At 42.3% G+C, this 144,179-nt stretch overlaps 2 protein-coding genes across 2 annotated transcripts in view; one reads left to right on the top strand and one right to left on the bottom strand.

Annotated features, from left to right (window-relative positions):
- Window positions 1–30,549: 30,549 nt before the first annotated feature.
- Window positions 30,550–130,733, bottom strand: ABCB11 (ATP binding cassette subfamily B member 11). Its single transcript, XM_032210370.1, has 29 exons — window positions 130,606–130,733; window positions 121,313–121,407; window positions 119,450–119,471; window positions 118,158–118,211; window positions 115,022–115,070; window positions 112,427–112,668; window positions 93,161–93,248; window positions 91,043–91,176; window positions 89,893–90,064; window positions 88,362–88,486; window positions 85,481–85,655; window positions 83,549–83,662; window positions 80,796–80,906; window positions 80,487–80,612; window positions 75,616–75,819; window positions 70,976–71,146; window positions 64,175–64,376; window positions 60,937–60,991; window positions 58,771–58,927; window positions 57,839–58,006; window positions 54,623–54,727; window positions 54,017–54,178; window positions 50,554–50,757; window positions 43,147–43,388; window positions 41,473–41,629; window positions 37,543–37,740; window positions 35,210–35,416; window positions 33,009–33,155; window positions 30,550–31,995 (listed from the first exon to the last, which is right to left on the bottom strand). Exons 2-29 carry the CDS (start codon window positions 121,386–121,388, stop codon window positions 31,795–31,797), a joined length of 4,068 nt encoding a protein of 1,355 aa, XP_032066261.1. The 5' UTR covers window positions 121,389–121,407; window positions 130,606–130,733; the 3' UTR covers window positions 30,550–31,794.
- A 10,166-nt stretch (window positions 130,734–140,899) lies between these two features.
- The window catches only part of DHRS9 (dehydrogenase/reductase 9), a 23,630-nt gene continuing 20,350 nt past the window's right edge, over window positions 140,900–144,179 (top strand). The window contains exon 1 of the mRNA XM_032234968.1: window positions 140,900–140,947. The gene's annotated coding sequence lies outside the window, so the exon portion shown is untranslated. The remainder of the gene's footprint in view (window positions 140,948–144,179) is intronic.

The raw sequence follows: 144,179 nt of genomic DNA, 5'->3' as shown, positions 1-144,179 counted from the left end.
AGGCCAGGAAACTGATGCTATGTTTGCCCATGGCACATTTAATTTGTGCTTCAGCGGAGAAAGCTCTTCCAGTCAGTGGCTTATAGAAGATCAGTTTAAAACAACAGCAAGCAGAGAACTCCCTAACCTCCAGGCTTGCAATCCAAAAGGCCATCCATGAAAGGGAGACATGACGGGGCAAGGAAAAGGATGGGTACTGAAGCTGAAGGAGAAAGATGCACAGCCAGGGTTTGCCATTCCCTTTCTTATCACAACAAACATAAGTGTCAGGGTTTCAAATAAGAAACCCGAGGCAAGTGTATTCCTCAAAGAATAGCTTCATTGGATATATCACATTGTGTTAGAATATTCATGACTGGGAGAGACATGATAACAAGGTCAGCCAATGAATAGGCATAGTAACAAGGTCAGCCAATGGAAGCTGAAACAGCTAAGGGCCAGGGTCAAAACTTAAGACTCTGTCTGCCCTTAACTCTGAGATAAAACTGTTCTCTCCTGCTTGAGTTCTGCTTGTAACTTCTACCACATTGAAAGAATCTACTATTGGTATTGTACATTTATTCATCTGTTATTATGTATATAAAGAAATTAATGAATCCAGGCAACTCAGTTATCTGTGTGTGCTTTCTGGATTTGATTTTTCTGCAACAAACTCTGACATATTGGCACAGATATCTCAAATCCCCTCTCCCTATCCCTCAGCTCCAGTGTGGCAACACTGAAGCTCCAAGGTGGCTTCAGTCAGGTCAGCTTCAGGGTTGACAACAGGAAGTAAAAAGACAAACACCAGTTGGTTTTTCACAACACATTGCAAGTTATATCCTTTTATCAGCATCACTCAATACACAGTACAGCGCAAACCTTTGTTAGCATCTATTCCAGTTCCCTGCCACACATTCAACAACATTTAATTTATCTGCACCTTGCTACACTGGCACCGTCAAAAGCTTTCAGTCCACCGCTGAGATCATATTATGTTTGTTACCACAACAGAGAAGTTAAAAATAAAGACAAAGCCAATAGGCAGCTAGGTACCTGTTGCAAGTTACATTAGAAGTAGGCAGTCACTTACCTGCACACACAGCCAGTGCCAATCCCTCTCATCTCATTCAGTGCGACTCCCAAGTAATACAATCATAAAATGCACTACAATACAACTTCTAATACAGGTAATAGCAATAGCACTTAGACCAGGGATTGACAACCTTAAACACTCATAGAGCCACAAAGGTCCTAACCAGAAGCCCCCCATTCAATTCTGGAGTTGACCGGAAGTCCGGTTCCCCCACCATAGGGTCTCCTCCTAGCATGGTGTCCTTTTTCCTTTACTTGTCCTAACCAAAAGCCCTATCAATTGTGGAGCTGACCGGCAATAGGGAGCCGCAACAGAGGGATGAAAGAGCCACATGCGGCTCCAGAGCCACAGGTTGCTGACCCCTGACTTAGACTTCTATATGGCTTCACAGTGCTTTACAGCCCATTCTAAGCAGTTTAGAGAGTCAGCATATTGCCCCCAACAATCTGTGTCCTCATTTTACCCACCTTAGAAGGATGGGCTTATGACCAGAACTGAGTCCAAAATTTATGTCTCCTAAGTGAGACATTTGTGAACTGAGTTTTGCCCCGTTTGATGACTTTTCTTGCCAGGGTTCTTAAGTGAATCAATGTAGTTGTTTAAGTTAGTAACATGGTTTTTAAGTGAATCTGGCTTCCCCGTTGATTTTGCTTGTCTGAAGGTTGCAAAATTAGATCCCATGACCCTGGGACACTGCAACCGTCATAAATATGAACCAATTACCAAGCATCTGAATTTTGATCACCTGATCATGGAGATGCTACAGCGGTTGTAAGTGTAAAAAAAATGTCACTTTTTTCAGTGCTATTGTAACTTTGAATGGTTACTAGAATAAAGAGAAGAGAAGAGAACAACAGAGATGGAAGGGACCTTGGAGGTCTTCAAATCCAACCTCCTATTCGCTAAATGAACTGTTGTAAGTCAAAGACTACCTATGTAAGGAAAGTGGCTGCTGGGAGAATGTTTGGGGCTCCAGATGAAGCTTCCTGCAGTGGCAAAAGCATTTCATCAATTGCTAGTGCTAGGGGTTTTCTGTTAATATGCAGCCTGCAAAGTACTAATGGCAAGATCATATATAAACCAGTTCTGGATTTTTTGTAAATTGATTTCTTAAGTGAATGCAAACCCACATTAGCTCTATAGGCTAAAGCCTGGAGTTTTGCAGTCCTATTTTTATCCTTCCCTAATAACATTCAAACATAGCTCTTTAAGCTGTTATGGGAGGTCTCGGAGGCTAACTAAATATTGATTGTTCATAGGCAAGTAGGATGCTTGGAGTTCAAATTTATGAAGCAGCTAAAAATCCTTTCATTGCACAACTTTCACCTCTCTGTAATTTGAGACACGAAAGCCTTGAGGTTGAAGAATGTAATGTTTAGTCTAAACTGTTTTCAGTGAGAGGTAGTCCTCAACTTTCGATGGTACGTTTAATGACCATTCAAAGTTACAACAGCACTGAAAAAAATGACTTAGGGCTTTTTTCACGTTTACAATGGTTGCAACATCCCCATGGTCACATGATCAAAATCCGAATGCTTGGCAACTGTTTTTATTGTCAGGGTTCCAAATATCATCAAAAAGTTAATCAGAATCCAAGGCAAAGTATTGCTCAAAGTTCCAATTTATTAAGAGAGCCATGTTGGCACATCTGGGAAAACCCGAATCTGAAAGTTTCCAGGTTTTCCCCACCTACTTGAAAGTTTAAAATCCTGCCCCACACCCACAAATCCATCACATGGTCATATCTTCCATTGCCATGCTGGCAGTTCCACCCACCCATTTCCGGTCAGGTGCAGAGACAAAGGATGACCTTGGCTTTCTAGAAAGAATTTTGTTATGACTACATAGATCTAAATACGTACAATCCTCCCTCTCATTTTCCCACAATAGAAAAAGGCATAGTGTGGCAGTGTGGCAGGCCAAAGATCCAAGAGAAATATGGCTGCAGGCCTGACATCCATATTTATGACCGTCGTAGTGTCCCGGGATCATGTGATCTCCTTTTGAGACCTTCTGAGAAGCAAAGTCAATGGGGAAGCCAGATTCCCTTAACAACCCACTTAACAATTGTGGCAAGAAAGCTTGTAAGGTGAGACAAAAATCACTTAACAAATATTTTACCTAGCAACTAAAAATTTTGGGCTCAATTGGGGTTATAAGTCGAGGTCTGCCTGCCTAAACATTTTATTCTTTGACTGTAAAGGCTTCCATGTTCAAATCCAGTTTTATGTCATGCTCATAGCAAGTCTTATTAAATAGTTAATGAAAACACAGTGCAAATGTTTTGAAGATTCCTGATAAAAATGTAGTTCTTTCATGCCCCCAGTGGTCACTTGTGTTTGCCAAGACACTAACAACTTTCTATAATACTGACTTTTATTCAAGTCCACATTCATTCCCTCCCTTCCCCTCCCAAATGGGTACAATAAAGGCATGTTCACATTTTTGCTTTGTGGCATGACTGCGACTAAAAATACAGCACGGAAACTCGGTGGACTGGTAGAATTGGCTTGCTTGGAAATTGGGAGTGCAACCTTCCGTTTACACAATAGATTTGCTGCAAAAAGGTGAATTTGAGAAAATGCCCTTTCTGCAGCAAATCTATTGTGTAAACGGAGGAGTTGCATTCCCAATTTCCTTGCAGGCCAACCCTACTGGTCAAAAGAAACCAACACACTGCAATTGTTTGTTTAACCAGAAAAAGATGGATACAAAAAGTCAAAGAATAAAACCAGTTATCCTTAGCCCTAAGGCATGGGTGTCAAACTTGATTTCACTGAGGGCCACATCAGTGTGTTATTTGATCGGGGGGGGGGCGTGGGGGGTAGCCAGCTTGATGACATTGATGTTGGGGGTGTCTGTGGTGGCTTGAGCACTCTGCCAGCGAAAATGGGCTCCCAAACTCCATTTTCACCTGCGACGGCCTCCTGCAACCCTCTGGCAGCAAAATTGGAGGGCCGCACAAGGCACTGCGGGCCAGTCTTCGCTGTTTCCAGGATCTGAGCACCCCATGGGCCAGATCTGGGCCCTGACCCCTGAGTTTCACACCCCTGCCCTAAGGGAAAAATCATCTCCCATTTTAAGGCAAGACCTTTATTAGATCAGCTCAAGTCTCCCCCCCCCCCCAAAAAAAAAAAAACTGGATAAGTTGTCAGGCTATAAAAACCTGCAAAGGCTTGCAAGTACCTAATGATGACAACTGTCTTAGTCTTGTCTAGACAGCTCTTTAATCAGAGCTTCTTTAATCCAGTTTATGAAAAACTGGAATTTTAAATCATGAGTTTACAAATATGATGGTAACGCCTGTATTTTGTAAAGCCAAGATTACCTATTGCCACATTTTAGCTTACTGTGTGTCACCTGAACACAATTACAATGCATACTAACAAAAACGGAGAGACAGGGGAAAGTAAAGCTTCTTGCTCAAATCACTAATTTCTATTTTGGTACAATTCATTAGAATAGGAGAATATTTATACTGTAGTCATGAAAACTAGATATCAGATCCCAAAATGATCCAGGGTGCATCAATCCTGTCCTGAGGCTACTTGGACAGAGAAGTTAAAAATACCTCCCTCCCTCTCCTCCCCTCTCTCTCTCTCACACACAATTGACTCATAGTGGAAAACGTAAATTTAGCAGTTATTCTGAATCTATTTCCAATACTTGGGTAAAACATGCAAGCTTCCTGATAAATAGAATTCAGAAATAAAATAGTAGTTTGTTTGCTGAGTTTATACAAAAAAGATCTAGATTAAAAACAACCTGCCCATTCAGATAACTTCTAAAATGAATTAATCTCAGCTGTAGATGGTATAACGTCCTATTTCTCTACTGCAGAATCTTGCAAATTGGATATTTTCCAAAACCATGCAAAAGCCTTATAGGGAGCTGGTCTGACCCCCCCCCCCCTCGTCCTACACCAAAGCACACCGAGAAAAATATACTTCAAGGATTTATTAACACACAGTCCAGGCCTTGGCAGCAATCCAGCACAGACTAACCTTGGCAGCAATCCAGCCTGCCAAGCTAACCACGAGAGTTCTCCAGCTCTAGTGAATACGTTGACTCCTGCAATGAGCAGTCTTGAGAGGAGCCTAATTACCACCAGCTGAGTGCAATTATCTTCTGTAACTGCGTAACTGTTCCTTACCGCCTATTAGATCTCCATTGCCAAGCATCCAAGACCAACTTCCTTGTCTCCTCCCCACTGCTCCAATGCATGACGTCAGGAGCACACTCCCTTGTCTCTTCCCCACTGGTCCAAGGCTCAGGCACCTCCTGGTGGCCAACCAGCCTCTCTGTGTCCTGCTCGGAGTCGGAACCCTGTCCAGGGTCCTTCACATCCTCCAAAGCTGACTCATAGGGCCCCTTACTGTCGGAATCTGGTGGCAGTTCCAACGGCTCCTGCTGGGCCACAACAGGGAGCCATGTTACCTTAGGAGGTGAATGCAGAAAGTAGATGGTATTTGAACATAAAAATGGAGAAGTTAGTTATTTATTGGTCCAGTTCTTGTACCTTTAATTCACCATGACAAACAGAAGCTTCTTTGTTCACATTCTGTGAGCATCATTGCTGTTAAAATCACAGGAGAAGGAATAGGTGTAAAGATAACAACAGGTGAAGCCTAAGGCTGCTGGTGTCCAATGGGAGGGTTACAAGGAGTTTTGTTTTTAAATAGATAACATGGACTTTGGGATTCTCCCTATAGTTTGGAACAATTGTGTAGCAGTACTGAACTCTTGGTGAAATTCTGTGACAAAGCTTGTATAATTTTCTTAACTATGCTTTATTGAACAAATAATTGGTTTTATTCTTACAAAGACAAAAACATGGTTTTTCATGGCTGGGTTTACATAATGTACTAACGAACAAATGTGAGATGACATGACAATGTAAATTGTGTATAAAGTATTGACATGAAGACATACCTCAAATTCAACTAAAAACCAAACCTTTGGACATGGAGGTCATTGATTTCCAGGGCTATGTTATGTACATCAAAGGTGGGTTTCTACCGGTTCCGCACAGGTTCTTGCGAACCAGTAGTGTTAATTTGGCCTGGGTTCCATGGTGACTCTGGCAGCAACTAGCTCAGCCTGACCTCAGCTCTTGCCTTTTTCCTTTTACATTTTTTTTCTTTTCATGATGACAGTGGTGAGGCTCTGCCTCTCCTGCCTTCCCTGACTGCACGTCCCTGATTCCTATAGCCTTGTGTGGGGGTGGCAGACGCCCTTTGCCAAGTTGTTTTTTTGGCAGAATGCTTTAAGGATTTCTGAGCCAGGAAAACTCCCAAGTTTGGTTCCTTTATCTATGGGGCCTCATATTCCCGGGTAACAATTTCTTCCATGTTTTCAAGAATGTCCCTAGCTTTGAAGCTAAGAATAGAAGCGAGACGCAGCAGTGAGACAACATTTGCAGTAATGCCATCCAGTATTAAGGTTACAATTTGCTAGGCTAGAAAGCAACTGATTTCTGACAGTATACAATAATATAAGCAGAAGCCAATAACAAAGCTTAATTCTTAATAAATGATTTCTAGCAGCATATCATATGAGAAGCAAACAGCAAATATTGGTTTAATCAGTAACAATTATATAGTAACATAAGCAATTCATAATAAAAGCAAATAGCCAATATTGATTCATATTGATTCATATAGTCCTTCAATATAAAAGGAAATGATGTGAAAACTACCGATGAACAAACCCTGCCTCTTATTCCTTACAGTTCACATGTTTTAGTCCTCAGTCCCCCAATCATCTTTGTTGCTCTTTCCTGCACTTTTTCTAGGGTCTCAACAACATTATAAAGTGGTGTTAACATTTTACTTGATCTTGATTCTACCCCTCTATTAATGCAGCCAGGGGATGTGTACTTTGAAATTTAGGTTTCCTATAACCACATACATGTCCATTCTTTCCTTTCAATAACTCTCAAACTGAAGTATGGGCAACCCTGGACTGTCTCAACTTGAGCATCCGGGCTCCTCAGTGGAAGATCATAAATGAGAAGCAAGTTGGCCCATCGCTACCCTTCATGAATGGCACAAAATAAGGTTTCAGGCTTGTGCATGAATTTTAGCTAAATTGGGCTTCAAAAATTTCAGCAATGGGTTCTCGGCCTGGTTGCTGGGTGGGCGTGGCCATGTGGGCGTGGCCTAGTCAGCCTCCTGTACCATGGTGGGGTGGGGCGTTTTCACCTTCTCCAGGATTTGGAGGTTTTCCTTGAGCCTCTGGGAGGGCAAAAACTGCATTCCCCCGGAGGCTGGAAACGGGCCAGTTTCTGAACTTCTGGGAGGCCCATTTTTCCCCCTCCCCGAGTCTCTGCGTGGGCCCTGCATCCATAATGGGCTGTGTAGAGACACTGGGAGGGGTGGGGTGTGGTCGACGGGGACAGCCAAGGGTGGGATTTGGAACTGGCCATAATGTTAGCTACGGGTTCTCCCAAACCTGGGTGAACTCGTAGCAGCCCACCCCGGCTATATTCATCTATCTTGCAAAAAATATATACTATACTGATAAATATCTCGTGACCCATCAAAACTGCGCTCGACTAAACCGCGCTCGACTAAACCGCGTAGCTGACGTCATCAACAGGGCGACAACAGCCAGCGTGGAGAAAGAAGGGCGCTTTAAATAGCACTTTGAAAGCAAACCGATTCAACTTAAGGTAAGGGTTAGGGTTAGGGTTAGGTTTAGGGTTAGGGTTGGGGGGTTAGGTTTAGGTTTAGGGGTTAATTTTAGGTTTAGCGTTTACAGCGTGCTTCTGTCTCCGCGCTGTTGTCACCCTGTTGATGACATCAGCTACGCGGTTTCATCGAGCGCGGTTTTGTCAAGTGCGGTTTTGTGGTGGAACCAAATATCTTCGATACAAAAAGTATCAGCTCAGTCAAGTCTTACTTAGGGCTCAGATAAGCTGCGAGGCAATTACTTCACAAGCTTTCCTAAAGAAATTACTTAGTTATTCCATGCTGTGTGAATGTTGCATCGTGCTGAATTACCCTTCTAATGTTTTTTCCCTTCTAAATTTGCCTGTTTTAATATGTAACAGCTTTTTGCTTTAGTTAAGTAAAGCCTTTTTTCCCCCTCAGAGAATGATTTAAAGATAAGCACTGTGCATTTAAGACCCTACAGAGATACATGTCCTCAAAGAAATGCGATGGCATTGTACATGATGACAGTCTCAAATATGTCCAGGAACTCTTGAGCTCAGTAAAATAGAGAATAACAAGGGATTCTTTGAAATGAAGAGTAACTGCTCACAGCTGGTGCCCAGCTTTTGGATTGATGATCTCTGAACTGATCTTTTGTTTTAACATCATATTATTGCCCTCTCCACATGAATCCCTGAATTGTGACATGCTTCCCTTAAAAGTGGGGGCAGCCTTAGAGTGGTTTGAAATTCTGCTAGAAGGCTTAGGTTGAATCACTTGAGAAAAATTTTTCCATCTGACACTCTAAATTAGCAGGTTTTATCCTGCTGAATTGACTTAGGCTGAGTGTGTATGTGTGTGTATATATATATGTATGTATGTATGTATGTGTGTGTGTGTGTGTGTGTATACACACACACACACACACACACACACACACACCTGTATATATATTTTATACAAGTGAGCTTATTTTTTTTTACTGGTGCTGTAGAAATTGTTTTAAATTTGCCTACGACTTTGGCTTATAGAGTATTTGTATTTGTATTTATTTGTCTTGTATGCCGCCCACTCCCGAAGGACTCCGGGCGGCTCACAATAGACAAGGGAAGGGGAAATAACTAGACAAAGACAACACTTTAAAAAAAAATGCAACATTCACAGCTTCCGTGGGGCTGGATGTTTCACAAGACCCCCAGCCTGCTGGAGCAGCCAGGACTTGGTGGCTTTGCGGAAGGCCGGGAGGGTAGTAAGGGTCTGGATCTCCACGGGGAGATCATTCCAGAGGGCTGGAGCTGCAACAGAGAAGGCTCTCCCCTGGGAAGTCGCCAGCTGACATTGGCTGGCAGATGGAATCCAGAGGAGACCTAACCTGTGAGATCTAATCGGTCTATGGGAGGTAATCGGCAGGAGGCAGTCTCTCAGGTACCCAGGTCCGATACCATGTAGGGCTTTATAGGTAGCGACCAGCACCTTGAAGCGGATCCGGAGGCTAATGGGTAGCCAGTGCAGCTCGCGGAGGATAGGTGTGACATGGGTGTACCTGGGTGTACCCACAATCGCTCGCGCGGCTGCGTTCTAGACTAACTGAAGTCTTCGAACACTCTTCAAGGGCAGCCCCATGTAGAGCGCATTACAATAATCCAGTCTTGAGGCCACAAGGGCGTGAGTGACTGTCTGAAGGGCCTCCTGATCCAGGTAGGTGAATCAGGGGTGAAATCCAGCAGGTTCTGACAGGTTCTGGAGAACCAGCAGCAGAAATTTCGAGTAGTTTGGAGTAGTTTGGCAAATACCACCTCTGACTGGCCCCAGAGTGGGGAGGGAATGGGGAGTTTGCAGTATCCTTCTCCTGCCATACCCACCAAGCCACACCCACCAAGCCACACCTTGCCCACCAAGCCACGCCCACAGAACCGGTAGTAAAAACATTTGCATTTCACCACTGGAATGAATGCTCATTTAATCTGGACACCCACATCCTCAATTAGTGGTATAACTGAGCGGTCAGGCTCAGAATGCTCCTCCAATTTTTTGAACCCTGGTTCCAAGTTGAAGTGGCAATCAATGGCCAGAAACAGAAGAGAATTTCCATGCTTTTCTCTAACAGACCCGGAGATGAATCTTCAGCAATGGACATTCTAGGGTTTTTTATACTCATATGTGTAAGTTCAATATAAAGGCTTTAATAAAGTAAGATACCACTTTTATTTTTATAATCTTGGGCTTCTATTAATTACCACAGCAGAACGTGTGGACAATTTTAATATATTGAAAATGACTCACTGTATTAACTAAAAAAAAATACGAGATTGCCAGATGCCTAGTACATTTTCTTGGTTTTAAAATGAGAAATCAGGACAATCGTCTCACACATATCAGGAGAAACTACATGCCTCCACAAACCAATGATTTTAAAAGAAGTGTAATTTTTGCTTGGTTTCTCCAATTTTGCATACATTCTCCCCACAGGATACTGCTTCACTAAACATTTTGTATTAGAATTTGATTACAAAAAATGCCTTATATATCCAATGTTCATACAAAAGAAACCAACTGATTTTTTAATATATATATATATATTAATTACATTGCCTCCCTGCCTGGGAGGCAATGGAGCACAGGTTCGATTCCCAAAAACTTGGGTATGGCTAGCTGATGAGAGCTAAATAGCTTGAAATAGATCTATACTAGTCTCCCTTTATTTATTTATCAGCATAAAATATAACAAAATGTAACAAAAAGGCAACAGTAAAAAATATTGGGTTTCTGTCTGGATGGTCTCTTGTGACGAGCCTAATGACAGAGAGTGGAAGTGTGACCTTCCTCCCATACTTGGGCATACCAGGGGTTGTGACTTTAAGTATATACCTCCCACCCTGGCTGGCTGATAAGGAGTCGTTCTCTGTAGCTCAAATGGTTAACTCCCTGCCTGGGAGGCAATGGAGCACAGGTTCGATTCCCAAAAACTTGGGTATGGCTAGCTGATGAGAGCTAAATAGCTTGAAATAGATCTATACTAGTCTCCCTTTATTTATTTATCAGCATAAAATATAACAAAATGTAACAAAAAGGCAACAGTAAAAAATATTGGGTTTCTGTCTGGATGGTCTCTTGTGACGAGCCTAATGACAGAGAGTGGAAGTGTGACCTTCCTCCCATACTTGGGCATACCAGGGGTTGTGACTTTAAGTATATATATATATTGCACTCATGTCGGAGGCATCGAGGCACTTCTGGGTTGAAAGGATTAGACATTCCCATTGCCAGGGGGATGCCCAGTTGGGGGCTTCTTTCATGTCCCCGGCAGGAGCTAGGGCAAAGGAGGGAACTCACCCCACTCCAGAGCAGAACTCTTGAACACGAGCTTGCTGCTTGTCAAGCCAATGTCCTAACCAAGCAACTCCCCGTGCTCCTGTTTTAATAATTAAAAGGTATATGGAAATAATAAACAAAGAAAGTGACCTGGATAATTTTCCTATACTAAATTTACAAAGTAGGCTTATTAAAACTTTGAACATTTTTGTGGGAACAGACAAGACAAAAATGAATGGAAAACAACAACAAATTGTTCAAAGGGACTAGTGATGTAGAATGTGAAAAGTAAAGGCAAAGAATATGAAGTTGGTTTATTTGACCAATGTTAAAACAGATATGTTGTTTCTGGTAACCCTTAATGAATTTTTTGCTGATCAGGATTGAAATGATGTGGATTTAAGAGTTTCTTTATAGAAGAGAGATTGGTTATGGGAAAAACAGATCATTTATGATATTTTAAGAGCTGATGATAAGCTACTAAAATTGTTTATACTTGTAATGAAGAAGTAGTATTTATTTTTATTTTTCTTTAATAGCTCTTTATTTTTTCTTTTGATTCTATTTTCATTTCTGCACCCTCTATTTTTTTCAATATTTTTTTTATTTTCTAAGTTTCTATCACTGTAATGGTAATTTTTAATAAAATTACTATTAAAAAAACCTCCAAAATGTGCTTTGGAGAAAGCAGGAGCAGAAACACAGCATCTGTTTGAGGGCCTTATTCTTGAGGAAAGTTGCAGCTGCTTTAAAGAGTGCAGGCGGATGTTAGCTGCATGCCTGCATGGGCCAAAACCTCCTTGTGGAATCTAATCCCAAATGTCATTCATTTCTCTTATGAGAACTTAACTTAACTGGCCAGCACAAATGACAACGTGTTGTAGTCTAAGTATCAGAAGCCCAATTGATGACCTGATTCTAGTTAGAACACAAAATGCTTTTCCTTCAATCAGAAGCAGTGGCAACATTTCAAGATGCTTCTGTTTGAGTCACATAAAGCAGGATTTAACAAGCTTAACGGTAAGTATCTTTCAGTCCTTAAGGTTTTACCAAACTAGACAATAAAACATCTCTGCAACTGAAAAGAGAACTGTGTTTAATTGATTTTGGTGGATCTTTATTTATTTAGTTTGTCACTCATGTAACAGGAATAAGAATAAACATGAATACGAACACAGGAAATGGGTACAAATAAATGGGGACGGTAGGACAGGGATGGTAGGCATGCTGGTGTGCTTATGCACGTCCCTACTGAACTCTTAGGAATGGGGTGAGGTCAACAGTAGAGAGTTTAAAGGTATGGGGGTTTGAGGATGTAACAACGGAGCTATTCCAGGAATTGACCACTCTGTTGTTGAAGGCGTATTTTCTGCGATCAAATTTGGAGCGGTTTACCTTGAGTTTGTATCTATTGTGTGCTCGTGTATTATTGCAGTGAAGCTGAAGTAGTCGTAGACAGGTAGGATGTTGTAGCAGATAATTTTGTGTACTATGCTTAGGTCAGACCATATGCGGTGTAGTTCTAGATTGTCCAAGCCCAAAATTTCGAGCCTGGTGGCATAAGGTATTCTGTTGCGAGTAGAGGAGTGGAGGACTCTTTTGGTGAAATACCTCTGGACTCGCTCGATTGTGTTAATGTCCGATATACAGTGCGGATTCCAGACAGACGAGCTGTATTTGGGAATTGGTCTAGCAAACAGTGAAACTGTGAGCACGCAATCTGAATGGGTAGCACCTTACCAACTGCAAAAAGTTATTGATCCTTTAAAAAGTATATGTAATGAGTTCAGCAATTAGCAATTGAGATTTTATATAAAAGGAAAAGCTTTTAAGGTTCGTGTTTCCTTCAATGCAGAAAAGACCAGTAATCAACCGAACGTTTTAATAAAAAAAAACTAAAACCTATTATAGACGTTTGACTATGGAAAATGTGTTTAGTGATATAATTTAGTGTGTGTGTGTTTTAAAATCAGATACTCAAGAAAGGGAAATTATCGTTTTCAACAAGCTATCTAATGGATGATAATAATTCTAATTTAGAGTTAAAGCAAAAAGAAACAGAAAGTGAGTGCTTTTATATTTGATCACCATCAAATAATCACTGCGGAAGAAACCAATATTTTATTGATGAGCATTATCGCTGCAATTTTGCTTCTTAGCTTCTCAGCTTTCTAGCAGAATCTTGTGCATTTTCAGCACCTCCTCTTTCCTCCTCTTTCTTTTATCTCCCTGTGAATCGTAGGTACTCATAGAAATCTTAACAGTCAGGAATTCATTCCATTCATTTGACAAGGTGGAGACATTTAGCCTTTAAAGGGACAAGGAATCTTTTGGACTTTTTTTTGTCGATACCCGGGGCTGAGGTTGGGAAGAAGGAGCTTGGGAGATGAGGTACCTGGCACCAATTCAAGACATTTCAGTAGCCAAGTCTACAATAAATAGATGGTCAAAATCAAGATATATGAGATTAAGCTGTTTTGGTCCACCGGCAGCCAGCGGAACTCGCAGCAGAGTCGGACAGTAAGGAGGTTGGGGAGGAACATGGGCCAGTCCTGGAGTCTGGGGAGGCAGAAGGGGCCAAGGCCATCTGGTAGTTATATGCTGCCTCCGGAGCCTGACATCAACGAGACAGGAACAGGGGGTGCCTGTTCCCAGTGCATGCATGTACAGAGCTGCCAGAAGGCAAGAACAGTTAAGACAAAAGGGATGACTCGGGAGTAAGGCTTGGAGATGATTGGCCTCTCTCATAAGACATAAAAGAAGAGCAAACGGACATGAGCTTTTGCAACTTTGTTCGTTCTGGTTGGTTTAAACTTTGAAGCTCCCTTTGACTTTGTGTTCCGTTTGGCCTTGCCAAACTAATTGGCGATTAGGTCTTTGGCATTGTTTCAAGGGAGATAAAGGTGTGATTTTTACTGTCTCGGGAAGCCTAGACCAGAACACAATCAAGTCATGCTGGCATGTAAATCACGCATATGCATCTCCTTTTTCTAGCAGACAAAATAAAATACTCCTGGATAAAATAATTATTTGTGGCCCTTTCATTCCCAATCTGGTTTCTCTCAGCCCCATTAAGTAAACCAGACCAGAAAATCAACTCCCCGGGGAAGCTAAAAAAAATGTATTTGAGAGTCACTATAGTAACAGAATTTTGCAAATTGGATTGTGTTGTACTTCTCCCAGTTCATTGAAATAAAGAGGAATCTGCCTAAACTACAGTATTTCTAAATGTTACTTTGATATTCTGGACTAAAACATTTTTCAGTCCTTTTCATCTGTCATGTTTTTGATCTCCATCTTCCTTATTCGCTACTCAAGATTGTTAACAGCCACAACTACTTTGCTAAGAGCCAGCTCATTCTTTGGGGCAGCGGTCCCAAACCTGTTTGGTACCAGGGATCCATTTCACAGAAGATAATTTTCCCACTGACTGCCTGGGGGGGGGGATGGTTTCTCTTTTGCTCGCTCTCCCACCACTGCGCTCCAGATGTGTGGCCCAGTTCCTAACAGGTCATGGACCAGTACTGGTCTGTGGGCCCCCCCAGTTGAGGATCCACTGTGTTTGGCTGTTTTTAAACATGATGACACATTTTCAGAGGATTGATGTCTGAAAAAATATAGAATTTGATTCAAGCTGCCATTTTTCTACTATATCTCTAAAAAAAATAAAATTGCAAGGGTTTTTTTCTTTTTCTTTTTGCATTTGCTGAAAATGTAGCTCATTAGCAATGACCTGGCAATGCAATTAGGGTGTTGGTATTTTTCATGTTGATCCGTAAAGATTTAAACGTATCCTATCCCATCCCACGCAGGGTTACTAGAGAAGAGGACTGTAGTACAACTCTTAAAATAAATTCGACAGTGAAGTGGCAAAAGATATAATTGGACAAGGTTCAACTGTGCAAGCCTAGAGGAAATGCTTAAGGTGGAGAAGAGCCCCCCCCCCCAAAAAAGAACAACGTACTTGAAGGATAAAATTCACTTCTTGCAAATGCAAATGAATACACATCAGAGGGGGAGAAAATGTAGAGCGATGCATATGCTGGTTTAATTAGTTTTAAATTAGCCATATTCATGCAGGGACCAGATCTCAGGCACATTATGGGCAACTCCAGGAACTGCTGTGCTCAGAGTACAGCTGTGACCCAAATCCAGAGTTAAGTGGTTTAAATAAGAAATCAGCAGAGAAAAGCAAAAATGCCACTTTGGCTTAAAGTTCAGTGGAGCATGCTTTCTTTCCATTCTTCCTCACCAAGCATTGCACATTTATAAAGCTCTGGAATGAATCAGGAGCACTGCTGGGATATTTAATTTATCCAAGCAGGGCAGTGTGTGACCCTTTATGGAAAATCTTTAATGATCTCATTGGAAGTGGTGTATGTATCTCTGTGAGTGCAACACAACCTGCGTGATCACTGAGAGCACTTCCATACAGGTGGGAGTTGCTGGCCAGCAAGTCAGAAGGAAACCTGGCGACAGAAAGCTATTGGACATCAAATATCGAACTTCAAAAAGGGATTCTCTTAGTTCAGAAACAGAAATTGACATTTTTCAGCCTGTACTACCAGGTTTTAGGTCTATTTTGGCCTTGCACTGTGTGTGTGAGGGCTGAAGCTGGCAAGAGGAGAACCACAATGCCACGGCACTGTGTAAATATGGTGCGTTTGAGGTTGGTACAAGAACACCCAAAAGGCTGTAAGAAATTAGCACCCACCCCTCTCCTAGAAGAATGAAATATCCCAGGAAATATTGAAAAGGCAGAATATTATATTTCCCTGGGTCAGAAATGGAGAAACATGTTTTTAGTTAGGAAACAGACTCACTCTTAATAGCCTCAACCTTTGTCAATGGGCCATTTAAATGCCCGAGCCAGTCTATTCTACATAACAAAGATCCCCCTTCAAGCTCCAGGGTGATGGGATTAAGGCATGATGGTATTAGCCCTTTACCCATCTCACCACAGGGCACCTGGGAAGAAGCAATGCTCAACCAAACTTGGACTCAAAGGACAGCCTAGAGAGTTGCCCCTGCATGTCCTCATGGGAGTCTGACAGCCAATCAGAATACAAGCTCAAGATCAAAGGCCAGAGAGGGCATAAAATCAGAAACTTTCAGCATCTCGCTCTCTTTTCTCTTCTTCACCCAACATCTGGAAGCATGGAACCCCCACATTTCTGTTCAGGACCTCAAGCCATGTGATCCTGTCCACCATTAAACCATCTTTCTAAGCAGCCTCCATGTTTCCAGTGTCTTTTTCCCCACTTGGAACTGAACCCAGAAGGACATTTCTTCCGACAAGGCCATGGAGTTGAAACTATGGGAGGAAAAGTGTTGATGTAAATCTTGGTGTCAGCCCTCAGGCTGCCATCCAGGGGGACCCTGTCCATACCATGCCCACTCAGCCATGCTTACATGCCACTAACGCTGCCACGTTGATGTTGCCTCTCTGATGTTGATTGAGCCTGTAGCTGCATGTGGATCTTCTACTCAGGTGCAACTGCCTACTCTGATGTAACTCTTCTGTTGAGGACTCGGAAAGTCCTTGACTTATGACCTGGTGGCTAGCAACCAGCCAAGCCGCGCCCTGATTGGCTAAGGCGCGGCTTGGCTGAGTGCAGGCCGCAAGGGGCGCGCTCATTGGCCTTCCCTGCTTGACAGCTATCAGTCAAGCCGTGCCTTAGCCAATCAGGGCGCGGCTTGGCTGGTTGCTAGCCGCCAGGTCATAAGTCGAGGACTTTCCGAGTCCTCAACACCTTCTACTCAGGTGCAACTGCCTACTCTGATGTAACTCTTTTGCTCGGATGCGGCTAACCAGGAAATAGACTATGATTTCTATTTCTATTTATTGAATTTATAGGCCGCCCAATCCCGGAGGACTCCGGGCGGCTTACAGAAATAAGAAATATTAAGAAAAGATTAAAACAAATAAGACACAACAAATTAAAAGAACACAACAAGCACCCAGTCTAAGCGGGGCTGGACCTCAATCAAGAGGTCAACAGCCCCAGGCCTGCCGGAAAAGCCAGGTTTTGATAGCTTTTCGGAAGGCCATGAGAGTGGGTAGGGTCCGGATCTCTGGGGGTATCTCATTCCATAGGGCTGGAGCAGCAACAGAGAAGGCCCTACTCCGAGGCGTCGCCAGCCGACATTGTCCAGCTGATGGCACCTGGAGAAGGCCCATCCTGTGCGATCTTATCGGTCTTAGGGAGGTATGCGGCAGAAGACGGTCTCGTAGATATCCGAGTGATGACAGTGAGTGGGGGTGTGGCTGAGGTTGTGGGTCATGGTGATTGGTGATGGTGGGTGGGTGTCAGCTGGGTGGAGCTGGGTGGGGTAATGGTATATATATATTTATATATATGGGTGATGGTGTTAACTTGGTTAGAACTGACTTGGACTTGATTATCTTTGTATCATTGTCATTTAGTGCTGGTTATCACGTCGTTTGTTAGATAGAGATAAAAGTTTTTCACCAAACAAACTGAATCTCTGTTTGTATGCACAGTGAACGCCGGAACATGACACTTGGGGCAGATTGGGTTCATTGTAGGAGATGACCAGGCTGGGCCTGAGGGAGGGAATAGCAATAGCAATAGCAATAACAGTAGACTTATATACCGCTTCATAGGCCTTTCAGGCCTCTCTAAGCGGTTTACAGAGTCAGCATATTGCCCCCAACAACAATCCGGGTCCTCAAGAGGGGTCAAACACGTTATCAGTCTCGAGTCCTTTTGTGTTCCCAAGAGCTCTAAGTCCAGCCCACCTTGAGTTCCATTGACTCTTTTCTACCACCGATTTGCCTGGACTGTTAGTAGTTCAGATTCTTGTAGAAGGCTTAAGCTTGCAATAAACCTTTATATTCATTTGAACTGGCCGGATTTCCTCATTTCCTTGGCCCTTGATATTCATGCCACAGAGGGCTTGATTTCTGGGTGCAGATCTGCAAAAAACGTGGGTTTGTTTTGTCTGCAAACAACTACCGAACATTTTTTATGTGTTTCTTTACTTACTTGCATTCCATCTTTATTATTTTTCCAATAACTCTTAAACCCTCCTTCTATTTTCTCCACAACAACCACCCAGTGAGGTGGGTTGAAAAAGCTCTTTCAGGTTTTTGTTGCTTCTGCAAGGTGGGTTAACATTAAATCAATAGGAGTAACAGGGATTTAATGGATGCTGAAAGCTGCAGATGGAATGCTGATATGAGTTAGTCAAGGTGATCTCCCCAATACCAGTTCTGCCTGGTGGGCATCCTGTCTGAATGCTCTGGCAGGATCCCAGACCCAGGTGATCTCAAAGAGAGAATCAACTGGGAGAATCAGCCTATCTTTTGGGAAATCAATCAAGGAGAATCAGCCTATCTTTTGGGAAATCAATCAAGGTTGATAGATGCTGCCATCTGGTGGAATTTTATAAATCTGTATGTGTGTGTGTGTGTGTGTGTGTGTGTGTGAGAGAGAGAGAGAGAGAGAGGGAGAGAGAGATAGAGAGAGAGAGAGAGAAAGTAAATTTTAAAATATATATTTTTAAAATATATTTAAAATATATTTGATATTTTTAAAAATCAACAAATATATACCGGTAATCCCTTTTAAGGGTTTTGAAAGTAGAATTAAAACCTATCAAGTAAAATAGTAAATACTCTAAGTAAGACAGTAAATGGTTTCCTTAAAAGCATTCTACCCCCCAGTATATTAAATGGCCTACACTTAAGAAAATGTTATCCAACTAGTTTTACTTGCTTTCCAAACAATTGATGAATATTCCAGGTCATTTATTTTCTGAATGAATAAACTAAAATATAACTCTGTGTCATAAAACAGCATAGCTAATAGAAATAACCAATGAACAGTAAATGAAAGCTGGGACATAATCAGTGAAGTAAAGACAAGGATAGAGAAAGCTCGAACCGCATTCTTCAAAATGAAAAAGGTCTTCTGTAGTCACGACATAAGCCTAAGACTGAAAATCAGGGTTGTCAGATGTTACATCTTTTCTATCCTGCTCTACGGAGTAGAGAGTTGGTCTCTGACAGAAAACCACTTGAAGAGACTAGAAGCATTTGAAATGTGGATTTACAGATGGCTGTTACGTATAAGTTGGGTGGATAAAATCACAAATGAGGAGGTGATAAACCGCCTGGGAAAGCAAAGGGAAATCATCAAAGCCATTAAAAAGTAAAAGTTAGAATATTTTGGACATGTGATGCGACACCCAGAAAAATATGGCATCCTTCACTTAATCCTCCAGGAAAAAATTGAAGGCAAACAAGGTCCAGGTAGAAGAAGAATATCATGGCTTCAAAACTTAAGGAACTGGTTTGGATAAAACTCAGCAGCACTTTTTTCATGCGGCTATTGAGAAAAATAGGATTGCCACCATGATCACTAATGTCCGATGATGGATATGGCACAAGAAGAAGAAGAAGAAGAAGAAGAAGAAGAAGAAGAAGAAGAAGAAGAATGAACAGTAAACCTAGAGGAGCATGGAAAAAAGAGATAACTATAGTAACTGGGACATTCTCAGTTAGGTAACAGAAACCCACTTTAGACCCTGAACACTAAAAATGGCACGCAGGCTGGAGCTGAATGTGCAAAACCTCCAACCCATTTATCTCTTGAAAAGCAGAGAAGCAACAAAGAAGGTCCTTTATTATTTTTTCAAAGCTTGTTGTTTATGACTTTCTATTCTTCTATTAAATAATTATCTGTATCGTTACCATCAACCATGTTTCACCTCTACTGTCACCCACATTATAAATATCTCTCCACTATTGCATTGTCGAACGCAATTCCAGAGCAATGTGCATTTGTAAAGTTAAAGAAACAAAATAATAACTGTAAAAGTTAAATAGGGGAACAAACATAAAGCAATCAAGTAAAAAAGAAATGGATGTATGCTAAATTAAACTTCATTTCAACAATTCGGAACTCTCCCCAATGGACCTAGGACAATAGAGGTAGACGTAATTGACTCTGAAAAAGTGAATTAATGCCAATAGAAGGACATTCTGAATTCAGAGCACAATGGAGGACTAGGATTATCACCTCATGAAGACTGTTCTTTGGTTATTGCTCAAATTCTTTTTGTTCATGTTCTTGCCTTATACAATTCTTGTAGTCTGCAAAGTGTTAGATATATACTGACAGGAAAATAACAGAAAATATATTATTCTATCATTCTCTCTTTTTTGTCTAATAATGGCTGCATTTGCACTAAAAATAACTCTAGATTGTTGACCCACCTGGCATCTCAATTATGAGCCAATGGGTTTTCCCAAGCAGACCGGTAATTGGAAGTGTTTCCAGGAACAAAGATCTCAGCTGTGATTCCATGTCCAAAACCTCTTGGCATCTCATTCCCTCTAACAAGACTTTTAAGCCAAGAATTCCAAATCTTAGCTTGCAATGCAAGAGATAAAACAGACCTAATGCTCTCCAGGGCTAGCAAATGACTGGTTTCTGTAGCCGCTTCTGCTTGCAGGCAGAGCCAAGAAGGAGTTAATCTATTGTGGCCTGTGGGCTGCAGGCCCCTCCAGCAGCCAACTCAGAGGAGGAGGAGTGGGAATCAGGATCAGCATCAAGGCAACCTGGGAGCTCTGAGGGGGAAGAGAGAACGGAGCTGGTAGAGAGAGATAGAGACAGAGACGGAGCCTGGGCCACCCATCAGCTCTCAGATGGAGAGTCAATGACCCCCATGTCTGGAAGTGGCTGATGAAGAAGAGGAGGAACAGCTGGGTCCAGTGCCTGATGTGCGGATGTGCAGAAGGCAGAGGAGAGGAGAGCAGTGGAAATCTGTGGGCTGATCCTTGGGACGGAAAAGCCACCGCTGCTAGTGAAGCCCCACCCTAACTCTGGGGATAAAAGGCAGGGGCAGAGATGAATAGGTGTGGCAGGCAACTATTCATCTCCCTGCCAGACAGACTTGTTAGCCTGCTGTGTGTGTGTGTGAGAGAGAGACATTTTGCTGGGGTTGCTGGAGCTCCTAATAAAGGGAGCATTTATTTAACTACAGAGGGTTTGTTGTGTTTGGGGGCCATGCAAAAATAGAACCTTGTGTCAGGCCTGCAGCCATTTTTTCTTTTGAATCTTTGGCCTGCCACACTTTCTATTATCCTACTATGTATTTTCTATTGTGAGAAAATGGGAGGGGGGATTGTAAGGAGTTACATACTATGTAGCCACAACCAAAAATACATAATAGAATAATAGAAAGTGTGGCAGGACGAAGATGACAGACTCTATCACCTTGTTCATTACCAAACAGGCTTATCACTTTGTGTGAGCTCAGCAATTACGACAGAAAAGAAATTAACCCAACAAAAGTTACATATATATTTTTTTGCCTCTTACAACACGCCGTTGCAAAAATGGCTCTGTGACAACAGCCTCTAGGACAATCTTTCTCAACCTTGGCGGTTTAAAGATAAGTGGACTTCCACTCTCAGAATTCGAGAAGTGGACATCCACGTATTTTGAAGATGCTACAGTTGAGAAACACTGCACTAGGCCACAACGAAGAGAGGGAACCATCAAAACTTGATTAGCATCCTCTTTGGGTTACCACATTATAAAAAAAGATGTTGAGACGCTGGGAAAAGTGCAGAAAACAGCAGCTAAGATGATTTAAGGGTCTGCAAATTTAAACGTATGAAGAACAATTGCAGAAATTGAGTATAGCTAGTCTAGAGAAAAGAAAGACTAGGAGTGACATGATAGCAGTGTTCCAATATCTCAGGGGTTGGCACAAAGAAGAGCGAGTGAACTTAATTTCCAAAGCACCTGAAGGCAGGACAAAAAGCAATGGATAGAAACTAATCAAGGAGAGAAGCATCTTAGAATTAAGAAGAAATGTCCTAACTGTGAGAACAGTCAACCAGTGAGAACAATTTGCCTTCAGAAGTTGTGTGTTCTTCATCATTGGAGGCTTTTAAGAAGAGACAGGACAACCACTTGTCTGAAATGGTATAGGCTCTCTTGTCTATGGAGACTCTCAGTCATCCAAGCCATAATCCCAAAGGTGCTTTTTTTTTTCAGAAGGCAACTAGACTTTCTGCTTTTTCTTTGAAGACGTTTTGCTTCTCATCCAGGAAGCTTCTTCAACTCTGAAGGGTCTCTTGCTTGAGCAAGTGGTTGGACTAGAGGACCTCCAAAATCCCTTCTAGCTCTTTTCTGTATGATCATGTTTGAGCAAGCCTTGGTCAGAAGAAGAAGAAGGTTTTTTTATTTTTTTATTCTCTTACATAGCATTTTAAGCATACATTCGCATAGTTGTTGTTCTTCTATACATTTATCATTCTTATACATTTATTATTTCATTTAATAGGTTATAATATACAATTTGGGTTGCTTTATTTACCATCCCATCTTCCTGTTGTAACACCACCTCATTTTCCCTTTCTTTTCTCCCTCCCTCCCTTCTCTACTTTCTTCTTCTCCTTCCCCTTCCTTCTTCCCTTGCCTTTCTCCTGCTCCTCCTCTTCCCCTTCCTACCCTCTCTCTATTCCTCTCCCTTCCATCATCCTCTCCTTGCCTCTTTCTTCTTTCCCCATCTTCCTTTCATGTTCTCCTCCTTTCTCTCTCTTTTTTTCTATTATTGTAGGTGTCTCTTTTCGGCCTCAGTTTATATTTCCTTGGGATGGTATTTCCGCTGACCCAAATATAATTTGATATCATTTCTTATTCCCTTACCTTCGCTAATCTATCCTAGCTATATTTCCCCCCCCCTTTATATCTCGCTTTTGGCTGTATATTTATATATTTAATATTTTCTTTTCTGTTTTCCCCTTCTTCCCCTCCCCCTTTCCATTTAACAGTGCCTCGTCTGGGTGAAGCATACAGTGTATTCAGGCTGTTCCAGTTATCCTCTCATACTGATTAAATGGCTATCCAAGAGCAAGACTTTTCAGTAATATCTCCTTCAGCTTTGGGATGTTCTCATCAAGAAGGCATGCCTGGTGCCCTTCTCATTATCTTCTTAGCAGTAAGCAAAGACTCCCCCCCCGCCCTTCCCTGGCTTTTGACTAATAGGTTGATAGCATGCATTTATTCATTCATTCAATTTATATAGCTGCCGTCTCGTACATATGTTTTTTGGTGACTCACACACTGATAAACATATGTTATTGCTGCTTTTACATTATCACTGACTCTTTCTTATTTCATCGCTTATATATATATATTTAGAATATTTTAATTATCTTATTTTTTCCCCAGTATTTTGACCTAATATTTTCATTATTTGAATTTTTTTTTTTGAAATCTCAACGTTTTTAGTAGGAAGCAGCAAATAAATAAATGCCTGGATGCGTTGGCGAGAACTCACTGGTGTGTTATGTGACAGACAAAAGCCAACCCATCTTAAATCTAAGATTTACAAGACAACCACTTGGCCTGTTGCACTGTATGGCACTGAATACTGGACAGCAGCAACAGAGACTGAAAGCTCTCTCCATGCCATGGAAATGCGGATGCTCCATTAGATATTGGGCACCTCCATCCTTGACCACATCACAAATGACACCATTCGACAACAGAGAAGGCTGACTCTGCTGGTATGGACATATCCAGAGAGCAGCACCTTCCACCATTGCCAAGACAGCCTACCAAGTAGAAGTCAATGGCCAGCAACCTCGCGGGCACCCCAAACAGAGATGGCAAGACACCATCAACAAAGATACAGTATGTAAGCCACAGCGCTGTGCCCTGGAGATGCAGCTGACCATGCAAAGTAGAGCTCAATTATCTGAAAAGCAGACTCTGCACTTGTAGGAATATGCTAGGGAGGAGGAGGAGGAGGAGGAGGAGGACGACGACGACGATGACGACAAGGAGAAGAGGAGGAAGAAGAAGAAGAAGAAGAAGAAGAAGAAGAAGAAGAAGAAGAAGAAGAAGAAGAAGAAGAAGAAATAAATGTTTTAAATAATGTCTTGTGTCAATCAAAAACATTTGGGAACAGCCAGCTTCAAACCTTCCTTACTGCTTATACTTTCTTACTCTTGGCGCTCACACTTTAAAGGCATGGTTGAACTAAGTGACGAATGTGGTCATATTGGCAATTTTTAATTTGGAATAAAAATACAAAGCTTCAATTACTTCTGCTGGGAGCAATTATTAATGTATTTCTCCCAGCCTGTATAGCAGCAGGTGAAATTAATTAGAAGAGTGCAAGTTAGAATTAATTAATTAGAAGTGTTAGATCTTGGGTGAAAATTGGGCTGCAAAATCTGGCTGCAAAGCTCTAAGTGAGCGGTAGATAGCATCAAAGAAGGGCAAGAAATCTTAACATTTGTCTCCCAACTAGTGACATCACCAACCAACAAGAAAACACACTCTTATTTCTTAAACTTAAAAGTGCTTTGCAATGAATCCGCTACCAAGGATATAAATGCACAATGTATTACTTCAATAATTTCTACTACAGGCTTTTAGTTCTACTAATTAAGTAGAGCAAAGGGAATGGAACTTATCTGAGGCACTCAATCTTACTAGTTTTTAACTATTTCAGGTAGCTATGTTCGCTATGGAATGGTCATAATTTGGCATTTCCAGAAAGACTGCAGACTTTACAAGACTTGTCTCCAATTATTATCAGGTATTAGAGGATTTGGAATAACTGTTCCATCTTAAGCGATTGGGGCAAAGATGACATGAATGAGAATGATCAGTAAGCACATCTTTTTATTTCAATAGTAAGGCAGTTTTTTGAATCTTTGGAAACTTCATATAATATAGAATGGGGCTGTGCTAAGTTCAGATCTTTTAGAATGTTGTTGATTTCTACATTTTTTTTAAAAAAGTATTTTGTTTAACCAAAAAATGCCTGTCATCAAAGTGAAATTAATCAAAATGGCATACAGCAGCCACTTTATGACTGCTGAAAAATGTTTCCTCTTCTGGAGCATTTTGTTTGGAAATCATCTGTTTCAGGGGTGGGTTGCTGCTGGCATTCCTGCTGGTTCGGTGCGCTCCAAGTACATGCACATTTGCAAATAAAAAGGTTTGCAAAATCTTAAAAAGTGAATAAATAAATAAATTAATTTTGCAATGAAATTGTTCTGTGCATGCATAGAACCAAAAAAAGAAGATGGTGCCGCCATAGGGGGAACAGGTTTGGGGCATGGCAGGCCTGGGTCGTTGCCAGTTCCAGCGACCCAGGCTGCCAAGTAACGACCTGTTTGGCCGAACTAGTCCAAACCGGTAGGAACCCACCTCTGATCTATTTTGGTAGGAAAACAAAGTGTGGTCTATCCCAACGGTGACTGTAAACATAGTCTTCATATTATTATTATTTTTATTATTATATGAAGCCAAGTAATTGCTTCAGTAAGAATTGCACTTCCTGATTTTTCAGGAAGCCTATTCTAATGGTCCATATTTCGCAGATATTTTTTTTTCTTTAAAAATCCTACCTGTATTTTAGTGTTCTCCCTTGCTTCTCCAAACTGTACAATGGAAAATAGAAATAGAGTTTATACAGGGGTGGGTTGCTACAGGTTCGGCCGTAGTTAACGTTATGGCCAGTTTGGAGAACCTCCAAATCCCAATCCTAGATGGCCCCTCCGACCCCACCCCGCCCCTCCCACCCCCCTCAACTCCCTGGAGTCTCCACGCGGCCTATTTTGACTGTGAGGTAAGGGCCTGGGGAGAGTGAAAACAGTCCCGACGCCATGGAGCAGGAGGCCAACTAGGCCACACCCACCATGGTCACACCCACCCAGCAACCGGGCAGAGAACCCATTGCTGAAATTTTTGAAGCCCACCCTGAGTTTATATATTAAACATCTCTTCAATAGCCTCACATTCTGAATGCCATAGTTTAACAATGTTCAGCTCCTGAATGCGGCTGTATCAATATTAAATGAATACATAGACCAAACAACCCAAAACAATGGTTACGTGTACAATCTTTCTGGATTTAATTCATCGGCAAGAAGGTTTGAAGGGATAGCTGATATCATCAGTCCACCCTTTTAAACGAGGCATCTACGGGATGTCGAGCCTTCGATGCGCGAGAGACAAAACCAGCCCCTGCTGTTTTGCTGCTTGAAGCGAAGGAGGAAACACTCCACAAGTGTTAGAATGTCACCTTGTGAACTATTTGCAATGCATGGGGAGTTCTAGCTTGGAGCAAGGAATTTAGGAACTACTGTTGAATTGTGTAAGTTGCAATCCCAGTGATTGCTCCTCGTTAATGGTCCTCTCAATAAATGGCTAATAGCCACCCAAGGGGATTCTAGTTTTTAATTTAATACTCCTTTTTTGGCATTTTGGAAATGTTTCCCAGTGAGGTGGCAAAGTGTTGCCGCAGGTAGGAAGATTTGGGAGTTATCAAGTAATATTTAAAGGGGTACATGAGGAGATGTTCCAGCTGATGATAATCCCTATAATTAATGTTGGTTTAAACCGTTTCACTTAAGGCAGCATCCAGCTAAGCTTTGACTGTGACTTGTCCCCCTCTTGACCATCAAATGTGTTCAATTGTCTGAGCTTTTAAGGGGTAAGGACCGCTCAAGGTCAGGACCATTGCTTTGCTTAGATAGGGTTAGCCTTCAGAAACTTTGCAAAAAAAGCTAGAGAAACTTACTTTTTCTCTGCCTAAGGCAGGGGTGTCAAACTCGATTTGATTGAGGGCCGCATTGGGGTTGTGTTTGACCTGCGGGGGGGAGGCTGAGGTAGCCATGGTCAGCTTGATGTCACTTGTGTCGGGGGCACTTGTGGTAGCCAAGTGCTAAGGCAGGACTTCCCTCAGACCCTCCCTCACTCTCATTATTATTTCCTTCCTTCCTTCCTTCCCTCCCTCCTTCTCTTCTTTTTCCTTTCCTCTTCCATTGTCCTTTCTTCTCCCTTCCCCTCTTTCCTTCTTTTTCCTTCCTTGCTCTCTTCCCATCTTTCCTTCTTTTTCTTTGTTTTACCTCTTTCCCTTTCTCTTTTCCTGTCCCTACTTGCATGCTTAAGGTTACCAGATTTTAACATTGGTAAAGAGGGACACCATTGACCGGGGGTGGGGTGTTCTTGATTAATTTTTTTTAAAAAAATCCAGACTTCTTTAAAGCACCGCGGGATGCGGGACAAATTGTTCAAAAGCGGGATGTCTGGTCACCTTAATTTAGATGCCCCTCAAAGGCAAAACTCAGGGGGCTGAATTCTACAGGGGGAGGAGTAAAGGGGGGATTTGAGGGGCAGCCCAAAGCACCGTCTGTCTAAATTTGCATCAGGCAGGCAGCAACATTTTCATAGACCATGATCAGAGGAGCAGCTGATCCTATGGAGAGACTCCTCCTGCATTCAGTCCCAGGCCTACAAGTGGAAGTACCCCTTCCTTCCTTCCACCTTCCTTCCTTCCCTCCCTCCCTCTTTCTTCCTTCTAGCCTTCCTCCCTTTCCATTTTTTCTCCTTCCTTCCTTCCTCTTGCCTATCTACCTTCTGTCTTTCTGCTCTTTAGATCTCTCTTCCCCTTCCCTTCCTTCCCCCTTCCATCCTTTCACCTTCCCTTCTTCCTCCCTTTCTTCTTTATTTTTCTGTTCTTCCCCTTCTCTTCCTTTCTTCTTCCATTATTTTCTTCTTTCCTTCCTCCTTCCCTCCCTTCTTTTTCCTTCCTCCTTCCATCCTTCCTTCTTCCTTCATTCCCCTTGCTTATCTACCTTCACCTTATCCACCTTCTGCTCTTTCCCTCTCTTCCTTCTTTTCTCCTTCCATCCTCTCTTCTTTCCTCACTCACTCCCTTCCTCCTTTTCTCTTCCTTCCTCCTTCCATTCTTTCAGCTTCCTTTCTTTTGCCTATCTACTTTCTCTGTCTTTCTGCTCTTTCCATCTCTCTCTTCCCCTTCGCTTCTGTTCCATCCTCCTTCCATCCTTTCACCTTCACCTCCTTCCTATTTCTTCCTTTTTCCTTCCTTCTGCCTATCTACCTTCTACCTTCTTTCTGCTCTTTCCCTGTCTTCCCCTTTCCTCCCTCCCTCCCTTCTTTCCTTTCTAGTTCCATCTTTTCTTCTTTCCTCTCTCCCTCCCTTTTTCTTTCTTCCTTCCTTCTTACTTCCTCTTGCCTATCAACTTCATCTTCTTTGTCTTTCTGCTCTTTCTCTCTCTTCCCCTTCTCTTCCTACCTCCTTCCTTCTTTTCTCCCCCTTCCTCTTTTTCTTCCTTCCTTTCTTCTTCCATCTTCCTCCTTCTCCTTCCTCCTTCTTCCTTCTATTCTTTCTCCTTCCTTCCATCTTTTCTCCTTCCATCTTCTTCCCCCCTACCTTCTTCTTTTCCTTCCCCCCTCCCTCGTTCCTTCCTCTCCTTCCCACTCTCTCCTTGGGAGGGGACAAAACCCAAGGGCTAATGGGGTTGGGGGTGGGGGGGGCAGCAGAGACCAAATAAAGTCAGAAGATCTTATTAAAACTTTCCTATTTGTTGGATCGCATTGCTGCGAACATATAAACCAAATCAGGGGAACATTTTGCAACCGAGGGTGCTGCAAGGAAAGAGGGGAGGGAGGCGGCCCTGCCGTTTCCCCAGTTTTGCAAGGAATGAGAAACGGTGCTTTAATCTGAAGCAAAGGATGACTGCAATCGGAACCACAGACAGGGAAAGAAGGAAAGAAAGATCCTTGTAGCACAAAACCCACCTTTGCATGGTTGTGAGAACATAGGTAAAACAAAAAAAAATCACAGTGTCCCTCCGCCTTCTGAATGGGACTCAGCGTGGCTCCGATTTGAATACAAGCACACGGAGCCGGGCGGGGAGATAAGCACCTTCATTTGCATTCTCTGCGACCATGATGCTTTGCAAGGAACAATCCCCGGGGCTCCCCGTGAATTTTTGCAGATTTTTCCTTTCGTGCTTAAAAAAAAAATCGGAACTTTTTTAAAACACCGTGGGACGCGGGACAAATTGTTCAAAAGAGGGACTGTTCCACCAAAATCAGGATGTCTGGTCACCTTATGCATGTTCAAATGCAAAAAGGGAAACGATTCTCCTTTTGTTTTATTTTTAGTTTGTTTTGCTAGCCCTCTGCCAGTGAAAACAGAGCTGAAGGGGCATGCAAAGCCCCTCAGGCCCTATTTTTGACCTCAACCGCTTCCTGCAGCCCTCTGCCAGCAAAAATGGAGCCCGGGGTTAGGGTAATCTAGGAACAAGCTACCTTCCTCACCTCCAAGGTGGCGCAGTGGTTAAATTCAGCACTGCAGGCTGACTGCTAGATCAGCAGTTCAGCGGTTCAAATCTCACCGGCTCAGGGTTGACTCAGCCTTCCATCCTTCCGAGGTGGGTAAAATGAGGACCCGGATTGTTGTTGGGGGCAATATGCTGACTCTGTAAACCGCTTAGAGAGGGCTGAAAGCCCTATGAAGCGGTATATAAGTCTACTGTTATTGCTATTGCTATTTGCCTTTATCAGTTATTTCAAGCCTCTTTATTCACAAGATTCCAACAGGGGTGGGCTTCAAAAATTGCAGCAATGGGTTCGCTGCCTCATTGCTAGGTGTGCGTGTCCCATGGTGGGTGTGGTCTAGTCAGCCTCCTGCACCATAGTGGGGGGGGGGCTTTTTTCGCCCTCCTCATGCTCCGGAAGCTTTGCTTGAGCCTCCGTGGAGGCGAAAATGCTTCACCCGGGCTCCAGAGGCTGGAAACCAGCCTGTTTCCAGACTTTCGGAACATCCGGTAGGCCCGTTTTCCCCCCTCCCCGAGATTCCGTGTGGGCCCTGCCCTTACCTGGGGCATGATGAACAGGCCACATGGAGACTCCTGGGAGGGGAGGGCTGGGCAGGGCCAGCCAGGGGTGGCATTTGGGGGTTTGCCAACTGGGGAGAATCCTAGCTAGAGGATTGCCCAAACCCATGCGAACTTCCAGCACACACCTTCCCCCACCCGGCATTCCAATTTCTACAGCACTGACAGAAACAGCCCTGTTGATTTTCCAGTTTTCCTCTGGTTTATGGGTCTACACAAGGACAGGGTTTAGCACAGAGCATGGCTTGGTCCTGGGTTTAGGACAACTTGTTGCAGCCAATTCACTGCGGCCAATTTGCCACAGGACAACTTGCCACGGCCGACTTGCTGCGGAGCAACTTGCTGCGGAACAAGATTTACACTAATATTGAAGAAACAGAATCATTTTTTTAAAAAAAAGGCTGCAAAGGGAGGGACAAAATAAAATGTAAATGACAAAAACTAAAATGATTTTTTTTACATTATTTTAAATAATTAAATTGAATTATTGAATTGTCCTACGCGTTGTCCTGTGACAAGTTGGCCACGGCGAGTTGTCCCGTCCTGTTTTGAGATAAGGCAACTTTGACAAAGAAACTTCAGCCACTAGAGAATGAACTCCAGCAGTAGAGTACAGGTTCTTGTATGGAAATGTTTTTGGCCTGGTTTGTAAGGATCTCCCGTTGAAGGATGTAAGGCAGCAAGACTGCAAAAGGCCCCTTAGGAATCCACTGACAAAGTTGATTCAGCTGCTTTGGATAAAGGGATTCAATAAAGTACAACTGCTTGATTTAATAACAGTCTTTACCCCCTGCTTACATTATTTCTCAAGCATGGTTTAATCTCCCGTTGAGTTTCTCCGTGCACGTTAAAAGTAGCAGGTCTGAATTGCTGCCTAATTCTCTGAGTTTTTATTCTTTTCCCCACTGTTGTTTGTTTCTGTCCTATACACAGTAATCAGGCTTTCTCTATCAAATACCCTTTAATGGGACACTCATCTAAGAAGTGAGATGCATTCAGTCTATTTGTTGTAGGTGTTGGATTAGCGGACAGTAATATACATTAATAAATGTATTATTTTGTAAAGAGTTTTTTTTTTCCCTGCAAAAGAAAATGGCGACCCTTTGGGAAGTTGCAATGGCTAATTGTCTCACTGGCAGCGAATAGAATAATTGTATTTTGTAATCTGGCCAAAGTGCTTTTAACACCATGCAGAGAACCATTACACACAGAAGACATTATATACTGTACATAAGGGAGTCCCTAGAGATTCGCAGAGTCAGGTTTCAATATTGCTCTTTTATGGATGTAAGAATCAGTGTCTCGTATTTCCCCATCACAACGGTGAATACATCCTTCTCTGTTGCAGCACCTGCCCTCTGGAGCGAGAGTCCTCCAAGATGTGGATGGTCCCCTACTCTACTGTTGTTTAGAAGCTAGGAGGATCAGGATCTTTGGTAAGGGAGGTCTTTGGTAAGGGAGAGAGAGATCCCTCACTTTATCTCCCTTGCCATCTTTTATTTTATTTTATTCATTTTTATTGGTTTCATTGTCATTTCTTTGGCTGTTGGGAACCAACCAGAATCATTGAGGGCGCGATGATGATGATGATGATGATGATGGAGCAGTAAGGAAATACAGCTCAATGCCACCACCATTTGCACTGAATGTTGAATGAAGCCTCCCTCTGGATCCACAACGAAGTTCATTAGGCTTCTTTGGTATTGCAAATTCGGGAGCAATGGAAATAGATATAAAAATAACCTATGGGCACTTCATTATTGAAAAGTTTCCTGAGCCTTCTTCATGTGTAATCTCACTTCTCCAGAAGATGGCTGCCATTTTCTTCACAACAGTTGCAGTGATTTGAGAGAGGACAGCTCAGTCAAAAGCCGGCCTCCAGGGCTTCACTTTCTCAATTAAAGTGGTTGTGCCCACAGAGGTACATCATTCCATATCACAGCACAGTCGTCTTTTGCTGGTTGATACGTTCATAATGGTTTTAGCATGTCCCTTAAGAAAATGAACACAACCCCCCCTCCCCTAGGGAGTGCAGAGGCTCAGCTAATGGGTGCCCCCGTGGTGACCAGTTTATAGTACGCCCCTTCCTGGGCCATCAGTTCTTCATGAGTGCCCTTCTCAATGATGACTCCCTGAGACATGACAGCGATGATGTCCGAATTCTGAATGGTGGACAAGCGGTGCGCGATGACGATGCAGGTCCTGCCTTCTCGAGCTTTGTCCAGGGCAGCCTGCACAGTCTGAAGGGGAAAGTGGAAAAAGAGAAAGAGCAGGAGTCATGACATGGTCATCACGACAGGTTATATGAATATGAACACAGCCAATTGGTCTCTCTAGGTCACTTTGTTTTGGGAAAGGCGTTCATCAACTCAATTTAGTTGTTGTGCTGACCTAGGCTTCCCCAGCAGCACGAAGCTGAGTCTTCGTTCCAATAAACCCCTTTTATTTAATGTACAGTGAATTCCTCTCCAGCAAAGTTCCGGCCTACAAGTTAGTTCACAATTACCAACCTTTGTCAGGCTTCGAGAGTGGCCAAGCCGACATCTTACAGATGCCACAATACTTGGCAAGAATGCAGGACTGAACTAATTGTCTCCCTTAGGTCAGTGAATGGTGCTGTGTCCAGCTAGAAAGGGGGTTTGTCGGGTGGCTGCTCATGAGTGTGGTCACTTCATGGCTGCTGTGTTGCGGTGCTGCGACAGCACAACACAGCCATTCGCCCACGAGGCAGCCTGCTCGCAAGAGAGCAGCTGCCCAGCAACCCCTCTCTTCAGTTGGGCACAGAGCCACTCACCAACCTAGCAGTATCCCGAAGGTGCTAAGCAACGCGATCACCTTTGCCTCCCCCCCCCGGTTCCCGCGGCTTGGCACCTTCGGGATACCGCTAAGTTGGTGAGCGGCACTCTGCCTGGCCAGAAGTGGGGGGGTTGTCCAGGGGGCTTATTTGCGGGGGAGGGCTTATATTTTTGCCCACCAGAAAAATGTGGCATGGCCTTATTATCAGGACATGTCGTAATTTCAGGGAAACACAGTAATATTATTTTAGAGCCCGTTTGGTATAGTACTGAATAGAAGTGCTGGCCTAAAAACCAGGAGACCGTGAGTTCTAGTCCAGTGGTGAGATTCAAATTTTTTACTACCGTTTCTGTGGGCGTGGCTTTGTGGGCATGAATAACTATAAATGAATAACATAATAAAAGGGAATTGTTTTTGCCTCTTGATATTCAGCATTTCTTTCTCTAGGTTCATTTACCTGTTCACTTTCTGTATCCAGTGCAGACGTTGCTTCATCCAGTAACAAGATCTTAGGATCTCGAACGATGGCTCGTGCAATGGCAATGCGCTGCTTTTGCCCTCGAGACAGTAGGGACCCCTGAGACCCAACATTGGTTTCATATTGCTGCAAAAAACAATCCCCCCCCCCCAATATTTATTGGCTCGCTGATTTTGTTTACCATAAGAACAAAAATACAATTAGGGAGGGTGAGAAAATGAAGCTACTTCATCGCTTTTATTCTAACATTCTTTTATTTTATGGGCAGGTAAAGATAAAGTTTCCCCCACACATCTGTGCTAGTCATTTCCAGCTCTACGGGCAGTGCTCATCTCCATTTCTAAGCCGAAGAGCCAGCACTGTCCAAAGATGTCTCCATGGTCATGTGGCCGGCACGACTCAACATCGAAGGTGCACAGAGCGCTGTTACCTTTCCACCAAAGTGGTTCCTATTTTTCTACTTGCATTGTTTTACGTATTTTTCAACAGGTAGGTTGGCAGAAGCTGGGACAAGTAATGAGAGCTCATTCCGTTACACAGCACTAGGGATTCGAACTGCTGAACTGCCTACCTTATGATTGACAAGCTCAGTGTTTTAGTCACTGAGCCACCGCGTCCCTTTTTTTATGGGCAGAGCAAACTTCAATTAAGAAGCAAACTGAAAAAAGTCTCTGTGTTATTATTACTGTAATTCTGTGTTGATTTTTTTCTATTGAAACTGGGTATTTTTAGCGGAATGCTTTATAAATAAGCCATGAAAAGTCACTGAGTGATTTTTTTTAAAGAAAATGAATGGACATATTATTAGATAGAATGAGCTTTGGCTTAACCAGGGTAAATGTTATCCAAAAGATTCTACAGTCACAGAGATTCTATAGTCACAGCAAGTGACACCAGTTAGCTGATCTTGGGAACAGTGAAGCAAATCAGGCCTGGTTACTGCTTGGATGGGAGACCACCCGGAGACCCCAGGGCTGAAGATAAATCATGAAGTTCACAACATGGCCTTAACTGAGGTCCAAAGTTTGTCCTGATTAATTCTTCAGTGGGAAACCATTAAAAGGCACATAGCTTTAAATTCTGGTCTGCTAAAGGGCTCCTTTGCTTTATTAACAAGATATTTTTATCCCGCCAATCACAACAGACAGGAGACAGGATTTTGGTTCCCATGTTATCCTCACAACAACCCCTTGAGAGATTAAGCTAAGAGCGTGGCTTCCTACTCTTCATGAACACACTTCAAAAGACTTGATGATTAAGGCATGCAGTTGGAATGTAACAATTCTTTCATAGTTCTGAGAACACATTTTTGGAACTTGTGATTCAGTGGCTGGATTTTTGGTCATCTTTCCAGTAGCGATTAGTCAATTAAGAAACAAGCAAGAGAAACGCTGCAGATATTCTCAAGGGGATTCCAGGATTCTAAAGAAGTGAGCAAATCTAACTGGGACAGTAAATTAGGCCAGTGTTCCCCAACTTTTTGGGCACCAAGGGACTACATCCGTGGAAAGAGGTTTTTCCGCGAACTGGAGGGGGCATGGTTTCATGTTCTTTCTGTACCCTGCAAATACACTTGTTTGTGTGGCCCAGTTTCTGACATGCGGTAGCCCAGTGCCGGTCCATAGACTGGGGATTGGGGACTCCTGAATTAGGTTATCTTAGATATAGATCTATAGGTGAGAAAGTCAAACAATTCACAATAGAAGGAATGAAAGCCGAGGGCGAACTACTCTCCGTTTTCTAGCAAACAAAATAAAATAAAGGTAAAGGTTCCCCTTTCACATGTGTGCTTGTCGTTCCCGACTCTAGAGGGCAGTGCTCACCTCTGTTTCAAAGCCAAAGAGCCAACACTCTTCTTCAAACTTCTCCGTGGTCATGTGGCCTGCGTGACTGAACGCCAAAGGCACATGGAACACTGTTACCTTCCCAGCAAAGGTGGTTCCTATTTTTCTACTTGCATTTTTACATGCTTTCGAACGGCTAGGTTGGCAGAAGCTGGGACAAGTAACGGAAGCTCACTCCATTATGCGGCGCTAGGGATTCGAACCGCCGAAGTGCCGAACTTTCTGATTGACAAACTCAGCGTCTTAGCCACCGAGCAATATGTTAAATCAACAGTGAAGAGAATGTTCATACCAGTTCTTCTTTCTATAACATAGGGTTTTAAAAATGGCACTTACTTGGGGGAGTGACATCACAAATTCATGCAATTGGGCTTTCTTGGCAGCTGTTATCACTTCATCCATAGATATTTCTCTGCTGTTATCACCGTATTTAATGTTGTCGGCAATGCTACAGTCAAACAGCACAGGCTCCTGAGAAACTATTCCTATTTTAGATCTAAGATAGTGGATGTTTACTTGCCGGGTGTCACGGCCATCTATCAGCTGTACATCGAAAACACAAAACACACCAAACGTCTTTGGTTACAAAATTAAGATTTCTTTTTCAAACCTTTGCTTGTATTTGCTGATATGTGTGCAATTTAAGCACCACAATGTGTGTGAGGAATTGCATGGCTGTTCATCCGTAAAAAATACATTTGCAAGCTAAGAGCCCTGCAGAATCTCAGGGTTTTTGTCACAATGATAAAATGAGTGATGTGGCACAACCATGCATGCATGCACACGACACTTGTTTTGGCATTTGCCCCCTGTGGACACCCATGTCTAATTCTGGAATTAAAGATATTTGAAGGTCTCCACCAGTGGTGGGTTCCGGATCCCGTTCCAACCGGTACATAGTGCACGCACATGCATCTTAGCCCCTCCATGAGCCTCCGCGACACTCCAGCTGCTCAGCGGAGCATCGCGCAGACGCAGTACACGCAGTGCGCGGATGTGCCGAAGACTTCAAAGACTGGTAAGGAGCTCGGGCAGGTGGGTGGGCCTTCCAGAGCACTGTACCGGAATGGTATCCAGTGCTCCGGGCAGGCTCCACTACACTGTACCGGGGCGTACCACCTGCAACCCACCACTGGTCTCTGCTGAATTTACCTACATGATCTATGTGGGAGAAGCAAAACCAAATATTGACATGTGAAATCTATTCTATGCAATCTATCATCCCACGCTAATCCTCGGCCAGCCTACCTGATCTTCAAAGAGTTAAACTAGATTAGATCTATTTAGTGCTTGGATGGAAAGTCATTGGGAAATATCAGGATTGTACAATGAGAAGTTTAAAAAATCAAAGCAACCCCCCCCCCCCAAAAGACTAGGTTATTTATAGGACCATCTCCCCCAACTGCTTCCACCAAATCTGGCACAAAGAACATACTCTGGGTACCATGTGCTAGAGAGTGTTGGCTGGCAGGACCCAGAAAGAGAGAGATTAGATTGGTCTTATCCCTGTTGGCTTTTTGTAAGACCTTAAAAAAAATGTAGCTTTGTGCCTGAATCTGGGGCCTTGGGCATGACATAGACTTCTTGGTTGTGTGGGTGATTGGTTCTCAGAGATGGGCTGCTGGGGGTTCGCATGGGTTTGAGCAATCCTCTAGGAAAGATTCTGCGTGGTTTGGCGAACCTCCAAATCCCACTCCTGGCTGGTCCCTCCCACCCGCCTTGCTGCTTCCCTCCCACACCACCTCTCCCAGGAGTCTCCATACAGCCTGTTCATCGTGCCAGGTAAGTGCAGGGCCCACGCAGAGGCCCGGGGAGTGGGGGAAAGGGCCTTCTGTAGGTTTTGGAAGTCCAGAAACAGGCCTGTTTCTGGCCTCCGGAGGGCCTCTGGTGCCCAGGGGAAGAGTTTTCGCCCTCCCAGAGGCTCGAGGAGCCTCCAGAGCCTGGAGATGGAGAAAAGTGCCCCTCCCCACTGCTGTGGTGCAGGAGACCAACAAGGCCACGCCAACCATGGCCATGCCCACCCAGCAATAGGGCAGCGAACCCGTTGCTGCAATTTTTGAAGCCCACCCCTGTTGGTTTTATTTTTTGATTGACTTAATTTTTATCATGCCTTTATTATTTTATAAGTAACTTTATAAGGGGTGAACATACATAGTGTTCTTTTCTTCATTTATTTTTATACCTGGTTACTACATGTTTTATTTTTATTTGCTTTTTATACAGTGTATTTTATGTGTTCCATTTCTTTTACTGTAAGCTGCCCAGAGTCCCTAAAAATGAAACAGGCATCTATATGAAATGGGTAATGTGTTTAGATATATATAAATTAATTTGCACATCTTTATTATTGCAAAGGAAACTGCACTGAGAAATTGATTGATGGGAATGCGTATTTATAAGGAATTAAAAGGATTATTACAAGGATTTCAAATAGCCTTTTTAAAAAAAAGAGGCATTGTTAATCTGCAGTCATGTTTTTAAACTTTGGCAACTTTTAAGACCTGTGGACAGCTGGGGAATTCTGGGAGTTGAAGTCCACAGGTCTTAAATGTTGCCAAAGTTGAGAAGCACCAGTCTAGGTCATGGAACGTACAGCTGATATTTGAAGACTGAATTGCATATTCAGTTATTAGTACTTTTATGTCATCAAAGCAACAAAGGCTATTTACCACTTTTCCTTCATCAGGATCATAAAACCTCTCCAGAAGTTGAACACAGGTGCTTTTCCCACATCCGCTGCTTCCAACGAAGGCAAGGGTCTGCCCGGAATTCACAGACACCGAGAGGCCATTTAGCACTTGGGTATCAGAACGAGATGGATATGTGAACTTACAGTTGATAAATTCAATTCTTCCATGGAAATTATCCTGATTATACAACAACAAAAAGAAAATCCTGCTTCAGAATTTGCAAATGACTCTTAGGAAGCTAATGATTGTCATTTCTATTCTGGAATAGAATAGAATAAAATAGAATAGAATAGAATAGCTTTATTGTCACTTTAAATCAGTGGTGGGTTCAAGATCCCGGTACAACTGGTACGATGCAACAGGGCCAGGGGTCTACCACAGGCATGTGCGCAGCAGCGCATGCGTACTTACTGCCTGCAATGCTCCGTGATGCTCCAGCTGCTTGGCGGAGCATTGCACAGGCGTTGTACGCTCCGTGCGCATGTGCGGAAGCCCCAATTGGCTCAAATACCAGTAAGGAGAACGGGTGGGCAGGTGAGCCCTCTAGAGCACCATACCAGAACAATAACTGGTGCTCCCATCAGGCACCGGTACACCCATACCAGTGTGTACGGGTCGTATCCCACCACTGCTTTAAATGTACACTAATCGGCATACATTAAAATGAAATTTAGTTGCATACAACTCTCAAAGGGTCACCACCTTTTTTTTATCACCTCCAATATACACTACATAAACATGACAAACAAACAAACAAACAAATATGCATATACCCACATGCTCACATGACACAGGGAAACAACACAGTCTAGTTCAGCTCTATGCATGTACATGGTAAGAAAAAAGAATCCTGAGAGTTTACCAGACAGATTGAATAGGGAACAAAGCGGTTACAGAATCTGGCAGAATTCCTGCTAGAAATACTCTGAAACCTCCTCCCAGAGGGGAGGTACATCTCACTGTTTGGGAAACCCTAACCCTTACAGCAACCATTACTGCTGGCATTCATTATAATGTGTATAATAGCAAAAGGTTGCCATGAAAGTGGTCTATGGAGCATGGAAAGCACTGGTTTAATTAAAGTGTGTGTTGTGTGTGTGTGTGTGTGTGTGTCCGTGCATTTTGAGGGGTACTCTGCTGCAAAATAGAGAATGAACTGTTGGGGTTAACTTGTAACCAATTGAAGGGCTGAAGCCCGGGGCATTCAAAACAACGCAACAAGGAAAAGCGCACTTTGAAAGTGGAGCACAGAAAAACTCCCATCCCCTGAGACTGCTTTAATGATGAGTGTGTGTCAGGGCGTGACCCAACAAAAGCGCGCACAACAAAAGCACACCGACAAAACCGTGTCGTTAAAACCGCGACGTCATCAACGCGCCGACAACAGTGCGTCGACAACAGCGTGTCGACAGAAGGGCGATATACAACAGCGCGTCAACAGAAGAGCGATTTAAGTTAAGGTAAGGGTTAGGTTTAGGGTTAGGGTAAGGGTTAGGGTTTGGGTTAGGTTTAGGATTAGGGTTAGCATTACGTTTAGGGTTAGGGTTAGTGTTAGGTTTAGGGTTAAGTTTAACGTTATGTTTAGGGTTAGGGTTAGGTTTACAGCGCCCTTCTGTCGGCACGATTCAGCGCTCATTCATTGGCGCGGTTCAGAACTCGCGGTTTTGTCACCGCAGTTTAGTTGGGCGTGCTTTTGTTGGTCGCCCTTTTGTCAGTGAACCATGACAGGGATGGGTTCCTGCCAGTTCTAACCTCTTCTATAGAATAGGTTCCACAAATCTACCGTGCCATTTAGAACTAGTTCCAGCTCCCTCCCCCCGCCCGTGCGCACCACGCTTGACCCGCCCGCCGCTCCCTGATTGGCTGGCTCACCAATCACCCCGCCTGCCTCTAAGAGTCCTATCTAAACCTTAAAGTCTTAAAGCTGTCAAGTTAGAACATCCCTGGGGTTTTTCTAAAGGGTTAGGGGTACAAGCTTTAAGACTTGCACACTTCAATGCCAGAGTTTCTGAGCCAACATTTTGGTTGCTAAGCAAGAGCATTGTTAAGTGAGTTTCACCATATTTTACAAGTTGGCCACTCCCACCCGGTCACCTGGCTGGCAAGCCACTCCCACAAAGCAGGCCACACCTACAGAAGAGGTTCTAAAAAAAATTGAAACCCACCACAGGTGTATGGGTGTGATGGGAATTAATAGAGGTAAAATAGCTGTTTCTGTCCTCTAGATAGTGATCTCTCCCCCATTTTGCTGATGGGGCAACTGAGCTGGGCGGCTAATTCCGCCAGTACTCCCAACCAGAGGCACAACGAAACATTGCTTCCGGCAGACTTATCAGATTACAAGGTAACCCCCCCCCCCATAACTACCGCTTCTTTCTGCCCTGATGCAGAATCACTGAAAGGAAATCTATAATCCTGACCTACAAAATAAAGACATTTGCACAGGATATTTTTAGGTTTATTTGCTATTTTCGGCTACAGGTCATCCTCACACAATGACTGCAACTGGTGCGAGCAACTCCATGATCGAACAATTCAATCCTTAAGGGAGACATCATGCAACCGTGCTCAATTTATAACATCAGTTCTGATACAGTTGTTAAGCGAATCCTTTAACATCATTAGACCGCCACTTGGGACTTTCTGCCTGACTTCCACAATGACTTTGTTTGTCAGGAGACAGCCTTGAAGGTTGCAAATAGTGACGATGTAACCACAGGACGCTGTGACCATCACAAATGTGAAGCGGCAATTGTGAAGCGCCTGAATTTTGGTCACATGACATAAGGATGTTACAACAGTCGTAAGTTCAAGGACTGGTTGTACAGCTACTGTTTCAGCATGATCGTTAAGTTTGAATGGTCACTAAACAGAGCAGTTGTTAACTGAGAACTCCCTGTACTTCAGTTTTGGTTTTATTTCTTGTGCACAACGTTGCTAATTTGGTTTACTGGTTGACTATAATTGTTGCATGAATTCTCCTGGTGTTTTGAGGACAATCCCATCTGAAAGTGACTTAAGACGTTCTCTAATGGGAGGACTAGAATAAAATTGGAAACGAGTAGGCAGATTTTGATAAGGGACCAGACAGGCATTGGGAAGCAAAAATTATCCAAAACTTTCATTAAAAAAAATATATCAGTTGCCATGGCTATTATTATCAAATATTGTAATAGCAATAGCACTTAGATTTATATACCACTTCAAAGTGCTTTAAAGTCCTCTCTAAACAGTTTACAGAGTCAGCATATTGGCCCAAACAATTTGGGTCCTCATTTTACCCACTTCAGAAGGATGGAAGGCTGAGTCAACCTTGAGCCGGTGAGATTCAAACCGCCAAATTACAGGCAGCTGACAGGCAGCAGAAGTAGCCTGCAGTACTGTACTCTAACCATTGTGCCATTGTGGCTCATCTACCATACGTTTCCAGTGCAAATAGGTGTTTTTTGACTTCCCTATCCAAGTTTGAGACATGATGTCTGCCCCACAGTCATGCAGCTGGTTACTGTGCCCAAGGGTGGATTAGAATCTGACACTTCCTGCTCCTGATCTAGCACCTTAACTACTACACCAAGCAGTTCTCTGTGGATATTATGTCTTCTGGGATATAAAGAACAGGACTGAAAGAGTCAAGCCATAATCACAGTGTCTAAGAGCAAATATTATACCATCCAACCTTGGCACCAGAGTGCCTCACTATTGTCTAAATATGTATTATTTGCTCAACACTGAGCTGACATTGTGCCCACCAGAGAGATGCCAGGACACTTTGCTCTTTTCCCCTTCATTTCCTGGCACACACAGCACACTGTAATCTCGTTTGCTCGAGGACGGCAGGGAACTGCCTGACCTTTGCAGCTTTCCAATCCTACAATTATGTGATTCGAATAACAGCAATTATTTTCTTACCCATTTTTCTCCGGCGTCACTGTATGCACTGATTCGGGGAATCCGATCCACCAGCTGAAAAAAACGGGCGGCTGCTATTTTAGCCTTGGCATAATTTGGAGTATAAGAGGACGCTCTTCCCAAAGCGGTTCCGCTAGTAACAATGGAGGAAATCACCCTGAAATTGGAAAAGACATGTCTCAGTTTGCAGGACACTTTGTTTGTGTGTGTATACATACATACATACATACATACATACATACATACATACATACATACATACATACATACGTGTTGCATTTGTGCTGATAAATAAATAAAGGGAGGCATACCAGGGGTTATAACACAAAATACATACATACATACTTGTACTTGTACTTGTACTTGTACTTGACGCCTCTTCACCCATCGTGGGTATAGGCGACTTCCATGGAAATTTGACGCCACTGTTTTCGGCGATCCATGGAAGCTGTTTCGGCTGGATATACCCAAGGGGACGCCAGTCCCAAGGGTCGACAGAGCCCGATTGGTGGGAATACATACATACATACATACATACATACATACATACATACATACATACATATAAAAAAAGCCTTGTTGAATCAGGTGAAAAGCCTCTGGTTGGGTTGCCATCCAGGATCAGCAAATTGGAACTGAGAAGCTGATAAGTAAAAATTAGAGCCCCCCTCCCTTTTTTGCCTAGTCTTCAGAATTTGATTTTAAATTACACGTTGGTGCATTGGTAAGGCCACACTTCTGCATCCAATTTTGGTTGCTACGGTGTAAAAACGAAGTTGAGACCAGTGGTGGGATTTACTTACTTTCCCTACTGGTTTGCAAATGTGAGTGAGTGGGTGCACGCACTCACTCACTTCACTCACATGCACTGCCTTCTGCACATGCGCACCGCCATCTGCCATATGCACCACCTTCTGCGCATGCACAGAAGGTCACACATTATGTTTGGGCAGGTGGGTGGAGCCTACCACAGCCACAGCTACTGGTTCACTCGAACCGGATAGAACCAGCTGAATACCCTCTCTGGTTGAGACTCTAGAAAGAGTGCAGAGAAGAGCAACCAAGATGATTAGGGCACTGGAGGCTAAAACATATAAACTGGATATGTCTAGTTTAATGAAAAGAAGGACCGGGGAGACATGATAGCAGTGTTCTAGTATCTCAGGGGCTGCCACAAAGAAGAGGGAGTCAAGCTATTCTCCAGGGCACCTGAGGGTAGGACAAGAAGCAATGGGTGGAAACTAATCAAGGAGAGAAGCAACCTAGAACTAAGGAGAAATTTGCTGACAGTTAGAACAATTAATCAGTGGAACAACTTGCCACCAGAAGTTGTGAATGCCCCAACACTGGAAGTCTTTAAGAAGATGTTGGGTAGCCATTTGTCTGAAATGGTATAGGGTTTCCTGCTTAGGCAGGGGGTTGGACTAGAAGACCTCCAAGGTCCCTTCCAACTCTGCTATTTTATTCTATTTGCACTTCTTTGTAAAATAACTCCTGACATGGAGGACCATTCTTTATTTAGTGCTCACAATATTTTATATCCTCCCCTCTTCATCTTTTTGAACGTTGTTTAGCTTTCCCAGTCAGATATTTGTCTGTAACCATATGAGAATTCATAGATTCTGTGGTGTTTGAAGAAATGGTACCTCTGTAAGGGGGGGGATGGTTTCTTACCTAAATACGTAGCTGTAGTGAAGTCCTTCCTTTTCGACTAAAAATCCTCCGTATCGGTAAGAGACAGAATTGGCTATGAACAAAACACACTGGGCAAAGCCATAACAAACTCCATAAACGTTCGCTTTTTTAATAGCCGCTGTGTAGGGGACTTCTAGCTGCTTCTCATAGGCATCGATAAAAGTTTTCTCCCTTCCAATCCCAGCTATGGTCCTAATATTTGCAAGGGCTTCGTTGGAAATCTGATTCCCAAAGAAAAAGAAAAATCTGTTAAGGATTATAGAAAGGTTGTGAATGATTATACCCACTTTAGAGAACTACAGAATTATGATTTTTACATAGTAAAGCAGGGGTTGCATGACATCCGAAGTAGGAATCGGCAAATCCAAAGCAGACATCAAACCATCCACAGCTGGCTCAGATGGTCTCTATGGAACACCAGGCTAAATGCTAATTAATTTATTGTTCCTTTGTCTCCAAGAATCTGCCTCTTGGCAACTCCAGAAGAATAATATGTTTAAGATACCTTCCAGCTGTAATGTAAGCCTGCTAACCGCAAACGATAATGGAGATTTTCTTTCTTTCTTTCTTTCTTTCTTTCTTTCTTTCTTTCTTTCTTTCTTTCTCTTTCTTTCTTTCTTCCCTCCTTCCTTCCTTCCTCTCTTTCCTCTCTTTCTTTTCTTTCTTTCTTAATTTCTTTTTCTTTCTTCCTTTCTTCCTTCCTCTCCTTCCTTCCTTTCTTTCTCTTTTTCCTTCCTTTCTTCCTTTCCTTCTTTTTCTCTTCTTCCTTCTTTCCTTCCTCTCTTTCTTCCTTCCTTCTTTCCTTCCTTCCTTTCACTCTCTCTTTTTCTCTCTCTTCCCATTCTTTATTTCTTTCTCTTTCTTTCCTTCTTTCCCTCTTTTTCCTTTCTACCTTTCTTTATCTTTTTTCCTTCCTTTTTTCTCTTCTTCCTTCTTTCCTTCCTCTCGCTCTCTTCCTTCCTTCTTTCTTTCCTTCCTCTCTTTTCTTTCTCTTAATTTCTTTTTCTTCCTTCCTTCCTCTCCTTCCTTCCTTTCTTTCTCTTTTTTCCTTCCTTTCTTCCTTTCCTTCTTTTTCTCTTCTTCTTTCCTTCCTCTTTCTCTTCCTTCCTTCCTTCCTTCATTCTTTTCACTCTCTCTTTTTCCTTCTCTTCCCTTTCTTTATTTCTTTCTCTTTCTTTCCTTCTTTCTCTCTTTTTTCCTTCCTTCCTTTCCTTCCTTCTCCTCCCTCCCTCCCTCCCCCCTTCCTTGTGTGAGAATAACTATAAAAAATAGATAAGTTTAGGTCAAAGAAGTGAGCAGGGCCAGGAGTGGGGAAAATTCGGTATTTGATGTCAGCTGAATTCATATTTAAATTATATTATATAACTGTTCGTGAGAACATTCCCCATATCTTTAAACATGTTTCCCTTCCACCTCATCCTGTCACATGTTGGGATTGCAACACCAGTCTTACCATTTCCTTAGATTGAGCAACTGTCTTACTGAATAGATATGGGGAACGTTTCAGCCTTAACTCTTTGCTTCTCCTAAAACAGTGTTTTACAGTGCATACTGGCTGGGGGATTCTGGGAGTTGAAGTCCACAGGACTTAAAGTCACCAAGGTTGAGAAACACTGTCCTAAAAACTGATTTCCAATTCTGATCCATTACCCTTCATTGGTTGGCTTCCCATGAAGAGGCCAGACCTACTTTCCAGCTGTAGCCAAAACTGAATTCAGTCTCGAACTATAATTATTCCGGAGATGAGTTTCCCTATTTGGGTCAAAACTATTATTGTAATTGGTAGCATGTGGCACGAATTCTTTCATCTGAATTACAGGCACACCTTGTTTATCCGCACGTAACTTTGTCAAGCTGTGGCTGACTCGCCCTACTCGTTCTGTGCTCAAGTTGTTCACATTAGCCAGGAGCATGGCTGCTCTTTCAGGCTCACAAAGGTGTTGTTTTTTATATCATTTCCATTTTCAGAAAATCTAAACTAAGACCCAGGCTCATAAAGGTGCTCTCCAAACCCCTTTCCCTTTTTTGTATCCTTATGCTGAAGTCAGAGGTGGTATTCAGCAGGTTCCGATCAGTTCTGGAGAACCGGTAGTGGAAATTTTGAGTAGTCTGGAGAACCGGTAAATACCACCTCTAACTGGCCCCGTCCCCATCTATTCTCTGCCTCCTGAGTCCCAGCTGATCTGGAGGAAATGGGATTTTGCAGTAACCTTCCTCTGGAGTGGGGAGGGAATGGAGATTTTACAGTATCCCTTCCCTGCCACGCCCACCAAGGCGCCACACCATGCCCACTAAGCCACGCCCACAGAACTGGCAGTAAAAAAAAAAAGAATCCCACCATAGCTGAAGTACAATAAACTGATCATAAGTTAGACAGCCATTTCCCAGAACTTTGGCTGGTACCACATTTGTCTGAGAACAAATATATCCTTTGGAATTCAGGATATAGTTTTTAACCATTCTATTGTATAACACAGAAAAAAGAAGGAAGGAGCGAGGACCAAAATAAAATTACATCCAGATCTTATGGTAGACAAGACATGTATCCTTATTAAGCTGAGCAATGGTTAAAATTCCTGCCTCTAGGAATATACCTTTATAGGTGGTCCTCGATTTACGACCACAGTTGCATCCCAAATATCCATTACTCAGCAAGGCAGCTGTTAAGTGAGTTTTGCCGCACCTTACAACCTTTTTTCCCCACTGTTGTTAAGCGAATCATTGCAGTTGTTAAGGGAATCAAGTAGTCATTAAACAAATCTGGCTTCCCCCACTGATTTTGCTTGTCAGAAGCCAGCTGGGCAGGTTACAAATCAGTGGTGGGATTCAATAATTTTTACTACCGGTTCTGTGGGAATTGCTTGGTGGGCACAGCAGGGGAAGGATACTGTAAAATCTCCATTCCCTCCCCACTCCAGGGAAAGGATACTGCAAAACCCCCATTTCCTTCTGATCAGCTGGGACTTGGGAGGCAGAGACTAGATGGGGTGGGGCCAGCCAGAGGTGGTATTTGCCGGTTCTCTGAACTACTCAAAATTTCCGCTATCAGTCCTCCAGTACTGGTCAGAAGCTGCTGAATCCCACCTCTGTTACAAATGGTGATCTCATGGCACTAAGAAGTTTCCAGGAACCTGAATTTTGATCATGTGATGCTGAACCCCGCGTAACTGTGAAAAATGGTCAGAAGTCACTATTTTCACTGCCCTCGTAACTTTGAAAGGACACTAAACAAGTGTTCGTAAGTGGAAGACTCAATAGGTTGAAAATTGTTCTAGTTCTGCCAACAACCATCTTTTCTTCACAACACGGGATTATTCCTAACAGTTTTTTTCAGCATGAAGAGTGCATGAAGGAAGTTATCTAGTGGCACATGATTTGTGGCAAAAATTACTCTACTTTCAAGATGGAAACCTTGGCAGCAAAGTGTCTCAAACTATTTTGAATTTCAAACCTAAATTTTTCATCATTCTTGCCCTAGTTAGAATTCGGTTTTCATGTTTCGAAACATTTGTACATCACCCAGGATCTCTCTGTCAGGGAGATGGGTAGTTTCTAAATGCGATCAATAAATACAATAAAAATGGATAGATTAGCTCTTACATTTTGAAAGCGTTCGAAGCCTTCGAGTTCAGAAACTTGTTTTACCTCCCTTGCAAATATTGTACGTGGGTATGTGGAGATCATCTTTATCAGTGGGGACAGGCGGGAAATGATATCATTTTAAAGCTATTTCATTTAGCTATAACATTACAGTTAATAACTGTTTTCTCAATAAATGTTAATTGTAATGCTGCTAAAAATGAATTTAAAAATAGATGAGCGGAAAGACGGCATTTTGTCCAATTTAGTGATTCTCTTTTTCTCTCTCTTTTTAATTGCTCAGATGGTGCAGACTTCCTGGAACCAACCTAATGCAGCATTAAAAGAAAAGAAGGAAAATGCTAAACAAGAAACACTTAGGCCTTTAGCTTCCTCTAGGAAGAAGAACAAAACAACAACATGGATTTGCACAAGCGACTCCTTGACTTGTATATGGGAGAAGGTGAGAGTCATATGCCATATATATGTTCTGCCACATATATCCCCAGAATTGCAAGCCTTGGTATTCTTTATTTAATGCACATATTGCCTACGCTGGAAATGCTAATGAGGATGGCATCTAACCAGCAACAAATGATTAATGTGGGAACATTTAGATCCAAACACCATTCAGGTACTGCTTCTTTCACTGAGATCTAGACATTCTCTCATCCAAGAAGAATATTGGAGAACATGAATTTATTTGTGACTATCCAGGACTATGGTGGCACGGTGGCTCAGTGGTTAAGACATTGGGCTTTTCGGCTGGAAAGCTGGCAGCCGGCGTTCAAGACCCGAGGGCCACATGATAGTGTGAGCTCCCTCCTTGCCAACCTAGCAGTTCAAAAGCATGCAAATGCGAGTAGATAAATAGGTACCATTTTGATGGGAAGGTAACAGCACTCTGCGATGCCGTGCTGGCCACATGACCACGGAAATGTCTTCGGACAGTGCTGGCTCAATGGCCTTGAAAGAGAGATGGGCACTGCCCCCTCTAGTTGGCAAAGTAAATATTTGCAAGTAAAATCTGCAGGGACTCCTTTATCAGGACTATGAAGCACTTCAAACTTGCAAGCAGGGGTGGGTTCTGGCTGCTGCCACTCCCGATTTGCTCAGGACGCGCTTTGCACACATGCGCTTGATGTGCGCTATGCATGCCTGCGCAGTACGCATGGGCAGAAGCAAAAAACAAGATGGTGGCGCATATAGTGCCACCGATAGAACTGGTTCAGAGCTGTGACAGGATGAGTTACTATCAACTTGGCTGAACAAGTCCAAACCGGTAGGAACCCACCTCTGCTTGCAAGGCAAAAGGATGTATTGAAGGGCACAAACATGGCACCTCTCTGCATTTCCTTGAAGCAGCAGTAAGAAAGGAACATCTGCCTCAAGAAAGGAACAGGAACTTTAGATAAAGAAACTGTAGAAAATGTGCCAATCACATTCACCCAATATTTGGTTCCACTTATTCAAAATAAATGTGCAAATGACAAGATCCTAAGAAATGGGTTGGTATTTAAAAGCACAATGACTATGTATGTTTACTTTTTTGTTCTATTCTTTAAAAAAAGGAGGAAGATATATGTTAAAATTAAATATATATACTGAAAAGAAATACCATCAACATAAAATGGGGCTCGCTCAGAAGCTGAAATACACCAAGTAAATGAGATGAAGAATGGGAAGTAGAGGAGAGAGGTAGGGAAGAAGAGAGGGATAAGAGAGAGGGCGGGGGGGAGGAAGAGGAGGAGAGAAAGGAGGAGTGGAAAGGGGAGACAGAAGAAGAGGAAGGGGAAGTAGAGAAGGATGACAGAGGGAAGAAAGAAGGGAGGGAGAAGGAGGAGGAGAAAGGGAGAAGAAAGGGATAGATAAGGTACAGATATGGTGTATGGTGAGCAGAAGAGCCAATAATTGTTTTGGGGAGTTGATGTGAACATTTAATAATACAATACGATGTTGGCTATGTAATAGTATACATGTGGTTATATATTATGAAAATGAAAAAACAAAAAACTTTATATACAGGTATCAAAGGCTCCAAGTGAGGTTTTGCCCCCCTAAATTGACATGTCCCTGTTGTTTTTTTGGCAATATTTTGGGTGATTTACCACTGCTTTCTTTATAGGACTGAGAGAAAGGGACTGGCCCAAGCTTTCATGTCTAAGGCAAGTGCAGACCTCACCCTTTCCTGGTTTCTATATCTTAACTATTAGACCAAACTGTTTCTCAGTCAATAATTACCTCAATGTAACTACAGATGCTCCTCAACTTACAACAGTTTCATTAGTGATTCTTTGAAGTTACAATGGCACTGAAAAAAGAGACTTATGATCAGTCCTCACACTTAGTATCCCCATGGTCTTGTGATCAGAATTCAGATGCTTGGCAACTGTCTCATATTTAAGACGGTTGCAGTGTTCCGGGGGTCCTGTCATTCTCTTTTGCAACCTTCCGACAAGCACAGTCCATGGAGAAAACAGATTTAATGACAGTGTGACTAACTTAACAATTTCAGTGATTCACTTAACCCCTTTGGCAAGAAAGGTTGGAAAATGGGGCAAAACTCACTTAACAACTGTCTTGCTTAGCAAAGGAAATGTTGGGCTTAATTGTGGTCGTAAGTCAAGGACAACTTGCACTGTATATCTATACCTTCAAAAATTAAAATCCGTGAACATCCATTATTTCAATAATGATTGGTGATTGCTGATGGTGTCCTGTGTTGTTCTGGTTCCTGTGTTGGTTTTTGTGGCTGGGACTTGTTTATTGACTAGGGCTAGTTTCCAGAGGTCTGGTAGGCAGGAGGTATCATCACGTTTATTCATGTTGTGGGGATGTTTCTCTATTTCGATAATAATTATGAAAGCTATCGAAATAGAGAAACACCCCCACAACATGAATAAACGTGATGATACCTCCCGCCTACCAAACATCTGGAAACCAGCCCTAGTCAACAAACAAGCCCCAACCACCACCCAGGTCATTACAACACAAAAGAACAACAGACACACAGCCAGCACCTCAGCCCCACAGAGGATGATACGAAACAGCCGGCCAATCTACAAACATCAACTCCATTTACCAATCAGAATGCAGCCAATCAACCCACTTACAGCAACAAAGCCAGCACTCCACACGCACACCCCACCAAGATTTATAGAAAGACAGCAGCTCTGACCATGCTTTACTCACACAAGCACCAAGCTGAAAACACCAGCCTGAAGATGGCGAGTGGGACCTCACCGAAATGTTGCCAAGACAATCTCAATCTTACATGGGAAAAGACCCGAATACAATAAGACCAATATAGATGATAGATAGATAGATAGATAGATAGATAGATAGATAGATAGATAAATAAATAGATAGATAGATAGATAGATAGATAGATAGATAGATAGATAGATAGATAGATAGATAGATAGATAGAAGATAGATAGATAGATAGATAGATAGATAGATAGATAGATAGATAGATAGATAGATAGATAGATAGATATAGATGATAGATAGATATAGAAGATTGATAGATAGATGATAGATTGATAGATAGATAGATAGATAGATAGATAGATAGATAGATAGATAGATAGATAGATATAGATGATAGATAGATAGATAGATAGATAGATAGATAGATAGATAGATAGATAGATAGATAGATAGATAGATAGATAGATAGATAGAGCTAGAGAGAGGGGGGAGAGGGAGAGATATAGATACAATTACCTAACCAAGGCAATTCCTCAAGCAGTTATTCATCGTCTCAGTCAGTCTTAAGAGTAAAACAGAAATAAAGCCCATTACCCTTCCGGTAGCTTCCATTGCTTTCTTGTCCTGAGATGCAAAGCCTGTCAGCATTCGAGACTGAACCATTCCCGACAAGGCCAAGAAAGGCAAGAAGCAGGTTATGACTAAGCTGAGTTTCCAGCTGAAGTAGAAAGCGATAATAATGGACACTCCGATATTGGTGAAGGAATTCACAATCATGCCTATCTGCGTGCCGGTTGCCTAGGAAAGAAAGGAGATCAATCAGTCAATCACCCAAAGCCAACTCAACGAAGCAATGGATGTGATGAGCCAGGGGCTGGATGCTGTTAAAGACTGGATGGGGGTCAACAAGCTTGTGCTCAATCCAGAAAAGACCGAGTGGCTGTTGTGTTTCCCTCCCAAGAATTGGCCAAGTACTCCATCTCTCAGGCTGGGGGGTCAAACTATATGCCCCTCAGACAGGGTTCGCAACTTGGGAGTCCTCCTGGACCCACAGCTGACCTTCGAACATCATTTGTCAGCTGTGACCAGGGGGGTATTTGCCCAGGTTCGCCTGGTACACCAGTTGCGTCCCTACCTGAACCGGGAGGCCCTCACAACAGTCACTCGTGCCCTTGTGACCTCTAGGTTGGAATATTGCAATGTGCTCTACATGGGGCTGCCCTTGAAGAGCATTCGGCGACTCCAGCTAGTCCAGAACGCGGCCGCGCGAGCGATAGTGGGTGCACCTCGCTTCACCCACGTAACACCTATCCTCGCGAGCTGCGCTGGCTACCTGTTGATCTCCGGGTGCGCTTCAAGGTGCTACTTATCACCTATAAAGCCCTTCATGGTAGTGGGCCTGGGTACTTGAGAGACCGCCTACTGCCAATTACCTCCACCAGACCGATTCGATCGCATCGACTAGGCCTCCTCCGAATCCCATCTTCTAGCCAGTGCAAACTGGCAACTACCCGGAGGAGGGCCTTCTCGGTGGCTGCTCCGTCCCTTTGGAACGAACTCCCCGTGGAGATTCGGACCCTCACCACCCTCCAATCCTTCCGCGCTGCTGTAAAGATCTGGCTGTCCCGGCTGGCCTGGGGTTAAGATTATAGCCCCACTCGAATGGTGTGATTGTTGCGTTTTTCTCTTTTAATATGCTGTATTGTTTATTGTTTGTGGTTTCCCCCTCCCTTTTGAATTGTGAGCCGCCCTGAGTCCCCTTAGGGAAAAGGGCGGCATACAAATAAAGGCAAAAAAAAAAAAAAAAGCTTCTCTCTGACCAGGCTTGGCTCTCTGCAGCAGATGCCGGAGAGCTCAGAGAGGCAACACAATATTTCAGGACAGGGGTGTGTATGTCCCACCATCTGCCTTACTCCATTCTGTTACTCAGACACTGGCATTGAAAGTCACTCCATTTCTTTACATGGACGGGAGTGAGCCATTTTGCAGCCATCTTGGAGTATCTGAGGCTGGCCTTATTCTCTCATGAAAAGCATGGAGGCGCCATTAGTAGAAAACGGTGGAAGAATGAAAAGATCATGGCTTCCATCTGACCTACTGCCAGCTCTTTTTATTTTTCTCACCTATGTATAGGAAGTCCTCGACTTACGACAGTTCATTTTGCGACCATTCAAAGTGATGATGGCACTGAAAATAGTGACTCATGGCCGTTTTTCACACTTAGGACCATGGCACCTTCCTAATAGTCACACGATTTACATTCCGATGCTTGACAATGGACTCATATTTGTAGTGCTCAGGAGTCATTTTGCGACCATCTGACAAGCAAAGTCAATGGAGAAGCCAGATTCTCTTAACAGCCATGTTACTAATTTAGCAATTGCAACTGCAGTGATTCACTTAACAAATGTGGCAAGAAAAGTCGTAAAATGGAAGACATTCACTTAACAATTTTGGGCTCAGTTCAAAGGTGGGTTGCTCCTGGTTCGGCCCAATTCGGTCGAACCGGTAGTGGCAGCTGCAGGAGGAACTCAGGTGCTTCTGCGCATATAAGCTCATGCTGACTGCTTTGGTGACTCCATCCAGCTACCTCATTCTCTATCGTCCCCTTCTTCTTTTGCTCTCAATCTTTCCCAGCATTAGGCTCTTCTCCAGGGAGTCCTTCCTTCTCATTAGGTGGCCAAAGTACTTGAGTTTCATCTTCAGGGTCTGGCCTTCTAAAGGACAGTCAGGGTTGATCTCCTCTAGGACTGACTGGTTTGATTGCCTTGCAGTCCAAGGGACTTGCAGGAGTCTTCTCCAGCACCATAGTTCAAAGGCCTCCATTCTTTGGTGCTCAGCCTTTCTTATGGTCCAACTTTCAAGACCATAGTTCCCATTGCAACTGGGAAAACCATAGCTTTGCACAAGAGGAGTAGCAAAGACAAAATTGGTCCAAAGTCTCCTTTACGGTGGTAGAATCATCAGCTAGAGTAAAAAACTAGTCTAGCTTGGAATCTCTCCATGGGAGGAATTGGCAAAGGCCAGACTACTGAAGCCTTTATCTGCCTGTTCCTGAGAGAATATAGTCAGTCTGGTAATAGTCTTACTGAATCAAGAAGCGGTCAACAATAAACTACTTTGGTCTACTCACATAGTTGTTCTATTTCCTTGCATGTAAACAGAATGTCTTGCTCCCAACTTCAGACCAGAAGTGGAGCTTCAAAGGAGAAAAATGTGGGTTTCCCTATGTTTATGCTATAGAAGATGATTAAGGAAAATGTGGTTTTTTTCTTTCCCTGAAAAGGCTGTAAAGTTCTCCTGTCAGGGAGGATAAATTCCAGTAGACCTCAACAAAGCTGAAGTCTACACATCTTCCAGTTGCCAAGGTTGAGAGACACTGCAATAGACAAACAGTTTAGGGAGCCTCGGTGTGAACGAATGAGCGAAGACAAAGGCCTTATATTATAGAAAGTATTGCTCCCAAAATTACCAGCTGATCTTTTTCCTCATTCATTTTTCCACCCGGTTGTTAGAAGACTGTTTTGTGGCCTTGGAGGGGCAGATAATAATTTTACAATGGGGTTTTAATGGCTAGCCTTGTCTCCTCTCGTTGTTTTACATGATTGTTTTGATGAAATCATCATTTTAAATGTTATAAAGTTGCTTTGAGTAGCGGCATTTGCCGCAGAAGAACAGGCGAGAAAGGTTTAATAAAATAAATCAGAATAAATCAAACAAAGCCTTCCACTGGCTGATGAAAAGGTTAAAACGAAGATACAGATTTACAGCTGCAACAAGAAGTGGGCTTTAGATGCTTCAGAGATCTGCATATCTTGTATTAATAATGCCTTGAAAGCTTCTTGTTTTATCCCATTAATAATTATAAATCATTGGGAACATTACAACTACAGTGGAGGTTGTGTCCACGGCCCCGGGAGGGACTCAAATTGTATACTCTTCCTTTATCAGGTTACCAAAACACACACAGTTGCCAGCAACAATTATTATTTTCCTTCATTCTGAAGCAAACCATATTGCATGGTTTGGGAAACGACTATTAAATAAAATCTCTTACCCCTTGAACTTGAGAGGCGTCAGTTGCTAGTCTCGTAGTCAAGGCCCCTGGGCTGTTTCTATGGTCGTCAAACCAACCAATTTCTTGGCCTAACATCGCTTGGAAGCCAATTTTCCTTAGGCGCCGTGTCAGCAATTCTCCCGCCTTTGCAAACGTATAGCCCTGCAAAGGATTTTTGACAAGTATAAAACTAAGCATCCGTCCACATGTACAAAAAAGAAAAAAAAAACAAGGGAGGGGGGAGGGCAGGGAGAGAGTAGCAAGAGAATGACACCAGTGGTGAAATTCAATTTTTTTTTACTTTCGGTTCTGTGGGCGTGGCTTGGTGGGCGTAGCATGGTTTGGGGGGGGGTGTAGCGTGGCTTGGTGTGCATGGCTTGGTGGGAATGGCAGGGGAAGGATACTGCAAAATCTCCATTCCCACCCCACTCTAGGGCGAGCTAGAGGAGGCATTTGCTGGTTATCTGAACTACTCAAAATTTCCGCTACTGGTTCACCGAACTACTCAGAATTTCCACTACCAGTTCTCCGGAACCTGTCAGAACCTGCTGCATTTCACCCGTGAATGGCACCCTCAGGCTGAGAATGTTATTTGGTTGTCATCACCTGCAAGAACTGGGTGAAAAACGATACGAGTCCAACAACCACAAAGAGCAAGCAGACACCGTTGATCTGAGCTCTTTGCTCTTCTTCATCAGTCACAGAGAAGGTCTTGAGGAAAGAAAAGGAAATTCGGTAAGATTCAACGTTAAGTTTGTGCCGTCGAAAGCACATGATGAGTTTTCAATTCGCATTTAGGCCAAAGGGCACAGCGATGTAGAAAAAACACATGCTTGTGTAGTCTAATCATTGTTCATTTCAGCATGGCATTTGAAATGGTTTGTAAACAGAGCTGGCCACATCATTGGGTGTAAAGGAATGAATGTCAGACAGCAGAATCTGAGTATTAATATTTTCCATGCTAGTCACTCGAGGGAATTCTAGGTTGAAAATATTAGCCAGGGATATCACTGTTGGCGGAAGATGCCCAGTTGGGGGCTCCTTCCATGTACCCAGCAGGAGCTGCAGCAAAGGATGAGAGCTCACCCCCACGGCAGCAGCTGGGTCTTGAACATGGGCTTGCTAACCTCCAACCCAGCATCCTAACCACGTGAGCCACCATGCTCCTTCCATGCTAGTAACTATCTTGTTTGTTCCTCTCTGACCCCTTCCCAGTTGGAGGGCATCTTTCTTACAGCATATTAAGAGCCGAGGTGGCGCAGTGGTTAAATCCAGCACTGCAGGCTACTTCAGCTGACTGCAGTTCTGCAGTTCGGCTGTTCAAATCTCACCGGCTCAGGGTTGACTCAGCCTTCCATCCTTCCGAGGTGGGTAAAATGAGGACCCGGATTGTTGTTGGGGGGCAATATGCTGACTCTGTAAACCGCTTAGAGAGGGCTGAAAGCCCTATGAAGTGGTATATAAGTCTAACTGCTATTGCTATTATCCCATCCTAGATATATCCAGTGTTAAAACTGAAAGTTTGTTGAACCACTGCTGTGGTTCTAGGAAATCTAACACTACGCCCACTCCACTCCTTATGAAATACACCAGAAGAAAAGTGCATCTGTTGAGAAGGCAGGCATTATTAGTAAGTGTTTTGGTCCACCAGCAGACAGCAGAGCTGGCAGCAGATTCGGATAGTGAGGAGGTTGGGGAGGAACATGGAGCAGTCCTGGAGTCGGGGAAGGCTCTGATGAGGGCTCTTTGTTGGAGGCAGAGATGGGGCCAAGGCCATCTGACAGTTATCAGCTGTCTTTGGAGTCAGACTTCAGTGAGGCAGAAGAACAGCTGGAGGCTGTTCCCAGTGTGCGCATGCGCAGAGTTGCCAGACGAAGGGAACAACTAAAGAACAGAGGTCAAGTAAGGCCATAGGTGGACGATGAATGGCCCCTCCCAGAGGAAATAAAAGAGGAGCAAATGGCAATTAGTTTACTTAATTGGTCCGTGACTCTCTCAGACACCTTGCCAGGTTTTGCAGATATCGGCCTGTCAGCTCTCCAAGCCAGATAAGGTCTGTGACTGTAAATTCTGCCTTGAAAGACTTTGCTGAATGTGAATGAGCAGAATTCACAGTAAATTAATAAAAGGGTTTTTGTCAGGATAAGGAGTTGGCTTCATGCTCTCGGGAAGCCTAGGTCAGAACAGTAAGTTCAAAGAAAGTAATGCTGGATCAGATAAAGCCATGCAGCTCTGAAGAGGAGTAAGAGACAGCAGTAGAGAGAATCAGAAAGTCATAAGCCCTTTAAAAGTTTAACACTTAATGATTCGTCAGAAGAAAATCCAGCAGGGTGATTAGGTCAATCTGCCCCCCTTTTCTTTGGCAACCATAGGAATAAAATTGTCCCTGAATTCTCATCAAGTGGAGACATTTAGCAAAAGCAATGGACTTATATACTGTTTCATAGTGTTTTACAGCCCTCTCTGAGTTGTTTAGTCAGCATGTTGCTCCCACCAATCTGGGTCCTCGTTTTACCAACCTCAGAAGAATGGAAGACTGAATCAACCTTGAACCCAGTCAGGATCGAACTCCAGGCTGTGGGCAGAATCTGCCTGCAATGCTACATTCTAACCACTGCACCACAGGGGCTCCTAATTTGCCATTTACTCCCCTCTTGCCCATTTACTTACTGGGGAAAATAAAATAATAAAAAAATAATAATAAAATAAAATAAATAATAAAATAAATAGTAAAATAAATAGTAAAATAAATAAAATAAATAAAATAAATAAAATAAATAAAATAAATAAAATAAATAAAATAAATAAAATAAATAAAATATAAATATAATAAAATAATAAAATAATAAAATAAAATAATAAAAATAAAATAATAAAAATAAAATAATAAAATAAAATAATAAAAATAAAATAAAATAATAAAAATAAAATAATAATAAAATAAAAACCATGTCTAATCTCCCACTTTCAAAAACTTTAAAGGAAAAAAGAAAGTGCTAGGAGCTCTAATCATACAGGTCTTGCCACATGTGTGTCTTGCCTCTCACCCCAAAATAGCATCTCTAACATCTTTGTGCAGACAGAGGGGTGGGGGGAAACTGCTGAATTGTATTGAGATGAGAGGATTGCTTCCTCGTGTGCTAAAAGCAAAACTGACAGGAAAACTAGCCTTCAGATAAACATGGGCTTTTCCACAGAATTTTGAATTGCCAGCTACATTCCAGAGACTCATTTTGATCTGGAGCTCATTAATGAAACAGTCACATTGTCCTTTCCTTCTTTCTCTAAAATACTGCTGGCAGGATAACAGGGCCTGCTTGGAGAACCAGTCTGAAACTTTTCTTCAGAACGTGTCTTTGTTTATACGCAGGCACAGCAGTTAGACTTCCCCATTGCATCAAGGTACATTTTTTAAACAGTGACTTTTTAGATAAGCCACATGTTAGGCAAGAGTCCAGCTTCACCCTAAGTGGTAGGCCACAATTTACAAACTACAGGACTATAGCACAAACCAAAGAAACTACTTTATAGCTTACAGCGATGTGTGAATTCATGCAGTAATGGCTTGCAAAAATTTTCTGAAATCTTCAGGGGAGAGGGAGGGAGAGGGAGCGAGTAAGGGAGTGAGTGAGTGAGTGAGTGAGTGAGGGAGGGAGGGAGGGAGAGAGAGAGAGAGAGAGAGAGAGAGAGAGGAGAGAGAGAGAGAGAGAAAATAACAGAAAGGAAATTGTTATGTCAGCCCATTGCACACCATTTCCTGCACAACATAGGATGCTCAGTATCATTTATTACAAAGCAAAGGACACTAGTCATTGGACCTACTCCAAGAATTTGACTGAAGAGCAAGGCATAGAGAGGGTTGACTGCCCCATTGACGCCTGCCCCAAGAGATCCGAGCACCATATAGTGCCATTCTGGAGCGTTGTACTTCAAAATCCTGGTCACGTTAGCAGGTGCGACTTCTTCCTCAACCTTTTCATGAATCCGTTCCTTTGGAAAAGGAAAGAGAGAAACATTAGTATTCATGACTGTTACTACCCGAGGAAAAAAGCAAATGGCTCTTCATCACCGCCCTCCCCCCCACCCTGCAATTTTTCCTCAGGATGAAATCCAAAGGAGAGGAGAAATAAGGAAAGCAGCTTGCAACATTATGATGCAAAGCCTTTGCCTCTTTTCTGCACACGGGGTCATCTCCCACACACATACATAAAAGGGTGAGGATGTGAGATAGTGGCACAATGCTGCTTTCATTGTTTTTATGAAAGCCTGCAGACCAGCAGACATCTCTGCTTCATTATAGATCTTTAGATTTTGAGGGAATCACCTGGCAGTATTTCTAACAAAGGTGAGGTTGTCAACACGGATTTTGGCAAGAGCCCTCCCCCCTTTAAGTGCAGCCACCAAGAAAGCCTTTTCTTTGTCCTTCCCCACCCAGCTTCCTGGAACCAACCTAATGCAGACCTTTAATATCACCACAGCCCCTTTACAGTCAAATTAATAGTCATTGCAGCACTTACAGGAACAGGGTGATATTTTATCCCAATCTGTAACGCTCAAATAATCTTGTCATTGCTACGTTTGAACCAATTACATTTTCCAAAGACTCTTCATTGGAGGCCTCCAGAAGAACGACTTGCAATCATTTGATCCCAACAAAAGTATCACTGAGGCCAGGTCTGGTGTCATGAGATGAGAAGCGACCCAAGGAACATAAAACAGAAGCTTCTCTTGGTCTTGCAGTGACTCTGACTGACCTTGATAAATGGTCTTCCATCTTCTTCAAATGGTCCTCCATCTTCTTCATAGTGAGATAGGCTACAATTGTGCTCTGAATAAGATCCTACAATTGATCCTGGATGGTCAGGGACTAGGTTGGACAACTGAGATCTGGAACGCTGTCGAAGAGATGCTCTACAAAACAGAAAAGTCCAATCACACTCTTGTCTGTCTCGGGAGTTCAGGAAACGATGCATTCATCGTACAATTTTATTATATAATATGAAATGCCACCATGAGCTTTGTTCTGATGCCACTGTTATTCTAATTGCATCTGATATTTGAGATTCATGGTTCAGTTTAAGTCATCAGCTAAGAGCCGTGGTGGCACAGCGGTTAGAATGCAGTACTGTAGGCTACTTCCACTGACTGCCGGCTGCCAGCAGTTTGGCAGTTCCATTCTCACCAGCTCAAGGTTGACTCAGCCTTCCAGCCTTCTGAGGTGGGTAAAATGAGGACCCGGATTGTTGTGGGCAATAGGCTGACTCTATAAACCACTTAGAGAGGGCTGTAAAGCACTGTGAAGCGGTATATAAATCTCAGTCTAAGTGCTATTGCTATTGCTATCCAGAGATCCAGAGTATCTCATTTTCACCCAATTAAGTGACAAAAATTCCTCAAGGCCAAAAAAAAAGGTTAATATTCCTGAGGAATCTACTTGGTATGGCAGCAATCCCCAATCTTCCCCCCACCCCCAGTTTTGCGCAGAAACCTGGATAAAGTAAGGGACCTTTCCTAAAAAAGAAAAAAAATGGAGGTACTGCATCTACAAAAGATCCAAAGTACCTTCCCCTTTCAGTATTAACCAACCAGACAATGTCGGCTGGTGGCTCCCCAAGGGAGGGCCTTCTCTGTAGCCGCTCCAACCCTATGGAATGAACTACCCCCAGAGATCCAGACCCTGCCCACTCTCATGGCCTTCCGAAAGGCTATCAAAACCTGGCTGTTCCGGCAGGCCTGGGGCTGTTGACCTCATGACTGAGGTCCAGCCCCGACTAGATTGAGTGCATGATGTGGTTTTTAATCTGTCTTTCTCTGTCTTTTTTAATTCTTTATTTTTAAAAAAATGTATTTTCTGTAAGCTGCCCGGAGTCCTTCGGGATTGGGCGGCCTATAAATTTATTAAATACTAATACTAATACTAATTATACATAGTGCACACAGTCTTAATATTTATGGCCTGAATTCATGATATTGGTATAAATGATTTTTTTAAAGTTCCATGTCTCTCACACAACTGCAGCTTAAGAGAGGGTTTAAAAAAAAAAACACCTCTAAAATCCCCGTTGTCTAGGTGTGTAAGGAAATTGAGAAGGTCAGGTTACTGTATCCAGGGGGAGAAGACATCACACTCTCTACCATTTCTTGGGCCAGGGCTCCATCATCCCAAAATAAAACTTTCAGATTCCCCCCAATAAATTAACTTTTAAAAAAAATCTTTAAAATTGAGGTGTCTAAAACATCATATAATTTGAGTTATTTTGATTGTTGAAAATATAAAAGTATTTCTGATCTACAATATTTTTGATGCTTTCAAGGCAATGTCAATATATAGGTTATATACTGTCATTTTTTCATCCTTATATATCCTAGATCAGTGTTTCTCAACCTTGGCAACTTGAAGATGTCTGGACTTCAACTCCCAGAATTCCCCAGCCAGCGAATGCTGGCTGGGGAATTCTTGGAGTTGAAGTCCAGACATCTTCATGTTGCCAAGGTTGAGAAACACTATCCTAGATCTAGTATTTTTCCAATTCCTTTCCTTTTCCCTTTCCGATGGTCCAAGAAGAATTCAAAGGAAATGCAGGACGTGGGTAGGGAAAAACCAGACACTTTTCTTGGGATAGTATTTTCTGCAAAATAAGACTGAACTCCACACCTGACATCCCCTTCAACAGTATCATCAAATGGAAAGGAGGGGATCCATTATTACCAATATTATCTTTATTCAGAACTAGAAGCTTCTGCTTCAGCACTTGTAAAGAACAAAGAGAATTTCAACACTACATTATTTATAGCCATCGATGTGGATCTACTTCCTTTTCTAATGGTTTCGAACCTTCACACAGGTAGGTGTTATCAAATGTTTTTTGCCATATGTTCTTGTTTAAATTCAAAGATTACTTTAGATCGATCAGGCTTACCGTAAGCTTGCTTGATAGCTTCCCCTGCTGAAAGGCTGCCCTTTTTCAAGTATTGCTGTAAATACAATAATAGAAGATTCATGACAACAATCAAAGGTAAGAGAATCCAAGAGAGAGAGAGAAAAATATATGGTCACGTTACATGAACATCAAGCAAATCTGTTATAAGACTGAACGTGCTTTTTTCAGGAGGCAACTGGACTTTCTTGTTTTTTTTTATTTTGAAGACATTTAGCTTCTTATCCAAGAAGCTTCTTCAGCTCTGACTGGAAGGTGGGTTCACCTGACCATCATCGGGTTAGAGATGAAGAAGCTTCTTGGAAACTGTCATGCCCCAGCATATAACTTTTATACACTGTTGTTGTTCTCTAGCCCCATCTAGTGGCCAGAGGGATAAATATGCCCTAACATGCGATTTTTATATACTGTTGTTGCTCTCTAGTCCCATCTAGTGGTTGAGAGACAAATACCAAGTATATTATTTGAAGCTGACCCCACCCATTTTACCCATCAGCCCGCACTCTCAAACCGAGTGCACGCTGGGAAGCCAGACTCCATTTCCTTTAGCATTTGGAGAAGGCAGAAGCACAAAGAAAAATTTCATCTTAAATCTGTGGTACAGATTAAGGACAAACCCCATTCTGTGAGATTTAATTTGCTTGTATTTATTCATTGTTATGTTCAGCAGTAACTCAATACTGCCTATCTTGTATTTGGGTCTCGTTATATGTATCCCTATTTTTCCTGGTTTCACCAAATCCTGTTCTTTCAATAAAACATTCAGATCCACACGGTCTGTTTTATTGGAAGATAGGTGGGTTTAGCTGCATATTGAGCTGCAGACAGACTAGAGGTGGGTTCCTATCAGTTCGCACCAGTTCGGTAGAACCAGTTCATCAAATCTACCAAACCGGTTAGAAGAGGTTCCACCAGTGGACCCAGAAAGCAGGCCACACCTACAGAAGAGAAGAGGTGAAACCCACCACTGACACACACACACACATACAGACAGACTCACACAGAGAGAGAAAGAGAAAAAAAGGAAGAAATTAAAAAAAAGAAAAAAGAAAGAAAAAGTGAGAGAGAGATGAAAGAAAAAAAGGAAAAAGGGACAGAAAAACAAAAGGAAGGAGAGAGAGAGAGAGGAGAGAGAGAGAACACACACATGGCCGGCAAGCCACTCCCACCAGGTCACATGGCTGGCAAGCCACTCCCACAAAGGAGGCCACACCCACAGAGTAGGTTCGAAAAATTTTTGAAACCCACCACTGAGACAGACTAATGTATAGTGAGGGCAGAACAGAAATGCCTTTAAAAAAAAAAAAAAAAAGAAACAAGAAAGTCCAATTGCCGCCTGAAAAAGCACCTTTTGGGACAACCATAACCTGGATGACTGAGAAGCTCCATAGACCGAACATTTCTGTACAGTACTTAATACTTGCATTTCAAGCCTTGTCATTCTTCTCTGATCATTTAAACAGTTGATAAGGCCCCTTCTTAAGCTCTGCTCATTTGGCAAACAAGCAGTCATCTCTTCTCCATGCGGGAATTTTCATAACCTACAGCAACGCTGAACTTTGCAGAGGAGTGTTAAAGAGACCAATTGTCCCATGCACTTACAATTGTGTGAAACCCCGGAGCCGGTCATCTAGCTCCTCACCAGGTGCAAGGAAATCCTGTTCTTGGTTGCATCATTTCATGTTGCAAGAAGCCAGTTGGGTCTATTTGAGTCCACCCCTTTACCAAGCTATCATGACCAACTCACCACAAGAAAGTCAAGAGGAAAGTTAATCCAATGCCACTTACTCTGGGACAAAAATATTTTATATGGAGAAAGCTTTTTTCCTCCTTCATTTTAAAATGGAACAGCCTGGCACTAAATTTGCCTGTTTTAGAATAGAATAGCAGAGTTGGAAGGGACTTGGAGGTCTTCTACTCCAACCCCCTGCCTAGGCAGGAAACCCTACACCACGTCAGAAAAATGGTTGTCCAGCATCTTCTTAAGAACTTCCACTGTTGGAGCATTCACAGCTTCTGGAGGCAAGTTGGTTCCACTAATTAATTGTTCTAACTGTCAGGAAATTTCTCCTCAGTTCTAAGTTGTTTCTCTCCTTGATTAGTTTCCACCCATTGCTTCTTGTTCTACCCTCAGGTGCTTTGGAGAATAGCTTGACTCCCTCTACTTTGTGGCAGCCCCTGAGATATTGGAACACTCCTATCATGTCTCCCCTGGTCCTTCTTTTCATTAGACATACCCAATTCTTGCAACCGTTCTTCATATGTTTTAGCCTCCAGTCCCCTCATCATCTTTGTTGTTCTTCTCTGCAATCTTTCTTTGATATTGTTAAATAAAGCCCTTTTCCAATGACATATTTGATAATAAATTTCAACACACAGGGAGGAACCCTGAGCAGATGGCTCTAAGGTGCTGCTAGTGATGCTAATGAACAGGTAGTTGTTAGCAGCAGTCAGTCTGCCTTGTGAGCCTCTGCACCAACCGGATCCTGCACTATAAATGTAAGTAGTTGGAGATGGGTTATCATTGGACAAAGGCAGCTTTGGGGGCGCAGTGATTAGAATGAATATTGCAGGCTAACTCAGCTGATTGCCAGGAGTTCGATCCTGATCAGCTCAAGGTTGACTGAGCCTCCCATCCTTCCGAGAGCGCTAAAATGATGACCAAGATTGTTGAGGAAAACATGCTGACTCTGTAAACCACTTAGAGAGGGCTGTAAAGCATGATGGAGCAATATATAAGTCTAAATGCTATTCCTATTGGGAAGGGAAGCACTTTTCGGAACATTAGATGAAGACAAAAAATGCTTTAGAAGAACTATTTCATGGATTTTGTTACTGGACATATGCAGCAAACTCTGCCTGAAGGTATCTGTATGTTTCTACAAATCGCTGTATCAATTCTTTATAGGGCTTGTTGCATAGTAGTAGAGCCATGTGTTACACGCACAAAGCTAAAGTTTCAGCTCTAGGCATCTTCAATTAAAGAAAAATGGGAGGCTTTTAAGTCCCTTGAGAGAGTTAATATCAGAGTAAATAATATCGAATACAGTACAGGAAGAAATTGTTTGAACCTAAAGTGGACAGCTTCCTTGGTTATGAAATATGCAAAGTCTAATTCTCTGTGGAACCCCCCCAAAAATCAGAATAAAACTTAAGCTTCATTAACAGAAAGTTAATTCTTTGAGTGAGGAACATCAAAGATACAGAATCAGGTACTTGCTTTGCATTGATGTTTCCATGAGGGCCTTGTCGCCTTGGCTTTGCAACGTTACTAGTGTGAAATACACTCCTTTCCGTTCGATCAGCTCTTCGTGTTTCCCTCTTTCCACAGCTCTTCCATGCTCAAACCCAATAATGACGTCAGCAGATTTCACTGAGGACAAGCGATGAGCTATGGAGATTGCGGTGCGGCCAAAACGAGCCTACAACGATGAAAGGAAGAATTTTGGAGGTGCACCATTCATGAAAGTTCAGCCTATGCTTCTGTCACCCCAGAGAAGTGGTGGGTTCCTACCAGTTCAGCCCGGTTCAGCCGAACCGGTAGTGGTTTGGTGGCATGGGTCGCTGGAACTAGTAGTGACCCAGGTCTGCCACCTCCCTCCCCGAACCAGTTCTCCCAGTGGTGCCATACGCACTGCCATCTTGTTTCTGTGCATGCGCAGAAGCATTTTTATAGTATTGCGCGTGCACGCACCACACGTATCAAGCATGCACACTCTGTGCAACCACAAGCGAACCGGCAGTAGGGGCTGCCAGAATCCACCCCTACCCCCAGAGGATGGAATTAACCTTAACTGATTGGTTTCTCTCTACAAGTCTGGATGCTGTATATAAATGTCAAAAGATTCCTCAAAGCGACATGGGGACTGATGTGCCATGTCCAGGGGTGGGTTCCTGCCAGTTCTAACCTCTTCTATAGAAGAGGTTCCACAAATCTACAGTGCTGTTTAGAACCGGTTCCAGCTCCCTCCCCCCACCCATCCGCACATCATCAAGATGAAGAGCGAGAGGAGGAATTCTGGGAGTTGAAGTCCACAAGTCTTAAAGCTGTCAAGTTTGAACACCCCTGGGTTTTTTTTCTAAAGGGTTAGGGGTGCAAGTGCCTTGTAACCTGACAGCTTTAAAACTCGCATGTTTCAAATGCCAGAGTTTCTGAGCCAACATTTTGGTTGCTAAACAAGAGTGTTGTTAAGTGAGTTTCACCACATTTTACAAGTTGGCCACGCCCATCTAGTCACATGACTGCCAAGCCACTCCTACTCGGTCACAAAGCTGGCAAGCCAATCCCATCCAGTCACATGGCTGGCAAGCCACTCCCACAAAGCAGGCCACACCTACAGAAGAGGTTCTAAAAAAATTGAAACCACCACTGGCCATGTCACATATTAAAAGTTATTGTTAATAAAAGCAAAATATCTACAATAAACCTTTGTGGCCCGAATACTTGAACTGTGTTATTCTCTGAACCAAAGTCCTAGCGTTTACGGGAATTGTTCATTCGTTCAGTCATTCTCTGGCGATGAGGTAGGAAGGCATTTCCCCTGAAAGAGCAAATCCAGGATGTGGGAATGTGGGCTTCACAGTACACCAGATGTGGTACTATCCAGAAGCTTCGATGTGTGCAGAATACAGTGGCTAATGTACTAGATGACATTTGCCATCACAGCCTTGTGACACCCATGCTCAGTCATAAAATAGCTGCAATAGCTAGAAAACAATAGCTAGTGTTCAAATCAGAGTGAAATGCTACTGGTTCGGACCAGCTCGCACAAACCAGTAGTAAAAAAATATGCTTTTAAAAAGTTTTTAAAAGGTTCTGACAATCAGCTGTTTGTTGGAAACTTTTTTTTTTACTTTTTAAAAGCATTTTCCTACTTCCTATTTCCCTGAACTGATAGTAAAAAATGCTTTAAATAAGTAAAAAAAAGGTTCAGACCATTGCGTGGCACAGTTGATTGGCACAGCTGATCACGTGTGAGATTGGGTGTGAGTCAGTTGTGTAGCTTTTGTGTTATTTTTCTGTAAAATGTGATAGTTTGTTTTTGAGCTCACTGTGACTTTGTAAGATTCCTGCTTGTTGCACCAAGCCATGCCCACCCAGTCACATGACCATCAAGCCACACCCACCTGGTCACATAACCACCAAGTCACGCCCACCTGGTCACATGACCACCAAGCCACACACCCCAGTCACATGATCACCAAGCCATGACAACCAAACAAAGGCCAACCAGTCGCATGACCAACAAGCCACACCCACCCGGTCACATGACCAAGCCACACACCCCAGCCACATGACCACCAAGCCATGCCCACAGAACTGGTAGGGAAAAAGTTTGAATTTCACCACTGGTTCAAATCCCCAAGAATTCCAAGGGAGGTGTGAGCAAGGACATTCATTCACACAGATCCCTGTTTGGGAACCTTGTATTACTCAGTGCTGAGATGGGCACCTTCCATGGTTGCTGGGGCACAGTTTTTCCTATCATTTAAAGGCTCTGTGATCTACAGAAGGAAGATGACACTGCAAAAAAAAAAAAGACTTCCACAGTACAGTTTTTGGAGGTTGGAGGCTACAGAAATGGTTATTGCCAAATCTTCCTCTACATTTTCTTTGTAAGAAGATAAAGCAATCCCGTAGTCTTCCCTTCCCCCTGCTAATTTCAACCTAAGTTTCCTCTGTTGTTTACCTATATCTGTTTCAGAATTTAAGTTTCCATAAAGTTGGAAAATCAGTTAACAGAGAAGTCCACCTGGATAGGTGCGAATGAATAAATCATGTTTAAAATAAAATAAAATAAGCAGTCTTACTGAAGCCCCAATTAAATCCACACGGAGTATTCTACCCCTCTTTCTTAATAACACAGCTGTTTCTGAGTGATTGCATTTTTGAAGCACTGCCTCATATCTGGTTCAAACGAAGAATGTTTTTAGAAAAACAAGGTCTGTGTGTTCAGCATTTGCACGCCAATTTTTGAAATGTATTTTAAACAACAATAATCAAGTATTTCCAGGACGTAACTTAGAGAGTAATTTGATGGAACTGTAGCAGACAAAGGAGGCAAATATATCTGCCCTTTTTTCAAAATGATAAAAACTCTTCAATACAAAAGCTGTAGAGGAAGTAAAGGACTACTTCTTTCCCTATACTGATACTCTCCTTCTGTTTCTCAGCCAACCCTCTTTTGAAAATGAGGCTTGCAGAAGCTTCAGGAGATCAAAGGTAGTTGCTACAGAGAGCAGCATTCAATTTTCCAGCAAATCTGTAACAAATGTGTACATTAGTAGGAAACTGCACAGAGTTTCCTTACCTTAAGCAAAGCTATAGATGAAAACAGAAGAAGGTTTTGGAGAAAAATCTGATTGCAAAACCTGAATGGGCCAGAGTGCTTGCCCCGCTAATGCAGAGTGTGAAAAAAAACCATCAAGTGAACTGATCTGAATAGCTCTACATACTTTTTGCCAGCATCTCTGAAGCTTTGGATCTTGTCCTGCCACCCATTCTTACTGAAACCTAGTTCTCTGAAAACTGCAAGCCCATCTGATGGACAGTGAGTGAATGCATGTGAGGTTTAAAATTTTTGAAATGTAAGGTAGGACCACACTTGGAACACTGCATCCAGTTTTGGTCACCACACTTGGAACACTGCATCCAGTTTTGGTCACCACAATATAAAAAAGATGTTGAGACTCTAGAAAGAGTGCAGGGAAGAGCAACAAAGATGGTTAGGGGACTGGAGGCTAAAACATATAAAAAACAGTTGCAGGAACTGGGTATATCTTGTTCTATGAAAAGAAGGATGAGGGGAGACATGATAGAAGTGTTCCAATATCTCAGGGGTTGCCACAAGGAAAAGGGAGTCAAACTATTCTCCAAAACACCTAAGGGCAGGACAAGAAGCAATGGGTGGAAACTAATCAAGGAGAGGAGCAACTTAGAACTAAGGAGAAATTTGCTGACAGTGAGAACAATTAATCAGTGGAATAGCTTGCCTCCAGAAGTTGTGAATGCTCTAACACTGAAAGTTTTTAAGAAGATGTTGGATAACCATTTCTCTGAAATGGCATAGGGTTTCCTGTCTGAGCAGGGGATTGGACTAGAAGACCTCCAAGGTCCCTTCCAACTCTGTTATTCTAAAAAAAGAAATATACCTCTGTCATTATTTTTAAACAAGATTTTATGGAGTTCCAGCATGCCCACAAGCCCTTCTGTTCGCAAGAGCTGCCGTGTCTATTTCAAAGGAAGATTGCAGCGATCAACAGCTTGTGTGCATTGGAGAAGAGGCAAAATCTAAAGAAAATCTACCATGTTCATTTTATGCTGTTGTTCCCAAAAGTCTTTAGATGAAATACTGTAGAGCTGCCTCTCTACAGGTTTACTCTCTCTGAAGGTTTACCATCACTACAATTAAGGTAAGGTAAAAGTAAAAGTTCCCCTCACACATATATGCCAGTCGTTCCCGACTCTAGGGGGCATTGCTCATCTCCGTTTCAAAGCCGAAGAGCCAGCGCTGTCCGAAGACGTCTCCGTGGTCATATGGCCGGCATGACTAAATGCCAAAGGTGCACAGATCGCTGTTACCTTCCCACCAAAGGTGGTTCCTATTTTTCTACTTGCATTTTTACATGTTTCGAACTGCTAGGTTGGCAGAAGCTGGGACAAGTAGCGGGAGCTCATTCCATTACGCGGGCACTAGGGATTCGAACTGCCGAACTGCCAATCTTTCTGATCAACAAGCTCAGCGTCTTAGCCACTGAGCCACTGCATCCTCTACCACAATTAAAAGAGGGCTCAAATTCATCGATTATGCTAAACCATCATTTAAATTGAATAAAACAGAATAGTTGTCATCACAAACTTAACTAAGCTATAAATCATATTTACAAAACATGATGTCTGGATTCATACAGTGGTGCGGTGGCCTAGAGGTAGAGCTCTTGCTTCACAATCAGGAGGCTGTGAGTTCGATCCTAGGAAGAGGCAGGTATTTTTCTGTCTGGGCACGGTGAGATTATATCTGCCATGTATAACTCTGCATTGGCGATAGGAAGGGCAGTAAGCACTCAGCTCCATTCAGTTGCCCATACTCCACCCCGCAAGGGATTATGGGGTCATTAAAAGGTGATGATGTTATCTGAATTCATATAGCATGCAAAGAAGGGGGGGAAATCCAGCAGGTTCTGACAGGTTCTGGAGAGGTAGTGGAAATTTTAAATAGTTCAGAGAACTGGCAAATACCACCCCTGGTTGGCCCCAGAGTGGGGTGGGAATGGAGATTTTGCAGTATCCTTCCCCTCCCACGCCCACCAAGCCACACCCACAGAACCGGTAGTAAAAAAAATGAATTTCATCACTAATGCAAAGCCAAAGCTAGGCAAACCACATGCTTAGTGCACTGTAGGAAATTGGCCAACATCTGCCTACGTGGCAGATGAAAAAGTCAGAAAGAAATTCCTACTCCTCATCCGAGACTCCAACCAGTTTACCATGTTAATCCTAATGTTATATCCCAGAGCTGTTGTTAAAAACCAGGGAAAAGAATCACCTCTGTTTGTAAAAGAGGCCATACATAATACATAAAATAACATAAATACAAGGAGAGGGGAGGCTTAGCATTACCAAATTGGGATTTATACGCATCAGCAGTAACAATAACATTGGTGAAGGATTGGATAGAGCTAAAGAATAAAAGAATTTTGACCTTAGAAGGCCATGATTTGCAAGCAGGCTGGCATACTTTCCTATGGGATGATCAAAATAAAAGACACAAATACCTTCAAAATCATTTAATCAGAAGAGCGTTATTGCAAAAATGGCTCAAAATCAAAAAATCCACTATGTGAAAATCTCGAATTGGATATCACCGATAGAAAGGACGACTTACCCAAATTTTATAGACTAGAACAAAATGCTAAGATACAGAGACTTAATTGATAGACAGGGAAATTTAAAAACAATTGAAGAATTGGCAGATTAGAACATGAAAGTTGACTGGCTATCTTACCTCCAAATCAAAACTAAATACAATGAAGATACTAAATTATATGACATTGAAACAGAACCACATGAATTGGATAAAATTATTCAAAGCTCAGATAGAAAGATGATAGGGAGAATATACAAATTCCTCCTGAAGTATAAAATGGAAGAGGAAATTGTGAAACAACAAATGATAAAATGGGCACAGAACTTTGGCTATAATATTTAATTAGACAAATGGGAAAAATTTTGGGGAGTAAACTTAAAAATGACACTATCAGTTGCATACAAGGAAAACCAGTACAAAATGTTTTACAGATGGCACCTGGCACCAACAAGGTTAGCTAAAATTTTAACAAATACCTCCCCCAAATGTTGGAAATGTGAATCAATACACAGAACATATTACCATTTATGGTGGACCTATGAGGAGGCTAAAATTTTTTGGAAAAGGATCAAAAAGTGGCTAGAGGTAATAACAGGTGTTACAATAGAATGGAAACCTGAATTTTTTTTATTAGGAATAATGACTGTGAAATATAAAAAATAAATTCAGTATTTAATATTACATATAATTATGGCGGCAAGGATTGCCTTTGCCCAGAAATGGAAAAACAAATTAATTCCAAGCGAAGATGAAATAATAAGAAAGGTTATGGATTGTGCTGAAATGGACAAACTAAATGAAAGAAATCCAGGGAAAAGAGGAATCAGAATTCTACCAGATATGGGATAAATGGTATAGGTGGATGGAGGAAAGAAACCAGGATCAATGAAGGTATATAACAAAACTCAAAAAATAATAGTTATGAGTAAAATAAGTTGGTTAAGAATGGTGAAATCCAAATGAAATATAATAGAAGGGGAAATAATATAAGGTGAGCGGTATTGATTGATAATTGATATTAGAAAGAACAGGAAGCTCCTGTTCGTATTGTATTGTGTAAATGTGGTGTATGTCTAGGTTTTGTGTGTGTGTATTTTACATGTTTGTTAATAAAAAATAAAAATAACATAAATACATAAAATAACATCGCCAACCTTGGAAAGTGTCTTTTGCACAGTAGCCTCACTTTCATTGTCCAGCGCTGATGTCGCCATGTCCAGCAACAGGATTTTGGGGTTTCGAACTAAAGCCCGAGCAATGGCAATTCGCTGCTTCTGGCCTCCGCTCATTTGGCCACCACCTTCTCCAACAAGGGTGTCGAATTGCTGAAATCGTGGAAAGAGCAAAAAGTTACAAAGCACTTTCATCTCAGTTCCCTTTGGTCAGAGGTGGGGAACGATGCCCCCTTTATGACTTGTGGACGTCAACTCTGGAAGTTGACGTCCTCAAGTCACAAAGGGGCCATCGTTCCCCACCCTTCAATCATGACTATTATGTTGAAGGGGATAAGACGGAGAAGCAGCCCTGGGATACCTGGGACATTGGCCTCCTGGTCAAAGATGGGGTGGATCTTTGCTCCATGTGTTTCATGAACCAAGGATGTGGCAGCAAGTTTTGCCCAAGAATAGAGCGAGGGAAGCCTGCCAATCCTGTAACAACCCTTGCAGAATGGGAAAACACGGGTCCTAAGGGCTCTCCCCCTGCTTTAGCTGGTCCTGCTCTTCAAATCTTTGACTTGGAAGAAAATTACCCTGGCATGAGATTTATTAATCTCTACCCTGCCTCTGCTTCAAGCCACGGCCAGTCAGAGGCCTTTTCTATAAGCCTAATTGATGTCACCCTCTGTGAGGCTGCTTAGATGGGGCCAGGATGGAGGGACTAAGATCACTCCAGGTCTGGGGGACAGGATAAAAGCAATATATGGGGTCAAGGCAGGAAAAAAAGAGGTTGTTGGGCCACAATTGTATGACTCTTGGATACTAGAGGAAAAGGGCTTCCCAACTGCCACTCTCTAGCTCAGTGATGGTGAACCTTTTTTCTCTCAGGTGCCAAAAGCGCATGCACGTGTCCACACCCATAATTAAATACCCCCCATTGTGCCCACCTGCACATACGTGTGCAACCCCACCCGCTGCCCCTGAGCATGGACGCATGGCTTTCCTGAAGCCTGGGGAGGCCGGAAACGGCTCGTTTTCCAAACTTGGGCCCGTTGGGCCTGTTTTTCACCATCCACAGGATCCAGAGGCTTTCCTAAAGCCCGGGGAGGGCGAAAATGGCCTCCCCTGCCCTCTGGAAGCCTGAAAACAAGCTGGCCAGTGTGTGCATGCACACTGAAGCTGACACAGGGCAACCCCTTGTGTGCCCTCAGATATGGCTCCGCGTGCCACCGGTGCCATAGGTTTGCCATCATGGCTCTAGCCAGACTGGGCTTCATCTCCCATTAATCCCTCACTATTATGCTCACTGTCTAGAGGTTATGGGAACCCTAGGGGTTAAGTCCAATACTGGTGGTCCTCGACTTACAACCACAATTGTGCTCAAGATTTATGTTGCTAAGCAAGACAGTTCTTAAGTGAGTTTCACAATCTGTCTTGCCATGGTTGTTAAGTGGATAACTGCGGTGGTTAAGTTAGTAACACGATTGTAAAGTCAACCCAGCTTTCCCATTGACTTTGCTCATCAGGAAAGGTGATCACATGACTCCGGGGCCCTGCAACCATCATAAAGACACACCAGTTGACAAACACCTGAGTTTTGATCACATTACCATGGGGATGCTGCAATAGTTGGAAATGCGAAAGACAGTCTTAAGTCGCTTGTTTCAGTAACTTTGGTCACTACATGAAAGGTTGTAAGTCGAGGACTACCTGTATCTATGGAAAGCATCAAAGGCTGGTCTAAGATAAGGTGCTGATTTAGATCAAGTCTAACCAATTTCGTTGTATTTAAGTACAATGACAATAAAGATTATACTTATAACTCCTAAGAAATCATTCCTGAAAACAATCACAATGAGTTTTGACATATGTATTGTGTATGAGATCTGAAGGTACTATTGACTACTGGAATTCATTTTCAGTAGCATGCTTATTTGCCCAATTCAAGAATGCATACAGTATATATATGATTGCAGATGCAAGCATCTATGCATATATACTATATTGCCAAAAGTATTCGCTCACTGCCTTTATTCGCATATGAATTTACTGTAAGTGACATCCCATTCCTAATCCATAGGGTTCAATATGACGTTGGTCCACCCTTTGCAGCTAAAACAGCTTCAACTCTTCTGGGAAGGCTGTCCACAAGGTTCAGGAGTATGTTTATGGGAATTTTTGACCATTCTTCCAGAAGCGCATTTGTGAGGTCACACACTGATATTGGATGAGTTTACGTGGCCTAACACTTCGTGGCTGAGTTGCTGTCGTTCCCAAACACTTCCACGTTCTTATAATACAGCTGACAGTTGACTGTGGAATATTTAGGCGTGAGGAAATTTCACAACTGGATTTGTTGCACAGGTGGCATCCTATCACACTTCCATGCTGGACGACCCATTCTTTCACAAATGTTTGTAAAAGCAATCTGCATGCCTACTAGGTACTTGATTTTATACACCTGTGGCCATGGAAGTGATTGGAACACCTGATTCTGATTATTTGGATGGGTGAGCGAATACTTTTGGCAATATAGTGTATATGTATAAACTGAGGATATATATCTTCCATTTGCATGGAAAAAATACCAATAATTCTAACTCATGTTATGCACGCATGATAAAGCATAACCTTATCTGCATATCCACATACAGATTATGATTCTAAAAGAATTTTTTTCCTCCTTAATTTTTCCTCCTTTTAATCTCCTTTAAGAACTTTCAAGGAAAAATCTCAGGGGAAGAAGACTGGTTCACCACTATTCCTTCGCCAGAAGCAACGTCTTTTCTACCATCCTTTACCCCAGGTCCAGAAGGGATAAGATGAAGCACACCGAATGGCGTGCTGTGCAAATCTATTAAACAGAAATGATCTGATAAGTTCCACTAGATACACAAATGATCATTATAGTGAGAATTGCCAACTATTAGCCACCTACAAGCAGTTCTCCACTTATGACCAACATTTTCATTGCTAAGCAAGTGAGCCATACCCAATTTTACAACCTTTTTTCTGCCACGGTTATTAAGTGAATCACTGCAGTTGTTCAGTGAATCATGTCATTAAGCAAGTCCAGATTCCCCCATTGACTTTGCTTATTGGAAGCTGGAAGGTCCCAAATGGCCATCACATGACCTTGGCATGCTGCAAGCATCATAAGTACATCTTGGTTGCCCAGCTCCTAAATTCTGTTCAGGTGACTATGAATGCACTATGACAGTCGTAAGTGCAGAACCAGTCACAAATCACTTTTTTCAGGGTTGTTACTTTGAATGGTCATTACATGAATAGTTGTAAGTTGAGGACAACCAGAGCCAAGGTGGCTCAGTGGTTAGAGTGCAGTACTGCAGGCTACTTCAGCTGACTGCTAGCTGCAGTTCGGCAGTTCAAATCTCACCAGGCTCAAGGTTGACTCAGCCTTCCATCCTTCCGAGGTGGATAAAATGAGGACCCAGAGTGTTGGGAGCAATAGACTGACTCTGTAAACCACTTAGATAGGTCTGTAAAGCACTATGAAGCGGTATATAAGTCTAAGTGCTATTGCTATTGTATGGTAATCTATCACCCTACCTAATTTTCCCTTTTTAATTGCCTAGCAACAACTTTTAAGTTCCCCAGCAACAGCTAGGAAAATGATAAAAGTCTTGCAGAATGGTGGGTTTTTATCTTAAATTAATGCAGGGCTGAACAATCATTTCAGCCTGGCATGATATTATATGACTCCTTCTACCCTCAAACCAGGGGTGGGTTTCAACTGGTTCACAGTGGTCCCTGCGAACCGGTTGGTCGGCGAACCCGGAAGTAAGTAACTTCCAGGAACGGCGAAGGGCCCACACGCCCGCCCGTGCTCCTTACCCGGTTTTGACGAGTTCTGCGCTTCCACACATGTGCAGGACGCATACAGCGCCTGCGCGATCCTCCAGGAGCAGCTGGAGCATCGCACAGACGCTAGTACGCATGCGTGCGCCGCACACATGCACGCGTGCGCCGCACACGTGCACAAGGACGCTGCCGGCCCCGTTCCAACCGAACCGGTTGGAACGGGGCGAGAAACCCACCCCTGCCTCAAACCCTTAGTAAAAATCTAGTATTATCATGGATATGGATGCTAAAAGCTTACCCGCTCTCACCTGAACTTACATGAGATTGTAGGTAAGAGTTCTTAAGATTTAAGGTGGTCTTGAGATGCTGGTCATTTCTTAGAAGTGATCATTTAATGAAAGTAACATCGAGCCCCATGGTTGCTTTGACACTAGAGGGCAACATGTCTATGAAGATTCTCAGTCATCCAGGTCATGGTTTTCCCAAAGGTATTTTTTTCACAAGAGGCAACTGGGCTTTCTGGTTTTTCTTTGAAGACATTTCCTTCTTCACCTCTGATTGGATGGCTAAAGCACCTTTGGGACAATCCTTCAATTCCCCACCATCCAGTCAAAGCTGAAGAAGCTTCTTGGATGAGAAGCGAAACCTCTTCAAAGAAAAACCAGAAAGCCCAGTTGCCTCTTGAAAAAAGCACCTTTGGCATAGAGGACAACATGTTGCCCACCCATGATTTAATGTTCTCAAACTACACAGATGTGGTGTAAGAGACAGTCTTGGAAAAGGATTGAGAAGGCATAAGCTGAAGTTCCTTTTACCAGAGGTAGATCCATGATAAAGTTGTAGGCATTGGCTTCTTTGGCTGCTCTGACGATGTCTTCCATACTGGCATCTTCCCGGCCGTAGGAGATGTTTTCTGCTATAGTGGTGGAAAACAGGACCGGTTCTTGTTCCACCACTCCCATCAAAGAACGCAGCCACTGAATGTTAAGGGAACGAATGTCATGTCCATCTAGGGTAACCTGCACAATAACAGTTCATAGGTAAAAATTATGGTCACCTGTACCTTCAAGTCAACATCTTCCTCTCTTAACAGGAAGCTGCTTCTTAAAACAGCAGCACTGTACTCCATTGTGCTCACAGTTTCGTGTCTAATACCTACATACAATACCTGGAAGGACAGCTATTGAGGCTTAGCTTAGATCAGGGGTGTCAAACTCAATTTCATTGAGGACCGCATGAGGGTTGGGTTGGCCTTGGGGGGGGGCGGGGGGAATGATCAGTTTCACATCATTCGTGTCAGGGGCACCCTGTGGTGGCCCAAGCGTTCTGCCAGTGAAAACGGGTCCCCGAGCTCCGTTTTCAGCTGCAATGGCTTCCTGCAACTCTCCGCCAGTGAAAATGGAGCTCGGGGGCTGTGCATGGCCCTCATGAGCTCCATTTCTGGCTGCAACATCCTCCTGCAATTCTCTGCCAGCAGAAACGGGGTGGAATGGGGGTGAATACAGCCCCCCCCCCGAGCTCCATTTTCTCTGGCAGAAGTATCATGGGCCAGTCCTTTACTGTTTCCAGGGTGGCCCTGTGGACCAGATCTAACTACCCCGCAGGTCGGATCCGACCCCAGAGCCTTGAATAGGACACCCCTGTCTTAGATAATTAATTTTCCACAATTTTCTTTTTATCTCATCTCTTGGTTTCAAACCTCATTTGTTTTACAGCATCTGAGTATCCCTTACAGGGAGGTGGTAATATAAGGTCTTTTTGGACACATGGCATTAGCTTCTCAATTATTTGAATTCTGATCATTGTATCGATATGCTGAAGAACCCCAGTTGTTGTCCTTTAATTTATCTCTTTTTTATCCAAATATCCAAACCTTTCTATAAAACCATTAAACTCAAGTACTTCTTTCATTTTTCATTTCCAACACCTCCCATTCTGTCCTTACCCACATCCACGTGTAAATTTTTTGCCTTCCACCCTGCCTTTACCCATGTCCACATATATATTTTATCCGCGTCCATTGCTCCTCACATATTTACTCCACCTTCCTGGAGACTCTCTGACTAATCTTTCTTAACCTTATATTGAAATAGCAATTCATACAAACATCAGCTTGCATTCTAGCCCCAAGTAGTCTAGTTAAGCTTTCGCTACCCTTCCATCTCCCACGCAGCTCCGAACTCCGTTCATCCCAAACCACAACTCAAGAAGATCGCGATCTCCGCTCTCCTCGCCTAGGAAAATAATTCATGCGCAATTTGAGTTAGAGTTCAAACAAATCTTATATACAATATATGTCCACAATCAGCAGCGCTTCTTTCAGCCTCCATATCTCATCATCGATGTACAACTTTTCCATTTTATACCAGGCAGAAATCATGAAGTTTTAAAAGCATCGCTAAGTCTTTATTCTTTACTCTTCTGCCCTTCCGGAAGAGGAAAGCAACACCCTCCGCCTTGTGGCCACGTGTCCCGCTGCTTGTCTTCTCCTTCTCCTTGTCTCTCTCCAGGTCCGGATGAATCAGGAAGTCCCGCCTTCAAAGTCTTGTGATAAAATTCTCGGGCTTCACAGACAGAGTTAAAGCGATGTTTTTGATTCTCAAATGTAACTGTAATGCCAGCCGGGACTTCCCATTTGTATGGAATCTGAGAATTTCTGAGTTCTTCAGTTAAGAAAATGTAGTCTCTCCTTGCTCTTAATATTTGAGATGGTATTTCTTTAAAAACAATCAAGTCCTGTCCATCAATTCTCAGCCTCTTGTTGTAAAGCCTCTGTATTATCACATTTCTGGATTCCCTTGTGGTGAAATATATAATTATGTCCCTCGGAAGCTGTCGCTGTTTTGCTACCCACGAATTCTGGCGGTAAATTTTTTGGATCTTCCAATCAAAGTTAAGTCCCGGACTTCCCACCGAATGGCTAAGAGCCTCAAAGAAGATCTGTTTCAAATTCTCCTGTTCCTTTTCACGCAGTCCTCTAACTCTTATTGCAAACGCAGTCTTATTATAATTTATCATGACAAGTTGTTTTTGAGCATTTTCAATTTCCTGTTGTAACGTTTGGATTTTGGATGTCAAATTAGAGTTGGTTTCTTCCAAAAGTTCCAATTTATCCTCCGTTTCAGCAATATAATCTGTCATAACTGTCATTACTCCGATCATATCCTCCTTTGCTTGAGCAATTTTAGCATCAAATTGATCATATAAATCCGATATCAGTTGATTAATTTCCTGTCTGAAATTATTAAGCGTTTTGAGAAGAAATTCTTGTGTTAACAAATCTCCAGTGGAGGGCGTAGGAGGCAAGGGCAGCGACTTCATAGCAATTTTTTGAGATGTGTTATTAAGGAAGCGCTTCTGCTTAGATTTGGGAGCCATTCCAAAAAAATAAAAAATAAAAACAAGCAATCAAGCAAGCCAACAATCAAAGTCTCTGCTCCCCTCAGTTAATCTTTTAACAGTTAATACAGAGAAGCCTTCAGGAGAGTAGGGCTGACTAAGTACGTCACATCAAACACAAAAGCTATAAGATCGCCATCTTGTGACGCAGCTAGAAAAGGGAGCCTTTTACAAAATTGAAGCTGGTATTTTGGATAATAATAGAAGAAATTCCTCAGGAATGGTCCCCGCCCGGATTAATTTTTAAATAGCTTAGCTTTGTCCTGGGGGGGGGGGGCAACCTGCCTAGGGCTGCAAAAAAGCAGCTGCGAAGAACTGGCTGGAGTAAAAGCTCAGCTAATGTTGAACCTCTTCTCCATTCACAGCGGAAAAAAAAGGCTGTGAATTACAAAGAGATCCTAACAACTGACCTTCTCCCTGCCCCTTTCTGCCAGAAAGGGGAGATATCTATAGATCTTATAAGATATACAGACCAGAACTCTGAGAGGAGCTCCGTTGAGCTCCCGTCGGCGACAGACTCCTCCCCCAGAAACCCCCAGTTGTTGTCTTTAACACAACAAACCATCTACTTAATTTTTTAATACTATATGTGAGAGTTGGTTAGCAATGAAATAAAATGAAATGAGCAATGATACAATACTAGGTACTGGTATTTAGGGTGGCTGTGCAAACCAATTCTGAATTTTCAAAAGATGAATGTTCTTTTAGTGGATATTTTAATTCAGATGCAGCCTGTGAGATAATGTTACTTAATAATATCATTTACCTAGGTGGATTGGATATTAAAAGATGATGAAAAGAAGTTTAAAATATTTTTGCACACATGGCTTGTGCCACGTCCTGGAGCACATCATAATGGATTTTTTTCTTCATTTTATCGTAATGAAATATGTGTACCCAGCTAACTTCCTCAACAAAATCAGAGTTAGGCAAATTTTGACCTAATGAGGTTCATGAAGCTTACTGCAAAGTATTAAATTTAACTGCTCTGAGCCCTGACAGAACTACTTGTCAAGATACATTTCCCATTTTATCAAATAGCCTATTCACAGAATGTATTCTATACATATATTTAAAAATTCCATTTTTCCCAGTTTTGGGAAAAATCTCCCATATAAATCTGAATGTGGCCTCAGTCCTCTTTGACATGTTTCAAGTCCCTGAGGTGATTTGCCCAACTACGAGATTTGGTAGAGTGGGGGGGGGGTACGTTCCAGTCCCTTAAATATTGTCATTTGATGGGACCTGAGAGGCATATCTTCTCAGCAGCTGTGCCTATTCTTTGGAATAACCCCTGCTCTATGAGACTCAAGGGTTCTCTACCCTTTTAGCATTCAGAAAGCCATGAAGAGATGACTCTTCCTTCCAAGCGTTGGGCTAGGATGGAGGTTGAGTGAGGAAGCTGTTTGGTCTGACATCTGATGGGAAAGATGGTTTGGTTTCTATATCTGTTTGTATCTCTGTTTGTATTAGGGGTGGATTGCTGCCAACATTACTCCCAGTTCGTCACACAAAAAAAATTGTTCCATGCGCGTGCGCATTTGTACCTAAAAAGGTCTGTGCATGCGCACAACGTCAGACAATGAAAAAAAATGTACATTTTTGCAATGAAGATTTTTCTGCAGATGCACAGAACCGAAAATCAAGATGGCCACCAATAGAACCGGTTCAGGGATGTAGCAGGCCAAGTTACTACCTACTGGGCCAAACCGGTCCGAACCAGTAGGAACCCACCTCTGGTTTGTATTGATTATTATGAGCTGGCTAGAATCACTATTTGAGATAGGTGGCCATTTTAGATGGCCATTTTAGGTGGCCATTTTAGTTTGATAAGTAAGTAAGTAAATAAATGTTTACTTTTAAGTAAGTAAATAAATGTTATTTTGCTCTCTGAGTCCAAAGAACGGTTGTTTAGGAGGCTAAGAGCATGGCTTCATAGTAAATTGCAAACATAATTATGTAGCAAGCATTGATAGGTTTTTTCACGATTTCCCGAGGATAGAGCCGAGGTGGTGCAGTGGTTAAATGCAGCACTGCAGGCTACTTCAGCTGACTGCAGTTCTGCAGTTCGGCTGTTCAAATCTCACCGGCTCAGGGTTGACTCAGCCTTCCATCCTTCCGAGGTGGGTAAAATGAGGACCCGGATTGTTGTTGGGGGCAATATGCTGACTCTGTAAATCGCTTAGAGAGGGCTGAAAGCCCTATGAAGCGGTATATAAGTCTAACTGCTATTGCTATTGCTATTTCCCAAAGAAAGAAATATATCAGAGTTAGGTCAAAGCCTCACCATGCCTTCTGTAGGGTCATAGAAGCGCTGGATCAGCTGTATTGTGGTACTTTTCCCTGCTCCGCTTGGACCAACAAAGGCGGTGGTTTCACCTGGCTTGATAACCATGCTGAGATTATCTAAAATCTGGATAAGAAAGAAAGAAAGAAAGAAAGAAAGAAAGAAAGAAAGAAAGAAAGAAAGAAAGAAAGAAAGAAAGAAAGAAAGAAAGAAAGAGAATGGCATGGTATTTGAAAAGGCCTAGCTAGGTACCCAGAATAAATCTGGAAATTATGACAATGCCGCAGAATAGAACCTCTGAGTTCTTACCTTAACATCGGGCCTGGATGGATAATGGAAGGTTACATTATGGAATTCAATTTCACCTCGGACTTTGTCCAGTTTGTAGCCATCTTCTGACATACAGTCAATTTTAGGTTTCTGGGGTAGAATTAATCAGATCACTCAATTTGCTTTTTCTCAAGCTGCTTTCTTTCAGTAGCTAGTTTCACATCTCTATGTGAAGGATTTATCTTTCCTCCCTTGAACTGCCCTTGTGATAATTCCATCTCTTATTGATTTCCACCCCCAGCTTGCTTAACATTACTTAACATTTCCATGAATGTTTTGGTGGACCACCTAGTTCCTAGTTAAGGAAAGTGTCAAAGTGTTGAAACCCTAAACGAAACATCCAGGGCCCAGCCTCACCCTGGCTGGCTGAGAAATTATGGGAGTTGAAGTCTACACATCTTCAAGCGGTAAGGTTGGGAAACATTGATTTGCACCATCCGTTTATAGCACCAGAAGAACATTTAGAAAATACAAGCAATTGTCTTGCTAGTTTATATCCTGCCTTTCCTTCAGGAAGAAAAGGTGGCACACAGGACTCACCTCTTCTATTTTTGTTCTAGGCTTCCTGAGACAGTAAAAATCACACGCTTAGTCCCAAAAACTCTCTTTTTATTTCAACGGCTGTGAATTATGTTTGTAAAGAGTCTGACAGAAGTCTGCACAGTCTTTCAGGGTAAGGCTGCTAAGCACCCACCTTTATCTCCCTTGAAACACTGCCAAAGACCTAATTGTCCATTAGTTTTGCAAGGCCAAACGGAGCATAGAGTCAAACGGAGCTTCAGAGTTTAAACCGACCAGAACGAACAAAATTGCTTCCTGCAAAGGCTCACATCTGTTTGCTCCTCTTTATGTCTTATGGGAGGGGCCAATCATCTCAAAGCCTTACTCCCGAGTTGTCCCTTTTGTCTTAACTGTTCTTCCCTTCTGGCAGCTCTGCGCATCTGCACACTGGGAACAGGCTCCCCCTGTTCCTATTCCTTGCTGATGTCCGACTCTGGAGGCTCCAGAGGAAGCACATAACTCCCAGGTGGCCCTGCCCACCCTCTACCTCTGATGCAGAGCCCTCATCCGAGCCTTCCCCAGGCTCCAGGACTGGCCCATGTTCCTCCCCAACCTCAATGTCCGACTCTACCACCAGCTTTGCAGGCCGCCAGCGGACCACAACAATTTTCATCCACAATGACCCTATGGGATATGTTGAACTGAGAGTGGGTGACTGGCCCAAAGTCAACAGGAAGTTTCCATGGCTTAAGGTGGACTAGAATGTGGGTTGTGTGTTCCAGTGTAGAAGAGACTTGCTTAAATCAACAGCTCAGTAAGTCTGTTTATATTGTTTTCTTTTCTTTTGATGCCTTCAGGCAGTGGTGAAATGTAAAATGTTTTGCCACCAGTTCTCTGTGCGTGGCTTGGTGGGGTTGTGGCTTGATGGGGGTGTCATGTGACTGGGTGGGCGTGGCCAACTTTTTAAAATGTTTAAAGCATTTTTTACTACCTATTCGCCTGAACTGGTAGTAAAAAATGCTTTAAGAAGTGGGGGGAAAGGTTGAGTTGTGTCGTGCGATTGTGGGAATCTCCCCCTCCTCCCACACACTTTTTAAAGCATTTTTTAATGCTTTACCAGTTTGGACGAATAGATAGTAAAAATGCTTTAATTAGTGAAAAAATAGAGGTTCCCACGATCGCACAGCACAGCTGATTGTCATAGAACCTCCCCCCCCCCTTTTTAAGCATTTTTTTCCTGCCTATCCGCCTGAACCAGCAGGGATAAATGCTTGCTTTAAAAAGTGTGTGGGGGGGGGGGAAAGCTTCCAACGATCTCACAGCCCACAGCTGAGCTGCACAATCCTGGGAATCTTTTTTGTTACTACTGGTTCACAGAAGAAATGACAATGGCCCCTACTGGTGTGAACCGGTAGCATTTCACCCCTGCCTTCAGGTCAGTTTCTAACTGCCTGGTCTAATGCCTGCAGTTTTCTTGGCAAGAATTTTGGGAAATGATTCGTCCTGGCTTTTTCCCTAGAGCTGAGCAAGAATGAGTGGCCGAAAAGTCACCCAGCTGGCTTTGTGCCCTGGGCATGACTTGAACTCATGGCCTCCTAATTTCAAGCCTGATGCCTTAACCACCCATCCACGCTGGCTTTGTTCAACATACAGAGTTGTCTATTGTCTATTTATATGCATTCCACTCTTTTTTTTTTGGCAAAGCAAGGAATAAAACTAATGGAATATTATTGGCTTTTGCAGCCATAGCTTGTTGGCATCTGCAGAATTATTGTGGGAAAGATTTAATGAGTGTTTTATTTTTTTTGTCCTTGCAAAATTCTGAAGGCTTGGCAGTGCTATACATATTCATTTCCTTCCCCGAGCTTCTGGCCTCCTTTTCTTTCTTATAATCACACGCCCGAGGGCCCAGAATGACTGAGTTCCTGAAACCACTTAATTTGCAAAATTGTCTCACTGCCTTTCTTGATGATCAGGTACCTTATAAAGTATAGCCCTCTTTGACAGACAGAGTGGGGCAGGCAGTGAGAAGCTGAATATTCATAAGAAAAATCACTTAGGAATGTCACTTGGATGACTGCACTCTTTGTAAATACCAAGGCAGGATACTGGTTTGCTTTAACTTGCAATCAATTTCTTTTAATCACTGTAATATTTCTCATTTGCATTCTTGGCAAACGCTAAGCTTACATTCCTTGAAACTCTCCCAAAGCAAATCAGTGGTTACTTACTTCATCTATTGTCTCAAATATATTTGTGGCAGCCCCTCGACCTGTTGCAAAGGCTTCCAAGCAAGGGGCCGCTTGACCAAGATTTAAGGCACCTATTAGGACGCCGAGAAAAACCTGAGAAGGATAAAGGGGGGGAGAATTAGTTTCTGCACGCCAGTACTAAAATTACAATTATAGATGCCCCAAAACAGTAGAAGGCAGATAAAATACTTTGTTCTTTTGAGAAATAACATCAAGGATCCTCTTCCTCTCTATCGGAAGGTAGGAATAGGAATAGAATTAAAGGGATAGAGTGATTCTTTTACCTTCCAACCTAAGGAAGCTATTTCAATTTTCAAGTCTGGGATTGGACCAGTGTTGGGTTTGTACCGTACTACTCGTTCGCTCATGCGCATGAATACTCTCTTGCACGGGCAGAGAGGTGGGTGGAGCTTCTCACCACTGCCACTATCGGTTTCGGCCAAATTGGGCCGAAATGGAAACAATCCACCTCTGGACTGGACTGTTAATTCAAAGCCAAGTTTTAGAGGTCTAGAAAATACTTGGTATGTATTAAGAGAGTATGAATTGTATTATTCTATGTATTAATCTAGAACTAAGGAACGTTCCCGGACAGAATAATTAATCCCTGGACCAACTGGTCTCCAGAAATTGTGGGTGCTCCACAGTGGTGGGTTTCTATTATTTTTACTACCAGTTCGCTCATGGATGCGCGCATGCGCGTCCAGGTGGGTGGGCAGAACCTCCCGCCACCACTACTACCATTTTGCCCGTTCTGGACTGAACCAGCAGCAACCCTCCTCTGGTGCTCCATCACTTGAGGTTTTTAAGAAGAGATTCGACAATCACCTGCCTGAAATGGTATAGGGCAGGGGTGTCAAACTTGCTGTGTCATGTTGTCGTCAAATGACAAATCACAACTTTTCTTCCTTTGGTAAAATGGGGGTGGGGGTGGCCAGTGTGTGATGCATCTGGCATGTGGGTCGCAAGTTTGACACCCCTGGTATAGAGTCTCCTGCTTGAATAGGGGATTGGACTAGAAGACCTCCAAGGTCCCATCCTATTCTGTTATTTTAATAAGCTAATTACTGAGTCTGTTGTGTATCGCTACACAACACGGAAGCATTAATCAGCTTAAATGGCAAGGCCTACAGAAATTCAAACGCATCTTCAGAAAAAGAAAGAAACACCTCCCCAACTCCAAAAATCAGATGTATTTACAGTAGAAAGGCTTAGCAAGCACGGAAGGCTACAGGTCAGCAGGGATGAGAAGAACATATGGCGAAAAGGATATGGATTTGAGCAAGGCTGGGCAAAGTATTTGCTTGAAGTCAACTGGTTCTGCATGAGAGCATCTGGGAATCACTTCTGAAGCAGCTGCATGGACTTTACAAAAGGCACAGCTGCTTTTACAGCTGGGAAAGAGATGGCTCATTTCTGTCCCCAAAGGGGACAGTGCTTTTAGTGATTTGCATAGCATTAAAATGGAAAGAGTCTGCCAACAGTGGCATGTTGCGCTGTAACATTTTGCTGCAGGGACTCATCCCTACCAGAGCCACATTCTAAAGAGTGAAACTGACTTGGTTTCTTCAGGGCTTAGATCCAACCCATACCGGGTGTCAGCAGAAAGGTTCTGCAATATCTATGCTCTACAAATTTCACTTCATTTTGGCTTGTCACCAATCCTTTTTGGAAACACTGAACGCTGCGGCAGGAAGAAAAAAAAATAGGAAAACCTACATGGATGGGTTTCTTCTCGTATTTTGGGGGGGTCCAAGCAAATGGCTATCTCAGTGATATCTACAGAGGTCTACCATTTTTTTAAAAAAAATATTCAGTTTATAAAATAATGACTCCAGAGAGTGTTGCCGACTCTCCCCATATCTAAATGACTATGCGCAAAGTACAGGAAAAGATGTAGAAAGCACTCACCTGCAAAAGGGTGCCAGCAGAGTATTCCTTGTCTTCAAGGACAAGTTTTGAGCCGTACCAGAAGGCCAGCGCATAGCACAGGAAAATGATGCACCAAATGTAACCTGTGAAAAATCCCATTATGATTCCCTTTCTGATCCCCCAGTTTTGAGCAAACACCAGATTTTTGTTGTATCTGTAAAAAGAAAGAAAAATAAAAAAGAGGACATTAAAAAAAAAGCAATTACTGATTGATTCAAATGAAGGATCACTTGCTAGAGCTCATTGCTGAAAAATAAGTACTGGGATATTTTATAGGAAAACTGCTTGTCATGTGGTGTCATAGCCCATTCTCTGCATTTCCAAGAAAGGCTGGAAAAGAACTTTGTGTCCGGCCTGCAGCCATCTTTTTTGGGGGGATCTTTGTCCTGCCACACTTTCTATTATTCTACTATGCATTTTCTATTGTGGGAAAATGGGAGGGGAGATTGTACGGAGTTGGATGCTATGTAGCCATAACAAAATTCTTTCTAGAAAGCCAAGGTCATCCTTTGTCTTTTCACCTCTGCACCTGACCGTGCATGGCAATGGAAGATTGGACCATGGGATGGACTTGTGGGTGTGGGGGCAAGATCTTGAACTTTCAACTGGTGGGGAAAACTGGGAAGCTTTCAGATTCAGGTTTTCCCAGATGTGCCAACATGGCTTTCTTAATAAATTGGAACTTTGAACAATACTTTTTGCCTTGGACTCTGGTCTACTTTTGGATGCTATTTGGAACCTTGACACCTTGCCTAAACTCTGATGATTTGCTGACCAATCAGTGACTAGGTTTGCATATGAGGCAGAGTTGAGTTGCTAATTTTTTTTACTACCGGTTCGGGTGTGCTTCCTCAAACGCGCAACACTTCTGCGCATGCGCAGAAGAGTCCAGGTGGGTGGGCAGAGCCCCCCACCACTGCTACTACCGGTTCAGCTGATCCAGGCTGAACCGGCAGCAACCCACATCTGATATGAGGCTAAGTCCTAATGTGATCTGTTTAATTTTGGTTTAGCATATGCTCAGCCATTTTGGTTACTAGCCTTTGGTTTACCACCTTATTTGTTGCACATATTAATCAAAAACTATGGTCTAATACCCATTGCCTAGCACAGGGGTGGGGAACTATGGCCCTTTTATGACTTATGGACTTCAACTTCCAGCTCAGGAATTCTGGGAGTTGACGTCCACAAGTCATGAAGGGTCCATAGTTCACCACCTCTGGCCTAGCACTATCAGCCATTCAAACTAGGCCTACTTTCTACTAGGCCTACCATTCTACTTTGTTATTATATTATACTAGCTGGATACCCGTGCTTCATGACGAAACCATGTGGTTGGGCTATGCAGGACAAATTGGCTCAGTGGTGGTTGGTGATTGAAACATATAAGATAACATTGTTCTCGCCGCCTTGAGTCCAGAAGCAGATCCATAAGTGGAATGCGTGGACATTTTGGTGAGATACCGACGTTTAGTACTGTAAGGAACCTCAGACCGCTCCTGAGTGAAGATGTGGAACATCTGCCAGTTTGAACTGAGGTAACCTTATGTGAGGCAATTGGCAGTTGGAACAGAATTCTTTTCAGATTGGGAGCAGGAGTAGAATGTCTAACTCCTTAGCATCAGAGCATGTTAATATAAGGTAACTGGCAGTTGGAACAGAGTTCTTTTCAGGTGGGGAGGGGGGGTAGAACTCCTTAGCATCAAAGTGTGTTAATTAATGTATAAGAAATTCTAATGATCTGATGGTCATTTTAAAAAATCCTTTCTTAGCAAGCACCTAGAAGCCAAAAGGAACATACGTGCCAAATTTCAAGTTTGTAGGCTTTATGGTTTTGCAGATTTTGTGATGAGTGAAAGGTATTTGCCTTTTATATAGAGAGATAACAGTAAAGTAAGCCTGGGAGAGATTATCTCTCATTCACACTTATAACAAAGAAAGTCAAGACAGAGGAGAGTTGAGTTTCTCCCACACACTCTCCTATCTTTCTGGGCTAAGTAGATGTTTCCCTAATGGCTGTTGCATTATTCAAAGCTACCTAACTCCATGTTCTTACAAAAGCATAATGGATGAAGCCATCCACTTTGCAAAATAGCGAATTAAGGGCACCACAGGATTCATGTAGATTAAAGCTGCTTTCTAGGTCCACACCACACATGAGGCAAAGCACAAGTTGGTGTTCGGCGGATTCCAGGTGAGCTAAGAAAATTTTGATACTGGCAACAAAAGAATAATCACCATCACATCTGATGCTAGTCTAATTAAAGAGAAGGCTGTGTGACAGGTAGCACACATGCTCACCAGAGGTGGTATTCAGCAGGTTCTGACCAGTTCTGGAGAACCAGTTGCGGAAATGTTCAGTAGTTTGGAGAACTGGTAAATACCACCTCTGACTGGCCCCGCCCCCATCTATTCTCTTCCTCCTGAGTCCCAGCTGATTGGGAGGAAATGTGGATTTTGTAGTAACCTTCCCCTGGAGTTGGGAGGGAATGGAGATTTTACAGTAGCCTTCCCCCTGCCATGCCCACCAAGCCACGCCCATAGAACCGGTAGTAAAAATTATTGAATCCCACCACTGATGCTCACCTATCTAATACTTGGCCAACTGTATAATATTACTGGTACAATCAAAGCAGCTAAATCTGAGGAAGCCTTTCCATTTCATGCATCTAGCACAAGAAACTAGAATAAAAACACAGTGTCTTCCTAGACACAGCTTTAGTCTATTACTGCTAGAAAGAGCTTGTTTTCAATTGTCACAATAAATATTCATGTTTAGCCCTTAAGCAATCATGGCCTGTTTCAATTCAGCTGACTTCTTTGGTGCTCAGAAACAAACTTGATATATAATGCAACCAACCTTTCAACTTCTTTTTTCTCTCCTCCAAATGCAGACACAGTTCGGATCGATGAGAGCACTTCATCAGCGATGGCCCCGGCTTTTGCATAAGCCTTTAATTCTAGACCTGTCAACTTTGCCACAGACTTTAACACAACAAAAACAAGAAGAATGAATGTGGCACAAAGTCACTTTTTAAAGGTTGGTGTTGTACAGGCCAAAATCTAACTCGGCGTTTTTCAGACTTGGCCAGTTTAAGATGGGTGAACTTTCACTCCCATTCTGAGAGGTTCTAAGTGGCCAGGTTTTACTTTTTTTTAAAAAAACACTGGTCTAACTAAATTACTTAATTAATGAAACATCAGCACCCTATTTTGTGCCTTTGGAGAATCTGCTTGTTAGGAAGTTTTTCTCCAGCCTTCTGGCTTCGTGGAAAACTTCTGTGTAAGTACAGCTGAGATAAGTTAAAAGCTTGCCTTTGCAGAGACAAAAATTCAAGGTGATGACCATGTTGATTAAACAAGAAACACTGACTCCGCATTGACGTATGAAGCAGCAAAGAGTCGTGAGGTGCTTGAAAGGTGACTCCACCCTCTGTAATATAAGCTGTCATACATCAAGAGTTCTCTCCCTTGGTTGCATGAAACAAAAGAAAATGTTGTATGCATATGGAAGCCAGTGGTGGTTCAGGCTCTAGATTAGAAACCAGGAGACTGTGAGTTCTAGTCCTGCCCTAGGCCTGAGATTCACTAAATCAGGGGTCTCCAACCTTGGCAGTGATGGGTTCCGGATCCCATTCCAACCAGTACAGTTTGAATGGGCCTGGAAGAGTCCACATGGACGTGCGCAGCGTGTGCATGCGTCTTAGCATCTCCACGAGCCTCTGCAATGTTCCAGCTGCTCAGCGGAGCATCCCACAGGTGCTGTACGTGCCGTGCGCATGCACAGAATCCCCGAAGACTTAAAAGACCAGTAAGGAGCTCGGGGGGGCGGGTGGGACCTCTGTAGCACCATACCTGAATGGTATCCAGTGCTCCGGGCAGGCTCCGGTACACCCATGCCGGGACGTACCACCTGCATCCCACCACTGAACCCTGGCCACCTTAAGACCTGTGGACTTCAACTTCCAGAATTCCTCAGCCAACTGGCTGAGGAATTCTGGGAGTTGAAGTCCACAGGTCTGAAAGTGGCCAAGGTTGGAGACCCCTGCGCTAAATGATTTGGGGTCAGTTCTTCCTTGCTTTCTTCCTTCTCCGGAATAAAGAAATGGCAAATCAATGGTTCCTTGAGGTGCCCCACCTATCAGTTCTTATAAGGAACAACAAAAATTACTGCTAGGAAATTGTGCCAAAGAAATGGCTGCTAACTTTTTAAAAAAAGCAGTAGTAAATGGTATGATGGAGGGTTACCAAGGCACTTCCTGAAATGGTCCATAACTTAGAAATCTTTCCCCAACTTCCCTTAATTGCAGGAATCTCCCCACCACCACCACCACATATCCCCAAATCCCTTTAAGTAAGCTCTTTCAATAGGTAAGGACATTCTTCCGTACCAGGCCAATTATGCCAGCTCCGATGCCAATTAGAGGACTGACTGCAATAATAACCAAGGTCAGCTTCCAGCCTCTGACAAATCCTAGCAGGAATCCACAAACAAAGGTGGTGAAGCGCTGGATAAAGATTGCGACTTGATCAGCAATAGCATCGTTTATTTTATTAACGTCACTGTGGAGAACAAGAAAAGTTGAAGCAGCAGATCCATTGGGCCTTCATTGCAATTCCCAATGCGCACAAAATGATCATCGCTCCTTTTTCACTGGGGGGGGGGAGGGATGTGGATAAGTATGATGTATGGTGGTAGTTATTCATTTGATCACTCTTTTATCTGGGGAGTTTGTTTCCTGCATATAAGATTAACCTTAAACTCGGTGCAGGCAGAAGGGCTTATATATTTCCAAGAATTTTGCCCTGCTGGAATTTTCTATGAAAGATTAATTCTGACAGGATTGGGGGGGGGAGGGAGGTTGAAAGGATCATATTTCTTCTGGCCAAATGGACGCTTCTCAGATATTTTTGACCATCTAGCAAAACAGATTAGCTCCATGTGATTCGACCACTTTCTGCCAGATCTAGGGTTGTCTCTATTTTTATTACACACTATCCAATAACCTGGCGTTGCCTGGGTATTTATTTATAGGGGGGAAATGTACAGACCAAACCTAATTTCTAATGTTGGATTTTCTCCCTTACCAGAGGGAGCTCCCTTGTGGAATACTGTGAAGCAGTTATCATGGCAACTCCACTGTGCTATATAGCAAAAGCCATTTTAAGGCACAACAGGCTGTATCTTAACAGAACACACACCCCGAGGGGTTTTAGGGGTGTCTTACCCCACACAGTATTTTTTCCAGAGAGTAAGTCATCTGTTTGGTTGAAATTGCTCAAGGCATTCCAGAGTTAGGCTGAAACACACAAACACACACACACACACACACACACACACACACACACACACAGAGAGAGAGATTGACATCTCAATGGTCCTGTGAAATATTGGCAAGAAACAGGGCCTCTCAAGCAGGTGGTAATGGCAGGGCTGGCCCTATCAACATCAACAGAAATAATTTTTTAAAACCTTCCCTGACTTTCCAGAGACTGTTTATTGGCATATAGTCCTGTCAGTGGCTATCTCAAGTTACTCACTCAGAAATTCGTGTATTGAGTTCCCCCACTGATGTACAATCAAACCAGCCTATGTCCATCCTCATGATTTTCCTAAAATAGGCTTTTCGGATCTGTTGGGTCTGATGAGCAGCTGACATTACCCACAAACAGATCTAACAACAACAACAAAAAGAGTGGGATGGGGTGGAGAAACACTATTAGAAGATGGATAAACTTTCCTTGATTACTGAAAAACAATGCCAAACTGATTGGGCAGTAAGATAAATGGAAATAATCATAATCTCAGTATTCTTAGCGCTGATTTTATGCCTTCTGCTACCATTATCTTGCAACCGGTGGTAAGCCAATTTTTGAAGTGATATCATAATGCCCATTAAATGAAGGGTCGTAACGAGGACCAACTCCTTACAATGTTTTTCTTCATCACGTTATTCCTTTTCAATTTGACTTTTTTCTTTCAACTGCATAGATAGATTATGTTGAAGGATCTTTTTTGGCCTGCAATGGATCCCTGTGTTTTATAAGAAAAGTAATGTCTATTCCAGGGATGTCAAACTCAAAGTCAGCAGGCCATATCTGGCCCACTGGGTGCTTAAATCTGGCCCATGGGGCTGGCCTGGAAATAGCAAAGAACTGGCCTGTGGTGTCTCTGCTAGTGAAAACAGGGCCTGAGGGGCCCACATGCCCCATTTTCAGGCTGGACGGCCTCCTGCAGCACTCTGCCAGCGAAAATGGGGCCATTTTGTGCTGCAGGATGACATTCAGGCTGAAAACAGGGCATGTGGGGGTGGTAAAAAGCCCCTCGTGCCCCATTTTGACTGGCAGAGTGTTGCAGGAGGCTGTATATGTCTGTATTCTCCCCCAGTCAGCGAAGAACTACAATGTTGTAGACCGCCAGACTCAGACAGTGAGGAGGTTGGGCCAATCCTAGAGTCTGGGGAAGGCTCTGATGAGTGCTCGCCATTGGAGGCAGAGATGTAGCCAGTGCCCTCCGACAGTTATCAGCTGCCTTTGGAGTCGAATATCAGTGGGGCAGAAGAACAGCTGGAGCCTGTTCTCGATGTGCGCATGCACAGAGCTGCCAGGAGAAGGGAACAGCTAAGGAACAAGGGCCGACTCAGGAGTAAAGGCACAGGTGGACAGTAAATGGCCCCTCCCATAGTGAATAAAGAGAAGCGAAAGGGGAGGAGAGTTTACAGGAGACAATAAGTTCAATTCATTAGGGTGAAGATCTGTTCCTGACTTCTTGCCAAGTAATTGCTGCTACAGTATGGCGTTTGGAAGATATCGGCCTGGCAGCTCTCCAAGCCTGATAAAGATCTGTAATTGTGAAAGATTGTTGGCCGGAACTTCGCTGGAGAGGAATTCCCTTTAACCTAAATAAAAGAGGTTTTATCAGGATGAGGAGTCAGTTTCATGCTCTTGGGAAGCCAAAGTCAGAACAATCCAGCCCACAAAGAAATCCAGCTTGACACCCCTGGTCTATTCAGTCACCTCAGCCCCAAAGCTGATATTAGTTCCAAGGCAGTACAAAAAATTGTCCCTGATCAAAACGTAGAAGTCATGTAATTCCTATTTCCACAAAGATTTTGTAGGGGCAAATTTTTTAAAAAACCGTTTTTTTGCACTCTGCAGACCTCCCAAAAATGGCCTGTTTTTCATGAAAACGGGCCAAGTTTTTTTTCCAAAAAAAAAGGGCATGAATAGCCTTTAGGAGGCTTGTAGGGTGCTTGGGAGGGAGGACAAAAATGAGCAAAAAGGGCCTGTTTTTCGTGAAAACGGGCTTGTTTTCCCCCCAAAACAGTGGCATGCAAGGCCTTTAGGAGGCTTATGGAGTGCTCCTGGGGGCTGGGGGAGCAAAAATGAGCAAAAAATTGCCCATTTTTTGCTCATTTCTGCCCTCTTCCAACTCTCAGGAACACTCTGAAAACCTCCTAAAAGCTACGCGCGGCCATTTTGATGAAGGGGGCAGGGTTTGGGGAGGCAAAAAATGCTGTATTAAGTGTATAAAACGCGCCCAGATTTTCAGTCTCTTTTTTGAAGGGAAAAAGTTGCGTCTTATACTTCAAAAAATACGGTAACTGACTTTTCTTCTGGAGTGGGGTGGGAAATGAAGGACTAGAAGTAAATACTGACTTGGAGGTATCCAAGCACCAGAACAGCAAATCCTGTTCCTGCATAGGAACTTGCAAAATAGATCATTTGACTTTCAATATCCAGCAACCTATGAAGAAAAGAAGAAAAATTAATCAGGACCGAAACATCTCAAGAGCCAAGCCCCATGAAAAGCCCATTTTATTTGGGGTTAAATAAATATAAGCAAAGGATATAATTTTGGAATTCTAAGGTTATATTCTAAGGTTTACAAGGGATGCGGTGGCTCAGTGGCTAATAGCAATAGCAGTTAGACTTATATACCGCTTCATAGGGCTTTCAGCCCTCTCTAAGCGGTTTACAGAGTCAGCATATTGCCCCCACAATCTGGGTCCTCATTTTACCCACCTCGGAAGGATGGAAGGCTGAGTCAACCTTGAGCCGGTGAGATTTGAACCGCCGAACTGCAGCTAGCAGTCAGCTGAAGTGGCCTGCAGTACTGCACTCTACCCACTGCGCCACCTCGGCTCTTAGCTAAGACGCTGAGCTTGTCGATCAGCAGTTCAGTGGGTCAAATCCTAGAAAAATAGGAACCACCTTTGGTGGGAAGGTAACAACATTCTGTCCGCCTTCGGCATTTAGTCATGCTAGCCACATGACCATGGAGACGTCTTCGGACAGCACTGGCTCTTTGGCTTTGAAATGGAGATGAGTACCGCCCCCTAGAGTCGGGAATGACTAGCACATATGTGCAAGGGGAACCTTCACCTTTACCTTTACGCTTTATCATTTTAGTGAATCAATTGAAATGTATGGATCAAATTGGCTGAGCAAATAGTGCAGCAACTGGAATTGTCTTACGACCAACTACAGGAGCTGAATTGATTGCTCAAAGATCAGTCATGAATCCACGGAGGGCAGAATAATTCACAGCATGAGCGTAGAATGAAAAAATAAAATGACTTTAATAGACAGTTTGTCAAAACGGAGCCATCCATTTTCTGTTTCTGTAACGCCACACCAGCATTAAAGGATGACTTATTTAAAAATAAAGAGCAAAGCTGGAAAAATAATCAGAATTTTTTTTTTAAAAAAAGTGCTCTAATTTCAAACAGCAACACTGACAAGGATGCTTTTAAATGCCAAATATCCAATAACATGCATTACCCATATGCATTACCATATGCCAGTGATTGCACTGTAAAAGCAGACACTTTCCTAAGGCTACAGAAAATTTATACACTCTTGAATTTCAGACCTTTATGGGATGATGACAGTAGGAGTCACACTGTTTTAAGCAGTTATAGTTTGAGGAATTAAAACTCTCCTGGTTTCCCTAACAAATTAAAGGGCAGTATTTGCATATATTCAATAAGATTGGGGGGAGGTGTTGTATGCAATTTTTACAATTCCCTTTCCTAGGGGCAGCAAGGAGAGAAGATGCTTCCGAGTAAGTACGGTGACCTAAGAACTTGAAAATCAATATGCAGTCAATTAATTCAAATTCATTTTAAATTTTGTTGTAATTAGATTCACATTAAAAAGTGTGTGATTTGAAAGGGCATGGCTCTGTTCCAAAGACTGACCAACCTGCTTCAAAGATTCCATTCAAAAAAAAAAATAGTCAATTGAATATAATTAAGGAGACATCATGCCACCTACAGCTATTTCAATTTTGGTTAGGATAAGGTGAACACACGGGCCATGAAGAAATACAGCTCTGCATCAGAGGTGGGTTGCTACCAGTTCGCACCGGTTTGGGCGAACTGGTAGTGGAGATTGCGACTGGGTCGCCGAACCAGTAGGTACGGCAGGCTGGCCATGTCCCTGAACTGGTTTCCCAGTCGCCCATGCTGTTGCCAGAATATTTTTTGTCATTTTATAATAGTCTGCGCATGCACAAACAATTCAAAGGCAATGCGCATGCACAAGCAACACACAGCACGCATGTGCGCAAAGGGAACCGGCAGTAATGTTGGCAGCAACCCACCCCTGCTCTGCATTTCTTTTGTGGCCTATCCTGACATTACCTATTATTACACTGTTGGAAGAAATATCCATCTGGTTCAGTTCCAACCCAGGATAAAGACACTGGAAACATGGAGGCTGATTGGACAGAGGGTTTAATGGTGACAGAACCACCAAGCACATGGTCCTGGTGCAGCTGACCACTTGGAGTTGAGAGTGAGGTGTGTGTGTGTGTGTGTGTGTGTGTGTGTGTGTGTGTATACACACATACATACATACACACACACCTTCTTTTGGGCTTTGCACTTGAGCTTCCTGTTCCTGTACAAAAACATATATTCTATTGGCTGCTGTAGGGGTCATAGCAAAAGGGACGCAGTGGCTCAGTGGCTAAGATGCTGATCTTGTTGACCAGAAAGGTTGGCCGTTCAGCGGTTTGAATTCCTAGTGCCACATAACAGAGTGAGCTCCCATTACTTGTCCCAGCTTCTGCCAACATAGCAGTTCGAAAGCATGTAAAAATGCAAGTAGAAAAATAGGAACCACCTTTGGTGGGAAGGTAACAGTGTTCTGCTCCTTCGGCGTTTAGTCATGCCAGCCACATGACCATGGAGACGTCTTTGGACAGTGCTGGCTCTTTGGCTTTGAAACAGAAATGAACACTGCTCCCTAGAGTTGGGAATAACTAGCACATGTGTGCGAGGGGAAGCTTTATCTTTACCTTTAGGGGTCATAGCTAATTTTGTAGGTTGTCTGAATCCCAGGTTTGGTTGAAGTTTACTGCGTGATACAATGTTTCCAAGTAATGGGTTAATCCTATTATGTCCTGGAGGGTCATGTCTTAATCCCATCACCCTGGAGCTGGAAGTCTTTTGTCTTGTAGATAGCACATGGTCCAGGTGCAGCTGACCACTTGGAGTTGAGAGTGAGGGGTATGTATGGCTGGCCATACATACATGTAGATAGGCTGGCCCAGTACTGCTGGGGCTATTAAGAAAGGTGGGGGCTGCTTTCCAAGAGCATGTTTCTCCTTTAGGGAAATATAATATTCTGCCTTTTTAAAATATTTCTCAAAGCAAGTCCACAATTTTAATCTTACAGAAATCAAAGCATCTCCAAGAAGCCACTCTATCTCTATGTATATTAATGTACAACCTGCCATTTCCCAAAAAATAACCCCATCCCTATTTAAGATATGATCCAAAAGCAGAAAACAACTAATTCTCTTCTTTTTCTAATATCCCTTGTTGATACTTTCTACACCTTTCCTTTAGGATATAGGGATAAAAAAAATCTTCCATCTATTCAAACGGTGGGATAGTTAAATAGAATGGAGGAAGAAAAGATCCAAAATCCACTTTCTTTCCAGCTTTTTTTTCTGACAATACTGGCTTTGGTATTTTCTCAGCAAGGACTCCCACAATAGGTTGATGATTTGCATATAAATGAGGTAGAGCTTAATATTGGCTTTCTAAAGTTCCAGGTTTATTACAGCCTCTATTCCTTCACTAAATATTTAAGACCGGACAAATGTTTCCCATTCAATACACTATATTACTCTTAGAGGTAGTATAGTCTTGTTTAGTGACCACAATTGGGACTGGCAAGTTGGTCATTAAGCAAAACAGTCATTAAGTGAAACTGCAACCGTGCTCCTGATCTTACTTCAGCTTTTATTTGCTTTACGTGATCTGTGAAGATCATAAATGGGAGCCATTTTAAAGCTACTTTTTCAACACCATTCTAACCACAAATGCCACTGAATGAAGATTGCTTATAAAGTAAACTGATGGAGCTCAGCTTAATCACACCAACAACCTTTATCCCCAGAAACACTACGACATGGCTCTTTCCTCTGAATAAAATTGGCTTAAAATGATATAAACACGGCCTCTTGTTCCTAAATAGAGTTAAACGAACATCAACTTTCTCCCAGTCAGGACTTCCTGCAGAAATACCAAGAATATTCAATGATGTCTGGAAAAGGATTTTCAGGTCATGTTTTTATGCAGAAGCAAATAAATTACTCCTACATTACAAAAATTAAAATGGTGCAATGGCCTAGAGGTGGAGCTCTCGCCTCACAATCAGGAGGCTGTGAGTTCGATCCTAGGTAGTGGCAGATATTTCTCTTTCTGGGCACAATGTGAACCTATCTACTGCAAACTCTGCATTGACGACAGGAAGGGCATCCGACCAGTAAACACTCAGCTCCATTCAGTTGCCATGACTCCACCCCGATGCAAGGGATGACAAGGCCATTAAAAGACAAAATATATTACAAAAATTAGATGTCATTTTTAACTCAAGACAACAAACAACTATCCCATCTCAAGCACAAAACTGCTACTGAAGAAGTACACAGTGAACTTAATAAGCAAAAAACAAGAATTGTATATTACCTCCTCAACAAACGCTCTTAAAGAAACACAGTTGTCCAGTGATTCTACCCTGATACAATTCCAGCCATCATTTCAAGGTACAGGGACCCAAACATCTTCCCAGCAACCCCTCCTGGAGATGCAATGTTCTGACCCAGCCTTAGCAGAAACAAGATACAGGCTCCTTGCCACTAAAAAACCCTTTTTATTTACCTCTTGTGAATGAATGGCATTCACACCCCGAAAAGTCCAGGCAATAGTCCTTCGATTCAGTAAAAGAGCTTATCAGTTCCTTGTGATAATTGCCAGGCCCTGAGCTCCCAGCTGAAAGGCTGTAAATTAAGTTCAGGCAAGCAGTTTCTGTGGCACGAAACAAGATGAGCAGAAATACGAACTGTTGTCTCCTATGACAACCACTCCCCTTTCCTTCTATTTATTCCCCAGCCAGGGAGAAGCTGTTCAGCGTCCACGTGTGCCTTGCTTCCCGAGTTGACTCCTTGTCCTCAGTTGTCCTCCTCTCCTAACAGCTCTGTGCATATGTGCATCTGGAACAGGCCCCAGCTGTTCTTCCTTCTCAGTCATAGCAGCCTCCAAAGGCAGCTGCCTCTTCAGTGGCTGGGAAATGTTGGACGGCCCTGATTCTATCTCTGTGTCCAACACTGAGCATCCATCCGAGGCTTCCCCAGGCCCCAGAACTGGCCCAAGTTCTTCCCCAACTTCCTTATCGTCCGAGTCCGTCACCAGCTTCGCTGGCGGGCCACAACATGCAACAGGCTGCTCATTTCCATGCAGAGAAATAATATGGTTCCTTCTTCCTTGCAAAAATCAGTCATGACACATTTCAATTTGAAGACACAAAATGTAATGGAAGAAGAGGAGGCATGTTTTCAGTCTTGACGATTGAGGTCAAAGGGATTTCATTCCAGGTTCAGGGTTTTAGTTTCAGAAAAATCATCTGTAGTCTAACAAGAAAGCATCCTAACCTTTGTGGCTGCTTTAATTTTTAGCAGCACGAGATGATGTTAAACTGTGGCCTGTTATTCCCCGAGGGACTATCAGTTTTGACCTGCTCTAATGTTAAACCGTGAGCTCATGTTCTCAAGGAGGAAAGCAAATTCGAGGGGATCTAATCTAATAGAAGAAATAAAGCTGTTCTTACAGTATTTACAAAAGAAATAAAACTAACTTGCATCTAGTGCAATCTTACTTATTCCACCACCACCCACAACACAATAAACCATACTTACAAGATTTAGTCCACCAAATACTAACAAAAACAAATGCGACTATACGTATTCTAAATCTTACTATTATCCTATTGCTGACCATTTATTGCTGTATTCTAAAGTGATTCAATTTATACCAGCATCCTCTGACATCCTTTTAGGCTACAGTTTGTGCAGCATTTCCCTTCCACCTCTGGAACAGATTGCTCATTTGCATACGGAAGAGAGGCTCATCAAGATTTTCCTCCATATTTCTCCATAGGCTATTGGGGGAAAATTCAAAGTAACTGAAATTGCTTTGTTTTTTGGCAGAATAGGCTGAAAATAGCAGACATTAAAGTCTCTTTAATAGACATCAACCCTGACAAATTTCAACCGGTTACATTCAATGGTTTTTATCACAATTCAAAAGAAAAGAGAAATAAACAGCTTCCCCATTGCCTAGCTATACCCCTCTCCGAAGAGGGACTACACACACACTAACACACACACACACACACACACACACAAACACATGTAAGAGAGAGAGAGACAGAGAGATATAGATGATAGATAGATAGATATAGATAGATATAGATATAGATAGATATAGATATAGATATAGATATAGATAGATATAGATATAGATATAGATATAGATATAGATATAGATATAGATATAGATATAGATATAGATGATAGATATAGATATAGATATAGATATAGATATAGATATAGATATAGATATAGATATAGATATAGATATAGATATAGATATAGATATAGATATAGATATAGATATAGATAGTAGAAATTTTGAGTAGTTTGGAGAACCAGCAAATACCACCTCTGGCTGGCCCCAGAGTGGGATGGGAACCAGTAGTAAAAAATTTGAATTTCACCATTGATATAGATACAGATATGGACACACACACACACACACACACACACACACACACACACACACACATTTTCTAAAACTTTGGGCTTTTAGCTGTAAATCAAATTAAGCTGAAAGTTTTCCAAAACTGTCTTGCTTTGCTGGGATATCAGGTTTGATCTGACCCCTGCTGTACAAGCTTGAATTCCCCTTCTGTGGTCTCTCGCTTCTGGGGCACCACAAGGGTTGGTGTAGCGGGTTGGTAAGCCTGCCCACCTCCATCCTGCCTGCCCCCCCCCCCCCAGGCCTTGATGGACTGCCAGGCTGAGCAGCTTCTAAGCAGGACTCAGAATAGCCAGAGGCATACTTTTATTTAATAAAGATTTTTTTATTTTTGAATAAACACAAACAGAGAAAACACAAAAAAAACCACAAAACCATCTTCCATTACAAATTGTAGAAAGTGTGTCGATTGGTTACAAAAACTTCTGTGCATCCCTTCCACTGTCATCACCTACAATTCACATCAAATCATATATTTTAAATTAAATATATTTATATATATTACTATCATCATATCTCAACCTTCATTTGACTATAATTGTTTTTATGTCCTTTTATATAAAATATTCCAGATTTAAAGCAAAACCACATAATGGCATTCCATTAGCTCTTCCCAATATCATCCAGTAACATTATATCTTTATAACATGTTCTAACTAAAAATTAGTTATATTTAATAACAGTTTCTAAACCTCCTTTCGTAGTCACCATTTGCAATTTATATCAAATTTCCTCTTATCAAACCAATACATATATATCCATTATTATCATTATCAATCAATTATTTAACTGTATCCATTATCACTTCATTTTATACATAATGCTCTAAATTTAACTAAATTTTACTTAATTTATTATTATAAGCTTTCATTACATCAATCTGTGTCTTTCCAGTAATAGTGCAGTCTTATGTCTCTTGCCATTTGTGGCATTAGTATTCTGGTTATTTCCTTAGTAAGTTTTGTATTGACTTCTCTTCACAACTTATTGCATATCTTGTATAAGCTCGAAACCCTCCATCTGCTTCTTTGATCAGCTTATCTTTGGTCATCACTAGTGCTTCTGACAAAATTTCTCTCCTTAGTTCCCTCAATTCTTCTCTCTTTTCTTCTTCTGGGGTAGAGCTCCAGTCCATCTATCGCCCCTTTCCATATTCCACTCTTTCCATTTCCAACCACACTCAGTTCACTGTCAGTATCAACAATTTTCTTGTCTCTTTGTTTATTTTTTTCCTTCAGTTTTTAGAACTCTGACCTCCACTTTCTTCATTTGATGAACATCCTCAATTTTTCCATCAAATTTTACTGTTCTGCGATCTATGTTCTCCAATCTCTTCTCAATTTTCTCTGTTACTTCTAATAATTTTTGAATCTCAAACATAATCTTTTGCAATGTTAATATTTCTTTTTCATGTTGCACCATTCTTCCAACTTGTAAACACTGCCATTCTGACATTCAAAACTTTTTATTAAATTTAAAGCAAGTTCATTTATAATCTTTCAAGACAAGGCTTTGTTTTCACTCCACTCCCGCTGCCAATAAAGCTCCCGAAGAGCACCTGTATAAATAACCCATGCTCTTCTCACTATCACTCTCTGTAAACAAGCTGAGGAACCTTGAAATACAAAGTCAAATGATCAAAGAGAAAAAAGAAAAGACAATATTTCCAAGCCTTCCAAGCCTCAAGCCTCCAAGTGTTACTTCCTTTCCTTCTGTTATTACAGCCCTCTTTGTATTCCTTTTATATCTACTTTATATTCCAGGCTTAAAGAAAACAAAATTCTTAAATGGAAGAGAAAAAAAACCCATCCAACCCAACATTATAAAAATAAGGAAAAGATTTTTAATCCAAAGGTATAAAAAAAGAATATAAAAAATAGAAGAGAAAAACTAATCTGTTCAATTTAAAGAATAGGAAACATTTGCAAAAGTTCCATCCATAAAATAATTTTTTTAAAAAAGGATAACACACTATATAATGTAGCTTAATTTCACCACTTGTTCTCTTCTGTTTTCAAATTTAATTTAGCTTTAATTTTTTTGGGGTAGTCTCTTTTATAATAATAAGATTTCCTCACCAGACGGGCACACTTTCTCTTTTCACTTCCTCCCGTTCCAGAGCTGTCCCAACTTCAGCAGCTTCAATGGCTGCTTCTGTCACTGGCAAAAAGAGATTCTCCTGGATCAATCAGGGACTTTGCAGTGTCCCTGAGATCAGCAGGACATATTCTTCCCTGTCACTGTCTCTTTGGGATGGCTTAAGTCCAAAAGGACCGTCCAGCAGCAAAAGTATCAACTGCGATCTAGGAGCTCCAAGATCACATTTTGTGTCGTTGCAATGTCAGCTCCTCCTCTAGCCACAGGCATACTTTATGGGGTGCTGAAGTTTTGCTGTGCCTCATCACTGACTCTTTCAGGGGTGGCAAGATGATCTACATAGCTGGCAACATGGTACAGGGCAGAGAAAGCAGAACTGGTGGCCCAGCATCGTACAATTCCAGAGAGTGAGTCTGGTCTAGTGGTGAAGGCACCAAGCTAGAAGCCAGGCGGCTGTGAGTTCTAGTCCTGCCTTAGGGACGAAAGCTAACTGGGTGACCTTGGACCAGTCACTCACTCTCAACCCAACTCACCTTACATAGCTGTTGTGGTGGTGGTGAAAAGAGGGGGAGAAAAGAATATTTAAGTATGTTCCCCAGCTTGATTTATTTACAAAAAATAAAAAACAATAAAAGTGGGAAATGAATAAATTAAAGAAAAACCAAATATGCAAGGCACAGAAAAGGAACAATTCTTAAAGTCCTGCCATTCTCATTTTAAAGGCAGCAACTGCTGTTTGAAGCAGCAACTGATAGTGTTAGTTAGGCAGCCGTATCCTCACCAGAAAGAGAGGTCGGTCCCCGTCCTGCAGAAAGATTAAAAATGAAATATGAGCCAAGTGGGCACCACGGTGCCATCGGCAATCTGATCTAGCCAGCCCTGAACTGTTAGCGTGCTGTGGCAAAATGGCAATAACAGGAAGACCCTGAGATGCCCAAGATGGCCGCAGAAAATGGGAAGTCAAAAGGCCACCCCTCCCTTCATACATGCACCAGGGCCACATGCACATCTGAAGGAATAGGACCTTAATCCCATCTGGATTTGTTCTATTTCCGTGATTTAAAGGGAGGTCCTTGGAGAGGTTTGTTTTCTCCCTCTGTAACCAGAGCTGAGTTTCCTGACTCAAATGCCAGCCTCTCAGAATTATGAGAGTGTGCCGAAGTGGCACCATTTTGGCAGAGAGCTAACATGGAGGAAAAATACCCCTGGATTGGAGTTCAAAGCAGGGATGGGCTGCTGGGGGTTTGCACGGGTTCGGGTGAGCCTCTAGCTAGGATTCTGTTCAGTTTGGCAAACTCCCAAATGCCACTCCTGGTTGGCCACGCCCATCCCGCCTCTTCTCCCCCACCCTCCCCTCCCAGGAATCCCCCACATGGCCCATTCATCATGGCAGGCAAGGGCAGGACTTGCGTGGAAGCTTGGGGAGGGGGGGAAACGGGCCTACTGGAAGCTCCAGAAGTCCAGAAATGGGCCTGTTTTCAGCCTCTGGAAGGCCCTGGGAGCCTGGGGAAATCAGTTTTTGCCCTCCCAGAGACTCGTGGAAAGCCTCCGGAGCCTGGGGAGAGCGAAAAATGCCCCCCTCCTGCTGTGATGCAGGAGGCTGACTAGGCCACACCCACCATAATCATGCCTACACAGCAACAGGGCAGCGAACCCATTGCTGCAATTTTTGAAGCCCACCCCCGGGCTTCAAAGACTGTGCCAACTTAGGGCATAAAGGAAAAGGTATAATTGGTTCAGGGTTGAAAGATAGTGCCAAAATGGAGCAAGAGTGAAAGAGGTCTGGTAGGTGATAGCTAGCTCAGAAGGAAGAAGAGTTCTTTGGTTGAGAGAACTTAGAACCGCATCAGAAGAGAGAGAGAGCTTGGCAGACAGATGGCTGGCTGGCTGGCAGAAGGGGCAACTGGCATGGAGGGGCTGGGCCAATGACACCAGAAAGGGCTGCCAAGGTAGCAGAGGAATTGTAACAAGAGGGGCACACAGCTTCCATTTCTGCCTTCAGATTTAATAACTCTGTCCTATTATTTCTCAAAGGGATAAAGCAGATTTTGGAGTAAGAATAAAATAAAACATTAACTGCCTGACCTATGGTATTTTATTCAGAAGGGAACGCGTGATATGCTTAGTACTTAGTCATAGTTTGCTGTTCCGAGAATTGTTTAAACGTTGTTGCTTCTTGTCAATGGAGATTCTCAATCATCCAGGTCATGGCTGTCCCAGAGGTGCTTTTCCAAAAGTCCACTGGACTTTCTTGGGTTTTTTCTTTGAAAACATTTTGTTTCTCATCCAAGAAGTTTCTTCAGTTCAGTTATTGGATGAGAAGCAAAAGGTTTCCAAAGAAAAGAAAAAAAATGAGAAAATCCAGTTGTCTTTTGGACAAGCACTTTTGAGACAATTGTTGCTAGTCTTCGATCTTTTCCCCCCAAATAGTAAGGCCAGCATCTTCCAGAGTTTCTTTAAGAATAGACTAACCATTTATACAATTTTTTTAAAAAAAATATTCTTCTCTCTTTTGATAATTTTAGACAGTCTTTCAGTTTACGGTGGCCCTTACACTTACTTCTGCAAGACTGAATGTGGCAAATTGTACAAGTACAGGTGGAGAGAGCTCATGTTTTCCCCACCAAAGCTCCATTTTGGATCTTTCCCTTTTCTTGGGCAATGATAGGCAATTCTACAGCAGATAATAGAGGCTGGTCATTTGCATAGAGAGGAATATAGAGATCATATTCTTCGGCCCAAACCTTATCTTGATAGGCCAATGCAAATCAAATTAGGTTTAACTCAAACCGAAGAGGAAATGTCTCTCTGTCATGTGTACAATTCAAGCGTCAAGGGATAACCAATTTTTGTTTGAGTGGCTTTGATATATCACTAAAAGAAAATAGAGTAAGTCCCAACGTCCTTAATAGATGGACCTCTTTAGGTCACATGACCAGAAGGAACGGAAAGGGGCTTAGAACCTAGGAACTGGCAACATTCCAAGCTCCTCCTCCTAGGCTTCTCCCATAAGAAGCCGTGATGGCACAGTGGTTAGAATGCAGTATTGCAGACAAATTCTGCTCACTGTCAGCAGTTTGACTCTGACCAGCTCAAGGTTGGCTCAGCCTTCAATCCTTCTGAGGTCGGTAAAATGAGGACCTAGATTGTTGGGAGCAATATGCTGACTCTGTAAACCACCCCGAGTGTGAAGTAAAGTGTTATAAAGTGTTAAATAAGTATATAAGTGCTATTACTATAAGGATGCATAGGGGTTATCCCCCGCCCCTCCAATAAACAGCCTGGCTAGATCTGGATCCCATCTTCCTTTTACTGGCTTCTCCCCATGTCAAATTCAATCTGACTCTGTTTTGGGCAGTTATCTCTATGTCAAACAGACTCCTAACTTTTAATAATTTCCTTTCAACGTTCTCGTACGTTGGAATGAATAAAACTATCAATATGCCTACTGTTGCTTCAGGTTCTTTGGAGAGTGGGATGAAAATTAAGTCGTGGTCCTCATTTCCAGAAGCAGGACAACCAAAGAGCTTGTTCTTACCTTAGTCATATGTCCTTATTTCCACAAGGAATATGACTAATCTGTGAGGCTTGACCTAAGTAAGCCATGCCCTCTTACCAACATAGCCAAACAAACCTCTAGAGGCTTGTGTAACAGTATGATTGATCTTCCTTTCACAATCAATTGATAAGGCTTGCTCTCTTGCAACTCACACTCCCTCATTCCAAATAAGCCTCAGCAATGTATTATAATGTTTACTGCAGCATATTAATGCATCAATGATTTAAAAGAGACAAAGCTAGTCCTTCAAAGAAAAAAAGCTTAAATTTAAACCAACTCCGGAACCAACAGCAAATCCACACCCCATCCCTCAAAAGTGCCACACCTATAGTGCTAAAGAAAAACCTGATGAACCATTAAACTCCGAAGCCCCCTGTTCATCCTTGTCTAACTGCTCTTTCAGGCTACATTGAATTGAGCATCTTCTCAACTACCTATACCAGGAGTGTCAAACTTGATTTCATTGAGGGCTGCATCAGGGTTGTATTTGACCTTGGGGAGCGGGGGAGTGGCCAGGGGACATGGCCAGCTCGCCATCACTCATGTTGGGGGCGCCTGTGGTGCTAGGTGCTAAGGCAGGACTTCCCTCAGACCCTCCCTCCCTCTCATTATAATCTCCTTCCTTCCTTTTCTTTCTTTCTTTCTTTCTTTCTTTCTTTCTTTCTTTCTTCCTTCCTTCCTTCCTTCCTTCCTTCCTTCCTTCTTTTTTCCTTCCATATTCATTCTCCTTTCTTCTTCCTTCTCCTCTTTCCTTCTTTTTCCTTCCTTGCTCTCTTCCCATCTTCCCTTCTTTTTATTTTTCTTTCCTCTTTCCCTTTCTCCTTTTCTGTCCCTTCTTGGATGCTCAAAGGCAAAATGGGAAACAATTCTCCTTTTGTTTTGTCTTGGTTTTAATTTGTTTTGCTAGTCCTCTACCAGCGAAAATGGAGCTTTGCAGGGGAGGGTCATTCCCTGGCGGGCCAGTCCTTTGCTGCTTCCAGGGCAGCCAAATCTAAGTACCCTGTGGGCCGGATGCGGCCCGCAGACTTTTGAGTTTGACACCCCTGACCTATACTAAAAGCAGAGTAAGCTATGTATTCAAATGTAATGGAAGGAACAGGTTCTTCTCTCCTGAATCCACTTCGATTCTTCCAGGTTTTCTTTCAGACAACTCTGGCTTTGGCATCTTCTAGCAACTTCTGCAAGGGGTACAACAGGCTGGTCCTTTGCATTCAGAGGAAGGAAAGCATAATAGTTCGTCCCAAATCTCATTAGCCTATGCAAATATGATCAGATCCAATTGGAGACCCAAAAGCAAAATACAACAAATACATCTGTTTGTGTTTGTGATTCAAGGGTTTAAACCAATCCCATGGAAGAGCATCAGAATGGCTCAGCTGCTCCAGTTTTTGGTGAATAAAGATGGCGTTCAGACAACCTCACAGAAAGAATGAAAAAAACATAGGGGCCTGATCAGAATAATGTTAGCCATAGTGCTTTTACAGCCCTCTCTAAATGGTTTACAGACTCAGCATATTCCCCCAACAATCTGTGTCCTCATTTTACCCACCTCAGAAGGCTGGAAGGCTGAGTCAACCTTGAGCCTGGTGAGACTAGAAATGCTTAAAAAAAACCCTTGGGGATTAGTTTACTAACAGGCATGGGACTCTTTTTTCACACAGCTGCTTGTTATTTAAATTCCTCCAAGTCTGTCTTGTTCTCTGGTAACTAATCAAATCCCTGCAGTTTTGGAAGTGGTTTACCATTTCTAGGACTGTGAGAGAACGACTGGGCTAAAGTCATCCAACCAGCTTCATGCCTAAAACAAAATTAAAACAGAGGTGGTATGCTGCCGGTTTGCACTGGTTTGGGCGAACCGGTAGTGGCGGCTGTGTGATGGCGTCCGCCCAGACGCCATCAAGGACCTTCTGTGCATGTGCGTGCGCTCCCGCTACTGAACAGGTAGTGAAGAAAATAGGATACCGCTACTGGATTAGAACTGGTATCGGTTTTCTGGTTTCTAGCCTCTAACTACCAGAGCAAATTGATTCACTAAATGCAGGTAATCCTTGACTTACAACCACAATTGAACCCAAGACAGTTATTAAGTGAGTTTGGCCCCATTTTATGACCTCTCCTGCCACCATTGTTAAGTGACTCACTACAGTTGTTAAGTTAGTAACATGTTTGTGAAGTAAATCTTGCTTCCCGGTTGACTTTGTTTGTCAGAAGGTCACAAAAGAGTATTACGTGACCCAGGACGCTGCAACCATCATGAATACACACCAGTTGCCATGCATCCCTCATTTTGATCATGTGACGATGGGGATGGTGCAACAGTTATAAGTGTGATAAACAATGATAAATCATTTTTATCAGTGCCATTGTAACTTCAAATGATCACTAAACAAATGGCTCTAAGGGGATTATCTGTATCACATTTCAAGTCAATATAAAGTCTGACATTTATTTATGACTCCCAAAACAATAAAATAAAGCATTAGGATTACCAAACACATATACTTCCCAAAAATCAAAGCAAAAGCTATAAACAACTTCAGCATAAAGAATACCCTTCTGCAAAAGAAACAAAACTGAAAAAGCATATCTAAGCTCATACATTATATAAAGCTATGCCTAAACACCTATTTCCTTATTTCTTGCACAATAGACTATTGCCATTGTACCTGGTGCATGTGGTTTTACACATTGGGGAAAAACACTACAAGTATTCCAGAGGTCAGTCTCGATACCTTCCTAAACATTCTTTCAGGCTATAGAAAAACACTTGTAGAGTTTTTCCCAAGGTGTGAAACAACATGCATGATGAGCCGTGGTAGCGCAATGGTTAGAATGCAGTACTGCAGGGTAATTCTGCCGCCTGCTGGCAGTTGGGCAGTTCGATCCTGATGGGGTTCAAGGTTGACTCAGCCTTCCATCCTTCCAAGGTGGGTAAAATGAGAACCCAGATTGTTGGGGCCAAGAGGCTGATTCTGTAAGCTACTTAGAGAGGGCTGTAAAGCACTGTGAAGCAGTATACAGGTCTAAGGGCTATTGCCATAGAGCGCCAGGAATTTTCCTTGCCATGTCTACAAGAGATATGTTGGGAAAGAAACATAAGAATTTCCTTTAAAAATTCCACCTTGATAATTTTCCAGTCCTTTTTTTTCCCAGAAAAGAAAGGGAAGAAAGGCATCTTCCCAGCAACCTTTTCCTCCTGTGTATGCAAATGAGCCTTTGCACACAGGAGAGGTTAACTGATTAAATCTATGAGAATGAGTTGACATTTGACTGCAATAAAAACTCTAGATGCAACTTTCCATTGCTGCAATTCAGAGAGAATCCAATTCCAATTCAAGTTACTGCAAGAATCAATTGACAGAATAGATGTTTCTAGGCTAAAACAGAGAAGGCTGAATTGCCTGAAGCTACTTCAATCTCTGTTTTGGGGAAATTAGGATGAAAATATTAAGCACATCTGCTTTTTCTCAGAGCAAAACTAAAGTCTACTCTAATGTAATCTAGGCGTCCCTTTTCTATGTGAGGTACACACAAAAAAGATTGTGTCAACTCTCACGTAATCAAGGTCCCTTATTTGCCAAAAGAGGAAAAAAATCCATGGGAACTAATTATTAATCACATTGTATTGTTTGCAAAATAAAACAAACTGCGGAGTTTGATGTGCTATTATTGACAAAGATATTGAGCAAATATTAACAATTTCTTACAAACATCTTCAAGCCGTCATTTAAACAATCTCCACTAAAGCTGGAACAACCAGACTAATTTAGAAGTGGGGGAGGCATAATCTTTGGTCCCAGCCTTCATTTTGTTACTATCCTAAGCTTCCTTTTTAGGCAAGAGTGACAGTCAACCTCTACCATCTTTACAGAAAACAGACAAAAATCAAAACCTTTTTCTCCCCAAACCCATCTTGCCATTTTCTCAACTACTATCTCAGGCAGCAAATCAACCAAATGATTTTCCATTGTTAACAGATTAACAGAGTTGGAAGGGACCTTGAAGGTCACCGAGTCCAACCCCCCATTCAAGCAGGAGACCCTACACCATTTCTGACAGATGGTAGTCCTGTCTCTTCTTGAAAGTCTCATGTGATGAAGCTCCGAAAACTTCCGAAGGCAACTTCTGTTCCATGGATTGATTGTTCTCACTGTCAGAAAATTTCTCCTTATTTCTAGGTTGAATCTCTCCTTGTTCAATTTCCATCCATTATTCCTTGTCTGGCCTTCAGGTGCTTTGGAAAATAGCTTGACCCTCTCCTCCCCTCAAATATTGGAACACTGTTATCATGTCTTCCCTGGTCCTTCTCTTCAGTAGACTAGCCATGCCCGGTTCCTGCAACGGTTCATCATACACTTTAGTCTCCAGTCCCCTAATGATCCTGGTTGCTCTTATCTGCACTTTTTCTAGAGTCTCAACATCTTTTTTATAGCATGTGGACCAAAACTGTATGCAATACTCTAGGTGTGGTCTTACTAGGGCTTTGCAGAGTGCCTCACTTGATCTTGATTGTATCCCTCTGTGAATGCAATTTAGGATTGCATTGGCTTTTTTGATTGCTGCCGCACACTATTAACTCATATTTAGCTGGTTGTCCATAAGACTTAAAGATCCCTCTCACAGTCACTTTTATTAAGCCTGGTTTCACCCAGTTTATATGTGTATTTTTGGTTTTTCTTACCTAAGTGTAGGACTTTACTTTTGTCTAAACTGAATTTTGTAGGGTCCGGTGTTCAAGTCTTCAAGATTTGCAGAAAGGGAACCATTCTTCTCCCAACACTCCATCCTGACTACTATCACTCCATGCAAATCAACTTGATTCGGTTCAGACTGAAGAGCAGAGATTCAAATAGTGCCATGTTTTCATTTAAATTTGCAATAAACAATTCCAGGACAAACCTGTTTGATTTTAGCATTGCTATTCTTTCAGCCCTTTTCCAAAGACTGAAATTGTCTCGACTCAAAATCTGATCTAAGAACAAGAGCATCCACAAGGAGTGGATGAAAAAACCAAGATGTTGAGTACCACTGAAGCCCCATCCATTCTTTTGCATTTATAACAAACACAGGAAAAAGGGGCAGGGTTTTGATTTCACAGTTGTGGATATCCCTTTCAAAAGGTATGTACTAGTCAGTCTTGAGCCCATATGCAGAGTGCCAACAGCTAAGTGGGCAGAACAAGCAGGACCACTCTTAACATCTGATCAATGCAAAAGAAAGCAAGATGAAGGCTTGTGGTGACCACAATACATGTGATGACCTGGGACAAGGCATGAAGGCCACACAGCCAGCTGAGAGTTCAAACTTCCCTTTAATTCTCCAAAATTCTCCAAACACTCCCACATTCTTGGCATGTCCCAGAGCAAATTGTGCACGTACACGGCAACCTCTGGCTGCATGCAGTCCAGCAAAGCAAAGGAACAGGGAAATGAGTCCACGAAACAAGGAACAAACAACAAGTCCACAAAGTAAGGAACAAAGCACTGAGTCCACGAAGTCAGGAAGAAGCAAGCAATTCTGCAAACTCCAAATGTCTGAACCGGCACACCAAACTCTACCAATTCCCCACAGTGTCTCCTTAAATCTCAGTCCCCAGATGTGCCTTGTGAAGAGCGGCAGGGCGCTCTCCTCCCAAATCATCTGGTCAGCTTGCACTGTTCCCAACCTTCTCTCCACTCACCATGCCCAGGGATCAGGAGGGGATGGTCCTTGCTGATTGCCTGAGCTCTGCCACTCCTCATGACCACTGCTTGCCCTCTCTCAGTCATCCTGCCCCCATTCCTCCCTGCTAAAAAGCTGTCCCAATCCTGAGGGGCCCTGGGCTGTTCCTTTCCACATGCCTCCAAAGCCACCGAAAGCAGCCCTTTGATCTCCATCGGCTCCAGCTCGTCCTCCTCCACAGATTCAGGCTCCAACAACACAGAAGAAAGGTGCTTTTTCAAGAAGCAACTGAACTTTCTTGTTATTCTTTGAAGACGTTTCGCTTCTCAGCCAAGAGGCTTCTTCAGCGCTAGAATAGAAGAAGCCTCTTGGATGAGAAGCAAAGGGTCTTCAAAGAATAAACAGAAACTCTTGAAAAAACACTTTTGGGACAACCATGACCTGGATGACTGAGAATCTCCATAATAGCAATAGCAATAGCAGTAGACTTATATACCGCTTCATAGGGCTTTCAGCCCTCTCTAAGCGGTTTACAGAGAGTCAGCATATTGCCCCCAACAATCCGGGTCCTCATTTTACCCACCTCGGAAGGATGGAAGGCTGAGTCAACCCTGAGCCGGTGAGATTTGAACCGCTGAACTGCTGATCTAGCAGTAGCCTGCAGTGCTGCATTTAACCATTGCGCCACCTTAGATACTTAGATTCTACTAGTCAACCCTTCTTCAGCTTCTCCGCATATGAAATTGCAATATGCGTAGCATCTATGGCAACCACAGGGAGCATAGAAATCTGCAAAGCCACTCTTTGGTTTGCAAACTGCTTTGATGTGATGGTTCAATTACACCACTGAATCAAGTCACTCCTTTGAAGTTTTGCATAACGAAATGCACCTCACATTTACTCTGGTTTTTGGATCTTGGATCCAGTTGTTCTGTGATGATCAGTTTCTACACTGTGGCTTTAGAAGTTGAAGCCCCAAAGGATACACCCTGAAGTCTTAATGTATTATTCTTACTTCCTCTGCAAGATAATAGAAACTGGGGGGGGGGGGTGACAGAACAAGCTGATTTCCCTCTTTATTTCAGGGTAATAGCCAACTCTTTTAAAGGTGATTGTGCAACATAACCTTTTGAAATCTTCTGTTAAAGTCGATAGTTCATCTAAGTTTTAACCCTAGTGTAGATGGCAGTAGATTATAAACACAAGTGCTTATCAACTCTTGAGTAAGTAGCAATATCTCTTCTCTTTGGGAAAGTGTCAAGATCTGTTTGAACACCAAATGAGGTGGAATGTGGTCAGACACTTTTGTTTTTAACATATTAATTTCTCTAATCACAGAGGGTGCAAATCTGGCACTTAGTTTAATGGAATAATTATCTCCCAAAAGTAGGCCAAATGGTTTGCTGATTTAGATAACCCACTGGATAAACTCCCTAAGAACTGAGCTGACGCCATTTGATAAAACTGAAGATACGGTATTTTGTGCTCACTCACCCACAACTTATCGATGCATTGCTGACATTCTGATGATGGGAGCTGTTAATCCAAACTATTGTGTTATTCATGCACACTTTGTTTGGGTCGCTCAGCTCTTGTTTTTCAATGTCGTATTGAATAAATGTGTCCGTCATGATCCCAAAAACAATCAGCATGGCTGGCTGGGCTGTTCCATGAAGAATGGCACAGATACCCCCTGAGAGCATCATCAGTATCTCAGTTGAAGAAGCAAATCTGAACTGTAAGGAATAAGAGGCAGGGTTTGTTCATCGGTAGTTTTCACATCATTTCCTTTTATATTGAAGGACTATATGAATCAATATGAATCAATATTGGCTATTTGCTTTTATTATGAATTGCTTATGTTACTATATTTTATTATGAATTGCTTATGTTACTATATAACTGTTACTGATGAAACCAATATTTGCTGTTTGATATATTATGCTGCTAGAAATCATTTATTAAGAATTAAGCTTTGTTATTGGCTTCTGCTTATATTATTGTATACTGTCAGAAATCAATTGTTTTCTAGCCTAGCAAATTGTAACCTTAATACTGGATGGCATTACTGCAAATGTTGTCTCACTGCTGCATCTCGCTTCTATTCTTGGCTTCAAAGCTAGGGACATTCTTGAAAATATCAAATATGGGAATATCAGGCCCTATAGATAAAGGAACCAAACTCAGGAGTTTTCCTGGTTCAGAAATCCTTAAAGCTTTCTGCCAAAAAAACAACTTGGCAAAGGGCGTCTGCCACCCCCTACACAAGGCTATAGGAATACTCCATAGATAAGGTAGACAGAGACAGGAGCTTGAACAAAAGAATGCTTTAAAGATCACATTGGTAACAAATCTTTGTCTCTGATTGGATAAACTTTGTTTCTATCTGTCTAAAATGTATATAATACTCTGAGCCACTCTTGCGATGAGTGGCTATTCCTTACATGCATTTGTTTGTATGATTTGGATATAGTTTTGTCACCCAGCTTCAGTGGTGGGTTTCAAAAATTGTTCGAATCTACTCTGTGGGTGTGGCCTCCTTTGTGGGAGTGGCTTGCCACCCATGTGACCGGATGGGAGTGGCTTGCCACCCATGTGACCGGATATGAAGATGCTGATGACACTTGTCAGAACCACCTTAAATTACCTCACACACAGCACAGGCATGCATAAGAATATGATGTAAACTTGTTTTTTAAAAGGCATCTTTGGTTTGCGTTAAAACAACTTTAACACACGCAATGTTCTAATTGCACCACAAACGCAGTAGTCATCCTTACCTTTCACAGAGACACTGAGTTTTATAAATATGAGCATGACAGTGTAGAATAATCATATCCAAGGACCAGTGGTGGGTTTCAAAAAATTTTGGAACCTCTTCTGTAGGTGTGGCCTGCTTTCCGGGTCCACTGGTGGAACCTCTTCTAACCGGTTCGGTAGATTTGACGAACTGGTTCTACCGAATAGGTGCGAACTGGTAGGAACCCACCTCTGCCCAGCTTTTGCTATGGCCATAAATAAAAGCTGATATTTTTGCAAGCCTCATCTCAACTCTCACTCTCTTTGGCAATTCAGTGGCTTGGGGAAACTGCTGGAACCTTACAATATTACTAATCCATTATTTTTATTAACAATGTAGCATTTCATTCTTTCAGGTGTAACAGGTCCCAACTTCAGTTTGCAACAGAGGACTTTCTCACTTAAATCCCCCCAGCATAGATAATTATAAAGATAATAATGCAATTTTGGTCATTAACTGAAGTGGTTGTTGTTAAGTGAAATCACAACTATGCTTACAATCTTCAGATTTCTTTTGCTTTATAGACCTGCAAAAGATTGTAAATGTGAAGATTTATTTTTCATCACTGTTGTAACTGTGAGGTGTTGCTAAAGGAAGCAGATGCTAAATGAGGAGTACCAGTAAAATATTTAGGGAAGAAATGAGACTTGATTTTGTGTGGTGAAATGACTGGGACTTCACTTTTGATTCTGAAAACCACTTTCCAGGCCAGACTCCTGTCGTTATTTTGTGTCTGGTTTCATCCTGTAAATGTTGAGGTTTGATTAAGTTAAGAGCTTCCCTTCTCCTCTTCTACCCCCTTGATTTGACACCATGGTTCACAACTGATGATATAGGAACTTAAGTTGGATACACAGTCTTAACAGACTGTGCAAAATGTGTATACATGCATACAACAAACATAGATGTATCTTTCTGTTCAATTGTATCTGATTCTCAGAGATTGCCGGGAGAAGTCATTGGCAAGGCTTTTCAAAACTGCTATGCATAGGCTCCTTCTTAGGGCTGAGAGAAAATGACTGGCCCAAGGACACTCAGATAGCTTTTTGTCTAAGGTGGGACCAGAACTCCAATTTCTAGCCTGATGCCTCAACCTCCACCAAGGTGGCCCTCATAAATATAATAACAGAGAGTGCTCTCTTGGAAAACTGAACTTTTGTTTCTCTTTTGATTGGACAAGATTCTGCCACAGATGAACTGGTGGGACTAGATAGAAACGTTTGTGAGCCTTGGTCTCAAGAAACATGCTATAATATGTGAAAAATAATGATGACCAGGAATGCTATTACCAGCTGAAAGAATCCAATTCGAATTTCATGTTTTCTCTTGTCTGGTATCCTTCAAAGAAAGAAAAAACAAGGGGCATTATACACGTGGTTTCTCTCCTTCTACTGGTAGTAGATCCGCCAGGACCTTCTTCAGACATCCCAAGATGGAAGACAACGTTTTCCAACTAGCAGTTTTGCCTCACAGATGACTCCCATCCAAATCAACCCAGCAGTTAAAATATTTTGAAGGGTATGGAGAAGCTCCTTCCTTTTTTTGCTTCCAATCTTGCAACTCTCAAAAGGTGTCTTTATTTTTTTTAAAAAAGTAAAATGTCACAAATGTCATAAGGTTAGACAGGACAGTTACGTGCAGTCAGGGGAGGCAGGGGAGGCATAGCCTTACCACTGTCAATCATAAAAAGCAAAAAAAAAATATAAATGGGAAAAGGCGAGTGCTGAGGTTAGGCTAGCTAGCTGCTGCCACACTATGAATGACTGCCTGTTTAAAAAAGCCTCTAAAAAAGCACCCTCTACCATGAGGCAGGAGAACTGCATGCCTCATCTAGTCTGACTTTTTAGCAGAGTTAAAGCAAGGGTTAAAAGCCTAAAAAAATCCCGAGGTAGTTGAGGCACGCAGTTCTCCTGCCTCATAGTAGAGGGCGCATTTTTTAGAGGCTTCAACTCTGTCATTCTGTTTAAAGCTGCAGCATAGCGCTCACTCTTCCTCCTCTCTTTCTCCATTTCTGATGGCCCCCACCCCCACCCCACGCTCCCTCTTTTCCTTCAAATTTCCTTTTTTTTATTTTTTTCTTTAATAAATGCAATGCTCAGGCATTCTCTCCTCTCCTGCGACACCCCACTGATTAAAGCACTTTCTTTCGCCCTCCTGAGCTCGCGGCAGAGCTCAGGCGGGCTGCCGCGAGCTCAGGCGGGTGAAAGAAAGTGCTTTAGTCAGTGGGGTGTCGGGGGAGAGGACTGCCTCACCAGCCATAAACCTCACCGCACGTCACTGAGACAGGAGGTGCTGTTTTTCTGTGGCAGCCCTGATGCAGTTAAATGGCTGCCTCATGAAATGGCTGCTAGTTCCCTCACTATTGGTTTTAAGGAAATTGTAAAGCCTGAACTGCTCCCGAGAGCTCTTCCCTAAGTTGAGACTGACATTGCTATCTTTAGGTTTGCGTACTATCATAGCCTTGGCGAACTTTTTCAGCACTAAGTGCCAAAATGAGAGCGCGCACACACTAGCGTGCCAGAAACCGGAAGAGCAGCCGCCTGGTGCACATGCACACTCCGGGAAGATGATATTCCAGTTTCTGGCATGTGCATGCACAAAGACCAGCTGGCTGGTGCGCATGCCACCAGGCGGCTGCTCTTCCGGTTTACGGCGCTCCCACGTGTGTGAAGACCAGCTGGCTGGCTCTCTGGAACCCGGAAGAGCAACGGGAGATGACTCGCATGCCCAGAGAAATGGCTCTGCGGGCCACTTCCAGCACGCGTGCCATAGGTACACCATCATGGTACTATCATGTGTTTGTTGTGTTATGGTTGCACTGTGCACATTCTAAATTGTAATCTGCTGAAAGTCATTTTGATTGCAGCAGCACAGAAATATGCTTCATAAATAAGAAGCCTAAGCATCGTTGCACAAATTCGGTTTTCCCAGGTGCCCAGATCTCATCAGTTAATTGATGGAACTATCAACTCTTTGTAGTAACATATTAAAGAGTTTACACCCTTATTCTGATATCCGTAATTTATTGGAAGGAAGTACCTTGCTGATGCATATTAAAATCAAAGGGGAATTTTGCTAATGGCTGCATAGGCTGGCAATTATGGGAGTTGTAGTATCAGATAATTGGGAAATAACAAGTTGGGGAAATTGATCTAATCTGAAGAGATAAGTTTGAATTCTCTGAAAAGGTCTAATTAGTAACTCACAACTGAATCATCACCCATTCATGTCTTTACATTCTTATTCAGCTTCTTTACTTTTTGAACTTTTTGCATATTAGCTACTCCTGGGACTTACTGTGGTCCCAAGTGATTCTGCAGTTGCCTTGCACTTGAGCAAATTTGAAAGAGCTGGAGAAACACTGGAACTGTGGGAAGCTTTCGTACAACCTGACTTTCCAAATGGTGGGGAGTAATTGTCCCATGTTATATAAAAGTGGGCAGTATTTAATACGCTAAATCTGGGCTCCAGGTATTTTTTGGGGGGGAAAAAACCTGACTAATACAGACTAGAACTGGGTCAGAATGAGGCAACAAAATGAAAATAGAGGACAAGTCCTAATAAGGTTCTGTGGAAGGAAGGCTGAGGAGATGACATGATAGCAGTGGTGAAATTCTTTTTTTTTTTACTATCGGTTCTGTGGGTGTGGCTTGGAGGTCATGGCAGGGGAAGGATACTGAAAAATCTCCATTTCCACCCCTCTCTAGGGGGAAAGATTTTGGAAAATCTCCTTTCCCACCCCACTCTGGAGCCAGCCAGAGGTGGTATTTGCCTGTTCTCCGAACTACTCAAAATTTCTGCTACCAGTTCTCCAGAACCTGTCAGAGCCTGCTGAATTTCACCTCTGCATGGTAGCACTCTGAGTTCTGGGGAAGGATCTTGTTGAAAAAGGATCCTGTGTGATTTTCTGCAGGACTAGATTTTTAAGTTACAAGAGGACATATTTTGTACATTGGGGAAAAAAAGACTGCTTCGTGATAAGAATACTTCAGGAACCGAACAATTTCTCAGAGGGGAGTTAAGCTATTGCTTTTGCAAACCAATGGCTGGAGTCAGTGATTTAACAAAGTGGTCTTCTGATTAGGATTTTGTAAGCCTCGTCCTGAAGTAGATAAGGGAAATGATTGACATACTGAATGGTTACATGAGGACACGCAGGCAACTGTTTCCAGGGAAAAGAGGAAGATGCAGTACATAATTAGTCCAAAGGGTAAGAGTATTTTCTAAAGAATGGGTTGATATTTTAAGCAGAAGTAAGCAACCTCTTCAGGCATCTGTATGAGGACTATTTAATATTTTGCATTACCATATTAAAATGTTTTATTCTCTTGGCATTATTCCATCCTTCCTCCTCCCCCAAAAAAGCTTAATGGAGTGAATGAAATCAGCAAATGCACTTTTAGAAAAGAAGAAAAATGGTCTTACTTGTGTTCCTTTGCATTGTTCTTTGAAGAGGCTTCATGCTTCCCACCAAAATTCCTGCAAAAAGCAATACATTTTTCTCACCGTGAGCAAGATTAATGGTCCAGTTCTGTTCAGAGTCAATCCCACAGATAACCTTCCTCTAAATATAGTCTGCAGCTTTTTGTGTTTGTGTATGTGTGTTAGAGTTCAGAAGGAATATTATCTTTAAAAAAATATTATTTGAAAAGCCTTGAAATACAAAGAAAGAGGGTTTTATTCAGAATAAGCTTTAAATTGAATGGAAAGCCTGTTTCAGTGTGGTCTTTTTTTCCCCCTTCAAAAGAGAGTCGGATTCAGGACCAAGTTTAGCACACTTGGCAAACTGATTATTGATGGAGGTTGAGCACAGAGGAAAAACTGGCAGGAGTGGGAAGGAGGTGAAGGGTTGTCCAAACCTCCAACAGAATACTTTACTTTGGACAAAGCACTCCTTTGAAGCTGAGCAACAGGACTCTAGCTTCTAAACAGCAGAGCAAAATAGCTGCTTTGTTGGAGTTAGTGGATTGAAGCAAGGACATACACCAGGGGTGTCAAACTCAAGGCCTGCGGGCGGCATCAGGCCTGCAGGGTGCTTAGATCTGGCCCACCCTGGGAACAGCAAAGGATCAGCCTCTGCATGGCCCACCCGAGCTCTGTTTTCAGCTGTGACAGTCTCCTGCAGCCCTCTGCCAGTGAAAACGGAGCCCAGGCCGGGCACTCGCAGCCTTCTGAGCTCCATTTTTGCCAGCAGAGGGCTACAGGAAGCTGTTGCTGCTGAAAACGGAGCCTCAACGAGTGACATCGAGCTAGCTACGCCCACCCTGGTCACGCCCACCCTGGCCACACCCACCATGACCACTCCCAGCCCCCCTGAGATCAAACACAACCCTGATGCATTGAGTTTGACACCCCTGGCAGACACATTCAGAAGGCTATTCCTAGCTAAGGGAAGCCCTAGAATAGGCTGTTTGCATTGCACAAAAGGCCTCAATGAAGTCACATGCCTCACATAGGACCTTCAAAAGGTGTCAGAACCAACATGCTCAGAGGATCCAAGAATCTGGCAGAGAGCAAAACAACTTAGAATAAAAATATTGAGAGATAAGCATGCTCAGAGACCAAGGGGTGTAGGGAGTGGATGAGGAGAGAAGGGAGGCAGAGAAAATGAGCGGGAATGTCCCGGGAAAGAGCCAGAGTAGATGACATCTGGAAGAATTAGAAGCCCCAAATCCAACATGTTTTGCAGGTCTCACTTCTACACCCTTCTGACTTACTTTGCTTTGCTGATGCCGTTATCTGTTGGGGAAGAAATACATGGAAGTTAATATGGAAGTGAAATCTTTAGTCAGATATTTTTCTTTCTCCTACCCATCACTATACGGATATACTTGCTTTTGGCTTTTTTCACTACATTGATCTTTTCATTAAGCAATGCAGTGCTTGATTGAGGATTTCCCTGCCGTTTGTACTCATGACTTTTTGTAAAAATGGTGAATAGACCAAATTGAAACATCTCCAGTTTTGGTTCTGTTTCACTAAACTGGTTCCTTATGTGCGAGGAAGAACAACACCAATTTTAGTTTTGACCTTTTGTCAAGAGAAGTGGGAGGAAAACTACTTCTTCTTCTTCTTCAAGTAGGACGAAAACTACTTCCTCAAGGAAAAAAACAATCCAGTTGCCTTTTGAAAAAGCACTTTTGAGATAGGAGGAAAACTAGCTTTCCACATTTCCCTAATTCAGAAATCCATGCTTGGTGCCTCCGCAAACCCCTTATGCTTTCGGTTATCTTGCCTTTGCCTACTCAAACATCTAACTCTGCCCATTTTATAAAGCATTTTATTTTAGATTTCCACCCTGCTTTTCTGGTTGGTTGGTTGGTTGGTTGGTTTTAAAAAAATAATAATCATGAAGACTTAACAGTGAGTTAAAAAATGTACAAAATGAGAACATTAATATAGTAAAAATTGGAGTTGAAATTAAACATTAAAATGCATTAACTATTAAACGTTTGCTAGAAGAGATGCCTTTTTTCTATCTTCCTGAGTATTGAGACAAACACAACTTCCCAGGGAGTGTGTCCTCCCACCAGAGAACTTCTCAGGAGAAGGACCCTTCTAGTTTTGGCAGTAGGGAAGGGAGAGGGTCCTTAAAAAGACCTTTTCTACTGACCTCACTAGGTAACCAGGCAGGTGGATCAGTGGGTGGTATGCTGCCGGTTCACACTGGTTCGGGTAAACCGGTAGTGTCTGTGGCACGAGGCTCCGTCCACCCACCCACCCAGACATCATCAAGGACCTTCTGCGCATGCTCAGACACGCACATTCCCGCTACCAAACCGAAAGAAAATAGAATACCATCTCTGAGGTGAATAGTAAACACCTGGACTCCAAGCCATTAAGAGTTTTAAAGATAATACGTCTTAAAGGCTAGATGTTTGATAAAGATAATGGCACTTTTAAAAAAAGCAAAATCAGTCTATATACTGTGAATATATGGGCTACTGCAATGTACTGCTACGTGACTAACAGGGCCTGTACAGGACTTTGGATTTTAAAGCAGGGCTGTCAAACTTGCGCTGCGCAGGCTGGATGCATCACATGCTGGTCACGTCCACCCCCATTTTAGCAAAGCGGGGAAAGGTTGTGATATTTCACTGGACAACAATGTGTCATCACAAGTTTGACAAACTGATTTAAAGGGGAAAATATGCTCCATAGGACATGGACTTTTCATGCAAAATATGGACATGTTCTTTTGGTAAAAGATTTAAGTTTATAAAGCTGCTGAGAGAGGTTTTTTTTAAAAGTTTTAGTAAAATCAGTGGATCCATTTTGTTGTTTTCTTTTATGCGAGCACTATTCTACCCCTGAAAAGAGTTGACAACTATTATTTATGCAAAAAATGAGCAATCAGCCCTTTCATGACGATCTAATTCAACACACATTTGTTTAAATAGACAAAAAGGGAGAAGATTTGATTTATGTCGCTGTTAATTAGGATCTAATCTATTGTTAATGGTATTTTATTGTAATAAACAATGACCATACAATAACCCGTAATCAAGGAATGATACAAACAAATCAGGTTTACTAATTACTATACAAAGTCAAGAAATGCTCTGAGTTCAAAGGCTTACGTGACTCATTTGATTCAAAGGCCAAATTATCTTCTCCAATTCTCTTAATGCTGTACAGAGTCACTGGTTCAGGCATGATTCGTTTCTTTCAATTCCTACAAAAATCCAAGAAATTGTGATTCTGTTGTGGGTTAATATCAAACCATACAATCATCTTTGATATCCCTAACAGGTCTCTCGCTACTCTGTGACAGCCATTTATTGATTAAAAAATAGTAATCAAAATCTGTTAGTAGGTTGAATCTCAACAATAAATACCCACAGTATAAATAACTTTGAAAACAATATTTAATAACTGAACTATGGATAAAATAATACAATACAATAATATAAGCATCAAGCCAAGTAGGCAGTGGTGGGATTCAGCCAGTTTGCACCACTCCGGGAGAACCGGTTGTTAATTTTTTGAGCAGTTTGGTGAACTGGTTGTTGGAAGAAATCATTAGTACAGAGAACCAGTTGTTAAATTATGGTATTTGAATCCCACCATTGCATGTAGGGTTTTAAATGTCAAAACAAACACTTTGAATTGTCAAGGTAACTAACAGGAAGACAGGGCAGAGGCCCAGGATACCAAGTGTAGCTTCCAAGTGGTCTTTGGCTTCGGGAGACTGGTGATAAAGGCACAAGTCATTGGTGTGAGATCCTCTCATCCCAGGTTATGCTGCCATTGTCATGTTGGGCAAAGCCATCCCCCCTCAACTTGCCTGTCCAGCATCATCTATAAGTACTACCCCAATCAAGAGACACAAATGAAAATGTCAGGGATTCATAATGAACAAACAATTATCTCCAACTTCTCAGGGTTCACCCTCGGTATGTTTTACCCCAACCAATTCTCCATACTTCCAGACATTGAGCCAAGATGTTTCGATACAGATTAACAGAGTTGGAAATGACCTTGTAGATCATCTAGTCCAACTCCTCTGCCCAAGCAGCCCTACACCATTTCTGACAGATGGCAGTCCTGTCTCTTCTTGAAAGCTTCAAGTGATGAAGCTCCCACAACTCCTGAAGGCAAGCTGTTCCTTTGGTTGATTGCTCTCACTGTCAGAAAATTTCTCCTTATTTCCAGGTTGAATCTCTCCTTGTTCAGTTTCCATCCATTATTCCTTGTCTGGCCTTCAGGTGCTTTGGAAAACAGCTTGATCCCTTCCTCTCTGTGGCAGCCTCTCAAATATTGGAACACTGCTATCATGTCTGCCCTGGTCCTTCTCTTCAGTAGACTAGCAATGCCCGGTTCCTGCAACCGTTCGTCATATACTTTAGTCTCCAGTCCCCTAATCATCCTGGTTGCTCATATCTGCACTTTTTCTAGAGTCTCAACATCTTTTTTATAGTGTGGTGACCAAAACTGGACAGTATGTTGACAGTATCACTTGTGTGCCCCAGGTTGGTGATGTAAAACGGATTGCGTTTGTAAATCACCAAACCCCAAATCATTGGATGATCTCTTCCAGCAGTTTCAGGAAAATGTCAGAGAGTATTGAAAAGTTGAACATCACTTGCAATCAGCACTTAACAAAAAAACAAAACAAGCATTAAACTATTTATAAATAGAATTGATATTTAACTGTTCCAAGGAAGAAATTAGCAATTTGTAGCCTACTTTGTCTCCATACATATTCATGTAAATTTGAAGGGCTTGTGTCTGAATAATTGTCTCTGTTCAGTGAACCTACAATCAATTGTACAGGTCCTTGCATCCTGTATTACCAATACTTTAAGTAGTAAATGTTTAACACCTGATGAAATGTACTGGAAAAGACCCATCACTAACTCACTTTAAGTAGTCCACCTTAAAAGATCGATAGATAAATTGTGGCTTCTAAACAACCACCACAAATCCTTGCTCTTTGTCAGCATGACTGGGTTCATTGGAACTAAAATTCAAAACATCTGGAAGAGAGCAGGTTATTTATCCTTGCTTAATGGAATTGAATCGTGGTGGCAGTCCAGCAGTTTGCTAGCATATTGCTATGATGTTCTATCTCTCCCCGCTTTTTATTTTATATTTTAGGACTGATCTATTTTATGCACAGTGGTCAGATTTATCCACAACACAAATGCCAGATGTTGCTTTAAATTGTTGGAAGAAATGTCCTTCTGGGTTCAGTTCCAGGTGGTGGGGAAAAAGACACTGGAAACATGGAAGCTGCTTAGAAAGATGGTTCAATGGTGGACAGGATAACATGGCTTGAGTTCCTGAACAGAAAGTGGGATCACATGCTTTCAGATGTTGGGTGAAGAAGAAAAAAGAGTGAGATGCTGAAAGTCTCTGGTTTTATGCCATCTCTGGCCTTTGATCTTGAGCTTGTATTCTGAATAGTTGTCAGATTCCCATGGAGCCATGCAGGGGCAACTCTCTAGGCTGTGTTGAGTCCAAGTTTGGTTGAGCATTGCTTCAAGGTGCCCTGTGGTGAGCTGGGTAAAGGGCTAATACTATCATGTCTTAAACCCATCACCCTGGAGCTGAAGGGGGATCTTTGTTATGTAGAATGGACTGGCTCAGACATTTAATGGGCCATTGACAAAGGTGGCGTTATTAAGAGTGAGTCTGTTTCCTATCTAAAACCATGTTTCTCCATTTCTGATCCAGAGAAATATAATATTCTGCCTTTTCAATATTTCCCAGGATATTTCATTTTTCAGGGAGAGGCGTGGGTTTTAATTTCCTACAAAACTAAACCGACCATACATGAGGGCTTTGTGCAACAGGTGAACAAAACATTTGTTTTGTCCCTCGTCCTAGATTTTCCTATCAGCTCCATTCTGCTGGAATAACCATAGGTCTCTCAAAATATTATTTTCTGTTTTTAAGCCATAGATTCTACGTTTGTTCAGATTGCTTCTACACCGTTTCCAACAATCTAATAATCCTTTGCATTCTTAATTTGACTAAGACATGGCTTGACTTTCTTACATATGTCCAGCCAGACCCCTCGTTGCCCAATAGATATCTTTATAATGTTTTGAATTCCATACTGTGATTACCAAGAAGCTAAATTGCTGGAAATGTATGCTATTTATTTATTTTTACTTCCTCATCTTGGTTTTTGCCATTTGTTTGTTACTTAAGGTTTTTTTTAAAATCCTGTCCTGATGCTGATTTTTCTCCCAAGAGCAAATACTAATCTGAGTAAAATTCAACTGAAATGTTGCAATGAAGGATTGTTTGTTTAAAAACTGACTTCCAAGATGTCCACATCCATTCCGTATTTGCTAGTCCTCCTTGGTCTTTTTCAGCCAGATTCACTCCATAAATCATGCTTGGTTTATTCATCTTGAACTCAAGAGGAAAAGCCGAGGCTTGCTCTTTCCCTCCACCAAATTGGCTTTGTAAAGGCAGCATGTCTTAGCTTTTCAAAACAAGAGAAGGAATAGCGCAGAGACAGTCCAAGCACAGCTGCCAAAGCAGCCTAAACCCCAAAGCATCCCGAACTAATTAATTCTTCAATTCTGGAATATGATTTGGGAAAACAAAAACAGAACTCACTGGAATGTGTTATAATTTCCACTGAGTGCTGCCTTAAGGAAAGCTGTATCCCCTCTCAAGGTTGTCTTTCTGCTGTGCTTCAGAGCAGGGGTCTCCAACCTTGGCAACTTTAAGCCTGGCGGACTTCAACTCCCAGAATTCCAGCTTTGCTGGCTGGGGAATTCTGGGAGTTGAAGTCTGGCAGGCTTAAAGTTGCCAAGGTTGGAGACCCCTGCTTCAGAGCACAGATGCAGAGGGCCATGTTTGGTGGGGAACACTTTGTGCTGGGAAGAGTAAACTCCCAGCATTCTACTCATGAAATATGGCTGCAAAAGAGCTGATTTCCTGACATGGGAGGTTTTTTTCAAGGTGGAAAACAAGAATCATTCCTGCCCTGAAGGCTCCTTGTTTATCTTCCCACTTTTTAAAAAATGATGGTACGGTTTCAATTGGAAGCCAACCAACTCCACCCTGATAGCATCATCGCCCTTCAAGAAATGTTATTTATATTTTCCCAGTGGGCTAGGAAAATACATCTTCTTAGTAATCCAGTCATGGGACCTTAAGCCTCTTCTCCTTTTTATTTTTAAAAGTTTTTCAAATCATTTTAAATAAGATCTATGGATACAATTTCTCTAGCAGAATATTGTTGAACATATTGTCCCTCCTAACAGCATTACACTGAGACTCCTCTCTTTTGAAGACAAGTTTCACCCAAGATGGAGTAAAATGCTGGGTCTGAGTTTAGCTGGAATAGTCTCAAAACATTATTTTCTCTTTTTAAGCCACAGATTCAACAAGCATTTGTTCAGATCGCTTGTACACCGTTTCCAACAATCCAATAAAGCATTATCCAATAATTCTTTGTATTCGTCATTTGATTAAAACATCCTTATATACAAACAGCCCTTCATTGCCCAATAAATATCTTCACATTGTTCTGAATTCTATACTCTGGTTACCAAGAAACTACATTGCTGGAAATGTATGCTATTTTTTAAAAACCCCTCCTCTGTTTTTTTGCAATTTGTTTGTAATTTAAGTTCTTTTTAATCCCATCCCTTTCACAGATATACTAATTCTCCTTAAATGTTTAACACAGATAAGTCTAATTGCTGATTACACAACCTCAACCAGTTGGACAGCAGAAGACAGCACAAGGCCCTAAATCTTTTCCAATGTGTTGCATGCTTTCTCTTCTTCTTTTTTTTTAAACAGGATTTTAAATGAGCCTTGCAAGAGATGATTCCAAGACTCAAAATGGCTTCTAAGAATTGGGAAAGGGCTAATAGTTGGAGGCATCAGAATTTGAAGATGCTTCCATACAGGGGATCCTTGAGTCCATGCTTCTCTAACTGGAACTCTTTCTATTTCCATTATTTGCTAGAGTGTTGGAAGAATGTCCATCTGGGTGCAGCTTCAAGTGGGGGAAAAGCAGTGGTGGGTTTCAAAAATTGTTCAAACCTATTTTGTAGGTGTGGCTTCCTTTGTGGGAGTGCCTTGCCACCCATGTGACCGGATGGGAATGGCTTGCTGCCCATGTGACCGGATATGAAGATGCCGACGACACTTATCAGAACCACCTTAAATTATCCCACAAACAGCACTGGCATGCATAAGAATATGATGTAAACTGGTTTTTTAAAAGGCATCTTTGGTTTGCGTTAAAACAACTTCAACACACGCAATGTTCTGATTGCACCACAAACGCAGTAGTCATCCTTACCTTTCACAGAGGCACTGAGTTTTATAAATATGAGCCTGATAGTGTAGAATAATCATATCCAAGGACCAGTGGTGGGTTTCAAAAAATTTTGCAACCTCTTCTGTAGATGTGGCCTGCTTTCCGGGTCCACTGGTGGAACCTCTTCTAACCGGTTTGGTAGATTTGACGAACTGGTTCTACCGAATAGGTGCGAACTGGTAGGAACCCACCTCTGGGGAAAAGACACTGGAAACATGGAGGTTGCTTGGAAAGATTATTTAATGGTGGACAGAATAACATGGTTTGAGTTCCTGAACAGAAAAGGGGGATCACATGCTTCCAGATGTTGGGTAAAGAAGAAAAGAGAGACCGAGATGCTGAAAGTCCCTAGTTTTATGCCATCTCTGGCTTTTGAACCTGAGCTTGCATTCTGATTGGCTGTCAGAGTCCCATGAGGACATGCAGGGGAAACTCTCTAGGCTGTGTTGAGTCCAAGTTTGTTTGAGCATTGCTTCTTCCCAGGTGCCCTGTGGTGAGATGGGTAAAGGGCTAATACTATCATGCCTTAATCCCATCACCCTGGAGCTGAAGGGGGAGATATTTGTTATGTAGAATAGACTAACTCAGGCGATTTAATGGCCCATTGACAAAGGTGGAGGCTCTTAAGATAGAGTCTGTTTCCTATCTTAGAGCATATTTCTCCATTTCATATCCAAGAAAATATAATATTCTGCCTTTTCAATATTTCCCAGGCTATTTCATTTTTCTATGAGAGGGGCGAGTTTTAACTTCCTATAAGAGCTTGCCCATGTAGAAACTGTGCACTGAAATATGGCAACATCACAATAGTTGGAGTGTACTTCCTCAGTCACAATATATCTGCTGGCTAAAAGGAGGATCTTGCTTAAATCCAAATTTTATTTCTAAAGCCCCATCTTGACTGTCTCTGGCTAAGACAAGAGAATAGTATTCAGAAAGCAATTACTAGCAAATTGGGACATCCATATTCTGCCTTCATTGGTCGGCCTCTTACTGGCTGCTGGCCTGGCAAGGGAACCAAAAGCAGAGGTGGTATTCAGCAGGTTCTGACCAGTTCTGGAGAACCAATAATGGAAATTTTGAGTAGTTCAGAGAACTGGTTAATACCACCTCTGACTGGCCCCACCCGCATCTATTCTCTGCCTCTTGAGTCCCAGCTGATCAGGAGGGAAAGGGGATTTTGCAGTGTCCTTGTCACGCCCACCAAGCCATGCCAGGTCCACCAAACCACGCCGACAGAACCAGTAGTAAAAAATTTTGAATCCTGCCACTGAAAAGCAGTGTGCAATGCTGCCTAACAAACTACTTAAGGCACACAAACCGACCTATGGTAACTACGTACACTAGCAACAAAGACAAAACAAACAAACCAGAAGCAGCTTTTAAAAAAAACACACACAATGATGTCCCCAGGAGAGCCGAGGAAGTCAGATTGACGAAAATGACATTATAATTTGTTGATACAAGCCCTGCCTGCTTTCTAGATGCATCATGAAGTTTCACGCACACCCAGAAGTGGTGGAGTTTGCAACAGAAAGGGACAGCACTGTTTGAGTCACTCTGTCAGAAATAGCAGGTTTGTTTGTGGACCCTGGTGGAAGGATTTAGTGCATGAATGAGAGAAGACTAAATACTACAGTTGGGGAAAAACCCTGTGTTTAAAGCAAAATACACGAATGGAGAAATACATTGGGAAGGGAAGGCTATGGATGGGAGCCAAAACAAGAAAGCCAGTCCATCAACACTGTTGACACATTAAAAAATAATAAATCAATCAAAGTTAATTGAGTCAACATAGCGTGACTGAGTGGCACAGCCTGTGAGGACATGGGAGTAGTAACCCTGAAGCAATAGGTTGACTGATATGAATGTGTGTACTTCTATCTATGCCTTATACAATCTCACGTCCTATCTAAGACACTGTGATTAGGGCAACGGATGATCTTCTGATCTGCCAGGCCCTAAAGCCAATTGTCTTATTCTCTCTCACCATCATGGCATTTAATGCAAGCAAGCGGTCTTCTTTTCATCATCGTATTTTGGACACATTATGCAAAGACCTGGCTCTCTTTGCCAATCCATAATGTTGCAAAAGATAGACAGAAAGAAAATGATGACCAGCAACAAGGTGGATGGACTTGATTCCAGCAACAATGGGTGTAATGTTGGAGGGCCTGAGGGGCCAGGTTGGGAAGTGATTGTCCTGGACAAGTTCTGTTCATGTAATCTCTAAAAGTTGACACCAATTTGATAGCATGTAATAAACCCAACAGAGATATAAACCTCAGTATGTATGAACCAGTGATGGGTTTCAAATTTTTTCAGAACCTCTTCTGTAGGTGTGGCCTGCTTTGTGGGAGTGGCTCACTGGCCATGTGATTGGGTGGGAGTGGCCTGCCAGCCATGTGACTGAGTGGGAGTGGCTTGGCTGTCATGTGACTGGGTGGGCGTAGCCAACTTGTAAAATGTGGTGAAACTCACTTAACAATGCTCTTGCTTAGCAACCAAAATGTTGGCTCAGAAACTCTGGCATTGAAGTGTGCAAGTCTTAAAGCTGTCAAGTTACAAGACCCTTGCACCCCTAACCCTTTAGAAAAAAAACCCAGGAGTGTTCAAACTTGACAGCTTTAAGACTTGTGGACTTCAACTCCCAGAATTCCTCCTCCAGTCATGTTGGCTTAGGAACTCTGGCATTGAAGTGTGCAAGTCTTAAAGCTGTCAAGTTACAAGACCCTTGCACCCCTAACCCTTTATAGAGAAAACCCCAGGCGTGTTCAAACTTGACAGCGTTAAGACTTTAAGGTTTAGATGGGACTCTTAGAGGCGGGTGGGGCGATTGGTGAGCCAGCCAATCAGTGAGCGGTGGGCGGGGGGAGGGAGCTGGAACCGGTTCTAAACAGCACGGTAGATTTGTGGAACCTCTTCTATAGAAGAGGTTAGAACTGGCAGGAATCCACCCCTGGTACGAACCCAGAAAAAGATATGCAGTGGAAATGTATAGGAAATGCACTGCATAGGTGTGAGTACATTATTGTACACACATGTACACACACACACAGACACACACACACACACACATATTTACATACACTGAATGTAAACATGGCAAATGCACCATTTAAATTGGCACATAAATGCAATTCATACCTCTGGTCTGAATTGTTAGTTCTTGAGCTCTTGAAATGTATAACATAATAATAGAAATGCAGTATCCAAGATGCTACATTGCTTTCTTTAAAATACTCCACTGTGTAGATTATGAGTTATTTTTCCTTTCAGAAATGAACATGCTCATGGGTTAGATGTGGGAAATAATGCAAGGGGATCTCAACCACTCAGGCTGTCTTATTTATTTATGTGTTTATTCAGTTTATACGGCTGCCCATCTCACAAAAGCAGCTCTGAGCAGTTAATACAACATAACCATTCCAAATAAAGAACAAACAATAATATAAAAACATATAATGGTAATTCAGGATAAGAACCAATCAACAGCAACCAATAGTAGCACATTAGAAGTTTAATTAATCTCTCAACCTCTCCATTTAATTTAGACCCCACCACCCTGAAGCACATACAGTTATTTAAAATATTAAAACATCAGATCCTCGATTTCCCACATCATATATAATTCTGTTTTAATGTAGGTTCAAAATGAGAGGTCAGTGGCTTTTCAATACAAAAATAAATATTGTGAATTCCATTCTTATATCTTACTGAATGATTGTTACGTGGTCTTACTGTATAATATATTTTAGAATATGTTTTCATTCATATTTCTACTGCCTGTCATTAAAGGAACAGTTTAGAAAACCCATCCATTCTATCCACACATATATTTCTTACCTAATATCATTCATCCATACGAAACAGAATTTCATAGATTTTATTTTTAAAAATATGGACTTTACACTATTAATGGAGCAAGCACCTTTATTCCGTCAAATTATAGTAAGACTGTGAGAATCCGGTCACAATAACTTTAAAACGATTTCCTTTAGCTTGTTCAAGGTGTGCTATTTTTAACATCATTTTTTCCCTAAATCTAAAATAATAATAAAAAAAATTACTCACCCAATGAGGTTTTGAGAAACAAAAAGAAATAAGTATCAAATATTCCAATGCTGTCGCATTAACCAATAACGTGTCTGTTCATTTTCAGTGTCCACCAACTTTTGCATAGTAACTTAGTGGTCAGGAATTAAGCTTCCAATGTTGTCCACAATTATTTACCTATAGGTCAGTAGCCGCACAGTCACCCAAGTTCATTGACGTCCCATGTAGAATTTTAACTTGACCGCTGCATCACACAGCTGAATAGCCAATTTGGGATGGAGGTAGGAAGGGATAGATAAGGAAATGCATTGAAATGTTTATTCTCAAGCCAGGGAAAAGAAAACGATGAATTTTCTACCGTCAATTCACTCAATTATTACATTACATTGCGTACCAGGCTACTGCCACGCAATTCTGTAAGAAAAATAAAAATGAAGTTAGAAGTTTGACATTTTTCTCAGTGTCCTCTTGCCTTTTGAAAATGACAGGTAGTCCTCGACTTACAACAGTTCATTTAGTGATAGTTCAAACTTACGACAGCACTGCAAAAAGTGATTTGTGACTGTTCTTCATACTTGGGAATGTTGCAGTAGCGCGTGGTCCCTTGATCAAAACTAAAATGCTTCGCCACTGACTCATATTTATGACGGTGGCAGTGTCCCCAGGTCATGTGATCAACTTTGGTGACCTTCTGACAAGCAAAGTCAATGGGGAAGCCAGATTCGCTTTCCGTACCACTTAAGTGTTACTAACTTAAGAACTGCAGTGATTCACTTAACAATTGTAGCAAAAAAGGTCATACAGTTGAGACAAAACTCACTTAACAAATGTCTTGCTTAACATCATAAAGTTTAGACTCAATTGCAAAGTTGTAAGCTGAGGACTCCCTGTATTGCACTTGGCAGAGGTGGTATTCATCAGGTTCTGACCAGTTCTAGAGAACCGGAAGCAGAAATTTTGAGTAGTTCGGAGAACCGGTAAATACCACCTCTGACTGGCCCCGCCCCCATCTATTCTCTGCCTTCCAAGCCCCAGCTGATCGGGAGGAAATGGGGATTTTGCAGTGTCCTTCTCCTGCCATGTCCACTAAGCCACACCCACCAAGACAAGCCCACAGAACCAGTAGTAAAAAATTTTTGAATCCCACCACTGGCACTAGGTCAGGGCTCTCCAATCTTTAAGACATGTGGACTTCAACTCCCAGAATTCCTCAGCCAGCTGGCTGAAGAATTCTGGGAGTTGAAGTCCACAGGTTTTAAAGTTGCCAAGGTTAGAGACTCCTGCACTAGGTCATATTGAAAACTAAGGTTACAAAACACCATTTCTTTGAGGAAATTAGCATATCCATCCTCTTGTTTTCCATTTGGTGTTGGGACAATTAACCCACCCATTTTTACTGCAGAGCTCCATCTTCTTTTAAAATCTAAAATCCCTTATCCCCTCACAAAAAGAGATCCAGAAGTCAGATTCTCCCCTAGGGGGGAATTTACTCCCTTTGGAATTCAATATTTCAGAGACTAGGCTTATTTTACTGTGCCATTCATCCAAACGCTTCATGACAGCAAACGCAGAAAGAATTCAGTCAGGTCCCTTGATGTCTTCTGTTGTTTTTATATTCTTTCAGATCTTTCAGCTGTTCTATAAAGTCACCATCGACTTTCAGAAGGCAGGAATGACCAAATGGAGGGATGAAACTTTCTCCTTTAAATCATGCCCTGGCAACAAAGCAAAGCCAATACCATGGGGGTAACAGTGAGATTATAGTGCCATTTTATGTTATGAATGATTATGGTTGCATTATATATAAAACACAAGAAATAAGAACAACTAGACACAAGGACAGTTTTTTCCTGCATGCCATCACTCTGCTAAACAACTAATTCCAACAGCACTGTCAAACTATTTACTAAGACTGTATTACTATTATTCTCCTTATCCTTCCTAGTACCTACTTAGGAATATAAACTTGTTGCTTGTATCTTTACGATTTACATTGTTTTATTTATGATGAATGTATTTATGATGACTATGATCATGATTTATCACTTATATCTTTCATGTACACTGAGAGCTTCTGCACTGAAGACAAATTCCTTGTGTGTCCAATCACACTTGGCCAATAAAGAATTCTATTCTGTTTTGTGCTGTTCTTAAATCAGCTACTTGTGTCTCTCTTTAAATATCTCCCTCCTCCCCCAATCAATTCCTTCATAAATCTGAAGGTATATTTATCGAATTGTATTAAAATAGAGTATCAAGAATGATCCACATTTAAAAACATACAACAGCAGTAACACTTAGACATATACTGCTTCACAGTGCTTTACAGAGTCTGCATATTGTCCCCAACAGTCTGGGTTCTCCTTTTACCGACCTCGGAAGGATGGAAGGCTGAATCATCCATACGCCGGTCAGGATCGAACTCTTGGCAGTTGGCAGAGTCAGCCTGTAACACTGCATTCTAACCATTGTGCCACTGTGATTTCCTAATGTTATTGATTTGGTTACATTTGACTTAAAGCCCACTGTTTGCTCCAAGTTGCACAATGAAAATAGCCAGCAATCCAGGAAAATTGGATGAAAGCAAAAAGTGAACATAACAATCATAATTTAAAAGGTAACACATGCAGTACTGTTACAAGGATCTTTTTAAAACAATTCAAAATACAGTACCTCACTGAACATGGGTGGATTCAGATTTTTTTTAAACTAGACGGAATCAAACAAATACATGGGCAAATCACCTTTTCCTATATATTGATAAACAGCTCTTCAAAAGCAAGAGCATCTCTGAAAGAGCATGTCTAGTTAGGATCAAAGCCATATAGCCATGATGGCGAACCTGTGGCACGTGTGCCAGAGGTGGCACACAGAGCCCTCTCTGCTGGCACATGCACAGTCTCCTAGGTGAGATCTCTGTGGCGTATCTTTCGTGAGCTTGTTTCCCTGCAAATGATGAAACAGAAGCTCACGAAAGAAAAAGATCTTATCTGTTGCTGCACTGCTGGTGTTGGAATGCCCTGTTTCCCACTGGCCAGCTGGTCTTCGGGTCTCTGCTGTGCATATGTGCATGCCGGAGGATGTGCACATTCATGTGTGTGCCCATGCAGTTTGGGCACTCTGTGCCTAAAAGGTTCACCATCACTGCCCTGTAGGATTCAAAACAACATCTTAATTGTGCTGAGAAAACAATGGGCAATGAATGCTTATTCAGAGCTACCAGATCCGAGGTGCAACAATTAGAACAACCCCTAGATGGCAGCACAGAAATCTAAAAAGCACTAACTTTTTGGCGCCATCTTATGACCACCTGGATTGCTGGATTATTTTGGCGCCATCTTATGACCATCTGGATTTGGTCATGCTAGTATCTTTTGAAGTGGGCAGAAATGACACATGCCACTATAGATTAAATTGGGATTTCTTACAATTTATTTAGACAGGGGCAAAAATTGTTTATCATCTGGCTGTGTATATATCTGACCCATAGATCATAGCTCATGGCTTAATTCCATTATGCTGAGTTGCAATTCCATTGTGCTGAGTTGCAATTGGTTCCAAGTAGCCCACACCCTATTATATCCTGAAAGAAGTGAAATTTTGGGCTCGCTTTCTCTGATTCTTTTTCAAATTCTGAGATGACTTGTGCCAATACCCATCTGATGGAGCTGAAAACAATTCCTCCGAGGAGGAGGGGGGAAGGGGAAGGGAAGAACCCTAGGCTGGGGCAAACCTAATCCTTTAAATCACCACCTCCAAATGAGCAAATCCTCTTTAGAGTTGCTCCTTCCAACGCATCCTGCAGTGACGGGCCATCTCAGGTAGGTTTACAAAACACAGTCCCAAAGTACAATGGTTAGATCACCAACATCCACTGCTACATCACCTGGTCCCCCTCCACAACCATACATTTAGCTCTAATTGGCAAAAAAAGGAATAATAGTAACCATTTAAAATGTTGTGTTCTGAAAACAGAAGTGAGTTATCCAACCATTGATAAATTGTCTGTTTTTACTAAGCCTTTGAAGGTCCTGCCCTCGCCTTTTGAGTTTGGTTTTCTAGCTTTTTGAGTAGATGCTGTTGTTCCTTCTTTCTAAGACTACCCATTGATCTATGTGCCTTTGACTACCTATGTAGCCTCATTCCTATCTTGCAATGTGTAGGGAACTTGTGTATGTATTATATGCACACATAAACAGTGTAGTGGGATCCCACATAGCCAATGTACTAGTGCAGCAGTGGTGGGTTGCTTATCCCGTTCCAACAGGTTCGGTTTGAATGGGGCCGGCAGCGTCCTCGTGCACACGCACAGTTCACGCTTGTGTCTTAGCACTTGTGTGATGCTCCAGCTGCTCGCGGAGAATTGTGCAGGCGCTGTATGTGCCATGCGCCTGCGTGGAAGCGCAGAAGACTTCAAAGACCGGTAAGGAGCGCGGGCGGGTAGGTGGGCCCTTCGGCGTTCCCAGAAGTTACTTACTTCCGGGTTCACTGACCAACCAGTCCGCGGGGACCGCTGCGAACCGGTTGAAATCCACCCCTGTAGTGCAGTGATGGCAAACCTTTAAGGCACAGAGTGCCCAAACTGGAAGTCGTGCATGCTTCTGCAGCAAAGCAACGGAAACCCGAAGACCAGCTGGCTGAGCTGGGACAATGATGTGCGTGCCCACAGAGAGGCTCTGTGTGCCATCTCTGGTACGGGTGTCATAGATTGGCCATTCACAATTCTAATGGCTTTTTCACAGCTTGGAATGATTGCCAACAGATTGCCAGTAGAAACCACAGGAATATGTTTAGGTCCTTTCATCAGAATGTTACTACAGTTGCAAAACTTACATATGCTGTTTGTGCATATCCATTCTGCGTCAGTTTGATCTAGTGGTTAAGGTACCAGGCTAGAAAACTGGAGACTGTAAGTTCTAGTCCCATTTTAGCTATGAGAATTGTTTCTGGGTGACCTCCCCAACTCACCTCACAGGGAAACAGAAAGGGGGAAACAGAAAGAAGATGTATTAGGTATTCATTTAAATTTATTTTATTTTATTTAGTTTGTCAAATGTGTACAAGAGAACAGGTATAAGTATAAGCATGGACATGAACAAGGGAAATGAGTACAAATAAATGGGGAAAGTAGAACAGGGACAAAGGGCACTCTGATGTGCTTATGCACGCCCTCTTTATGGACTTCTGTTCGCTGCTTTGAGTTATTTGTAAAAATAATTAAGGTTGGATACAAATAAATAAGTTTGTACATTGAGGGCTTTATATAAGGTTTGGGATCTTGCTTTTTAAAGGTCAAAGGCTTGTCTTGTATAAAAGGTATATATAGATAATGAAGTCATCACATGGAATTTCTGTACCCAACCCTGCTTGGCTTCTATTCATTGACTCTATGAGCAATCAATGCATGAGAAATGTTCTGCGTGATTCTGAAGCTTGATTCAAAGATGCATAAACTAAAAATACTTCACTGGATCCAGTCACCAGATTCTCAGTGCTTTACTCACCTGACACAGATCAACACAGATGACAAGCATGCCATATATTGGGTCATATAGTATGAGTAATGCCACCCACAAGTCATCTGTGTAACTTTTTAATTTATTGTTCATCAATCTCTTCTAATAGGGTATTTCTGTCTTCTCCAATATTGCACCCTTCGGAAGGATTGGATCTTAACATCCATAATTATTAGTCAACATTATTAAAAGTCTACCCTGTCTGGAGAACAAATACAAGAATTCTCTTGTTGCTCATGGATATTCTGTTTTCAGTTATATCAATCAGTCTCCGGATCACAACTAAATATGACAATATCTTTTTTTAAAAAGATAATAAATAACTCTCTAGATTAACTCCCCTTTTTGGTCCTCACATTGTTATTATTCCCAGCCAATAAAAATAGTTTTAGCTATTGGAACCAGAGGTGGTATTCAGCAGGTTCTGACCAGTTCTGGAGAACTGGTAGTCAAAATTTTGAGTAGTTCGGAGAATCGGTAAATGCCACCTCTGACTAGCCCCACCCCATCTATTCTTTCCCTCCTGAGTCCCAGCTGATCAGGAGGAAATGGTGATTTTACAGTAACCTTTCCCTGGAGTGGGAGGGAATGGAGATTTTACAGTATCCTTTGCCTGCCACGCCCACCAAGCCACTCCCACCAAGCGACGCCCACAGAACCGGTAGTAAAAAAAATTGAATCCCACCACTGATTGGAATCCAAAAGAGGAACAAGTCTCTTTGAATAAAACATAAATAAAAAAGAATATAGAATATTATAGAATAAAATAGAATAAAAAAATGATAACCCACAAGGGAGAGATGGAAACACTGGATTTACAAATTGAATTGGACGATTATTTAAAAATAAAAAAGGTATGCAAAGAATGTGTCGAAACAGGTTTTATTTGTTTATTTACTTATTTATTTAGTGTATGGCAAATCCAGGGACTTATAGTGGTTCAAATGTTAATGTCCAGTCTACCCAGCCATTCAAGGACTGGATGGTCTATGTTGAAAAAAATCAGAGATTGGACTGGTGTGAGCTCTTGATGGATATTTGGACACAATATGGTGGATATTTTGTCAAGGAGCACCACAGTCACACTGAGGGGTAGAGACAAGACCCCACTTAAACAATGAGTCCTGGTAGACACCATGTTGGGTACGGATCCTGTTCAGAGTTGACCAATGTTGGGGAAGAAGGTCAAAACCTGCCACCTTTTGTGAAGGGCCGTCTATGTAACTGCCTGTATCTGGGCGTTCAGCAGCCCATTTGGCTTCCCACAGTGTGTTGATGTCAAATTTGTTAAGACAGCTGTCGAAAGAGGTGATGTGGATTGCTTGTTTTATTTGGAATACAGATAGTTCTCGACATGACTTCAACCAAGCCCAATGTTTCTGTTGCTAAGCGAGACTTTGATTAAGTGAGTTTTGCCCATTTGGTGATCTTTCTTGCCACTTTGTTAATTATTGCAGTTGTTAACGTAGTAACACGGTTGTTAAGTGAGTCTTGCTTCCCCATGGGCTTTACTTGTCAGAAGGTCACAAAAGGTGACAATATAACACTGGGACATTCCAACCAACATTAATATGAGCCAGTTGCCAAGCGTTTGAATTTTGATCACATGACCATGGGGATGCTGCAACGGTTGTAAGAGTGAAAATCGGTCATAAGTCAATTTTTTTCAATGCCGTTGTATCTTCAATGCCATTAAATGAACTGGTGTAAGATCAGGACTGTCTGTATAAGAGTTCTTCTGGAGTTACTGGATTGTAATAACAATTAGGCTTTGATAAAAATGACAAGAATTTTGGAAGAAGAGATGAGGATGATGTCAGGGTTCCCTCAACGTTCCATTTTATTAGATTCCTCCCATTCACCTCATGGCAGCTGCAGGGCAAGGTGTCCTTGACTTTCTGAGAAAGGAATGTTATTTTGACTATATATCACCCACACTCTATATAATCCCCCCTCCCATTTTCCCACAGTAGAAATTGTGCGAGGCCTGAAGGCCTAATGTAAAATATGGCTTCCAGGTCTGACAGATAATGGAAGAAAGCAGATGTTAGAAAATTTAAAAATGTAAAATTGATTTATTTGATTATGGTTAAATAATAGATTGTTATCTCTGTTGAGGTTTATTGGTTGTTCTGATTGCTTAATTTTTTTTGGAAATGTTTAATTTAATTGGATATAACGGATTAGTTTTTAATATCTATGTTAGGACTTTTGATTTATAAACAAGAGGTATTACTTATGGTAATGTATAACAGTTTTTTATTTTTTTTAATAATGTTTAATTGTTAATTGAGATTAGATTTTGATTATTAAAACAGGAATTAAGGGGATTTTTTTTAATGGAAAGGGAGACTAAATATTTATGTTGCTAATTGAGTCGCTTAACTTTTACTGGACTTTTGCTAGTACAAAAAGGACAGCTGAGGATTTAGAGATGTATCTGTAGAAAATGGGATGAGCTATGGAATAGAGATAGATTTGATTGTATTTTAAGAGACAATGATGAATTATTAATGTTGAATATACAGGTGAAACTTGAAAAAGCTCGTCTGCGGAAGGAAGCGTGAAGTGCTCCAAAATCTGGTAGATGGCTGCGTTGACCCTGGTCTTAATGAAGCAGAGTGGTCCAAAGTCCTGTTGCTCCTTGGTCCAAAGTCCTCTTTTCTGATGAGAGCAACTTTTGCCAAAAGCACCAAAAACTGGTTCAATGACCGTGGGATTACTGTGCTTGATTGGCCTCTCCATTCTTCCTCCATACTCTGGGTCCTTGGTTTCCAAATGAGATGCAAAAGTTGATCTCATCAGAAAAGAGGACGTTGGACCACTGAGTAACAGGACTTTGGACCACTGTGCTTCATTAAGACCAGGGTCAATGTAGCTACCAGGAGATTTTGGAGCACTTCATGCTTCCTTCTGTAGACGAGATTTATGGGGATGCTGACTTCATTTTCTAGCTGCCCACACTGCCAAAAAACCCAAAATCTGGTTCAATGACTGTGGGATTACTGTGCTAGATTGGCCAGCAAACTCGCCTGACTTGAACCCCATAGAGAATCTATGGGGCATTGCGAAAGAGAAAGATGAGAGACATGAGACTGAATAATGCAGAAGAGCTGAAGGCTGCCATTGAAGCATCCTGGTCTTCTATAACACCTCAGCAGTGCCACAGGCTGATAGCTTCCATGCCACGCCGCATTGAGGCAGTAATTGTTGCAAAAGGGGCCCAAACCAAGTACTGAGTACATATGCAAGCTTATACTTTTCAGAGGTCCGATATTGTTCTATGTACAATCCTTGTTTTATTGATTGCATGTAATATTCTAATTTTCTGAGATGGTGGATTTGGGGTTTTCATGAGCTGTACGCCAAAATCATTACAATTATGACATATCAAGGCTTGAACTATCTTGCTTTGCATATAATGAGTCTTATCTCATATATTAGTTTCATCTTTTAAGTTGCATTACTGAAATAAATGAACGTTTGCACGATATTCTAATTTTTTGAGTTTCACCTATACTTGTTGGGGTTGGAAAAGCTTCTTCTTTATTTTTGGGGTGGGAGGGAACTTTTCTGTTTAAAACATGTTTTATTCTTTTTAATTTTCAATTTTTATATTAGGCTTCTGTATTAGTTTTATTGAATATTAATAAAACTTGAGTTATTAAATTATTACAGTTCTGGACAATTGTTGAAAAAATAGTTTTAGCTTCTCTGGGGAATTGATATCTTGATTTGTTCTGCAGTGGAGCTGACGAACTGCCTGTTCATTTTTGCCCAACTACACCGTTCAAGTATTTTTATTTATTTATTTTTAACCAAGTAAGGAAGATCATGGATTAACCCACTTCCTGACAGAAGAAGAAACTGCCCAGTTTATTTTCGTGGAAAATTTTTCAGGAGGCAAAACTGATCGTTGCTTGTAAAAATATACTAATGGAAAACTGACACATAAGTAGAGTAGAGTAGAAAATGGGGAATGGGGAGGATGGGATGGGGTGAGGTGGGGTGGGGTGGAGTGGAATTGGAATAGGATAAGATTCCAAAATAAGAAGTGACAATATTATTAATGAGTCAAACTAGTCCCGTCCTTTAAAAAAAAAAAGTAAGTAAATTGTAAACGATTTTTAAAAAAATCCAATCTCCTGTATCCTGCCAGTGAGCTGCAACAAAACTACCCCCCTGCGCTCCTATTGCTGGAGGAAAAAAAAAACTATATCTCCAAGAAAAAGGATACAAAAGCAGCCTAGTTTTGTTTTTACGCTGGGGTGGAGCGGAGCCGGGCAGATGGAGCGGATTAGTCGGGATAGGTAGGTATCCAACCCTGGTAACTTTCAGATTTGCAGACTTTAGCTGGCTGGCTGGGGATTTCTTGGGAGTTAAAAATCCACAGATCTTCAAAATTGCCCAAATTGCCCAAAGTCGTATTAGAGACCATCGCATAGTTTGGGCCGGCAGCATCGCCCACGCCGAGATGAACAGAGTTGGAAAAGGGATCTTACAGGTCATCTAGTCCAACCCCCTGCCCGAGCAGTCCTACTGCTGTTTGCAAAGGAAATTGTGAAGGGCAACTAGAGCAACAGGGAAGTTACTAAGAAAGGCAGCCGTGACCTGGTTGGTTACACCGAGATTTAAAAGGATAACTTCCTTTTTTTTCCCCTCACCCTCCTTGAGGTTTTGGGTGGGACTGCCTACGCCCACCCGTTTTCTTCTCAGGGCATTACGGGCCGCCCACGTGATCCCCGCTGTAGCCAAAGCTCTTTACTCTATTTCGTAAATATTCTACTCTTCCTCTAGAAAAAGCCAAAGCTCTTGAGATAAAAGGAGAGCAGCCAACGGAGCAGGTAAGTCCATCCCCTCCCTTCTCCGTATCTTAAATTAGACTTGAGAGCCTTACAGGACGGCAAGCACCGTGGGTGGGGGCGGGCAGGTCATGACCATAACAAGGTAACTGAGTTTGTCGATCAGAAAGGTCGGCAGTTCGGCGGTTCGAATCCCTAGTAAAGGTCTCCTGCGGGAGCGAGGGGTTGGACTAGATGACCTGCAAGATCCCTTCCAACTCGGTTACTGGTTACTGTTTAAACTTGGTCTGAGAAGCGGCGGAGGAACCAACGCGCGTCCCAGGAACGGTTTATAGCCTCTCTGGCTTCGTGATAAAAGGTTTTTTGTCATCCTTACCTGTCTCCCAAAGGGATGTCATGTTAGTCATACCGAGAGATAACTTTTGCAAGTACTTAATCAGACCCTGAAGAAATTGTGGTTGGGAAGTGGGTAGTTTTGGAAGGACAACTTTCTCAGTTCCAAATGGATGTTGTGCAAACCATAACCTTGTTTAGCAGTCCTTGTTTAGCGACTGCCTTGAGTACTGACCGTTTGCATTAATAATGATGATGGCGAAGAAAAATTAATTTTGCAAGCAATGTACTTTCGACCTTCGCTGCAAACTCTCGCAGTATTTCAATATTTAAGGGGCTGCCACAAAGAAGAGGGAGTCAAATTATTCTCCAAAGCACCAGAAGGCAAGACAAGAAACAATGGATGGAAACTGATCAAAGAGAGAAGTAACCTGGAATCAAGGAAACGTTTCCTAACAGTGAGGACAATTTAACCAGTGGAACTGCTTGCCAGCAGAAGTTGTGGATGCTTCATAACTGGAGGTTTTTAAGAAGAGACTGGACAGTCACTTGTCTGAGATTGTATAGGTTCCCTTGCTTAAGTAGGGGGCTGGACTAGAAGGCTGGACTTCAAAGTCCCTTCCAGCTCTATTCTATTCTAAATAACCTGAACTTTTTTAGAGCCGAAAAGCCAGTCGAGAACCTAATTTATGGAGTTTGGGGTCCTCTTTGATCTTGGTTATTTACTGGCTGAGGTTCGGTTGGTGCACTAGGACTTGGGTAACATCTTCTGAAGATGCTAGGGAAATTTCTACAAGCACTAACCAAGCTCAGAGAGCACCAAAGGACTTCACGCTTTAACCCTGTGTTACTTATATTCTCTTCTACTAGAATCTAATTTTTTTTTCCTGGTGTTATATTGTGGAGGACTCCAAAATAAGTTCTCAAAACTAACTTTGTTTATGCTTCCGTCTTCTCTCCTTTTGCCATCTTCATTTATCAACCAGTTGTACTGACGACTGAAAAATAATATTCTTTTCATGATTTGAGTATCTTTTTGTGCATCTTTTTTGTGCTTTTATTCTCACAATACTCATGTGTATACTTAATTGTAAATACACTTTTCTGTATTTGCAGTGTAACTCCACTACTCTGGTTGTCGTGATGTACCAAAGCCTAAATTCGTGATATACTAAAGGCTAAATTCACACGCTTTTTAACTTGGTTGTTGAATTAATCTTTTTTTCTGAGGTGACAAAGTACTTTAAACTACTGTGTAAGCTGACTAAATCAATTGGGTGCAGACAAGATTTTAAGCCACCAAGGAAACACACCAAAATGAATTCTAAATAAATGTAGTACATTACACCAGTAGATTAGTTAAATTAGGACTTTTATTATTCTGATCCCTTCTTCCACTTCAGCTGGAAAAGGCCTGGCTTATCATTCTTTAAGGTTGTATCTAGATGACACAACCTTCCCTTCATCCCTAATTCATAGCCAAGGCCAACGAACTGGGTTTTTCCAGCTTGATGTGAAGGTTGTGACTTGCACCTTCTTCCTCCACCAGCCTTTCCCCGCCGTATGTAGGTAGTCCTCGCTTAACAACCCCAACTGGGGTTTTTGTCACTAAGTGAAGCAGTTCCTTGTGCCTGCTATGCTCACCTGCACTTCCAACTCCCTCCACCCACCTGTGTCCCGGCCCCATCTCTGCTCAGTTGGCTGTCCTGCACTGCACTCTGCACCTCTACATCTTCCATCCACCACCTCTTCTGTCCTCAGGAAGGCTTTTCACACCCAGTCCCACCAGCAGGAAGAGAAGAAAAACAAACAAACAAGAGGCAGCTGGGGACAGCAAGGTGGAAGAGTGCAAGATGGAGGGCAGAATGGCAGAGGCAGCAAAGAGCAAAGTGAAATTCGAACATCTAATAGTCGGCAGAATTAGCCTGCAATACTGCCTTCTAACTACTGTGTCACTTCCGCTTATTATGACCACAGGGGAGCCAAAAGGGCAGAGATGGGGTGATTAGATTAGTGGGAATTTAAGCACACCCTGTAAGTTATAAATGTGGACAGGATGCCAAGTGCCCAAGTTATGATCATGGCGTTGGAGGAGCGCTGTAAACACCATAACTTTGAGGATATAAGTACCATTCGTTTAGCTCTGTTGCTGAACAAATAGTCATCGTTAAGCGAAGAGTACCCTTATACCACTTTGGTGACAAGTACTCTAATGTTTCATAAGAAGCTGGGACCTGCCCAGTCTCTATGTGTTGTTTTCAGCTTCTGTAGACAGCCTTTCCCTCTGGCCACTGCCAACTTCCCTCCAGGGATGCTATCACTGGACTGACAATCCCTTGAAATAGGAGCTGCAGTAGCAAGAGAGCGTAGTAGGAATCTGGAAGGCCGCTAGACTAGGAACTCTCTAAAATCCCTGCATTGTCTGCCATGGTTGCAGTGGTTAGAATACAGTACTGCAGGCTAACTGTCCCAACAGCCTGGAGTTCGATCCTGGGGGGCTCCAGGTTGACTCAGCCTTCCAATCTTTCGAGGTGGGTAAAATGAGGACCCAGATTGTTGGGGACAATACACTGACTCTGTAAACCGCTTAAAGAGGGCTGTAAAAGCACTATGAAGATATATATAGGTCTAAGTGCTGTGGCAATCTTGGGATTTGTGTTTCTACCAGGGAGTAAAATTGGCTGCTACTCCTCTGTTGCTCCAAGTTCTTAGAAAAGCTCAGGCTTGCTGCTTTTTCCCACCAATCTTGACAGGCTAATTACAATGAGATTGCTGGAGCAAGATTTATATTTAAACATTCTTCTTTATCTGAATGTATCAAATACCCAACTCCAACAGAGAACTTAGACCACTGCTCTCCCTATTTGTTGAACTGGCCACCGCCCAGTTCAGTGTTGAAATTCATTTTTTTTACTACCGGTTCTGTGGGCGTGGCTTGGTG

The sequence above is a fragment of the Thamnophis elegans genome, chromosome 1, assembly GCF_009769535.1.
Source record: "Thamnophis elegans isolate rThaEle1 chromosome 1, rThaEle1.pri, whole genome shotgun sequence".
Classification (NCBI taxonomy): Eukaryota; Metazoa; Chordata; class Lepidosauria; order Squamata; family Colubridae; genus Thamnophis; species Thamnophis elegans.
Note: the sequence above shows the minus strand (reverse complement) of the source record. Positions and strands in the feature narration are given on the sequence as shown.

Excerpts from the sequence above, each read along its gene's own strand:
- ABCB11 (XM_032210370.1), bottom strand. The coding sequence starts at position 121,388 with ATGCCTGAACCAGTGACTCTGTACAGCATTAAGAGAATTGGAGAAGAT. Across the intron at positions 112,669-115,021 it reads GAATTGGATTCTTTCAGCTG|TTCAGATTTGCTTCTTCAAC; the intron begins GTAATAGCATTC and ends TATTCCTTACAG. Across the intron at positions 90,065-91,042 it reads CTCAATACACGAATTTCTGA|TGACGTTAATAAAATAAACG; the intron begins GTGAGTAACTTG and ends TGTTCTCCACAG.